Source organism: Hemicordylus capensis, chromosome 1 (genome assembly GCF_027244095.1).
Source record: "Hemicordylus capensis ecotype Gifberg chromosome 1, rHemCap1.1.pri, whole genome shotgun sequence".
NCBI lineage: Eukaryota > Metazoa > Chordata > Lepidosauria > Squamata > Cordylidae > Hemicordylus > Hemicordylus capensis.
In genome coordinates, this window is record NC_069657.1 from 70510855 (window position 1) to 70626075 (window position 115221).

The 115221-nt window shown below is 44.0% G+C and overlaps 4 protein-coding genes across 6 annotated transcripts; 3 read left to right on the forward strand and 1 right to left on the reverse strand.

Moving 5' to 3' along the window:
• The first annotated feature begins 15194 nt into the window (after positions 1–15194).
• GCHFR (GTP cyclohydrolase I feedback regulator) lies at positions 15195–35470 on the forward strand. Its single transcript, XM_053287022.1, has 3 exons — positions 15195–15349; positions 22329–22423; positions 34698–35470. Exons 1-3 carry the CDS (start codon positions 15314–15316, stop codon positions 34876–34878), a joined length of 312 nt encoding a protein of 103 aa, XP_053142997.1. The 5' UTR covers positions 15195–15313; the 3' UTR covers positions 34879–35470.
• Positions 35471–37519: 2049 nt separating this feature from the next.
• On the reverse strand, positions 37520–74505 carry DNAJC17 (DnaJ heat shock protein family (Hsp40) member C17). The gene is made up of 11 exons (XM_053271440.1): positions 74238–74505; positions 62862–62931; positions 62073–62131; positions 61416–61503; positions 61024–61106; positions 59944–60040; positions 59428–59477; positions 58878–58955; positions 58012–58092; positions 56715–56843; positions 37520–37709 (listed from the first exon to the last, which is right to left on the reverse strand). Exons 1-11 carry the CDS (start codon positions 74313–74315, stop codon positions 37587–37589), a joined length of 936 nt encoding a protein of 311 aa, XP_053127415.1. The 5' UTR covers positions 74316–74505; the 3' UTR covers positions 37520–37586.
• C1H15orf62 (chromosome 1 C15orf62 homolog) lies at positions 46198–49803 on the forward strand. Its single transcript, XM_053271453.1, has 2 exons — positions 46198–46759; positions 48472–49803. The coding sequence occupies exon 2, from the start codon at positions 48576–48578 to the stop codon at positions 49119–49121; it is 546 nt and encodes a 181-aa protein (XP_053127428.1). The 5' UTR covers positions 46198–46759; positions 48472–48575; the 3' UTR covers positions 49122–49803.
• Positions 74506–74580: 75 nt separating the features above from the next.
• ZFYVE19 (zinc finger FYVE-type containing 19) lies at positions 74581–108228 on the forward strand. 3 transcript variants are annotated; one of them, XM_053271423.1, is made up of 13 exons: positions 74581–74755; positions 74980–75073; positions 76022–76167; positions 77299–77420; positions 79387–79440; positions 87693–87853; positions 89283–89428; positions 92143–92257; positions 96362–96568; positions 99299–99378; positions 102205–102312; positions 105888–106042; positions 107786–108228. In XM_053271423.1, exons 3-13 carry the CDS (start codon positions 76114–76116, stop codon positions 107856–107858), a joined length of 1275 nt encoding a protein of 424 aa, XP_053127398.1. In that variant the 5' UTR covers positions 74581–74755; positions 74980–75073; positions 76022–76113; the 3' UTR covers positions 107859–108228. The 3 variants fall into 3 exon arrangements, with proteins under 3 accessions (XP_053127398.1, XP_053127390.1, XP_053127405.1); XM_053271415.1 differs by having other exon boundaries at positions 74581–75073; XM_053271430.1 differs by lacking the exons at positions 74581–74755; positions 74980–75073 and adding an exon at positions 75171–75190.
• Positions 108229–115221: the final 6993 nt, after the last annotated feature.

The following is a 115221-nucleotide window of genomic DNA, read 5'->3' on the forward strand; positions in this document are numbered from 1 at the left end:
TGACCAGGCCCTTCCTTGCTGCCGCCACCACCATGGCTGCTTGTTCCCCTCCTTGCCTGCCTGCCTGCCTGCCTCCCTCCGCCAATGGCCTCAGTAGCCTCCAACAGCAGCAATGGCTGACTGGACCCTTCCTTACTGCTGGTGCCACCATGGCCGCTCTGCTCATTCTCCTCAGGCTGCTGACAGGCTCAGGCTTGTCCCTCGCCCTTGTCTCTGTTCCCCTCCCTTCTTTTTCTCTCTTTCTCTGTCCTCCACTTGCTCTTCCCCACTCTTTCTTCTCCCTCCCTTCATGTTCTCTCTCTCTCTCTCTCTCTCTCTCACTCTCACTCTCACTCTCTCTCTTTCCCTCCCCGAGTTAACAGATCTTGTTCATCTTGTTTCCTCATCTAATTCACACAACGGCAGCCTCCTTCTCCTGAAGGGGCTCTTACCTCCCTCACAACCCCTCTCTTCGCAGACCCCTGCCTGCTATTGAGGAATCTAGATATATAGATAAAAGGATAGCAGGCAGGGATCTGGGAAGAGAGGGGTCCTGAGGGAGGTAAGAGCCCCTTCAGGAGAATCACCATGGTGACTCTGCTCTCACAGGCTCCTTCTCCCTATCTGTATATGGAATCCCCACTGCCCAATCAGGTGCGTCTGCTTGCGAACTCTTGCAAGAGCTGCCACACATGGGATTAGCCATGGGTATGCCTTAGAGAATTAAATATATAGAAGATTAGCTGAACCTGCACAGAGCATCTGTGCGCTAGGACTTTGTTGCTCTCCTTGCCCCCCCTCCCAGCTCCCTGCTTTATTGCTCAGTGTCAGCCACTCACTCGCTCGCCACCTCCCCACCGCTCACTCACTCACTCCCTGCTCACTCTCTCAATCACTCCCTGCTTGCTCTCTCAATAACCCCCTCCCCACTGCACACTCGCTCACTTGCCCCCTACCTGCCTCTCACTCATCCTCTCCCCACTGCCCACTCACTCACTGCTCACTCCCCGCTTGCTCACTCGCTCACCCCTCCCCTCCACTTGCTCACTCATTCACCCTCTACTTGCTCCTCTCCTCGATCTGCATATGGACTCCTCACTGCCCAATCACCACGGAGCTTCTGTTCCATACAACCTTATTGTATTTTTATAGATAGGTTGACAGATGTACAGAGAGGCAGCCACCTACTGTACCTAATGGCACAGAGGGAAATGACTTGCATAGCAAGCATGAGGTTGCCGGTTCGAATCCCCACTGGTACTTGTGGACAAATGTGTTGGTACCCCTCCATGAAAAAAGAAGGACCCACAATTGTCTCTGAAATAACTTGAAACTGACAAAAGTAATTGGCACCCATCATTGTTTATTCTGCATTTAACAAAAATCAGACTTTGCTTTAGAGTTTTGATGCAACAGAATATTTCAAATAATAACACAAATGAAAATGGCATGGACAAAAATGATGGGACCCTTAACCCTATTTTGTTGCACAACCTTTAGAGGCAATCACTGCAAACAAACAATTCCTGTAGCTCTCAATGAGACTTCTGCACCTGTCAACAGGTAGTTTGGCCCACTGTTCCTAAGCAAACTGCTCCTGCTGTGTCAGGTTTGAAGGGTTCCTTCTCCAGACTGCATGTTTCAGTTCTTTCCATAGATGTTCGATAGGATTCAAATCAGGGCTCATAGAAGGCCACTTCAGAATAGTCCGATGTTTTGTTCATAGCCATTCTTGGGTGCTTTTAGCTGTGTGTTTTGGGTCATTATCCTATTGGAGGATCCATGACCTGAGACTGAGACAGAGCTTTCTGACACTGGGCAGTATGTTTCATTCCAGAATGTCTTGATAGTCTTGAGATGTCATTGTTCCCTGCACAGACTCAAGGCACCCCGTGCCAGATGCAGCAAAGCAGCCCCAAAACATAACCGAGCCTCCTCCATGTTTCACAGTAGGTTTGGTGTTCTTTCCTTTGAAAGCTTCATTTTTTTGTCTGTAGACATAGAGCTGATGTGACTTGCCAAAAAGCTCCAGTTTTGTCTCATCTGTCCAAAGGTCATTCTCCCAGAAGCATTGGGGCTTGTTAATATGCATTTTAGCAAATTCCAGTCTGGCTTTTTTATGTTTTTCTTTCAACAGTGGAGTCCTCCTGGGTCTTCTTTCATTGAGCCCACTGTCACTCAAAAAGCAACAGATGGTGAGATCAAACACTGATGGACCTTGACCTTGGAGTTCAGCTTGTATCTCTTTGGAAGTTGTCCTTGGCTTTTTGTCTGCCATTCTCACTATCCTTCTGCCTGTTCTGTGGTCGACTTTCCTCTTGTGGCTGCATCCAGGGAGTACACACACACACACAGACGCACACTTGGATTCTTTCTTTGACAAACTGATGTTTTGTTGAATCCATATAGGGTTTGTTTTTTGTTGAGTTCCAGCAGACGTGCCTCAGGTACTATCTGGCCCTATTATGTTGGATTTTTTTCAGTTAGTACAGCCTAAGGATGTGGAAAAGATCCTGGGCGGTGTGCAGGCCAGGCAACATTGTGCACTCTTGACCCTTGCCCTTCATGACTAATAAAAGCTGCCAGGGAAGGTACAGGCAGATGGTTGGAGGCTATAATCAATGCTTAATTAAGGGAGGGCAGGATGCCATCATTCCTCAAGGATGTGATGGTAAGACCATTATTTTAAAAAGCCCGCCCTTGATCCCTCCAACCTGGATAATTATAGACTTGTCTCTAACCTTCCCTTTATGAGCAAGCTGATAGAACGTGTGATGGCATCTCAGCTGCACAGGATCTTGGATGATACAGATTATCTGGACCCTTTTCAATCTGGCTTCCACCCTGGATATGGGACTGAAACTGACTTGTTTGCCCTAGTGGATGACCTATGCTAGGAACTAGATGGGGGAGTGCATCCCTGTTGGTTCTGCTAGACTTCTCAGCGGCATTCAATACCATTGACCATGGTATCCTTCTGGACTGCCTCTCGAATATAGGAACTGGAGGTACTGCTCTGGAGTGGCTTTGGTCCTTTCTTGAAGGAAGGGTCCAGAAGGTGGTGCTGGGGGACTACTGCTTAGCTCCATGGACATTGGCCTGTGGGGTTCAGTTCTATCCCCCATCTACATCTACATGAAACCTCTGGGAAAGGTCATCGGGGATTTGGAATGAGTTGTCAGCAATATGCAGATGACACTCAGCTCTATTGCGCCTTGTCACCTGATCCTAGGGAGGTGGTGGATGTCCTGAATCAGGGGTTGGAGGCTGTGATGGGTTGAATGTGGGCTAATAAACTGAAATTGAATCCGGACAAGATGGAGGTAATATTGGTCACTAGGAGATCCAATCGGGTTAAGGAGATTCTACCGGTTCTGGATGGGGTTGCACTACACTTGAAAGAGCAAGTATGCAGCCTGGGATCACGTCACACCCATTTTGAACCTGCTGGGATCACATCACACCCATCGGCAGCATCACTGGCTCCCAATTTGTTTCCAGATCCAATTCAAGGTGCTGGTTTTGACCTTTAAAGCCCTTAACCGTTTGGGCCCTGGATACCTGAGGGACTGCCTGCTCCCAAAGGTTGCTGCCCACTTGATGAGATCATCTGGCGGGGCTGTGCTCCAGGTGCCGACAATGAGGGAGGCTCGGCTGTCATACATGCAGGACAGGGCCTTTTCTGTTGCTGCCCCCGACTCTGGAATACTCTCCCGGTGGGTATCCGCTCCTCAGTCTCCATCACAGTTTTTAGAAAGCATGTGAAATCGTGGCTTTTTACCCAGGCTTTTATTTGATGGTTTCTATTGCTGCAGCTTTGTATCTTTTCTGCATGTTTTTAATCTTTTAATCAAGCCTGTATTTTTATATTTCAACTAATATATTAATTGTGTGATTTATGTAGTCTTGTTTGAACTTTTGTATTAAAAAACCACCTTGAGATTGTTTTAATCAAAGGCGGTATAGAAATTTAACAATAAATAAATAAAATAAGTGCAGACTGCTTTTATATGCTCTTGCTGCTGGCTGTTTGTTAGCCCCACCTTTACTCCAGGACTGGGATACAAGTAATTAAAGCCCCATTCAAAAGCTGGCCTGGATGAAAGAAAGGATTACTTTAAAACACCACACTCTGCTCCCCCAATATGTTCCTAGGGGTTGTGGGACCCTAAGGGACGTATTTTCAGGAGGCACAGAAATCTGCAGAAGGAAGGATCACCAAATATTGTCCTTCCCCCATTGCACATGGGAAACATTTGTCAGCGTAAGAAGTTAGTCTGGATGTCAACCACTGTTTCCCACCATTAGAAAGCCACACATCCCAGGACAACAGCCCAGATGCTGTACTTTTTCTATGTCTGTGGTAAAAGTGTTTATTACTGATGACTGATAATGCATACCTTTAAGACTGCAGAGGATTGCACATGTCAAGTGACCAGCTGGCTAAAATTTTATAGTGATATTTCTTGTAATGGGGTGAATAGTGGCTTGTCAGGAACACACCCTGGTGCCCCTCTCAAGTCCAGAGAGGTGATTTGTTTTTATATTGTTTTATAACAACTTAGTCTCCAGGTTCTGGGATTTTATTCCGTTTTTACTTTCTTTTGCTGCCACTATATGATTACTTATTACCCTGCTCTCAGCACTCAGCACCTTGGTTACTTAGCTTCACGAGTGCAAAATAGGCATATATGTTCAATGTACAAATGAAACAAAACTTGAAGTGTAGAATAAGTTTTTTCTTTACAACTGATGGAATAAAGATCTCTGCAAGGCAGGACACATAAATCTCTCTACAAAACTGCTAAGTATGTCAGCTGTTTAACGCAGAGTGGTTTTTAGCCTACTTTCCTGTAGGCTTATGAGATCACCCGGCATTTTGCGCACTTGTATGTGTGTCACCTCCATCAGCTTCATAATGCCTTAACTAATATGAACTAAATCAGGCACAGTTGTAGGGACACACAGGGACACTTCAATGGCATTGTTTATGATGATGTCATCCACCTCGATCCAAGATGGCAGACGTATGAACTTTTGAGGCACAAGTGCACTAACTTGAGGACTGTCTAATTTATAGTTGTAGTGAGTGATACACTGGGCCACCTCAATGGTGTAGTTTGTAATGATGTCATCCACCTCGATCCAAGACGGTGGATGTGTAAACATTTGTGCTGCACGAGATCTAACTTGTAGACCTTGATTTGAACCAAATTTATTCCAGTTGTAGATATAGTGAAAGGAAAGTAGTCAGATTAGTTCTTACTGGAACAACTTGTTCCTTTTTGATAATATGTAATGTATAAGGAGGTGATATAACTGGGACAGAGGTTTGCAGACTTAGTGAATCAACTCAGACTTTCTTGTCTGTCACCAGGAGGTTTTACTTCTGGGCTTTACTCCTTTCACATTCAAGGTTTCTTTCCCAAGCTTAACACTCCTCACTTTTAGAGCACTGCCCCGGTGTACTGGGGCAGTGTTCCATAGACTCCATGCATTCACCAATTAAGTCTCACATCACAAACCCTTGAACAATCTCTCTGCTACGCTCTGTCCAGTCTCTCACTCCAAACAATCAGCTTCAACATTCCATCTCCAACACCAACTGTCTTCTCCTAACCAACTGTCCTTATTTAAATCCCACCCCCTGAACATTCCGTGCCCGGTTACTATGGCAACACACACTCTCACACATTCACTCTCCAGCTCAGGGATTCTCAAACTTGGGTCCTCAGGTGTTATTGGACTTCAACTCCCATAATCCCCAGCCTCAGTGGCCTTTGCTTGAGGATTATGGGAGTTGAAGTCCAATAACTCCTGAGGACCCAAGTTTGAGAATCACTGCTCCAGCTCCTATATGTATGTTCTATCACATCGTGGTTCTATGCTTTGCACCCCACCACAATAACCAAACAACAGTGGTTTAAGAAGGGGTGTCCTCCTTTTGTATACTGGAGATCCTCTGATTGTTGTTTTAGTGATTTATTGAAGCTGTGATTTTGTGCTGTAATTTTGTATCTTGCATTTTGATTAGTTGTTGCTTACTGTATTTTTATGGTGTTATGTAAGCTGTCCTGAATCTTTGGGAAAGGGCAGGATAAAGAACATTTTCTCTCTGTTTTAATTCACTATGCTACATCTCTGGCAATGGATGTCCCTCTGATGATAAGAAGTTAAAAACAGCCCTGCTGAATCAGGCCCAAGGCCTGTCTAGTCCAGCATCCTGTTTCACACAGTGGCTCACCAGATGCCTCTGAGAAACCCACAGGCAAAAGGTGAAGTCATGTCCTCTCTCTTGCTGTTGCTCCCCAGCAACTGGTATTTAGAGGCATCTTACTGCTGAGACTGGGGGTGTCCTATAACTACCAGACTAGTAGCCATTCATCTGTCTGCATCACTCAAAAGGGTTTTGTGTTCTGCCAGTGCCATCCAGGGCCATTCTCGGGCTGGAAATATTTCCCTGTGCAGTGGAGCCAAACCATTACACAGATCAATGGTAGGTGCCTGTACCAATAAGAGCACTACGAGCTACAATATCTCTGCTCAACCAGCCTTTGCCAGTTGTTTTTGCTGGAGTCTTGTCTCTGGTGAAGGCAAGAGCCATAATAAGGATTATGTGGAAGAAACAAAGAGATAGAAGTGAGAGAGAGCAAATTTCATGTATATAAGATATCAAACATCTTATATCTGTTGCAAATATCTCCAGCCTGTAAGCATAGGACTGTGTCTGCAAAATGCTTCTCAGGTGTTCCAATGCGTGGCAGGAAACAAGAAGACACAAAATAGCATCCCTCACCTCAAGTGTCTCAGTGGGGAAATGCTTGACTAACAAGCAGAAGGTTGTCGGTTCGAATCCCCGCTGGTACTATACCGGGCAGCAAAGATATAGGAAGGTGCTGAAAGGCATCATCTCATACTGCACGGGAGATGGCAATGGTAAACCCCTCCTGTATTCTACCAAAGACAACCACAGGGCTTTGTGGTCACCAGGAGTTGACACTGACTTGACAGCACACTTTACTTGGAAAGCAGAACCAGTGTGGTGCAGTAGAAGGTTTTTGATTTGATCCTGCTCTGGAAGCTATAAGGATACTGCCTCGCAGTCGTCTTCCTTGTCTGCATTCAGTCAGGACTCGCAGCATAATTAAGATTAATTGCACATCTTTATTTTTGCACATCTACACAAAGCTAAAGCAAGGAGCATTACTAAAGTATAATTGTGTGGTAAGTCTGGGATCACTTCATCACTGGGTAACAGGCAAAGGGGGCTAGGGGATGTTCTGCTAATGACAAAACGATCCTAGAAGCTGCTGAATCAACACTTCCTGCTGAAATAAGAGCCTCCCCATCGCTTACAACTTTTAAAAGGGCAGTCAAGACGCATTTGTTCACCCAGGCTTTTAATTAGATACTGTTTTGATTGTGTTTTAATAGTTTCAACTTTTTAATTTTGATTGTTGAAATGTTTTAATCTTGTATTGGCTGTTTTTATTGTTTTGTAAACTGCCCAGAGAACTTGCATATTGGGCAGTATAGAAATATATTAATAAATAAATAAATAAATAGTTGGCTCCCATCCTGGAAAAGGCCACCATTGAGAAAGAGGACAGAGGCACATGCTTCTCACCTCCTGGGCAAAACTCGGAGGAAGGTGTAGAATTGCCTGATCCTCTCTTTCCCCTCCTCTGCCAGATATGTTTATTAAGCCAGTGCAGAAGAAAGAGGAGGCAAGCTGCTAGCTCTGAGAGAGAGAGAGAGAGAGAGAGAGAGAGAGAGAGAGAGAGAGAGTCTGGAATGGAACAGCCAAGGCAGAGGGCTGTAGTATCTTGGGGTACAGGATTTGGTTTCTTTGATGTGACCAGCTGCTGACTTCTGATATCTTCTATCTCCATCCAATGTTCAACCTGCATATTTGTGTAAATAAGTCAAATATTACAGACACCATCAGTCTGCAGTGATGTTCCTGCCAAAGGAAGCTAGTATCCAAGTCTGCTGCAGGTCCCTGGAACGTCTCGCCATCTGTGAAGTGGGGCAACCTGAGGCAGCGTAGCAATAGGGAAGTGTACATTTTCGAGTGACTGCCAGGATCTGGCTTACTGGGCAGATAATGCTCATGACAACACTAGTGATGGGATATACTTCCCTACCAACCTGGGCAATTTTGAAAACATGTTTAATGGATTTTAAAAGATCCTTTTGCTCCTCTACTTCAGAAATAAAATGTCTATTTTCCCCATTTTTAGCAGACGTAAATGAGCTCCCCCTACCTCCTACCTACCCTATGGTATTTGTAATGGATTACAGGATTGTTGCAGGGGCTAAACCCCTGCCGAGTTAAGTGCTGTTGCTCTGACTGGTTGCCTATACAAGTCTTATGTTTCTAACATTTAAGGATGTGATTGGGGCTATTTGTGTTTTGTTCAAAAAATTGCAGTTGGATCAGTCCTCCCACAGATCAGTACTGTGGCATCTGGGGTGGGGGGTTAAACCTCTGCCCACCATGGTCGTGATCCAGACTGGGGCCACCTACACTGCTATTTACTCTAGAGAGCAAATAGCAGCTATGGTGATGGGGACCATGTTAGGGGACAGGAGGGTAATCCCCTACCCCCATGCTATGGTCCTGATCTGCAGGAGTCTCAATCCAGCTGTTCTTTATTCAATAAAACGTGGATGCTAGTCTCAGTCATATGCTTAAAGTAACATCTACGGTAAGTAAATAAAGTGTGCCACTGAGTCAGTGTCGACTCCTGGCAACAACAGAGCCATGTGGTTGTTTTTGGTAGAATACAGGAGGGGTTTACCATTGCCTCCTCCTGCGCAGTATGAGATGATGCCTTTCAGCAACTTCCTGTATTGCTGCTGCCCGATATAGGTGTTTTCCATAGTCTGGGAAACATACCAGCGGGGATTCGAACCAGCAACCTCTTGCTCCCTAGGCAAGTTACTTCCCCACTGCACAACCAGTGGGACACAGTTATTCTTGGATATAAGCTCTACAGAAGGGGCAGGGAGGGGAGGATTTGGGGAAGAGTGGCACTGTTTGTCAAAGAAGGGGTAGATTCTAAAAGCAAGAAAACATAGGTAGAGCGGAGTCCTCCACAGAATCATTATGGATAACATTATGAGGACTGAAAGGAAATGTATTACTAGGGACATGCTATTGCCCTCTGGATCAAAATGCTGAGAGTGAGCTGGAATTGGTGAAGCATATAAGAGCGATGTCAAAGAGAGGCACGGCAGTAATAATGGGTGACTTCAATGACATAGACTGGGTAAATTTACATTCGGGTAATGAAAGAGAGGCCAAATTTCTAGTCATGCTAAATGACTGTGCCTTAGAACAGTTTGTCATGGAACCAACCAGAGAGATGGCGACCTTGGACTTAAGTCTGAGTGGCACCCAGGACTTCGTGCGAGATGCCAGTTTCGGAACCATTGGGTAGCAGTGTGATCCATAGTGTGATCCAATTCAGCATAAAAGCATGTGTATACCAAGAAGGAGAAAAGGTACCACCAAGTTCAGGATGCCAGCGTGGCTAACAAGTAGAGTCAGGGGAGCTATAGAAGGAAAGACAACTACCTTCAGAAAATGGAAGTCCTGCCCAAATGAAGAGAACAGGAAGGAACATAAACTCTGGCAAAAGAAATGCAAGGACACAATAAGGGATGCAAAGAGAGAGTTTGAAGAGCAAATAGCTAGAAGTGTCAAAAGGAATAACAAAAAATTCTTTAAATATATATCAGAAGTAGAAAACCTGCCGAAGAGGTGGTTAGCCCCTTATATGATGAGGGCATGAAAGGTATTATCAATGATAATAAGGAGATTGCAGAGAAGCTGAATGAGTTCTTTGCATCTGTCTTCACTGTGGAGGACACTGACCATATACCCTCTCCGGAATTAAACTTTTCAGGTTTAGCAGCTGAAGAACTGGACCAGTTTGAGGTGACGAGGGAAGATGTTCTAAACAGTCTTGAAAAACTAAAAAATAACAAATAATCAGGGCCAGATGATGGCATCCACCCAAGAGTTCTGAAGGAATTCAAATGTGAAATTGCAGATCTCCTAGCAAAAATATGTAACTTGTCCCTACAATCAGGTTCTGCACCACAGAGGACTGGAAAGTAGCCAATGTAACTCCAGTTTTCAAAAAGGGATCCAGGTGGAATATGGGAAATTACAGGCCAGTCATCTTAACTTCGGTGCAGGGGAAATTGATAGAAAGCATACTTAAGGACAAAATAGTTAAACATATAGAAGAAAAGGCCTTGCTGAAGGAGAACCACTAACATTGCTTCTACAAGGGCAGGTTTTGTCTCACTAACCTTTTGGAGTTCTTTGGGAGTGTCTACAGGCATGTGGATAAAGGTGATCCAGTTGACATGCTATACTTGGACTTCCAAAAAGCTTTTGACAAAGTTCCCCACCAAAGGCTCTTGAGTAAACTTAGCAGTCATGGGATAAGGGGAAAGGTTCATGTGTGGATCAGTTACTGGTTGAAGGACAGGAAACAGAGGGTAGGAATAAATTGACAGTTTTCACAATGGAGGGAGGGAGGAAGTGGGATCCCCCAGGGATCACTACTGGGACCAGTGCTCTTTAACTTGCTCATAAATGATCCAGCAGGGGCTGTTCTTATGTGAACAAAGGCAGCCTGATCTGGAGACAGTCTGATCCTGAATGAGCTAAGGGTTGCCCAGTGGCCCTGAGAATGAAAGTTCATCAGAAACAGAAAGTTCATGTTGCACAGGAGGAGGCTCACCATCTATGTAGTTTGGACTGCTGTTCTGACACGAGCACTCATGATACATCCACTGCAAGGGCTTATAGTTTAGTCGTAGTGCCTCTGCTTTGCATGAGACGATCCCAAGTTAAATCCCTGGCATCTCTGGGTAGGGGCTGGGAAATATCCATCTGAAACTCTGGAGGGCCATGGCCAGTCAGTATAGCAATAGCTAGACAGATGGTCTGATTTAGTAGAAACAGCTTCATATGTTCATTAATCACGAATTAATGCTTTTAAGTTTGTGGCTATTCTGGGCAAACTTAACTGTGCAAAGAAGGAATGAATTAGAATTAGCTGTTGCAACTGGAACACATGCTCACGTATATACAAAACCAAACTCCCAAACAAATGAATCTTATTTAATGCCTCTTACCTTTTATGTGAAACAGGCCACTATTTATGGGAGAGCCAATTCACCTTTGGTTTTCTCATACATTAATTGCATGAAAAGACTTACAGCAAATCCCCCAATGGATACTGTTTTTCTCTGAAAGAATAATTCCATATCTGAAAGTGACTCTGGGTAGATCTATTGCAGCCAGAGCCAAATGGCAATAAATAGGCTTTCGGTGATTAATGGCCCTGGTGAGGTGCAGACCGCATTGAGTTTTAGTGCCAACTCTCATGTTCCCTTACCCCAAAGGCTGCCCTGCTTTCGAAATAAGAGTAACAATGGAAGTAGGATTATTAATGTATATGAATGGTGTGTCGACTGAGTTGTTCGTGGGTTTTTGTTTTGTTTTGAAATAAGATTTTTGTCTGTGGTAACTGGGCAGTGGCACAGCAGGGAAACAGCTTGTCTAGAGTGCAAGAGGCTGTTAGTTCAAATCCCTGCCAGTGTGATTCCCAGACTGTGCTAGTAAATATAGTCACCTATATTGGGCCCAAACTATCATACTTTGGACACATTATGCAAAAACCCAGCTCCCTTGAGAAGTCCCTTGAAAGTTGAAGGAAAGAGAAGAAGAGGATGACCAAGAGCAAGGTGGATGGACTTGATTATGAAAGCAATTAATACACCACTGAGAGACTTTAAAGGCCTAGTTGAAGATAGATCATCCTGGAGAGAATCTATCTATCTATGTGGTTGCTGACACCGACTTGACGGCACTTAATCAATCAATCAATATTGGGCAGCAGCAATATAGGGAGGTGCTGAAAGGCATAATCTCATACTGCGCAGGAGGAGGCACTGGTAAACCACGCCTGTATTCTACCAAGAAAATCACATGGAATGTGATCGCTAGGAGTCGACACTGACTCGACAGCACAATCTTCCCTTTTTCTTTTAACTGGGTAAAATGCTAAAAATTCATCCTGCCACTTTATGGTTTGAGCCTCCACACTTTTCATATGCAATCAGTCATTCTGAGCGACATCTAAGAAGCAGGATAAAAGGAAAGATTGTGCCGTTGAGTCAGTGTTGACTCCTGGCAACCACAGAGCCATGTGGTTTTCTTGGTAGAATACAGAAGTGGTTTACCATTGCCTTCTCCTGCACAGTATGAGATTATGCCTTTCAGCATCTTCCTATATTGCTGCTGCCCGATATAGGAATTTCCCATATTCCGGGCAACACATCAGTGGGGATTCGAACCAACAGCCTCCTGCTCTCTAGGCAGGTTGCTTCCCTGCTGAAGCATTAGGTAGCTAAGAAGTAGGATAGTAACTAAATAATGAGGACTAGAAACTCTTAAAACTACTGGACAATGTCCGCTTTGGGACCTTATTCAGCAGGGCTCCTCTCATGCTTTTAAGCAAACAGCACTGCTGGACATCATATTTATGTTGTCCATGGATCACAGTGATGTAAGCAATTATTTTCTTTTGCATTTGCCTTGAAAGTATTTGAGGATTTCAACTAAACAGAGTCCTCCATTGGAAATAACAATGCCCTGAATTAGCAAACCATTCACAATCTGCTCTCCCAAAGCAGAGACCGATGTCAAATGCCCCTTTGCTCTCTGGTGGGCTGCTGTCATTGCACACCATTCACCTGCAAAAGTATCTGGAATTCTTATCCATGTCAGCACTGCAACAAAAGCTAAAACAACAATCCTATAGGAACTGCTGTGCAGCTGGAAAAACAAACATTCTATTAATCAAAAGATGCCATACTTCTTTCAAGACAGGTAAAATAATGCCTATTAAGCAAATTAAATGAACATGTACAGAGGCCATTTTAAATTTAACTTCTCTCACGACATACACACACCGTTGTCCTCCAGTTGTTATTTCAGCCAGTACTATTCTATTGTACACAGCCCCACCTCCTGGTTAAAAAGCAAAAAGTGATGTTTCCACAATATTTAATATGAAATGGGTTATTTGCCATTTGAAATGTAAGTAGTTGGGTTTGTGATAGGCCTGTTGGCTACAAAGTAACTCGTCTGTCTAGTCCTAAAACTAAGGATGAAATGTTAGATGATTTTTAAAGAATGCTAAGCAGGAGTCACATGATAGCACCTTTGGTCTTGGAAAATGTAATCAAGAGGTCCTAGAATCACTCAACAATATTATTAATTATTATTATTATTACATTTATATGCCACTCTTCCTCCAAGGAGCCCAGAATGGTGTACTACATACTTGAGTTTCTTTTTCACAACAACCCTGTGAAGTAGGTTAGGCTGAGAGATGCGTGACTGGCCCAGAGGCACCCAGCAAGTTTCATGGCTGAATGGGGATTTGAACTCAGGTCTCCCCGGTCCTAGTCCAGCATTCTAACCACTACACCACGCTCCAGGGTCTTCAAGATAGCAATTGCAAAATGGAACCTGACTGTTCCATGTACAAGGAGAGCTGCACAGGTGAGCTACATGGATTAAATCAAGATATTACAGAGTTGGAGAAGATGCAAAAATAAAAAGGTGACTCTGGCGATCAGAACATGGAACATCTTTATGAAGCAGATTAAGAAGTTGTGGCATTTTTCTTTAAAAAGCCGGGCGGGGGGAGCCCAACTAACATTGTGGAGAGAGGGAGCACAGAGAAATTTGTATTTATTTATTTCATACATCCCTTCCCCCCTGCCCGCAGTGCTCCATGACACCTTTTCATTTATGATCCCTCCCGTTCTACTGCACAGGCCACACAAACCCTAATGAACACAGCTGAGACTACACCACAAAAATGCTCCACCATTTTGTGATCCCTTCTTTATGTTTATCTGTTGGAAAGTGCATCAAAAAAGTCCACAGACAGAGTGCTACTCTAGATGGACCATTGGTCTCCAGCAAGACAATTCTTATGTTCTTAAGCTCTTAGTTATGGTTTGTTTATCGTACAGCAAACAGACCTTGACCCAGCACGATATCTCTGTCCAGCAAGGGGTGGTACATGCAAGCAGCAGGCTCATGCAGGTGCATCTTTGGCTAAGTTGGGAAGTGGGCACACAAAATAATTCAGTAGGTGCAATTCCCAACAGTAACCTATCAACCCACCAGAACACATGGCAGTACATGTGGTCCCCAACACTGGACTGTGTCCCACCCCACACAGAGCTCTGAACAGTTGGTTTGGGCTTTCTGTTTCATTGGTGCTGATCACTATTCAGCACTATCCACCTACTTTGGCCACAGCCTGGATTCAAGCCCCATTCCTTCCTAAATGGGTAAATGGGGCTGCCAGAGCTGACAGCTCTAGGTCTTCACAACAGCATTGCTACTGGTGCCTGTCTATGGCCTGGAACAAAGATGAGTTTCTGACAGCACACCTTTGGTGAGAATATAATGGAAAGAGTAACATCAGATGATCATATAATACAGGCAAGGCCTGACTGATCTTTTCGTCTTCATTGTAAACCTTCATTAGAAATGCAATAAAATACAACATATTTTGTGTTTGTATCAGACAATAATAATTATTTATTTATCCTGTGTTGGAAAATGATGTGTTTTCAGAACTGAGAGTTAATTGTTGACAATTACTCGCTTCTCTTCTGTCTTTTAAAGACGCTAGTAAAGAAGTCACAAATCTGCAAGTAAGGAATCTGAAGACAAGTCTAGTATTCACATTTAACGGAACAATCAATGAGATTAATCAATCAGTTTATTTGTTCGAACATTACCAGTTCAAAATTGGTGATTTATCAAGTGAAATGCATATGACTGACCAACATACCCTGAATCATGTGCTCTTCATGGATGTGCTTAAAACTAATAAGTAATTTTAGTTATTCAATTTCCCCCCTCTAGAGAGGAAAAACAAACAAACCTAACGTGGAAAGCAATGATATTTCGCATTTCCCCCTTCTTTCGAAAGAGGTCTGACGTCGGAGATTGCTCAGAAATGCATCGTATCACTTAATCATCGTAAATGCATCGTATCACGAAGTTTCTCAGCTGCCACGCCAAAATATACCCTGCCGCTTCGGCCAGCATTTCTCTCTGATCACCGTCCTTCTACAGCCCGGTTGTTGATTGGCTGCTCCAGGGGAGGGCGTGACTCTGGGCGGTGGCAGGATGTCACGTGTGGGTTGAGAGGGAAAGGCAGAGAGAGCTGGAGTGGCGGCCACCTTGGAGACCCCGGAGGGTGCAGGAGAGACCATGCCGTACATCCTCATCAGCACTCAGATCCGCATGGTGAGCTAATCGGAGGCTGTCAAAGAGAGACCGTTGGCTAGCTGATGGGCTACTCCTTTGCCCCAGGATACGGAAAGGGACGGAAATCGCGCTAAAATGTCTCTCTTGTCAGGAAGCGCGACTGCCAGGAGTTGATTTGCGGGGTTATGGATGGTGGGAGATCTATTTTGGTTACTTTGCAAAAGATGCCGTTTTCCGAAAATGCTTACCCAGCTAAAATAAATAGATTACTCTTGTACTGTTTTGTTTCCTATGCATGTATAAATGTTTCTGATCTTGCTTAGCTTTGCCCCCTTCTGTGCTTGGTTTGGGACTGGTGAGCGCTCTCTCTCTCTCTCTATTTAAAGACCTCCCCAGGGCTTGTCCTGATTTCTGCTTGCATTTAAACACACTTGGATGTTGCCTGCTTTCTTCTCCTTGTTTAGGATTGCCACATACAGCTGCTTAGCTATGCAGGTAACTTGGTGCAGCTGCTACCAACAGATGCTTGACAGCTGGGTCCTTCCTCCCAGTGGCATTTCAAGCATATTATGTACATTAGCATGAACCAGCTGTGAATGCATCTCCTTGCATTGAGAAACAGCTGGAGGGTGCTGGATTGCTTTTGTGATGTAGTGAATTACTGTTGTTTCATTTGGGGAAGTGGCTACTGCTTTTGGAGAATAGCTACATGGAAAGACTATTTGCCTGTCCTCGAGTTCAAACAAATAGTGCTTTGTTTCATTTTGGTTTTTTAAAGGAAACTTTGACCAAAGGCCAAAACCCACAGATGTGGCTTTGCATGACAAAGAATTCTGACTTGACATAAATAAACCAAGAGCTTCCAGGAGTTCTGTTTATAGCAAGATAAAATATTTAGCATTTGTTGCACTTTTGTGTGTTCAAGGCACTTCAAGTCCATAATCTTGTTGTGTTCCTTACTGCAAGCCTGAAAGGCAGGGCAGTTTTCTTATCCTCTTACTACAGATGATTGGCCAAGGCTGATGGAGAATGCTTTGCCTAATACCTAGGGGTTTGCTAAGCGAGTTGAGGGGAGTGCTGGGATTTGAACCAGACACTTCTCCATCCCTGAGTTTTTTTGTGCAGCAAGGTAAAATCCTCCAAGTTTGACCTTCTAGAATAACTACACAAAATCAGTTAGCAGCAGTTTGTCAAATAGTCACTAGAAAAGCTAGATGAAAATAATGTTTTTTTTCCATATCTGAAAGGCAGCCAGTGATATGGGACTGAGTACATCTCCCAGGGGAGGACTTGTTCGTTCTCTTGTTGCCCACCCACCCCTGCCCCCGGGCAGTCATTTTAATATTACTTGCAAGCTTATCTGGGAATGGAAATACTGAAGGGCAGAATACAAATAAATAAAAATTCCCCTCTGTTGGAACATCACCTTAAGTGGCACCGTGGGGAAATGATTGACTAACAAGCAGAAGGTTGCCGGTTTGAATCCCCGTTTCCCAGACTATAATGGGAAACACCTATATTGGGCAGCAGTGTTATAGGGAAATGCTGAAAGGCATCATCTCATACTGTGTGGAAGGAGACAATGGTAAACTCAAAGAGGCACCTTTTAACATGGCGATTCTCTTTAATTTAGCAGGGGGAGAGTAACTGGCCCTATCCACCCCCAGCACAGTACCTTCAGTGACTGTTGCTGCTGTCTATCTTATGTTTCTTTTTAGATTATGAGCCCTTTGGGGACAGGGATCTGTCTTATTTATTATTTCTCTGTGTAAACCTGCCCTGAGCCATTTTTTGGAAGGGCAGTATAGAAATTGAATAAAAAAATTGATTGATTAATTCATTAAATAAACCCCTCTTGTATTCTATCAAAAGAAAACCACAGGGTTCTGTGGGTGCCAGGAGTTGAAATCAACTTGACGGCACACTTTACTTACTGTTGGAACAGCTGCTGAAAAAACCTGAGCTTAATAGATGCCAGTCTAATGTAACTGAAAGATAGAATTCTGAGCAGAGTTCTGTCCTCTGGCAGACCTAAGAGTGGGAAAGGGGCATTCCCTGAAATCCTCTGCTTTGCAAATCAACCATGGTAGTGGCTTCTCCAGTGGTGCACTCACACTCTGCTCCCCCTCACTTTATCCCTATCCATAAACTGTACTGTTGCCAAACTGGAGTCATGGTTTTTTTGCCAGCTTTCAGTATGAAGCCAGTACTTCTGCTCTTGTAATGGTTCTGTGACATGAAAGTGAGTATAATTGTGTTCTTACCTACTGTTCTGTTAGAGCAACATATGAAAGCTTAAATAAATAAATTATATATATATATATATATTCCCAAACCTCACTTGTACCAGCAATCTGCCTGGGTGTGGCAAAACCATGCTTGTGTAAAAGCATGATTGTGTAAAATCTCTGTTTCCAGCAGATTGTTGTTACAGAAAGTCCTGTGCTAGCTATCTCAAAGTACCCCAAAAGGATGATATAAATATCAGGTTGGGAAAGAAAAGCAGTCCCCAGAAGCACTGCCAACTCAGTGAAGAGAGAAGCGGTGATGGGAGGAAAGGCCAGCATGAAGAAAGTTCTGGTGATTTTGACCAGTAAACAAGAGAAGACAGTGTCATAGTGCATGGAGAATCAAAGGGAGTTGCAAGATCATGCTTAACCATTGCATCAGAGTCAAAATTGCCGCATCCCCCTAAAAAATAAATGAATCTTTCTACATTTGTTCTGTAAAACTCTAGCAAATTTTACCTTTGTTCCCTGTGGTTCTGTGTTATACACACCACAATGCTGTGTATTTCAAGTAGTGCTGTCACTCAATTAAAGAAGTTTTAGCTGATTTTAAGTTTTAATTGATCAATTATATTTGTATAAAGAGGCATGTGAATAAAATGACATTTTTAATCTTTATGCTTATTTTCTAGGAAAGGGGAAATGGAGTTTGTTTTAGAGCATTAAAACATTCAGTAATATTAAAAAACGAGCCATCAAGCACAATATTACAAATTTCAGATGTTCCCTGGCAGCCAGGATTTCAGACAAAACAGTTAATTTACATTCGCAGCATCCACAGGTGTGCAAAATTTATTGGCAGCAAATCCTGCAATACTGAAAGAAGAACTGAGGGGAAAGAGGCACCAGCACTGGAGAAGGGGGAGGAGCTACTGTCAAAAGGCTAGCAGAGGGGAATGCTTGGAAGGTTCCAGAACTGGCCATTGTGCAGGCTCAAATACACCGGTGTGTGAACAACAGAGAACATGTTGAAAGAACCCTCTGTGCCACCCAAAAACATGTCCCTGAGGGCTGTGCAACCCTTGGGGACACATTTTTGAGGCATCAAAAGTTGTCACTTCCCCCAATGCAATTAGTTGAAAAGTTCTGTTAGGCTGCTCTCTGACTGCACTGGTGCTTCTTTGCCCTGAATGTCAGCTAGTGAATCTGGAGGTACATAGGAACATAGGAAACTGCCATATACTGAGTCAGACCATTGGTCGGTCTAGCTCAGTATTGTCTTCACAGACTGGCAGCGCAGGCGCGTAACAATGATAGGGCAAGGGGAGACAGTTGTCTGGGGGCCCCACTGCCTGGAGGGGCACCCCAGGGGCACCTCATGTGACTCCCCATTGCCCCCTGCCCAGCCCCATAGCCTCTCAGCCACTTGCCCTCTTCGCCGTCTCTCCTGCTTGTTCTGCTGGCCGCAATCGAAGCAGCAGACAAGCTGCCAAGAGCTCCTTTTCTCCCGCCTCTCAGCTGATCGGCGGGTGGGCGGGGCTTCCACGGAGGCCTCCGTGTAGGCCGCAGTGAAGCCTGAACTCGAGTAGGGCCCAAGCAAGCCAGGAAGGAGGAGGCAGCCAGAGTGTTCTCTGCAGCAGAAGACCCCCTGCTGCCCTGCTTAACCCAGACCAGCATTTGCCAGGTAGAGTGTGAACTCCTTTTTGTGGTTACCTTTCCCGCCCCCCCCCCATATATAGGGATCTGCTTGCCATAGGGCTTGGATATGGGGGGGGGAGGGACTGAGAAGTCTCTGAATATTTATTTTGAAACAGCTTGGAAAATTTGCTGACTTTAAAAAAACTATCTAAAAAGTCCTATAAGTGGCTTGTTTCATGGCAGAAAATTGCAAAAACTTCTGGAACAGTATTTTATTAATTTTATTTATTCATTCATTCATTTATAAATGCACTTATGTTCAAGTTGTTTTGCAACCCAGAAGGTCTGAGTGAGAACTGTGAAGCATGTGTGGTGCTTTTATTTTATTTTTCTTGTGTATGAACTGTTCCCCAATAACTTGCAGGGACTTCAGGGTAAATCTGGCCAACATGTGAATGCAGCACCTCCATTCCAGAGGAGATGTGTCTTAAAGGGCTTTAAAAGCCTCCTGTGAAAAACCTCCTGCAATCAAACTTGACTGAATTTGTTCAGAATTCTGGGAAAACAAACATAGGTTCACCCTGCATGGTTGAAAGTCTCCTTTGCTAATCTGCAGTGAGGGGCCCATTTTAATAATTCATCTTTCTAGTGTGTTCTAGGCATTAAAAGTAATACAAATGTATAGTACTCAATGTATATCACTATATATTGTGACGTGTGTGTGTATTCAGTGAAATGTATTTGCAGGCAGCATACTTATTTTGGAATATCAGACTTAAATCCTTGGGGGCCTGGGGTGTGCGGAGGCCCTGGACTTTGGGGGGGGGGATTTTAAAATCTTGTCTCTGGGCCCACTCCAACCTTGCTACGCCCCTGTGGCAGCGGCTTCTCCAAGGTTGCAGGCAGGAATCTTTCTCAGCCCTATCTTGGAGAAGCCAGGGAGGGAACTTGAAACCTTCTGCTCTTCCCAGAGTGGCTTCATCCCCTGAGGGGAATATCTTGCAGTGCTCACACATCAAGTCTCCCATTCATATGCAACCAGGGCAGACCCTGCTTAGCTATGGGGACAAGTCATGCTTGCTACCACAAGACCAGCTCTCCTCTCCCTGGGTTCCACTGAACCCTCATGACTAACCGCTGCAAAGTAGAGGCAGTTGCACTGGATGTGTATTCTGACAGACAAGAGGATCTACCAAGGCATCACCTGGCTCTGGCATACTCCAATACACTTGCATTTCACTTGCAATGCTTATGCAACATTTGTTGCAGCAGGTGCAGAAAATTTAGAAGTTTCAGCCATTTCTTCATGGGCTGTTGTAAACCAGAAATCATGGTTGCAGAGAAATACAGTTTTTTTTTCCTTTTCTTTGCTGCACTATAGCTTGGTTACTTACTATTGCTTCCTTCTGTCCTGGAATATTTTTGTAGCTGATGAGATGCAGTTATACAAACTCCCTTTTACTCTCTAGCAGGCACGACGGCATCTTGAGCCTTGTGGCTGAGAGCAGTTGCTTCTTCATAATGGTTGAAATCCCACCTGGTTAACATTTTAAAGTGATATATTTGTGATGACGAAGTAGCCCTTTGGGGTGTGATGGAAAGGAGTTTTGCAAGCATTACATAGTTCAGTGTAGGGTTGTAAAAAGCCACTCACCTGTGGTAAAAAGTCACTTTTCCAAGTCAGGAAACCTTTTGTAGGTTTGAAGAGAGCTGGTGGCTTTTTTTCTTTCAAGTAGTTCATGTGATTTAAAAAAATAGCTTATGGTGGTGAGTTGAAGGCATTTTAAAAAAAATGACTAGTGACCTTAGTGGCTACTAAGACTGATTTTGTAAGGCTGATTACACCTTCTAGTTTCTTAAACCAATCCAGATGTGTTTAAATGGTTCTGCTAATCATTGCGTTCCTCCTCACTCTAGACTAGACATGAAATAACGAGGGGTTGTTGGGTTCTTTTGAATTTCTTTGGTGTTCCTTGTTGAGCCTGTTGGGGGAGCTCTTCCTGAGTTTCATTCCAGATACCTGTCTTTCTCCTCCTGTGCCTTCTGCTGAAGACTTTAATGACCACATCATTTTCTAAGCAGTCAGCTGTACATGTGTACATGGTTATGTTGGTTATGTTGTCCTCACAACAACCCTGTGAAGTAGGTTAGACTGAGAGATAAGTGACTGGCTCAGAGTCTCTTGGAGAGTTTCATGGATGAATGGGGTTTGAACGACCTGGTCCTAGTCCAACACTTCAACTATTGCACCTTGTTGACTCTGTCACAGAAGTCTCCAAGGTGGCTAACACAATTATTAAAACAACTGTAAAACATAACCCCTGCTAACTGGGCAAAGAGGCACCTTTTAAAGTAGTGATTCTCTTATATTTAAGAGGATTGATTTGTTTGTTTTTAAACTGACTTTAAAAGATTTAAAATTGTTTTGTACTGTATGTTGTATTTTTGGGGTGTGTGGTGATTTTGTATGTTGTGTTTTTACTCAGTGTTTTAATGTTGTGTTGTGAGCTGCCAGAGAACAATTTGTTATGGGGCAGCTAACAAATAACGCTTATTATTATATTTAGCAGGGGGAGAGTAACTGTCCCTATCCAGCCCCAGCACAGCATCCCTCTGGTGGTGGCTGCTGCTGGTGGTAGTGTGTGTGTTTGAGTGGACTGCAAGCCCTTTTGGGATGGGGAATTTTCTCATAGCTTTTTCTGTGTAAACCATAATAATAAAATAGGCAGGATCGAGATCATTAAGTAATAAATGAGACATGACTTACATTAAGTCCCATTAATTTCAGTGGCTGACATTCTATGCCATATTATTATTATTATTTATTTTATTATTACATTTATATCCTGCTCTTCCTCCAAGGAGCCCAGAGTAGTGTACTACATACTTGAGTTTCTCTTTCACAACAACCCTGTGAAGTAGGTTAGGCTGAGAGAGAAGTGACTGGCCCAGAGTCACCCAGCTAGTTTCATGGCTGAATGGGGATTTGAACTCGGGTCTCCCCAGTCCTAGTCCAGCACTCTAACCAGTACATTGGTGGAAAACGGCCTGCCTTCAAGCAAGTATTCATAGACACATATAACGTCCTATCTATCTATCTGTCTGTCTATCTGAAACACATCAGTAATAGAATGGCTGATTTCTCTCTGCAGGAGGTCGGGCCCACAATGGTTGGTGATGAGCATTCCGATCCACATTTGATGCACTATCTGGGGGCCACTAAAAGAAACATGCTGGGGAATCATTTGTAAGTATATTTGTGGGGCTTTTAAATAATAATAATAGGGTAACTCTCTCATTCCTATTATTTAAATTTAAATGCAAATACCATACTTTTGTTCAATTAATACATATATATGTATCATTTGATGAGTGCAATGTGCAAAGAGGTCATCACAAATAGAATGCCACAGAGAGAACTTTCATAGATCACCTTGAGCAATCTGTTTGGTGTGGAAAGGCAGCATACAGAGCCTATAATAAATAAATAAGTATACTCTCATGCATGTTTTTGTTGAGTTAGGTTCACATCTTAGCCAACAAGTGTGCAGAAATCCAGGTCTCGAAAAATCAAGTGTATTGGTGTTATACACATGTGATAATCACGCCTTAGTTTTCCTTCATTTCCCATATTTGGTGCAGACATGAAGGGATAGAAACCGTATTGATTTCACAGTATTCCTATCATAAGCTGTATGTGCATATCAGTGCGAGAGTGAGGCTGTACACAGATATGCTTTAATTTTCAAAAATGAAAAGCTTTCTTTCCTTCATCTCTGCGCTCCTGCTTCCATTTCAAGAAAAAAATCAAAAATGGTGAAATTGACCAAGTGCTTTCTCCTGAATGGACAGTGTTTTAGAATAGATAATGAGGACTGGGTGGGCAGGGCCACATACCACCACCAAAGCGTATCACAAGTGGAACCATCGGACCAGTCGAGGCAACAGCATTATGTGAGTTCACATCTGAAAGTTTTGCACAGCAATTATGATAGAAGTTCCAAAAGTCAACAGATACCAGGACTTTTCAATGATAGGGTGAAATTTGCTTTTAATTAAAACAGGAATGCAATAGTTTGGGAGATCCATAATCCAGTTTCTTAGGAATAAATCAGTGGTGTCAATGCCTAGAGAAAAAGTCTAGTGTGGAATCACACTGTTGAGCCTTCCTCTCCCTATTGCTGTAGCTTGCTTACTGATTGATTGATTTAATTTGATTTTTATACCGCCCTTCCAAGCTGGCTCAGGGCGGTTTACAATTAAAAAACAGAAATCATTAAAAATAATTAAAACAGAAATACAAATATAAACACCAGTTTAAAAACATCTTTAAAAACAATTAAACTATCAAAACAATTAAAACCCTGAAAACCAGGTTAACATTAAAACAATTAAAACTAATTAAAAACCCTGAAAGGCCAGGCCAAACAGATGAGTTTTAAGGGCTCCCTTGAAGGTCAGTAAGAAATTAAGATAACGAATTTCTGCTGGGAGTGCATTCCACAGCCCAGGAGCAGCTACAGAGAAGGCCCACCTCTGAGTCGCCACCAAATGAACTAACTGGTGGTACCTGGAGACGGACCTCCCCAGATGACCTTAACATGCGGTAGGGATCATGTAAAAGAAGGCGCTCTCTAAGATATCTCGGACCCAAGCCGTTCATGGCTTTAAAGGTAATAACCAGCACTTTGTATTTTGCCCGGAAACATAGCTGCAGCCTGTGTAACTGTTTCAAAACAGGCATCTCATGATCTCTCCGGGTTGGAGCTTGGAGTTAAATGGCCCCTAACCATTCATCTGCTCCTTATATTCTCTGGTTCCTTGAACTCTCCTTTGGCATATGCACCAGGTAGTAGTTGATGGCACTCCAGCTGCTCTTCTGAATCAAAGGGTTGGGGCTCATTGCTTCAGTCACTATTCAGTTCTTCTTGCTGCTAGTGTCCATCTCATTCAGATGTTTGTCGGTCCTCCTGCATGAGCGCCATCTTGCCGCCCCCCCCGCCTCAGACAATGGGGGAGAACAGCAAGGTGACAGAAGGATGAAAGAGGTGTAGCAACCATAACTTCACCTTAACTTTGCTTCCTGTGGAAGCTTTTTATGTTGAATTGTAGGTGTGGTTCTTCTACAGGCCTCTATCTCATTAGGCCTCAAGAGCAGAGTACAGTTGATCGATAGATCTGTTACCTAGGGTTCTGTTATTTGTCCATGCTTCATCCAGTCCTCTCACATCCTGGTCAAATGAGTGGTGGCTGCTGTTCACATCTCAAAGATTGCTTCAGGTGCCCAGAACTGGGATTTCAACTTAGAAATTGAGTATCAGCTACCATCTTTGACCAGTCAGGCCAATCAAACATGTTAAATCCTAAATGAGTTTTTAAAAAGGATATTGCTGAAATGTCTCCTGTTGCTTTAAGGAATGATGGTTCATGATTAAAGTAAATTTTTAATTTCATTAAATTTCAGGGACCATTGATAGGGAGATTCTCAGGGCTGGATCATGCAGGACTTATTGTACTAGCATGTGAATACCCGTGCACTAAATATATGACTAGCATGTCAAATATCTTACATGTAGTCAGCTACCCAAATGCAAGCCCCAGGGGCATATCTAGGGTAGGGCAGGCAGGGCACATGCCCTGGGCGCCACTTGAATGGGGCGCAATTTCTTAATTTTTTTTTTTTAAAGGCCACCAAAACCAAAATGGCCACTGCACATGCTCAAATGGCCTCTGTGAGGCCCTAGGCCATGCCAGGCCTTGCAGAGGCCATTTGAGCATGTGCGGTGGCCATTTTGTTTTCAGCGGCCATTTTAAAATAAAACAATTATTTTTAAAAATGGCTACTGCACATGTTCAAATGGTCTCTGAGAGGCCCTAGAGGCCAGCGGGGGAGAGGGAACCTTTGCATACCCCCCACCCCACAGCCTATAGGAAGTGTCCCAAAGGGGGCTACAGGTTAAAAAAAATTAATTTAATATAATATAAGTCACTGTACACATTCAGTTTGGCACTATGTACAGAGAATCAGGGCTTGCGAATACTGAGCTGAACCTTATGAGCTAGGGTTGTATTCATTTGCTCTTACTTTGCTTCTTATGATGAGTTAAATGTGATGTCTTGATAATATGGCTATTAATGGTGAGTTTGTCTTTGAATCAGTGTGAAATCCTTAGTATTAAGGCCCACTGGGAGTTTCTTGCTCTCCTTCGCTCATTTTAACTGTCTTTCTGAAATACTAGAATATATTCCAAGCAGTGACACAGTTTACTCTGCATATCCTTTAATTATTTTCAGAGTATCTGGGAAAAGCCAAATTCTCCATTTATTTTTAAAACTTATGTAATAGTGATGCTACAATGCATAGTAGAGAATTAGACAGGCATAGGGGCATAGGAAACTGCCATATACTGAGTCAGACCATTGGTCTATATAGCTCAGTATTGTCTTCACAGACTGGCAGCGGCTTCTCCAAGGTTGCAGGCAGGAATCTTTCTCAGCCCTATCTTGGAGAAGCCAGGGAGGGAACTTGAAACCTTCTGCTCTTCCCAGAGTGGCTCCATCCCCTGAGGGGAATATCTTGCAGTGCTCACACATCAAGTCTCCCATTCATAAGCAACCAGGGCAGACCCTGCTTAGCTATGGGGACAAGTCATGCTTGCTACCACAAGACCAGGTTTCCTCTCCACTTCTGTTTAGTTTTCCAAGTACACCTCCACATAGTATTTGGGTATTTCATGAGCCCCAGCATACTGAGATTTGTAGTTTTTGCAGCATTTTTTGGTCTGGCTATGTCCACTGCTAAATAGTTTTTGAAATTTTAAAAGATTAACGAGCTTGACTTGTATTTTTCAGCTGATATTATAGTAAAATTATCTGAAAGATAGGTGTCAGATGTTTAGAAAGGGGGTGCAATTTCAGTGCTTGCCCTGTGTGCTATTTCCCCTAGATACGCCTCTGAGCCCTGCTTAGTAAAGAGGACAATTGGTGCTTGCTACTGCAAGACCAGCTTTCCTCCAAGGGACTATACATTCAGATATGAGTTGGACAGAACATCAATTGTCCTCACTCTTAAACGTAAGGAGGCCCAATGACACATCCAAGATGAATGACCAATTCAGTATCTACAATCTAAGTGGCTGGAAATATTTCCTGGCATGCTGTCCCTAGCCATGTCGTATCTGTCACCTCCATGCTTCAGATCAGTACATTCTGCTGGATGGCTAGAAGATGCCATCCTGCCCATGATGTTGCCTAGCCTTTTAACTGAAATAAAGTACAGAAGACCAGAAAAGAAGTTTGTCATTGTGCCGTTAGGCCTGGGAAATTTCCTGGGTGGGATGGAGTTCTCTTGCCATTCTTCATGCGTCACCCTTGTCTCGTCCCTTCTATCTCCACCTCACCGTTTCAGCACTCAACTATGCCTCTCCGCCCCCATAAGTACTCGCTCTGTCCTCATCCCACTGTCCTCATCCCCTCCCCCGACCATAGCTCGGTTTCCTTCTTCCTGTTTCTTTGCCATGTTTGGGGTATGATACAGGTGAAACTCGAAAAATTAGAATATCGTGCAAAAGTTCATTAATTTCAGTAATGCAAATTAAAAGGTGAAACTGATATATGAGATAGACGCATTACATACAAAGCGAGATAAGTCAAGCCTTAATTTGTTATAATTGTGATGATCATGGCGTACAGCTCATGAGAACCCCAAATCCACAATCCCAGAAAATTAGAATATTGTGAAAAGGTTCAACAGTCTAGGCTCCAGGTGTCCCACTCCAATCAGCTAATCAATCCATAACACCTGCGAAGGGTTCCTGAGCCTTTAAATGGTCTCTCAGTCTGATTCATTAGGAATCACAATCATGGGAAAGACTGCTGACTTGACAGTTGTGCAGAAAACCATCATTGACACCCTCCATAAGGAGGGAAAGCCTCAAAAGGTAATTGCAAAAGAAGTTGGATGTTCCCAAAGTGCTGTATCAAAGCACATTAATAGAAAGTTATGTGGAAGGGAAAAGTGTGGAAGAAAAAGGTGCACAAGCAGCAGGGATGACCGCAGCCTGGAGAGGATTATCAGGAAAAGGCCATTCAAAAGTGTTGGGGACTTTCACAAGGAGTGGACTGAGGCTGGAGTTAGTGCATCAAGAGCCACCACACACAGACGGATCCTGGACATGGGCTTCAAATGTCATATTCCTCTTGTCAAGCCGCTCCTGAACAACAAACAACGTCAGAAGCGTCTTACCTGGGCTCAAGAAAAAAAGAACTGGTCTGTTGCTCAGTGGTCCAAAGTCCTCTTTTCTGATGAGAGCAACTTTTGCATCTCGTTTGGAAACCAAGGACCCAGAGTCTGGAGGAAGAATGGAGAGGCACACAATGCAAGATGCTTGAAGTCCAGTGTGAAGTTTCCACAGTCTGTGTTGATTTGGGGAGCCATGTCATCTGCTGGTGTTGGTCCACTGTGCTTCATTAAGTCCAGGGTCAACGCAGCCGTCTATCAGGAGATTTTGGAGCACTTCATGCTTCCTTCCGCAGACGAGCTGTATGGGGATGCTGACTTCATTTTCCAGCAGGACTTGGCACCTGCCCACACTGCCAAAAGTACCAAAACCTGGTTCAATGACCATGGGATTACTGTGCTTGATTGGCCAGCAAACTCACCTGACCTGAACCCCATAGAGAATCTATGGGGCATTGCCAAGAGAAGGATGAGAGACATGAGACCAAACAATGCAGAAGAGCTGAAGGCCGCTATTGAACCATCCTGGTCTTCCATAACACCTCAGCAGTGCCACAGGCTGATAGCATCCATGCCACGCCGCATTGAGGCAGTAATTGCTGCAAAAGGGGCCCAAACCAAGTACAGTGGTCCCTCGACTTACAAACTACTCGACATAAGTATTTTTCGAGTTACAAACGGCAGTTTTAGATCCGGTTTTAGATGCGGTTTTTTCTACTTACAAATTTTTAGATGGGGTTTCCTCGACTTACAAATTTTTAGATGGGGTTTCCTCGACTTACGAATTTTACATGCGGTTTCCTTGACTTGCCTGCCTGTTTACTGCCTGTTTATTCTTGAAAAGAAATGTTCCTGTGCAGTTTGCAAGCCTTACTGGGGGTCTGGGTCTTTTTTCTAGGCTCCGGAACGCATTAATCCGTTCCCAATGCATTCCTATGGGAAACCGCTTTTCGACTTACGAATTTTTCGACTTACAAATGTGCATTCGGAACGGATTAATTTCGTAAGTAGAGGGACCACTGTACTGAATACATATGCATGCTTATACTTTTCAGAGGTCCGATATTGCTCTATTTACAATCCTTGTTTTATTGGTTTCATGTAATATTCTAATTTTCTGGGATTGTGGATTTGGGGTTCTCATGAGCTGTACGCCATGATCATCACAATTATAACAAATTAAGGCTTGACTTATCTCGCTTTGCATGTAATGCGTCTATCTCATATATCAGTTTCACCTTTTAATTTGCATTACTGAAATTAATGAACTTTTGCACGATATTCTAATTTTTCGAGTTTCACCTGTAGATAGCCTGGGAATTTATATTTTGCCTTATGCCAAGTTTCAGGCAGGAAACTATGTAGACTCTTAAGGAGAACACTGATAATGTTTGCAGTTGTTTGAAACTGCATCAATAGTGTGTTGGCTTGAACAAAGAGTCTGTATTGAAGCAAGTGTCTCAAATATGAACCATATTTGAACTTACTATATCTGCCCTTTAGGTTGGCTAGGTCAATGGGGCTAATCTCATTGCACATCTCTTCGGTTACTGTCTAGCCCTATTCAGACATTATGTGGTGTGGGTGTGCAAATGTCTGCTTTTATATCACATATCTTTGTGTGAATGAATGTGCCCGTTTTCATGTTAAAAGTGAGCCTGGGTACAGGTTCCTCAAATGCATGGGAATCCAGTCCGGCCGCACAGAGAGCAGGCACCTAGAGCGCCTAGTTCCGAGGGGGAATCCCCCAATGCACTGCACTTGGTGTGGTGCATTGTGGGATTCCCAGAGGCTGGGACGCATCATCCCAGCCTCCAGAGCTCTGTGCTGTGGCACACAGAAACAACCAGCGCTTGTCTGGGGGGAAGGTGAGTACAACCAGCCTTTCCCTGCACCCACCCACCACCTTGCCCACTAGGTTGTGTGAACTACCTCAGTGTGAGAATAACTATGCCTATGTACATGCCTGTCCGTCCAGTACTGAAGTATAATTCAGGCTGAACTGGATATGATGGGGCATTCATCCATATGTCTGCCCCATTAATATACAAATTGCGGGGTGGTCCACCACCCATGTAAAGGAGTCCATAGGCAAGGGAAGCAAAACTCTTCCTCCATTCCATCCTGAGCTCCATTGCTATAGCCAGCTGAGGAGAAAATGCTTTCAGAGTGCAGTGAGGTAAGATGAGGAAGCTTGTTTTCTCCAAACCTGCATTTGTGTTAACAAAACAGACTGTGCCACCATTTGGGGATAGGACCATAGCTTTAGTGGCATGTGCTTTGCATGCAGAAGGTCCCAGGTTTACTTCCTGGCATCCCTAGTAGGGCTGGGAAAGACTCCTGCCTGAAACCTCAGAGAGCTGCTGCCAGTCAGTGTGGACAATATTTTAGTTAGATGGACCCAGGGTCTGACTTGTACAAGGCAGCTTCTATTACTACCGTTATCAATATTTATATACCTCTTCTCCCTATGCACTCTGTCTCATATGTGAACAGGGGAAATAGGGTGAAAAAACACCGTGCAAAAGTAGTGTTCAGGGACCAGAAAATGACTATTGGTAGCGGAACCTCTATTAATACTGGAAAAATGACCAGAAATTCATATGGAGGAAAAAAGGCAATAATATCTGTGAAACAAGTTCAAGATGCTATATTAGAATGAAACCATATTAATCAATAATCCAGTAAATTGGAACAAGTACCAATGGTCTGACAACAATTCAACGCATTCACATACCCAAATATTTGAACTCTAGTAGTAAATAAACGATTATAGCAGAGTGAATATACATATAAACAAACACATGAACAAACTGCAAATGTATATAAGTCCATATGTGAAGTAATAATTGCTCCAACGTAGATGGCAATTCCAAACAAAGTAGAGGCGTTGATATAACGTTTTTCTTCTTAGCAAGATGTAAGAGGAAAGGTTGCCTCTACAAAGATTGTAAGTCTCAACAAGAGAAAAGTTGAATTAATGTATTCTCTGACGAAGGACCACCCGAAATGGGTTTAAGAATCCCGGGTTAACCCATAAAGGACTTTTACAAGGACTTTCTCAAGGATTTTCACAGGACTCTCTCACAGGATCTTCTTCAATTTGGCAAGAAGTTCCAGTCTTTTTTTGATGCTATATTTTTATACATGCATGCTTAGGCATCATTTATTATATCAACGCCTCTACTTTGTTTAGAATTGCCATCTAATATAGCATCTTGAACTTGTTTCACAGATATTATTGCCTTTTTTCCTCCATATGAATTTCTGGTCATTTTTCCAGTATTAATAGAGGTTCTGCTACCAATAGTCATTTTCTGGTCTCTGAACATTACCTTTGCACGGTGTTTTTTCACCCTATTTCCCCTATTTGGTGTGCATCCCGCTTTTTTGTCATATGTGAACAGGACAAGCACGTGAATAAATATATATGGTGGTCCTTTCACATATAATTTGGTACTAAGGAAGGGGGAGATTTCATTTGCACAGCTACCTCATAGGCACATTCATGAAGAGACAGTCACAAAAGAGAGAAGACAACGTATTTTCAATCCCCCATCCATCATAATAATGATTTAGGTATCATGACATGCAGGTTTTTCTGTTCTTTGCCTCTAGTTTTCTCCATCCCTGCTTTCGTAGCTTTCACCTGCAACTCTGAGAGTTAGGACAGTTTTTAACTAAGTAGGAAAAAAAGATGTACTGTTAAATGGCTTGTCTGAAAACGGAAACTGATGGAAAACATCCAGCTGTCTTGTGAGTTGCAATAAAATTGTGATTAGCCAGTCATGCTGCAACTGCCTTCAAGGATTGTTTCATATCAGTGTCTCGCTTATTTTCCGTAAGCCGGCAGTCAAGCCTGGGGTGTGTGTGAGGATTCAAACCTGAGATTTTCCTCCGGATCATAGTGGCAGACATGTCACTCACTCCTGTCAACCTTTCTACTCACCTCGTGCAGATGTGTCTTCTTTACATACTTCAAGTCCCACATCTTACCCCACCCATTTGTAAGGATGGAAGGATTAGTAGTTGTGTTTGCTTCCTTGCTGTGGAGAGAAGCTGATCATCTCCTCCCTTTTGCAAATGAATAAGAGGAGGGTGGAATGTAGCACTTTGCTTGGCCTCTTTCTTGTGGGTGTGAAGTGCTGCATTCCAAGAAGGTTAGGAAAGAGGAACTGGTTCAGAGAACCAAAACATGAAGACAGTGAACACGACAGAGGGAGACCTTTTTCATTACACTGCATTACTGGAAAATGTAAGGTCTTTTCCAGCAGCAGCTTAGCGACAGGTAAGGATACCTCTGGGCCAGTTACTTGTCTCTCAGCCTAACCTACTTCACAGGGTTGTTGTGAAAGAGAAACTCAAGTATGTAGTACACCGCTCTGGGCTCCTTGGAGGAAGAGCGGGATCTAAATGTAATAATAATAATAATTAATAATAGGGGTGGGCATTAGGTGGCTCTTAGGCATATCTCAAGTAGCTCTGCAGGCTTTGGGCTTGCTTCTCCCTCCCTTCCAGCCGGTTCTGCAGATCTGATTGGCTGCCCTGACTACTAGGGGCATGGCCATACCTTATTGATACTCTCCTTGTGTGCTCAGGGTCGCTTTTATTGTCTCTCCCATTTTCTTCCCCCACAAAGCAGCAGTGTTTCTTGCTTCCCTCCTGCCTTGCAGCAAAATCCTTCTGCAGTTCAGGGGGCATCCTGCCAATGTAAAATTTTGTACAAGCTGCCATTGTGCAACTGGCTCTGCCTCCCCAGGCCGCCAGTGTGTGACTGACTCCCTCCCCAAGCAGCTATCTCATGTTGGTCGCTCTCAAGGATCTGGCGGCAGCAGAAGAAAGTGGCTGACTTGCTGTGCAAGAGTGTGTCAGCCTATTGGCGTTTTCTTTCTGACAAGAGAGGTCGGAACCCAAATAGAATTCTACCAGGACAAGAGAGATTTTAGTCAGGGTTTCAACTGTCGAGAGTTTCTACTGTCTTGGAGGAATTCATTCCACAAGTGCCCAGTGCTGGCCATATCAGGTCTGATATCCCTGTTGGATGAATATGACTGTACAGCCCTAGTCACCTGTCTTCTGTAACGCACAACTAGCTATTGGTCCTGGGCATGCTGAAAAATGTTGGACAGGACCCAAGCCAACAGGGAAATTGTCAGGAGGGCTGATGGGGCCTCCCCAAAACTGTGCGTCCAGGAGGATCGGATTGAAACTCAGACATTTTTCTGACACTCTATTGGGCCCCCACGATTCCACTCCCTCTCCTGCCCTCTCTTTGTCCCTTGGTGAGAAGCAAGAGAGGGCAAAAGCCAGCTGGCAAGCTGCTTACCTTTTAGTGGCTCTTGCTGAGTGAACCCCCCCCCCCATGTATCAAACCCTACTGAAGGCAGAGGGCTTGTCTGCTAGCTCTTCTGCTCCGGGAGCAGAGGGGAGAAGGGCAGCCCGAATGGGTACCCGCGGGGTCAGAGGGCCCCTCATAGGGAGTTGTTCTTCCTCCTCCTGCCTCCAGTTTCTAGCATGCATCCCCTCACAACCACTCTTCAAGCTGAGCCAAAGGAATGGAGAGAAAATGGCAGGCCATGTCAGAAGTCCAACAGAGTTCAGCAAGGGGTGGGGGCTTGTCAGTTATATAGAACTACATATATAAGTATATTTTGTGAGTCAGTAAATAAATGTAGATGCCAATAAGGGAGCCAGGGATCTTTTGTATACAAAGCATGTGTTCTGCATCCTGCCTTCACACACAGATTGTGTGGCTAGTACCACAGCAATGTCAGTAATGTTTCACATGCATTAATTATCCTATAGTTTGACTAAATGAAGGTGCTATCCAAACCAGAGCTGTCAGTCTGGATTCTATTCTTTATCAGTTTGATGCCTGACTGTAGGCTGACTGCATATTTTCTGGGTCTCGATTTCCTCATTACTCAGTGGGCATACATTATGTACGTGATACTCAAATTGGAGAGAGAAAACAAACTACACTGAAGATTGCATAGCCATACTCAACTCTGTGTTCCCAACTGATGTTGACCTGATTGTAGCATGAAGCACATAAAGGGCTAAGAAGCCATATGTCACACAGCAGGTCTACGGCCGGGTCTCCAGATTGCCAGTTTGTTCACAGCTGTCTATATTTAATATGGTTTCTGTGTGCCATCTTCACAACCTGAATTGAAGTTTTGCTCCCCAAGCTCTGTTATCCCCATGGGGTGGGGATATAGAGTTGCTGCATTTTCACCCTCCCAGCAACCTGAGGAGAGTAAGTTACAACCTCAGGAAAATGGTGTAAGAGGAAACATTCCCCTGTAAACAACTTAACGGCACCCAGAGGCTGCATTAAAAAAAAAAAAAAGTCTGTAAATTCAATCATAGATTTCCTGTGTAATTGGGCTTTAAAGCCAGGCTTTCCAATCTGGAGTACCCAGATATTGGACTACAATTCCCATTATCCCTAGCCACAATAGCCTTTGAGAACCTCTGCAGTAAAAAGCTGTAGAACTGAGCAAGTTAGTTCTTGGGTGGTTCTTTAAGTGGATAGCCAATTGGATCTCATGTACTGTGTACTTTGGACCTTTGTCTTTATTTCCAGTTGAACCTATGTACATGTGATTGCATTTTTTTTCCATATTCACTCCTTGTTTCCCCTCCCCGCCCCCACCACAATGTATCTTCTGTTGCTGAACTTTATCATGTAAGTGCCATGGTGGAGGAACTTATGTTTGGATATATATTCATTTATAATGTTTTTCAAGTATCAAGCAGCCTGCCTTGCTCAGCTCTTCTAAATGTCAAGGGAGGTAGTATAACTTCAAGTCTCTCCCTCAATTTTGGCCATTTGTAAGATCTGCTTGCTCTTTGTTAAGGCACTCACTACTTGTAATGCAGCAGTCATGTTCCTATTTTTTTAAAAAAAACACACACACACCCAAAAAATTCCAGCAGTGGTGGTCTTCGCTCTCTTTTCAGCCCTTTCTAAATAAACTTGACTGAGGTATCAACTAACTCCTGAAGTAGATCAGACTCCGCCTAGAGTCTTTGGAGGATTGATCTTGTGTAGTTTTATTTTAATCCCACCTTTCTCACTGCAGCAACCCAAGGCAGCTTTTTATTATCTCGAGCAGCACTGTTTACAATGCTTCCTTTCAGTTACTTTCTTATAGAACGACTTTGTGGGTAGAACATCAGTTCATCACATGTTGCGTCTCAGTGTGGGTATGGTTCATTTGAAACTGTCTGGGGAAATGCACCTCTTCTCACCCTTTTTACATGTTGTTTCCAACAGCTGGGAGTACTACGTGCATGATGCCCCCCGGATTGTCTTGGACAAGTTGGAGAAATGTGGCTATCGCGTGATTAGCATGACAGGAGTAGGGCAAACGTTGGTCTGGTGTCTCCACAAAGAAAGTACAGAGAACTCTGATGTTCTGCCTGGCAAAGATATTTCTGTAAATCACCCAGCATAGGACTGGCTTTCAGTCCCCACTGTGCAGTTAAGTTTGTGTTTTCAGATATGAAGCAAGACCTTGTTAAAACCCTGAATTGTGAAAAATAGCCAAGAGCACCACAAGATCATTATGGGAAGAAAGGCTGTCCAGTTGGCTTCAAGGGCTTGGGGTCAGAACTGATCCTTCTTGAGCATTAATTTGCATGCCACTCTGGAAATGCCAGTTCTGCAGTGTGACCCTTCTCTATTTGTTGCTGTTGAATGAAGTCAACTTGGTGCTAAAGTCTACTATGTAAGTAAACATTCCAGGCTAGCTTGCTGAGGTGGGAGGGGACAAGGTCAAGCATAAGATGATTGCTACTTCGAGATGGTAAAGAATAGGTTTCCACTGAACTACTGTCACTAATAAGCTAATCATCCAGGTGTATTAAATGAAGGTTTAACTATCTATACACACATTATTATGCTGCAAACTGAAGGAAAAAGATGCTGTAAATATTTCATCACCTGTGCAATTCTACCAATTGCCGTTTCATTGCTGGGATTATTTGGAACAGTGTATACGGAACCATTCCTAAAGTAGTTGGTAAAATAAATAACCTAAAACCAGAGTTTGTGGTCTATAGCTTCATTTCTTAGACAAACCAGTGGACAAGCTTTTATAATTGAGGAAGAAACGAGCAGCTGCAGCTAGAAATGTTAACACAGACACTGCTGTGCCCTTCAACAGGAGATAGCCACTACCTACTGAGTCAGACCATTGGTTCATCTGGCTCTGCACTGTCTATACCAGCCCACTCAACTTTGCCCCCTGCCAGCTGTTTGGGGGACTACAACTCCCATCATCCCCAGTCACAGTGGGCAATACCCAGGGATTATGGGAGCTGTAGGCCAATATCTGCAGCAGGGCTGAAGTTGAGCAGCCCTGGTTTACACAGACTGGCAGCGGCTTCTTCAAGGCTGCAGGCAGGAATCTCTCTCAGCCCTATCTTGGAGATGCCAAGGAGGGAATGTGGAACCTTCTGCATGCAAGCAGGTCCCAGTAGGTTCTCACCATGCCTGACAGCAGATTAAGGTGGCACACTGCTCCAGGGCAGTCTTCTCTCTTAATCAAGAAGCTGTATGGTCATGACACCTTTCAATACTATTGATTTAGAGCTGGGATGCTAAATCAGAAGCACCAAAACAGCACACAGGAAGACTTCCACAATAGGATGTCCTTGCAGAACTGGGAAGAAGGTTGTGTAGATGGCATTACCACACTTATAGATGACTTAGTTCCTCCTGTGATGTAGACAACCCAGGCAAAGGACCATAGTAGTTTTTGTAGTCTTGTTTTAACGTGTGAACCGCCTTGAGATTGTTTTAATGAAATGCGGTATAGAAATTTGACAACAAATAGCAGTACCTGAGCTGTTTGGATACTGCAGGCTTTGAAAATGCATCACATATGGTAGGAATTGCCAATGCTGCCATCCTCTTTTTTTCTCTTCCAATCTGTTATTGTCTACTTTATTCATTTAAATTTCATGTATTTTTAACCAATGGCTTTTATAAGTTGTACATCCCTTTGGGCACTGTAGTGGGAAAGGATATAGAAATTCAAAAACTAAATAAAATCTAATCTAAAGAAAACCACACAGCTCTGTGGTCGCCGGGAGCCAACACCGACTCGACAGCACAACTTTACCTAAGTAGTACATTAAGATTCTTGAAAGACTTCAATTATATAGACCAGGCTTCCCCAAACTGCGGCCCTCCAGATGTTGCTGAACTACAACTTCCAGCATACCCAGCCACATAAAATTGTGTCTAGGGATGCTGGGAGTTGTAGTTCAGCAACATCTGGAGGGCCGCAGTTTGGGGAAACCTGATATAGACACATACAAAATGGGCTTGCAGTTTACAAGTATTCCTCCTGTACCCTCAAAGTGCCATGCACTCTCCTTTCACATACTGCTAGTTGATGTCCTGAAGAGCTAGTGTGTAGGAAAAGTATACTGATACAACAAAAATTATGAAGTGCTGGAGTTGTTTCAATTAAGCAGTTTTCATAAAAATCTAACATGGACTGACATACAGTAAACTGAAAAATAGTGTTTGCTTCATAATTCAGTGGAAGCTGAGTCTGGCAAAGTTTGTTTGCGGGTATTGTTCTCCATGCATTTCCAATGGGAGTTTCTCCAGATTTCCCAGCCAATTAAGCAATTTCCCCAGGATATTTGATTTTGGTAGTTTAGGCAAGGTCCAGAACCTACCTGTGAAAACAGCATGTTTCTATCTTTCGTGGTTTGGTCTGGGAGTTTCATGCCAATCAGTGAGTGGGGTCCAAGCAGCTTTATACTATAAATATAATAGTGCCTGCAGTTTGCAAGCATATGCATGTTTTAGCTCTCTGTGACTTTAATCTTTGCTATCGCTGAGGTATACTTCCTCATGCTTACAATGGAAAAATTTTCCAGAAAAGAAACAATTTTTCCCAGGATTTGGGTTTTCTGTTTTTAGTAGTCTGGGTAAGGTTTGGAACCTACCTGTGAAAACTGCATGTTTTCTGTCTTTTGTAGTTTGGTCTGGGAGTTTCATGTCAGTGCGTGAAGCCCAAGCAGCTTTATATTATAGACAATAGAGTGTCAGGTTGTTTTTACCCTCAAGAAAATGAGTTGTTTTTAAAAAGGATATTTATTGACTTAATTTAAGCAGCACAAGAGAATGCCATTTCTCCTCATACTATGTACAAGAATCTTCCTCATCTTCCCGTTTCATTTGCTCAATCAGCTTCTGTCTTTCAGCAGCTTGACGCATTCGCATCATCACAAGGCTTTCATAATCTCGCTCAGAGACTACAGAGCCCTAAGGAAAAAGGGACAGCAATGAGTGTGTCCGATTAACAACAAAAGTACCAATACCCACAACAACAACACAAGGAAAAAGTGTCCCACAACAATATGCTGAATCAGTGTGTGGACACTTATTACTAACCAGCAACTACTGAGAGAGAGAGAGAGAGAGAATGAAAATGAGAATACTCTCCTTAAAATGAAGCCTGGGGGATAGCTGGCAGGAGCAGGACAGTACCTGGTTTGGCAAATGCCTAAGGTGTGAGGGTGTAAATGCTTCAGATAAATAATAAACTTTGATGCTTCAGATAAATAATAAACTTCAATAGCCACCTTGTAACAAATTGTTCTCTGGGTGGCTCACAACACAAACCAAAAGGGGACAGATCAAATGGCCACAAGAAAGATAGCAGACATCAGGTAAGAGATTCAGTGTATAGTTGCTCATATGCCGGTGCCAGAAGCCTCCGAGCCAAGCTGGAGTGCTTGGTTGCTAATGGAAAAAACAGCTTGCTTACCTGTGAACAGATGATCTGGGCAGCATTTTTATACTGTCCAGAGATGTAAGTTTTGGGTGGTATACAAATATGTTAAATAAACGAATAAATAAATAAATAGTGATCCCACAACATTCATAAACATTGGGGTTCAATATTTATGACTGTCGTGGGATCACTATCCCGATCAGGGATTCTCAACTTTGGGTCCACAGATGTTATCAGTGGCCTTTGGTTAGGGATTATGGGACCTGAAGTCCAATAACATCTGAGGACACAACGTTGAGAATCCCTGATCTAGATCATAGAGTAGGCGTAACATGGTGGAACAGTGAAGCCGTTATTCCTGGATATAAACTCTATAGAAAGGACAAGGAGGGGTGAATCGGGGATGGAGTAGCACTGTGTGTTAAAGAAGGGATAGAATCTAGCAAGCTAGAAAACCTAGGAAGACCGGAGTCCTCCACAGAAACTCTGTGGATGACGATACAAGGCTTGAAAGGAAATGTGCTACTAGGAATATGCTATCACCCCCCAGATCAAAATGCTGACAGTGACTGGGAATTGCAGAAGTAAATCAGGAAGGCGTGAAAGAAACAGATCTGTAATAACGGGTAACTTCAATTACCCACAGAGAGTGGGTAAATGCACATTCAAGTAATGACAAAGAGGTCAGATTTCTAGATATGCTGAACAACTGTGCCCTAAAACAGTTGATCATGGAACCAACCAAGGAGAAGGTGACCTAGGACTTAATCCTGAGTGGTATACAGGGCCTGGTGCTGAGATGTCGTGTTGTAGGACCTTTAGGGAACAGTGGCCATAGTGTGTTCAAATTCAGCGTACTTGTGAAGAAAGAATCACCAAGGAAATCTAACAGACACTTTGAGCTTCAGATGAGGAAAATTCTCTAAAATGAGTTTGGTGAAAAGAAAACTGAAAGGGAAAAATCAGGAGAATCACTTTGCTCCGGAATGCATGGAGTTTACTTAAAACCACAATACTAGTAGCCCAGTCAGAATGTATACCAAAAAGAAGGAAAGATACTACCAAGTCCAGGAGCACGCCGCCATGGCTAAAAAAGTCAAGGAAGCTTTAAAGTTGGATGAAGAATTCCTTCCAAAATTGGAAGGCTTGCCCGAGTGAAGAGAACAGAAAGGAACACAAACTCTGGCAAAATAAATGCAAAGAGAAAATAAGGGAGGCAAAAAGAGTTAAAGAACATTTAGTTAAAAGCAGCAAGGGGAATCACAAAAATGTCTTAAATTATATCAGAAACAGAAAACCTACCAGGGACAAGATTGGTCCATTAGATATGAAGGAGTGAAAGGGCTTACTTACTAAGGAAGATATGGAGGTTGCAGAGAAGCTAAATAGAGTTCTTTCCATCTGTCTTCATGGCAGAGGATACTGAGCTTATACCTATGTCTGAACTGAGCTTCTCAGGGACAGAGGCTAAAGAACAGTCAGACAGAGCTGACAAGAGATGGTGTTCCAAACTGTCTGAAAAAATTAAAAATTAACAAATTGCCAGGGCCAAATGGTATCCACTCGAGAGTCCTTAAAGAACTCAAATGTGAAATTGCCAACCTCTTTGCAAAAATATGTAGTTTATCCCTACAATCAGGCTTTGTATGTTCTGGAAAGTAGCCAATGTAACACTGATTTTTAAAAAGAGATCTAGGGGGATCTGGAAAATTACAGGCCGGTTAAACTTAATGTATGTGCTGGGCAAATTGATGGAATATATTCTCAGAGATAAAATTACTGTATATAGAACAGGCCCTGCTGAAGGAGAACCAGCATAGCTTCTGCCAAGATAAATCTTGTCTCACCAAACTTTTGGAGTTCTTTGAGAATATCAACAGGCACAACAACATAAAGTTGACATAGTATACTTGGACTTCTAAAACGTTTTTGACAAAGTTCCCCACCAAGGGCTCTTGAGTAAACTTAACAGTCATGGGATAAGGGGACAGGTTCATGTATGGATTGGTAACTGATTGAAGGACAGGAAACAGAGGGTAGGAATAAATGGTCAGTTCTCTAAATGGAGGGAAGTAAGAAGTGGAGTCCCCCTGGGATCTGTACTGGAATCAGTGCTTTTTAATTTATTCATAAATGATCTAGAAGTTTGGGTAAGCAGTGTGGGGGGGGGGGGTGGCAAATTCACAGATGACACCAAACTATTTAGGGTAGTGATATCCAAAACAGATTGTGAGGAGTTCCAAAAGGATATCTCCAAACTGGGTGAGTAGGCAACAAAATGGCACTTCAATGTAAGCAAGTGTAAAGCGAGGCACATTAGGAGAAAAAACCCCACAACTTCACATACACTGAGGGAAATAAGCATTTGATCCCCTGCTGATTTTATCAGTTTGCCCGAGGGTTTGTTTGTTGTTATTCTGTCTCTCACAGCTACAATAAACCTACCATTCCAATTATAGCCTGGTCATTTCTGTGTCAGAGGGCGAACGGACAAAATCAGCAGGGGATCAAATACTTATTTCCCTCACTGTAGATGCTGATGGGGTCTGAGCTGTCAGTGACTGACCAGGAGAGAGATCCTGGGATTGTGGTGGACAGCTCAGTGAAAGTGTCAACACAATGTGTAGCAGCTCTGAAAAAGGCCAATTCCATGCTTGGAATTATTAGGAAGGGGTCTGAAAATTCAGCTGCTGCTATCATAATGCCTTTTTACAAATTTATGGTGTGGCCAAATTTGGAGTGCTGTGTACAGTTCTGATCACCATACCTCAAAAAGGACATAGAACTGGAGAAGGTGCAGAAGAGGGAAACCAAGTTGATCAGGGGCCTGGAGCACCTTTCTTATGAGGCAAGGTTACACCACCTGGGGCTTTTTAGTTTAGAAAAAAGACAACTGCGGGGAGATATGATAGAGGTCTATAAAATTATGCATGGTGTGGAAAGAGAGATATTTTTCTCCTTCTTGCATAACACTAGAACCAGGGGTCAATCCTATGAAACTAATTGCCTAGAATCGACAGAAGCAAGTATTTTTTCACACAACGCATAATTAACCTTGAAATTGAATAATGAATGAATGAATGAACCTATGAAATTCTCTGCCACAAGATATGGTGACAGCCAACAGCCTGGAGGGCTTTAAGAGGGGTTTAGATAAATTCATGGAGGGCAGGTCTATCAATGGCTACTAGTCTGAGGACTACAGACCACATCCAGCCTCAGAGACAAAATGCCTTTAAATACTAGTTGCTGGGGAGCATCCGCAGGAGAGAGGGCATGCCCTCAGCTCTTGCCTGAGGGCTTCCCAGAGGCATATTGTGGGCTACTGTGTGAAACAGGATGCTGGACTAATGGGCCTTGGGCCTGATCCAGCAGGGTTGTTCTTATTGTCCTCTCTCCCCACACCCTTGCCCCTGCTTTCTCTGGGCTTCTAGAGCTCATCTTCTCTGGCTAGTGTCTTGCTGGTATATGAATAGCCAATGTCAGGCCTGATAGCAGACCTATCCCTTAACTACTCTTCTGGAACCATCTGGGCTTCGTGGCAGGAGAGAAAGTGTTTTCAATCACCTAGGCAAAAAAGCCATGCCTCCCTGCCATCATGCTTGGCCTTGGCTAGCCTGGGCTTTGGCTCTACCACTGAGGTAGATGGGATGATGTTGGGTCATTTAGCTGCAGATGCAGCTTTGCAAAGTATACCATTGGACCTCTCCCCCAAATGGCACTCTTGAAGCTGGGTTGTTCTCTCATTATAGATGGAATTCCTTACTATAAGACATGGAGTAACTGTGAACATCCAAGTATCAAATGTTGTGGAGAAATAAGAGCAAATTGCCACTATCACAGAGTGTTTGGAAGTTTCCAGAAGCATCTGTTTGGCCACTTTTGGAGATATAATGCTCCAAAAGATGGATTTTGGTCCCATTCAACCAGCCACTTCTTGTATTCTTAGAGATGTGTAGCTCTGTACTTCATGCCCTCATATCATCTGCTACATTGCTCCAAAAACAAGGAAGTCATATGTCATGTACACATGTCATGCCTTAAAAATGCTTTAACATCTGATTAATCAGCAATGTATGCACAAAGAGCCTATTCTTACTCTGCTCTGTCATTTGGAAAACTCCATACCGAACAAAAAACTAAAGTTGTTATATTAGCGCTAGAGAGTCAATCATCTCATGTGGGTTCATGAGTCAAATACCATGAAGCTTAATTACAGAATCCTTATAACAGAGATAACTAAATGAAGGATCATTGGTTTTAGTTGTTTTATACTAAATATTAGGCAAATCTTGATCCAGAGAACTCCTTAAAATGAAAGTCAAATTTCCAAAAATACAAATATAGCTTCAGGGATCTGTCTTGTTCTTTTTTTGGAGTCCAAGTATTAAACTAACATCCCAGGACCCTGTTCCAGCTGATTTTTTGCACTAGGAGCTTTGTAGAGGTGTACAGAACGTTTTGGGGTCAGAACGTTCTGCCTCGAAATGGGCCCTTTTGAGGATTCCAAGCTTAGAACAGAACACCCTTTAAAAGGAGGGCCTGTTCTGAGCTAGTAACAAAATGACCCATTCCAAAGCGGAATGGTCCAACCTGTTCCAAGGGTGTTCTTCTGGCTGCCGCGCATGCATAGAATCCAAAACGGCGTTTTGGAATCCAAAACGGCGTTTGGAAGGGGTCGATGGAATGGTGTCATTCCATCTGAACAACCAGCTCGACTAGTTGTTCTGATGGAATGGTCGATGCATTTGCATTCCATTCCAAACTCAGAACACAAAATGTTTTTCATACACACTCCTAATGCTTTGCACATGCTATACAAAAGTAATGCATGCTATACAAAAGTAACTCTAATTTATTATGCCTTGGTATGATGGGGGTTGTAGTTCAACAAGAGCCAGAGAGCCAAGGCTGCCTATCCTTGTTCTAAAACAGTGGACAATATTTTGACTCTAAGGCAATTTTTATCTATCTATCAAATTTATACTCCGCCCACTACTGGGCAGCTAACAACAATTAAAACACATATAAAAGTTAAAACTGTTCAACATATAAGCAACACATATAAGCAACACATATACAATAATTTAAAAACCATAAAATTAAACAAACAGCATTTTTTATAAAACCTGAGAAAACTTGGGTAAAAAAAATGGGTTTTCAAATGTTTTTTTTTAAATTGCCAGAGATGGGGAGGATTGTAACTCACCAGGGAGCGCATTCCACAATCTTGGGGCAGCAACCAAGAAGGCGCGTCTCTGTGTGACCACCAAACGAGTTGGCGGTAACTGGAGACGAACCTCCTCAGATGACCTTAATGGGCGGTGGGGTTCGTAGTGAAGAAGACGCTCTCTTAAATACCCAGGACCTAAGCCGTTTAGGGCTTTTAAAGTTATAACTAGCACTTTGTATTTCACCCGGAAACCTATTGGCAGCCAGTGTAACTCCATCAGCAATAGAGTAATGTGGTCTCTCCGAGATGACCCAGAGACCAACCTGGCGGCCGCATTCTGAACCAACTGAAGTTTCTGGACTACATACAAAGGCAGCCCCACGTAGAGTGCATTACAGAAGTCAAGTCTGGAGGTTACCAACAGATGTACCACTGTTTCGAGGTCATTGATCTTGAGAAACGGGCACAGCTGGCGTATCAGCCGAAGCTGATAGAAAGCACCCCTGGCCACCGCCTCAACCTGAGAAACCAAGGAGAGGTGTGGATCCAGGAGTACTCCCAGACTGCAGACCTGTTCCTTTTGGGGAAGTGTGACCCCATACAGAACAGGTAGATCACAATCGTCCCTGGAGTTCTGACCCTGCACAATAAGTACCTCTGTCTTATCTGGATTCAGCTTCAGTTTATTCTCCCTCATCCAGCCCATTACTGCTTCCAGTAATTTAAGGAGGCATTTAAGGAGGATATGCCATCTCCTGAAGAAGTTGACACGGAGAAGTAGCTCTGGGTATCATCAGCATACTGATAACACCCAGCTCCAAATCCCCTGATGATCTCTCCCAGTGGTTTCATGTAGATGTTAAAAAGCATTGGAGAGAGTATGGAGCCTTGAGGGACACCATGCTTAAGCTCAGATTTAGAAGAGCAACAATCTCCAATTGACACCATCTGGAACCTGTCCAACAGGTAGGAGCAGAACCACTGTAAAACAGTGTCTCCCACCCCCAACACCCTCAGACATTCCAGAAGGATACTATGATCAATAGTACTGAAGGCAGTCTCCACCCCATAGCCCACTCGAAATGGTATAATGTACCGCATTAGTACTGTCCATTATATCAGAGAAAGAGGAAGTATATTTATTACATTTTTAACCCACCCTCAGGGCAGTGTATGCACCCCTCTCCAGCAGTGTTCCCTCTAACAGGGATTCCCAGATGTTGTTGGCTACAACTCCCAGAATCCCCAGCTGCAATAGCTTTTGCTTGGGTATTATGGGAGTTGTAGTCAACAACATCTGGGAATCCCTGTTAGAGGGAACACTGCTCTCCACGCATTTTAACCTCATAAGAATTCAGTGAGGTAGATTAGGTTGAGAGAGAGTGTCTGGCCCCACATCACCCAACAGGCTTCATGGCTGAGAGGGGATTTGAAGCTGGGTCTCCCTAGTTTAAGGCCAACACTGTATTCACTACATAGGGACATAGGATGCTGCCATATACTGAGTCAGACCATTGGTCTATCTAGCCCAGTATTGTCTTCACAGACTGGCAGTGGCTTCTCCAAGGTTGCAGGCAGGAACCTCTCTCAACCTTATCTTGGAGAAGCCAGGGAGGGAACTTGAAACCTTTTGCTCTTCCCAGAGCAGCGGCTCCATCCCCTGAGGGGAATATCTTACAGTGCTCACACTTCTAGTCTCCCATTCATATGCAACCAGGGCAGACCCTGCTTAGCAAAGGGGACAAGTCATGCTTGCTACCTCAAGACCAGCTCTCATCATGAAGATATTTAGAACTGATGGAACAAAATGTTTCTTTGCATAAGTTCATCTGGAACCTCAGGACAGGAGAAGTAATTAGGGTTCACCTTGCCTGCTGGTGTTCAACAATTTAATTTATGACTTCTTTCAATAAATGTCTCTGATAAGGAAAAAAAGAGGCTTCAAGGATAATCACTTAAGCATAAGAAAGTAGGCAAGTGAGGTTCTTCCAAGCAAAAAATAAGATTGATTCTTAAAATATGGTGATGCCCAGAGTTACAATAATTTTCAAAGTAGCAATCAGTCACTGTCACTGAATCCAAGTTTCTCCAGCCTGTAGATGCCTTGAAGAAAGGAGGCGAGTTAAAGCTCAACCATCAATTCAGCCACATTTAAGCAAAAACATTCAGCACAAACTTGGTCAAATGATGGCTCTTTAGACTTCTTAGGCCATCAACTTTACTAGTCAGTTGCTGCATCTGAGTCACAACTGATAATAATAACAATAACAATAACAATAGAGGGAAAAAGAGAGCCAGAGTGGTACAGTGGTTAGAGTGCTGAGAGTGCTGGACTAGGACCAGGGAGACCCGAGTTCAAATCCCCATCCAGCCATGATACTAGCTGGGTGACTCTGGGCCAGTCACTTCTCTCTCAGCCTAACCTACTTCACAGGGTTGTTATGAGGAGAAACTTCAGTATGTAGTACACTGCTCTGGCCTCCTTGGAGGAAGAGCGGGATATAAATGTAATAAATAAATAAATAAATAATACAGGCTGTTCCGCGATGTTATTATAGATATCGTCACGGAACAGCCTATATTCTGCAACGATATCTATAATAATAACAGCAACAAGATAGATAATAAAATCCAGCCATCCCAGGTCCTTGGGAAGGACTCGATGTCTGGATAAAATAAACCAGTCAATAACACCTGTCTGACTGTGTAAACAACAACAACAACAATAATAAAATAATATAATGAACTTTGTTAGCCACCCCTTAATAAGTTGCTCTCTGCTAGAATTTTTTCTCTTGATTACTAACATTTCTTATTCCAAAATGATGGAATAAATAAATTTTCCATTTCTAACTGTAAATAAAAGTATATGAGCTCCCTTAAAGTTGGAGTTTGGCAGAAAGAACGAAACCTTACTGGGCACTATTATACTTCTCTGTGATCCCCTTCGCCCAGCAGCCATTCTGAAGAATGAAAGTGGTATAATAGTCTCATCTTGTCCTGGATTCTCCTGAGGCATGATATGTGGGCTGGTGCTTCCCAGCTCTACACACCTACTTCCTGCAATCTCTGCAATTAACTAATAGTGTAAATCCCAATTTCTGACATGACTGAGTCAGCAAGGGCTTGGCACAGAACACACACACAAAGGAATTGCCGCCTGCAAAGCAAATGAGTGGCTGAGAAGAGAGAAATGAAGAACACAGAACAACACTGAAGGAAGGTGTTCAAGAGGAGGGTTCAAATGATATAGCAGACTTCTAGCTTTTGTTCCAAAATATATGGCAGACTTCTAAGCATCCTTTCAACCTGTGAACCTTCTGATATAGGCATGCTGTGCACTGTGATGGCTGTGCTTCCTTTACACTTCCCCTCTTGACTGTCTCCCTGCTGTTCCATCTTACAGTAAGTAGCAACGCCAAATTTCAAGACCTTACACTAAGTTCCAGTACTGTCTCATGTATAATGCTTTCAGAGTGTCTTTTTGCTAATTGTTCAAGGAGGCTAGTAGTGGGTGGTGGTGGCTGATATTGATATTGAGGCTAGTAGTGGGTGGTGGTGGCTGATATTGATATTGATATTGATATTTTACTGTGAAATAGTGAACCTTTCAATACGTAGATGCTGTTTTGGGCTCTGGCATCTGGGCATATTGATTCACATGATGACATGCCAATACTGATCTTCAACTAACTTTGGTTTGGCAACCCACACTGGAAGTCAGGCCACATAATTCCTTTCTGGGGTAAAGATTGTTACACCTGTAAAGTGGTTCAAAAGCCTGAGAAGGAATGGACAACTGAGATAGCAGAAGGCTATAAATTCACCAGTCCAACTATATTCATACCCCACCATTCTTCTATCATGAAACGTAAGTCAGCTTACATGGGATTCCCAGGCAGTCACTCATTCAGGCATTGATCAAATCTAGATCTGCTTAGCTTCAGCAAAGTGACGGTTCCCTGTACATACCTTTGAATGATCACACACTGCTTACAATTAGATGGACAAGACATGTAGGCAGAGAGTTCAAGGACTGATAGTTGAGTAGTGCAGGGGTTCTCAAACGTGGGTCCCCAGATGTTGTTGCGTTATAACTCCCACCCATCACCAGCCACAAGGACCAAAAGTGAGAACTGGGTGCCCAGATGTTGTTTGGCTATGACTCCCACCATTCCTGCCTTTGGTCCTTGTGGCTCGGGATGGTGGGAGTTGTAATCCAACAACTTCTGGGGACCGAAGTCTGAGAACCCCTGGAGCGGTGCTATTTGTAGAAATGGGTAAGACAAGTAAGGAGGCAGTGGATATGCAGGTCAGGTGAAGCAGGGACAGGAAAGGCAAGATTTCACCAAATTTGGTCTTAATGAGGGATTTTAAAGAAAGGAAGTGAATGGCCTGATAAATAAAGAGTAAAGCTGTTCCAGGCAACAAGAAAGAAAAATAAGACATAATGTATGTACGAGCTAGACATATGCTTGTACAGAAAGTTATGTAGAAGAAGTGGAAGAACAGGTAAATGGGCACTATAGAGAAGGATATTTACAAGCGAACAGGACAGGGTACATGTCTTTTTAGGGGACCAATAGACAGAAAGATGGTTTGAGGCAGGGGGGTTGGTGGGAAGGGGGAGGCCTAAGAGTACCATGGTTGTCGTCACTGCAAGTAAAATTAAAACCTTTGCTTGACTGGGCTGAATGGAAGCCACATAAAGCACTAGGGGAATAAGAAAGGAAAAGCCCCATTCCATGTACAGCAACAGCACATTCTGCCACAGACTTAGAGTATACCAGTTGCTTTAAACATCACAATTCATGCTCTAACAGTTATGATTGTCAATTTTCTAGTCTTGAAAATTCACAAGACTAGAAGTGCCTTTCGTATGTCCTCCTCACATTTAGGCTTTGGGAGCAAGCATTGCAGATATCCAGCGTTCATTCTGAAAGCTTGGAAGCTGGAACAGTTTGACAATTCTAGCCACACTTCCTTGGCTAGGAAGATTGCCTTTAGACCATACTGAAGCACCCCTTCTCTATGGGCTTTATTAAATGCAGGTGAATGCTAAGAGCAAGGGCAGTTTTTTTTGGAAGCCAGCTTGTTTGTTTTTTCTTCTGCTTTAGGAACCAGAAGAAGGGAGGTGCCTCTGACAAAGCCTGCAATCAAGACCTGTGGTCTCCTGCATCGTGCAGTTGGCATCCACCAGCTTTTGACAGCCTCCCTCACCATGGACACTTGGCGGAGAGGATCTATCAGGTCCTCAGGTTTCTTCAAGCGGCTCTCATTCAGGAGGCATAAGAAGGCTAGCAACCAAGTCATTATCTTGAATCATGACAGCCAAACTCTAGACTCCAGTGGACAATACAACAAGAGGGGGCTCCCACGAGACCTGAAAGGAAAGTCAGACTACCTGTCATGTCAGAGTGAGCAAAACCTAGCCACCAAGCCACAGCCGCCTCCCAAACCACCTCGGCTGTATTTGGACAGTGCCAGCTGCCCCAATATAATAGACCACACAGGTTCTTCGTCTACAGACCTCTCTTTTCCAAGCACGTCACACCATTCCCATAAGGCCACACAAACTCAGCCAGAACTTTTTTGCAAAAACCAAGGCATGGACTGGTGCCCCTCTGAAATCACCTACCAGCATGGTAAGCCTGATCCATCAGACCCCTTCTTTTCCTTCAGCCTGGACTTTGGGCCTTCTCTCCTTGAAGACATACTACACACACTCAGAAAACAGAATCTGTTACTTAATTACTCTTCCACTTAGCTGTTTTAGCTCAGAGGAACTTCTGGCCCTCTTTCACTCTCTGTACTCAACCCACACTATTTTGATCTCTTTTAAAGTGGACCCCACTGAGCTGCCACAGTACACTGGCCAAAGGAGATCACTGTCTGTTGGGAGCTACTAGTACTGCTTCCATTCATTTCACTTTTCAAATTTCCCCACAATATCAGGGTATCTCATTGTGATGGGAAGGCAAGACACTTGATACATTTGTATCATATCAAAAGCACTAGAATATGCATGTGTGAAAAAGCGGTGGCTGAGGCACAAGGCTCAACTCCTTAAGGAACTGGTTTGTTTGGACAGCCTCCCAGTAATCTCAGTTGGGATATTACCGAATACCTCAGTGCCAGAACTTTTGTATGGAAGATTAGTTCAGAGATAGAAGCAAGAGCTTTGAACTTTGCATAAAATGAAGCTGAGACACTGATGAATATAAAGATTACTTTCCTTTATGTCAATATGTATTTCCCCCCATTAATTCTAATTAATGGGCATATTTAAGCTATGGAACAGTCACACTACAAGGCAAATGTTTCTCTTTCCATTCTTCATAGAGGACAGAAACTGCATAACTGCTACGACAGTAAGCTATGACCGATCGATGGTAAAGAAACTGGAAAGAAAATGGGTATTTAAGTTCTTATTAAAAATATTGACTGTATTTCCTTTGCACCTCCTTTAATCTCCATTAACGAGTACTCATCTAGCAGCATAATTGGGGACACTCTGGTTACTTCAACTGTGGGAGTGCATGCACAGAGGCCCTTGAAAGAAAAGCAACAGAGCCACTGCTCTGCACCACTCTCTGAAGAACACTCAGCAGGCAGAACCTAAGACTCTCCCAGAAGCAAAGCCATTTGCATGTCTCCAAACTTGTTTATGTGATCTCCAGAGCTGTTTCAGGAGTTACTCATTTAGAGTTGCTACTCTGAATCAGCCACTCTCATTTACTCAAAGGCATCTCAGTCACACTCCTCATCTCAGGTGAGTCTCAGGAGAATCTATCCTTGCATGGAATTCTGAACTCCACCCACTTCTGCATACCCAACATAATGACCATACGCAAGATAAAACTGACATTTGGCAACAGTTCCTAATTAACCATGGACTCTTGGCTTGCTTCAGCTTACGGCTGAAAAATGTAAACAAGTCAAAGCAAGACGCAAGTTCATGGTTTATGTTCTCAAGACTAATAGCTTGTGAGCACAACCTTTCAGAAATGCAGGACCTGCTATAGACTATGGCAATGTATAGCAGCATAATTACATGGCCAGTATATGAGATTATTCTTACTCTAGTGTAAGGAAATGGTGTTTTTGTACAGTCACCAGTGCTAGACTGATGTCTCTGTTGTTAGATGCAGACAGATCTAAAGATCTCTGTAGAAAGGGGTTCTACCCTCCTCTTCAGCATAAAAACTGCACTGAATATGGGGTATCCCAATCAATAAGGACCATGCCCCAGGACGTTACCTTTTAAAAATAAATGCATAGACAAAACAGGGGGTGGGGTGCGTGCTATTGTCAACACTCTTAGTGGATTCTACAAGATTTCAGAAGGAGCTCAGGTAGATCAGCAGGAATTTATGGATAAACAAAGGATTGTTTGTTTTAAGGATAAGCAAGAAGGATAAACAATAAGCCAATATGCCAGGGCAGCTGACGTAAAATTTAACTTCAGGACGCTTCCTAGTTTGTAAACACAGAAAGAACCACAGGTGTGTCCTAAAATAGGAAATAAAATATAAAATATGAGATATAAAAAGAAAAGATGTGACTTGAAAAAGACTAGGGAATCAGGGCTTGGTGAACATGAGAACAAGGAAGTCAAAATACAAGCATGCAGATTCAAGTTCTGACAACTAAAATGAGTTTTTGTAACATTTTGAGGAAGCAACGCAATCTGCATAGAAGGAATCAATGAGATCACCTCGGAAAGAATTCTACAGAAACGGAAAAGGAGGTGATGCACCATCTAGGGCATGGCATAACAACAGGAAGAGTTTTCATAGCATTAATTTTACTGGAAACCTACAGGTCATAGGCCAGGATGTAAAACATAGGATGACCCACAGTCAGCACATGACTCATGGGGGCATCTGTTCATGGCTTCGAGATATAATTTCTAGCTTTGCAATTGAGAATCTGACTGCAGTTTATGCCCTGTAGGCAGGGTTGTAAGTCTGCAGAACTGTACAAAATGATACATGGAAAAGTGTTTCATTTACATAATTTATTATTTGGGTTGTAAAATTCCGCTTTCTTGGTACAGAATTTAGGTTACAGTGCAGAATTTTACTGCCTTTTAGGTGCAAAGTTCAGTAGATACTTGTTTTTCAAAAATCCCTCAGGATTCTAACCACTCATTATTTTAGACAACCAACCTATTTCCCAGTTGTCACCTTAAGTGGTGCAGCGGGGAAATGCTTGATTAACAAGCAGAAGGTTGCCGGTTCGAATCCCCTCTGGTGTTATATCGGGCAGCAGCAATATAGGAAGATGCTGAAAGGCATTCTTCCATACTAAGCAAGATGGGGCAATGGTAAACCCCTCCTGTATTCTACCAAAGAAAACCACAGAGCTCTGTGGGCGCCAGGAGTCGAAATCGACTTGACAGAACACTTTACCTTTATTCTGCAGTTATGTGTATTTGATGCTGGCAGCCCTAGTACTTTGTGAGGCCATCTATCTTAGTTCTACCAAACTGGTGGCTTGTTGCAAATTATTCCTTCAAGAAATAGCACTGGCTTCTGTCACCATTCATCCTGAATAATCTTCTATTTATTTATTTAGCATATTTCTATACCGCCCCAAACGCAAGTTCTCTGGGTGGTTTAAAAGACAATATAATTAATTCTCCAAGATGGGCCATGTGTGGGGACATGGCAGAAAGGAGGCGATTGGCTGACGGGAGGGCGGGGGAGTGATTGGCTGACAGAGATAGAGGAGGCAATAGGCTGACAGAGGTGGAGAGAATTCTGGGGCAGCAGGGAGTTTGGCGAGCAGCTGGAAAGCCGTTTGACAGTTGGCTTGGGAGCGGCAGGGAGCTCGGAGGCTGGGGGTGGCTTCAGGAGCTGGGCAGTTGGCTCTGGGCGGCAGACGGTTGGCTGCACCATGCCGTGAAGTGGCAGGGAGCAGGGATCTCAGAGGCTGGCAGGCGAGCGGGCGACAGGCCCTGGCAGCGGCAGGAGGAAGCAAGGACTGTGAGACAGAGATAGAAAGACTGTTGTGGGGGGGAGGGGGCGAGCTAGGGCATTGCGGGGGGGGGATGCCACAGGCTCAGTGCACAGATGGGGCATTGTGGGGGCAGAGAGAGCAATCAAGGGAGTTGTGGGGGTGGAAAGAGCGAGCAAGGGAGTTGTGGGGGCGGAGAGAGCGAGCAAGGGAGTTGTGGGAGGGGGGATGCCACAGGCTCAGTGCACAGATGCTCTGTGCGGGGTCAGCTAGTATGCCCAATTTATCTTATGTAGCTGGGAGCCCACTAGAACACCAGGGTGTTAAGTTTGCGAACTTCTTTGAAATGCAACATCTGCATCCACTTCCTTTTTTCTGATCGTTCTTGCATTTGTTGTGTAATTTTTATTATCTGTTATCGTAATAACAGATGGTGCCTTGGTAGATCTACTACTCTAATACCATGAATATTTATGCACAGTTTTTCAACAAATGTTCTCAAAGCTGTTGAGAGAGAGAAAGAGAGAGAGAGAGAGGGGGAGGGAGGGAAGTGGTTTCCTGTCCCCAATATAAAAAGCAATACAAGGTAGACACCAGCAACAGCCCCTGGAGGGATTCTGGCTGGGGGATGGATAGGGACAGTTGCTCCTTGCCCAATATAAGAGAATAGTCACTTTAAAAGGTGCTTCTTTGCTCAGTTAGTGGGGGTTATTTTAAATCTTTTAAAAATATTTAAAATAAAGAAGATTTAAAGGAAAGAAACCAACATTCTGCACTGAATTACTGCTGTGTATGCTAAGGAACAAAACTTACTAATGGATGATTTAGTAATAAAAGGGCGTGCTCACTATGGAAGAGTCCAACCAATGATTTATTTAGAAAAAAGTTAGGCCACTTCTGTTACAAATACAAAATAAAAAGCCATAGCAGATTTAAAGATCACTAGACATAACTGAGCAGACAGCTGAAAGGACAATGCTTCATTAGAGCAACTCTTCCACCTCCACAGAACTACGGCCCCAGCCACAGCTTCCAGCTTTCTTTACCGCTCATCTTAGAACATACTAATCCTTTGCAACAAGCAGAGACTATGGCCTCCCAATAAGACATGTTTGTTATGGAAACAAGCCAAGACAAATCCAGTCACAAGCCAGAGATTTCACAAGAAACAGCAAGCAAAGCCAAACTTCTACTGCTAAGACACAAGAGAGAGCATCTGATTGGAGTCAGATATTAGGGATGTGCATGGAACCGGCGGGGGACGATTCGAAGGTGGTGGTGGGGATAATTTTAAGGGCGGGGAGGATGCACTTACCCCCGCCACATTTCCCCCACCGGTGCTCACTTAATAACTGATCCAGTGGGGCGGCAGCATACCTCCCAGCTGCCCTGTCCTCTCCTCGGACTGGACTCGTAAATGAGCAATGCCCCCCAAAACTCCAAATTCCACCAATTTTCCATGAAAAAATGTGGGGAGGACATTTTTTTAAAAAAACTAAGAGCCGCAAAATGGCTTCTTTGAGCAGAATGGTGTCCAAAAATGGCCTGGGAGGTGAATGTTAACCCTTTTAAAAACTGCATATAAGGAGGTTGGGTCTCCATTGCTCAACTGCGAATACACGGAAATGCAGTTGCCAGGACAGCGGATAATGCGGGCCACCTGTCATAGCAGGTCCCTGCTGCACTCCAGGCAAGACTATCTGTGACTGTAAACATTCAGCCTTGTGTAGTCAGACAGGAAGCCACCCTTTGTGGAGAGCTGAAAATGCACTGGAGGTGGAACCACTCAGGCCCAAACAAAACCTCAGGAAGACTGAGAGGTAGTTTATCAGGAACTGCCACTTGAAATTAAGCACTAAGCAGCCTGCTAGCAAAACAAAAGAACAAGCAAATAACAGCCTCTCCTGAGCAGCTGCCAAAATACCTCCTCATTAAGAACACAACTGCTACTTTCTCACCTACACACTGCTGGAAGAGGAATCCAAGCCATGTGCACTGAAGAAGAGGGGAAAAAAGAGGATGGACAGACTGTGGCCATGACTTCTCTATTTATTTTTTAAAATCCTGAATGGACAGTAGAGGCCATGAACAAAAACGTGGAGAGCTCTATGCGGAAGGAAAGTACGTCCCACACAGTCACAAGAACTATTGCCCAACAGATATAGAGAAAATCAATTTTTTAAATCTATCTATTCCCTATCCCCCTGCCTTACCCTGGTTCCATTTATGATTTGTTTTGTTTGTGAACTTCTTAGAGAAAATAGACTCTCCTGTTTCATTCAAAACTGCTTTTAGCTGCCCTGGCTACAAATACAAGAAAAAAACTAAACTTTTTAAATTATTATTGTAAATGGAAGTTCAGATGGTTCTGCATTTGGAGACACATTATTTACTTCAGAATTACTTGGAGGGTGGCCTCTCCTTTACCAGACACTTTCAAAGCAGGACAGCCATTTGTTGGTGACATTCTAGCTCTGGATTATCTGCATCAAGCAGGAGGTTGTGAAAGAGATTGATTATTGCTATTGGGATGGTTAACACCGAGCTTGGCCAATGAGCAGCATCACCATCAGAAGTTAGGTTCTAAGTTTTAGGCATAAATTCCCTTAATAACCTCAGGCAGAGACTAACTCTTACTTAAGGTTACTTTTACTTCTTTATTTCATCCATTACCACAATTTGAGTTGGGAGCCACAAGAACAGTTATCTCAACTGGTTTGAGGGACCAGACATGCTTCTGTATGAAAATCCATGCAATACAATTATTTTTATAACTTTTAATAATGACAGTTGTTTACAGCTTCCTGGTTGGATCTTTACATGTTTATGTACATAACCAGCCCCCCAAAATGTATGCACCACATCAGGGTATCGGATGTTTCAATCACTAGTTTACTGCCTTTTTGCCTCCATGTTGAAATGTTCCACTACCCAACGACCTGTTTTTAACTTAACAGCTCCTAACCGCAAAGCAATTCTGGGCAAAAGCAGGAAAAAACATGGCCTAGAGCACCTTATAGCACTAGAGCAAGCCAGTAATAAAGTTTAGTAAAGCTAGCAATTCTCAAATCAACAGCTACTGCCAAAATGCTTTCCAATAATCAAAACTTATGTACTGAATCTCCAATAGCTGGACTGGATGGCCCACAAGGCCCCCTTCAGCATTATGGTTTTACAAAAACCTCATTCCCACCCATTAACAGAACAGGAACAGTTCTCCTGTTAGACTTACTAAAACAAGTTGTCTTCTGGTTTTACAAATGAGGGGTTTTAAGAAGGTACCACAAACCAGATGAGCCCATTTGGAGATGTGAGGAAGACATAACACAGACTTTTTAAAAACAACCACCACCCTGTGTCGGGGAATCCCTGATGGGCAACAGACCATCCCAGGGGGCTGCGGAAGCACCTGCGAACAAACCTCCCCAGCGTGGGTGGCAGCCAGCCATCCTGACACCGTGGGGGGGCGGGGGGAATCGACTCCCCCATCTGGGAAGTAGCTGGCCCTGGCAGGGAATGAGAGAGATGCCGCTGAACTGTGGCAAGGTCTTGCGAGGCTGCAGGCAGCTCCTGCAAGATTTCGGGGCAGGATCTCGTCAGACATGCCCCAAATGTCAGGGGCTATATAAAACAGAATGAGCCGATGATGAAGGCCAGTCCAGGAGAAGGGCTCAGAAGGGAAATTGTCCTGTTACTCCCCAGGAGACCTAGAGCAGCAGCACAGAAATAAGGCTTGTGAAAGCAACAAGCCTTAAACTCTACTGAGTAATGCTCCCCAGAGGTCAGAAGCTCTGAGGTGGTCCTGGCCCCACAGCTGACTGAGGAGGGCAGAGCGTGATACCTTCTCTTATATGTGACCTGATTTCACAGAACTTATTGCAGGGACTCATTTTGGACAGCATATCTACAAAGACTGCATCAAAGGTCTCCTCCCTAAAACGGCAGGACTTTCTAACATAATAAAAGCACACCCTATTCTCTAAGCCAAGAGTTAATCAGTATAATGAACCCTTTCCTTCCATGGGATAATCACCTGTAGTGTCTTGTCTTCCTTCTCTGAAAAGATCTTAATACACATCTCTTCCCAAGGCTCACGTTTCATCAACTGCACACGTTGTTTCTTATGTGATGCAACCCTAACCCAATCGACACTGCAGAGGCTCGTCTCTGCTCAATTTAACCAGCAATACTCTGGATAAGGTTCCTAGAAGTGCATGATGACCACAAACTCTGACATCAAGCAAGATTTATACTTTTCAATTGCTTATAGCTGTTCAATAAGTGTCCTCCACATAGGAAACATAAAGACAGAGAACAGGAACATTTTGCTAATGCCAATATTGAGGATATGCAGGGTTGCAACAGAACATTTAAACAATAACTAGCAGCTCATCCTTACCTGGGATATTCGTGGCTGGCTAGTACTGTCAGGAAACACTGTGCTAGGATTGCTCTGTGGCTGGCCCTCTAGCCAGGAGATCTTCAGTGGATTGTTGATCAGGCCAACTTCATTCTTCACTGCCATCTCCTACAAAATAAAATATGTTGCTGTAATCTCCTTGATTTCATTGCTCCATGTTCCCCCAACCAAACCCCAGAATACAAAGGGAATTGCCACAGGCCAAGCAAACCCAAGCAACCCAGGCATAACTGTAGGGCTAGATGAAACCCAAGAATTCTCTAGTCCAAACTGGTTTAGGATCTTCCTCTCAAAACTCCTAGTTTCACTCATTTCATTCCAATTAGTGTGTACATGCCACAAGATGACAAGTACGAGGGCCAAGGATGCACCATGCCATAGATAAAGGCTTGTGAAATAAGGAACAAGGTTATAGAAAGCAAACCCAGGTTGCTTAGGCAAGCACTATGAGGCACATATTATAAGGAAAGATTACCACTAAAGTCACCAGTTAATCCAACAGGAGAAAATTCCTCCCTGACGCCACTAAGGTTTCCTTCCACATCTTCAGCTCACAATAATACGGAGTAAATCCTTCCATTATCAACAGAAAAGGTGCAGCATTTCAAGATGTACTGGCAGTTACACACCATTTCACCATAAGAATGATTGTGGTAAACAGCAGGTAACTTTATTTCCACTCATGACTCATCTCTATAGAAAGGGCATATATCCTATGACCTATGCCTTTACCTAGGAGTAAGGCACACTGAACATAGTGAGACTTACTTCTGAGTAAACATGCATAGAATTTGGTTTCTTAAACACTTTTGTTAACACTAACTGCCTTTAGTCAAGTTACTCCTAGAGCCCAATCCTACATACTTTGCAGTGTAACAGTGCTGGAAACTGGCCTCACCTTCTGTGCCAGCCTCCAAGGAAGAGCACCAACTTGGTGCAGGAGTGCCATGAAGGGGTTTCCCTTGCAATGGCTAAAACATCAGCAACTTCTACTTCTGCTACATGCAGAATTCGCTTACGCAAGAAGAAGTTTGACTATCAGCAGGACCTGCTTTGGATGGCAGTACTATAGTATTGAATATCCCCCTTTTCATACAATTTGTATTTCCACCCCCACCCCACCCCCCAAATCTATTAGCCTAAATATAATATGTCACACAGTATCACCCTAATGCGATCTCTCTTTAGGAAATATCAGTGAATCACCACCACCATCCAGGAACATGAGAAAAACTCTTCAGTTTTTTGTTTTTTTTGTTTTTAAAGCACAACTTACAGCAGCTTTCACTGTGGCAAATTCCACAACTGCACTCCCAGTCTTCTTACTAGAGAGCACCAAATTCAGAATTTCACCATACTACCAGAATCAAAAAGAAATATAAAATCAGATATACAGTCATATGAGCGGAGAAACAATAAGTTCTAAAATATGAAACATGAACACTTTAGTTAAAATCTTAGGGATGCACAAATGGAAAGAGGACTGTAGTGGGAAAAAGACTGCCCAAAACAAATGGGATACTGATCACATTTCTGTTCAGATATATTATACAAAATCAATTCATACTGCTAGTTACAGAATTCTTTTATAGATATTACTACAGCAATCACTGATTCAGCAGAAATCAGTGTAAAAAGGTTGAAGTGTAACACAGACATGCAACATTAGAAAATTCACAAACCTAAAAATATCACATTTTCCCAGCAGCACCATTTCAATCATCAAGACAATGTAATGTAATAATTAAACTAGTGCTCAAGCTAGTTATGAGATAGGTTTCAGGGGGCGGGGGGGGGAGTTAATTTCCAGAGCTGAAAAAAGCCCTGAACAACCAAATCAACCTAATGGTTGCAGGGAAATATTAATAATAATGAGGAAAGACAGCCCATGTGAAGTCAACCCACCAGAAGCCATTTAAAAATCATACTGCAGGAATAACAGTTATAGAAGAGTTCATAGGTTAATAAATTCCTAGTGTTGTCCTTCCTCACTAACAAAAAAGGAATGAAAAAATATATGATATGACTGCTATCATGAAACATTGTTGGTTGATGTGGAAATTTACAACCTCCTTTGCTTATTCTTACAGAATGTTAGATGAAACCAACCAACTAAGATGAAAGAGCATCTTGGAACAGGACCTTTTGCAGGATTTGCAGGAGAATTTCTTTTGAGTAGCCTCCTTTAGTTTCATCTTCTTTCCTGCATTTCCATCGTAGCTGGTGGGGAAAAGTTACAAATCAGTTTCATCACTCCAGTGTACTAAATGTAACATACAGCAGAATCTGCCATTTGGTTTTACATCTATGTATTATAAAGCAACAGGCTCAAATGTCAACATTTGCAGACACTAAATGAAACGTCTACATTGCAGATAAACAGACACAAAGAGTTCATATTTTAGAACGCCTGAAAATTACTACATACATCAAGCAGCATCTGGTAACCTGTCAATATCCCAAGTCACAGAGACTTAACTTCTAATTACCTTTATCCTAGTGCCTAGATTCTAGATTAAAGTGCAAGGAACACATTAAGATGAAGTAAGTGACAACTCCAATAAGCAGCGAGGATGCCAGAGGCAGTCCAGCTTTCTGTGAGGCTGGAGGTGATCCATGTGGCTTCTGCTGGTGGAATGATAAGTTAGTTGTTCATCTCTCTTCATAGCTCAAATTTTTGGGAATGTCTTACTTTGAGCTTGGGAGTTCCTTTGCCCTCCTCTGCATACCCATCTTGTTTGCCTCGAAGAAGGAAATATAAGAAAATGAAAACCACAATGACAATCATTTTCATGATAACCTACAACCTCCCACTTTACTAAATAAAATCATTCCAGGAATTCTGTGTACGTTCTTGGAAAACATTCATTTAATGGAAACATTCATTAAATTAATTGGAAACATTCCCCTCCTTTCCTCATTTGTAAGACAGAGATACAGAGATTCAGGAAGGATAGGACAGCTGCCTGAAGCCTCATGAAAAAGAAGTGGCACAGCCTAGAAAAGAAACTAGATCCCTCAATCTGACTCTGCTTTAACCCTTTTGTTGGGAGAATATTCTGTCACTGAAGTTTTGCAGTGAGAGAGGCAGTTAAAAAAAGGGGTAAGAGTGAAGTGGTACTGAACACCAGGAAACCACATTTGGAAACTAATGCATTCCAAGTACAATCAGAGAGCACTCAGGGGCTCTGACCTTGCCTGGCCTTACCTCGAATTCGCTGTTCTTTCTCATGTCGGATTTGTTCCGGGATAAGTTTTTGCTGTTCCTCCAGCTGGCGGGATCCCTCTTCACGTAGCCGTAGAATCTGGAAATTGAGGCAGAAGTCAAAAATGCTAACTGTATTGCCAAGAAAAATGTCTGTTATGCAACAAACTACTCTTTGCTTTATTTGCTGTAAATATTTCTCACCTAAAAGCCATTGTCACAAGGAGTGTCTAGCATAGCATTTTGTCTCTTGACAACAGCCAGATCCCCTTATGCCAGATCCCTTATTCACAAACTGAGGCTGTTCACATGAAGAAGCCCCGGGCTTACACAGCTGTGGGGTAGGGCTGGTAGGTAGGGCTGCTTGTGTGGAGCGCTGGGATTGTGCCTGATCCCAGTGCTGTCCCTCCAGCTGGCCCAAAGCCCCCCCCACAGACTATTACTGGTAGAAGGGCACAAGCATGCCCTTCCACCCCAGTCCCTGGTCATTGTTTTAATTGTGTTTTTAATAGTTTTAACATTTTAAATTTTAATAATTGTAATGTTTTAAATCTTTTTATCTGTTTTTATTGTTTTGTTGTAAACCGCCCAGAGACTTGCATTTGGGCAGTATAGAAATGTTTTAAATAAATAAATAAGTCTGCTCAGGCTGCCTGCCGTCTAAGCAGCTACAGAGCTGGGAGGCTAGAGCGCCCGGCTGTGGGGCAATTTCCCAATGCATCTTTGCACAGTGCACTTTGGGATCTCTGGAGGCCAGACTGAGTTTCCGCAGTCTCCAGAATTCTGCACAGTTCATGTTGCAGAGATCGTGAGCTTGGTGAGAGGATTGCCACGGGTGAGTGAGAGAAGGTAGGTATAATCCTGCCTTCCCCCCAGCCCTCCCTAGCCACCGGGAATTTTGGTCATGCGGACAACCTTACTGTGAAGCTCTGCTACCCCTTTTCTTATACAGTCCCAGAGTTATTTGTTCCATATGCCTTTCAATATTATCAGCTCTCTGCATCCAATATTGGCTGCACATGCAAATGTTTCCATCCCCATTTCTGCTACAAAATAACATTGTGTTTGGCGTGCTATCCTTACTTCTTGCTCTAATGTCCTGGTTATCAGGATCTCTTCCTCCTTGCTAACCTGACCCTGGGCCTCTCTCTCTCGAGCTTCAAGGTCTGCAACAAAAAAAGTCCACAAAAAAGTTTGTTTTTTTATATATATATATGAAATTATATTATATAATCGCTTTTCAACAAAAAGTTCTCAAAACAGTTTTCATAGCAAAAAGACTCAAACCACTTTTACAATACACTAAACCTCTGATAGGTTTTATTGCCCCATGTGACATCTATATGTAACTTCTACCATTACAATTTTAATACAACTTTAATGAAACAAGTGAATTGTAGGTACAAACAAGGACTCAAGCACTTTGGTTTTTACTTGATATATGGGGGCGGGGGGCGGATTCTTGATTTACATACCAAGCTTGACTTTTTTCCTCCTTTCATCAAGTTTCTGAGTTCTTTCTGCTGCTTGTTTCTTGGCTTTTCTCACTTTATCATACGCTGCCTACAGGACAAAAATAAACTAATGCATCAAGATAAAACGGAAGTGTAAACACAGTTGCAATCGCATATCTAGAAATACTAAATGCAAGCAAGAACATCTTCTAAGTGTCAGTGACTTTCAAAAGCTATTTGTGCTTAACATTAAGGAGACATTCACTTGTATTTTGTGCTAGTCCCAAGAATCACAAACAATATCTATCAATGGAAGATAGGAGGAATGAGAAATCATCCAAGAGATGTTAAATGAGATAAGAACTACTGATACTTAGTACACTGAAAAATGGGACAAATAATTCAAATGCTCATATCCACCTATCGGATAAATATGTTATCCCACTTAAACAACTGCACTAGAAGACAGACATGGTATTGACTGAGAGATGAACCTTTACAAGGTGGCTGTACTGGTAAGAACTACTATGCCCAAGCAGGTTGCCTCCTTGTCACAGACCAGTTGAAAGCAACCTGTGGACCTTTACTGGTCCATGAACTATTTGCTGGGGGGATAATGTCATGGTGCACTTTTTTCTCTGGGCACACACGTGCAATGGCCTGTAATTAATAACTTACCCTTGCTGCTGCATCTGTTAGAACTGCTAGTGCCTGAGACAACTGATGGAAGAGTTCAGCTGGAAAGCAGAAAATTAAAATGTCAGCAGCAGCATTACAGAGTTCATACAATTCCATTAAGCAATTGAAAGAAGAAACTGGAGAAAGGATTTCATAGAACAGAACAAATCTGTAAGGGAAAGAAACAACCACTCACCCTTAGAATGTACTCTAGAACTTAAGATTCCATAATTTAAAATACAGTATGGTCTTTAATGTGACAAAAATGCTAAAAATGTGAACAAACTGCTCTTCCATGTGTAGTCTATTTCTAAGTTTACAGAGGATTCGGGACACGGAATCCCACAATGGCAATTAGTCAGACATCCTTGTCAGTTTCTATCACAAATTGTGGTGAACTTCCAATAAATTTCATCCACCTTTGTATAAAGAAAATGACATTGTCTTATCCCAAGACAGAATTCCATGGCTCTTTATCTCACATTCAATCCTCTTCAGAATTCAAATAACTGAATCATGAAAATAAATCAGAACTAAAAGCAAATTAAGGGGTTCTCTCAGGACAACTAAACACAAATGCACTCAAGAAATCTGAGCCTGTAAATGCCACCAGAGTTTCTGAAAAGTTCTCCATAATGTATATATTTTCCTTATGTTATATAAACACCTACTTTAAATCCACAAAAACTGCTGTGCATAAACATTCATCAATAAAAACACAGCTATGCAGTTCTGGATAGATCTGTTGAGGAAGGAAAACTGATAAGTTTTCATCAAGACTATTCATACCTGCTTTAGGATTGTCTGGATTTTTATCTGGATGACAAGACAAGGCCTTCTGTCTGTAGGCTTTCTTAATCTGTAGGAGACAGTACAGAAGCTTAATAGTGTGATCAGCAACCACAGTCATAGAAGAGATATAGAAAAAGTGTGAAAAACAGCACATACTTGTAAGATAGGTGATAGGGTTTTTTGTTTTTTTAGTGTAGCTGCCTAAATCTATCAGTCAGGGGCATAGCAAGGTTGGAGTGGGCCCAGAGACAAGATTTTAAAATGGGCCCCTCGCTGATATTTACACACAAACACACTTCACAATATATAGTGCACTCACACTCACATCCCCATTATGAATACCGTGAATATCTAGTTCACATTGACTCTAGTTTTTTTACTCTCTGCTCCTGCCGATCTCCAAGATACTCAACATAATCCATAGGGGGTGCAACATGGGCAGATGGGGAGTCATGTGATGTGCCTCTGGGGGGCTCCTTGAGGCAGTGGGGCCCCAAGACGACTGCCTCCCCTTGCCTAATGGTAGTTACGCCCCTGCTATCAGTATTAACATATTACAATAATAAAGTGAACATTATCACTGCAATGGTCAATTTCACACTACAGTGAAACAAAGGCATTTCTCCACAAGCAGCTAGATTTCAACATCTAGCTTCAAACACAAACATTTAAGTTAGAACGTCTTCACTCCTAAACACAGACAGATGAATGAATCAGTCTTGGCAAATCACTGTAACTGAGAGCCACTTCACACTTGGTACTACACTGGTGTTTCACAGAGTAAGCATGTAAAGTATGGCAGTCTCTGAGCCCCTAAACATTCAGTGACCATGAACTTGGTAGCTACAGCCAATGACGATTCTCTGGTGTGTGTCTCCAAGCACTTAAGGAGATGCACCTGCCCTTTAAGTGTTTGCTTCAGGTTATGTTGCTATAACACTGCAGTAGATGTGACAAACATGATTGCCACCTAAAGCCTGCAGCATCCTTGACTGCTTGCCCAATAATCGCTCAGGAAAAGAAAAGCATTGAATTTGGCAAGATAATTACTGGACTGCCACCATCTACCCATGAACTGAACAACAATCGGAACAGAAAGGGCATTGAAACTTTGCCTGAGATTATATATTGTAGGAGCTCATGTTGGTTTTAAAGCACAGATGTTTCATTATCTGGGATTTATGCTGATTTCATGCACATAGTTTAAAAATGACATAAGATGACCCAAGGACCGTAGGCTCCAGTTGCAAGCCAGATATGAATACGTATCTGACAAATATTTGTAGACCACTTTCCAACAAAAGTTCCCAGAGCAGTTTACATATAAATAAATGAACCAACAAACAAATAAAATGGCTCCCTGTCCCCTAGGGATGTGCATGGACTGGTCCGGAGGCCATTAAGGAGGCCTCCAAACCGGTTCGAACTTGGGCCAGTCCAGAGCGGGGGTCTCCCTTTAAGGGGGGGGGGTTTGCACCTATCCCTCCCGCCGCTTCCCCCCCGCTGGTGCTCCATTTTTGCGAAAGGTTTTTGGAGCAGCAGTGTTCCTCCCTGCTGCCCCTGCCCCCGTTATTGTCCGGAAACACCAGAAGTAACGAGTCCGTGTGCGCCCGCCACCACGTGCGCCTGCTGCACACGTTGCATGCTGTGTGCGCATGGTAGCAGGTGCAGCGCAATCGTTACTTCCAGTATTTTCAGACAATAATGGGGGCAGGGGGGAACACTGCCACCGCAAAAACCTTTCGCAAAAATGGAGCGCCAGCAGGGAAAAGCGGCAGGAGGGGTAAGTGCAACCCCCTGCCCTTAAAGGGAGACCCCCGCGGGTGCTGGACTGCGCCTCTGCGATTCCGTGCACATCCCTACTGTCCCCAAAGGGCTCACAATCTAAAAAAGAAACATAAGACAGACACCAGCAACAGCCACTGAAGGGATGCTGTGCTGGGGATGGATAGGGCCAGTTGCTCTCCCACTGCTAAATGAAGAGAATTGCCACTTTTAAAAGGTGCCTCTTTTGTTCAGTTAGCAGGGGACACACACCCCCTTTCCCCACTTCAGGAAGCCCACGTGCAGGCCATGAAAACAGCAGCCAGCCCTCCCACACTGCATGCCCCAGCACCTGGCATTCAGAGATATACTATCCCTGAAAAGTATAACATTTTGTGCATTTAGCTATCAGGGCTAATAGCCATTGATAGACCCATCCTCTATGAATGTGTCTATTCCCTTTTTAAAGTTATTTAAACTAGGGGCCATCACCACATCTTATGGCAGTGAATTCCATACATTAATTGTACTGTGTGATGAAGTACTTTTGTCTTGCTTGCCAATTGGTGGGCCACTGTGTGAAACAGGCTGCTGGACTAGATGGGCCTTGGGCCTGATCCAGCAGGGCTAGTCTTATGTTCTTAATCACTTCACTGAGCAACTAGAATCATGAAAGAAAGGGAGAAAAAAATATTCTTCATCCACATTCTCTACATGAGACAGACAAAATGTTATCACAGGCCCTCCACAGTTGTCTTTACCCCACCCAAACTGACATATCAAAAATTTCAACCTTTGCTCATAGGAAAGATTGCCCAGCCCCTACACAATACTTTTCTGAATCAGATACTAACTAAATATACTCTACAAACTATAGAAGTGGTTTTCAAACTGCCCAGATTCAAGGATCCCTTTCCAGATCGACTTTTCTCTTGAGGAATCCTTATGTGTTTCAGTGGATTCTGAGAAGTGATCTAAGGCACACTCAGAACTTGCAGGGTACCAACCAGGCCTGTAACTGGGCCTCACTGGGACTGCACATGAACAGAAATGGCATCATAGAGCACACTTAACACATCCATGAAGCTGCACATTTGAAGGCTTGATCAGTAGTAATGGGCAGTGTTCCCTCTAATAGGGATTCCCAGATGTGGTTCACTACAACTCCCAGCATCTCCAGCTGCAATGGCCTTTGGCTGGGGATTCTGGGATTTGTAGTCAACAATATCTGAGACTTCCTGTTAGAGGGAACACTGGTAGTGAAAATTCTGTCTTTCAAGGAAGCTTGTCTGCCCTTAATGGTCTTCTCATGGAAGAACCCAAGTTCCCTGGAACACTGCTTGAAAATCACAGTATGAAAATGTCAGAGATGTGAGGTGTAGAACCTCACCACTATTCAGGCTGCTAGATCAGATGATTTTCATGTCCCTTTCAGCTCTACAAGTCTGCGACTCTATATACAAAACCTGAATAGATCTGCATCTAATACAGTTATTTCAGTAGGAAAATGTGTACGATAAAGCCACTTCAATTAATTTTACTAATATTAATATTCTTTCTTAGGAACAGCCTATAGTGTGTGAGGTGGGGTCGGGGCGATAAGCAGCATTATATTCAGAAATGGCATGTTAAGCACTTCTGACAAGCCACTGGTTAGAAACGCATGGTATTTGATCACCACCTAGTGAGCAAAATGTGTACTGCACTGTATTTACCTGAATGCGAGACCAGATTTTTTCCAAGTTCTTTGATGTTAGAAATTGGAGGATCATCTTAAATTCAGAGTCCTCTTCCTTTCGGGTAAATGCAGGTATAACCTGTATTTAACCTGCATTTTTAAGGGGGTTGTCTTAAATTCAGAGTCTTATATTCGGATAAATATGGGTACTAAATATAACTTGAGAATTTCTAAGTTATATTCCAGCAAGACTTTTATTAGGATCAACTAAAATGACAATATCTTGAGCAGCTAGCTTTCAAGTTCTTAAGTACCCTTCATTAGGCTATGAAAGGTGTGTGTGTGTAGGGAGCTGAGCCTGGTGAAATGACCTCAAAAGATCTGCATTGTATAAAATACATTATCAAAGCCTTGTAAATATAAAACTACCACATTGCTCTTTTACTTCTGTTCTTGGCTCCAAAGGGTATGCATAAATGCAACAAATATTTAAACATTTAGAGTGCTTCGTATACATTAGGTCAGTAATCCTTACTGAAAGCTTTTTTTTTTTAATGCAATGGGTTGCTTGTAACAAGTACAAATTGCATCCAGATGACCAAGTAAGGAAATTTACAAAAATGAGTTCATTTTTATTTTATATCACAAATGACTAACATAGGTATGCACGGACAAGTGGGCCAGTAGGTAAGGCTCCAACTGTGAGAATTATAGCTTGCATAACGCCACCGTTTTGCTGCTGGCAAAGGTAAGATCAAACCAGAAACTTTCAGGTTCCCAGCTCACTCTCTTTACCACTATGCTATATCAATTGCCATGAAATACTGGAAGCACACCCAAAGCATCCCAAATCACCCGTCATCCATGCAGATCAGCTGTTTAAAACCTTTTTATTTATGCATCAGGAAAGGGCATGACCTCAATTCCTGCCTGTAGGCTTCCAGCGGCATCTGGTGGGCCACTGTGTGAAACAGGATGCTGGACTAGATGGGCCTTGGGCCTGATCCAGCAGGGCTGTTCCTATGTTCATATGTAAATGCACTTTATTGTTATTCAGAACATGTATCACCTCAACTCAGTTTCTCAGCCTTGTGTGTCACATGGCTCAAGAGATATTGCCACTGGTGTGTTGGAAGACAGAACATGGAATATAAGAGTTTGAAATAAATAAAATACATTTGAATATTTGCAGGTGTGCTTATATCTGAATAACTTTTTCTTTACTGAGAGGTAGTATGGCAGGTGGTACATGGCCCCAGTGCTATAGAGACCTCATGACACTGCTTTGCCTGGCCTTGCTGAAAGAGAAAGTGGCTGGGACCAGTGTTCTCTCTCATTTTGTTGATCTGTGTGTGGAATGAGTTTTGTTCTGGATGGCAGTGTGTGAGCTCCTGCATTCAGAATGGGGCCTTCCTGATTCAACCGTAGCGGGATCTAAAATTAACTGAGCGGACATCAAAAAACTTGTGAGCGTGCGCATGCCTTAGAGGGAGCACTGGCTGGAACAGTGCTGCACTGATGACAAGAGGCAAGTGTACAGTAGGGATGTGCAAAACGTTTCGGGCACAGATCGATCTGTGCCCGAAACGAGCAATTTCGGGTGATTCGGGGGCCGAACTGAATCACCCCCAATGCCCCCCCCCGATATTTTTTGTGCCCGAGCTGAATCACCCCTGATTCGTGCCCGAAAAATTCGGGTGATTCGGGATGACATCTCTTTGAATTTCCCGCCTTTTTGCCTCCATTGATTTGAATGCAAAAAGGTCTGATGTGACATCAGCTCGAATTTTGGGTCCCAGGGGCAAAATAGTGGGGTGGGTTGGTAGTGCCTAATGGGAGGAGGCTACCACCCCAATTTCAGAGTGATTGGGCAGAAGGCTGATTTTGGGGAATTGTTGAAGTTTTCACGTCTTTAAGGTTTTTCTCCATAAAGAAGCACGGAGTTGTCAGCAAATGTATAGCTTCAAGTCGGGGGCAAAGGGGTGGCCTAGAGCAGTGTGGGGTTGGTGGTAGTGCCAGGTAGGGGCGTTGGTGGTAGTGCCAGGTAGGGGCAAGGAAGCTACCTGAATTTTTTCAAAGGATTTGGGCAGAGGGCTGATTTTTGGGGAATTGTTAAAGTTTACGCGTCTTTAAGGTTTTTCCTCATAAGGTATAATAATGGAGCTTTCAGCAGCCCCATAAGTGCACTTGGGGGGTGCTGGGGTGGCCCAGAGCGAGTGGTGGTGTAGTGCACATAGGGTGCCAACCACCCCCATGGGTTTCTAACCCATGGGTACAGGGTTCTGTTGTTTCTGAGGTATTCTGAGTGTGGATTCTATGATAGCAAATGAGATTTTCAATGAAACACCATGAATCCACTCTAATTTGCTATCATAGAATCCACACTCAGAATACCTCAGAAACAACAGAACCCTGTACCCATGGGTTAGAAACCCATGGGGGTGGTTGGCACCCTATGTGCACTACACCACCACTCGCTCTGGGCCACCCCAGCACCCCCCAAGTGCACTTATGGGGCTGCTGAAAGCTCCATTATTATACCTTATGAGGAAAAACCTTAAAGACGCGTAAACTTTAACAATTCCCCAAAAATCAGCCCTCTGCCCAAATCCTTTGAAAAAATTCAGGTAGCTTCCTTGCCCCTACCTGGCACTACCACCAACCCCACACTGCTCTAGGCCACCCCTTTGCCCCCGACGTGAAGCTATACATTTGCTGACAACTCCATGCTTCTTTATGGAGAAAAACCTTAAAGACGCGAAAACTTCAACAATTCCCCCAAAATCAGCCCTCTGCCCAATCACTCTGAAATTGGGGTGGTAGCTTCCACCCATTAGGCATTACCACTCCACCCCACTCTTTTTGCCCAGATCCCACGCTATGCCCCCGAACTGCCCCAAAGACACTAAAACTTCAAAAATTCCCCAAAAATCAGCCCTTTGCCCAATCCCCCTGAAATTTGGGTGGTAGCCTCCACCCATTGGGCACTACCACCCCACCCCACTATTTTGCCCCTGGGACCCGTTTTTCTAACCCGAATCGATTCCGATTCGGATTTAATCCGAACCGAATCAGGGGTGATTTGGGTAGCCCATATTCAGGCACAGAACAGAACGGGGGTGATTCGGTTTGGGTCCTGAACCGAATCACCGAAAACCCGAATTGCACACCCCTAGTGTACAGCAGCCTGACACTTCAAAAGAAGTGCAGATTGGACGATTACACTGCAGAGGAAAGACACGGAGATAGTAGCAGCTGCCAGAGAAGCCTCCCTTACTGCAGTGACAACTGTAGGACAAGCTACCCCCTTCTATGCACAGCAGCTATCTTTGGTGGCAAGAAGGATACTCATAAAAGTGTTACCCCCTGCTAACTAAGCAAAGAAACACTTTCTAAAGTGGTGACTTCCTTAGATTTAGCAAAGGGAGAACAATTGTCCCTATTCAGCTCAGCATAGCTTCCCTCCAGTGGCTGCTGCTGGTGTTGTGTGTGATGATGTTTTAAGATTATGAGCCCTTATACACCCTAAGGTGGTGTGTGTGTGTGTATGTATATGTTCAACAATACTCAGTAAAGCGGTATTTGCAGCAGCAACAACAAAAGGTTGCAAAGCCCTGGTACAGGGAATGGTGTGATGGTTCTGAACCTTAGAGAATTACCAAGATGCACATTCCTGGTCAGCTCATTAGATTGCTTTGGTCAAAACACTGACTCCTAGCCAGCTCTAACTTGCAGGGTGTTGAGAAGCTAAGAATGGTAAGGCATTGGGTATATGAAAAAGAGTAAGAGAAGTAATAATCAAAAAGTCAGATTTTCATAGTTTGGTGCATAAATTCATGCATTCGACATGAGTCGAATATACATATACTCATGCATAAGTCAGAGACTCTGGAATTCTAAATTTCATTTATTAAAATCCTCCTACACTTTTGCAGCTCAGTTCCACTTATCTAGGTGATTTGGAGGACTACCGAAGTACAGGTGCTGAAATCTTTAGAGAAAAGGAACACACTACACACACACTACACGTTAAGCTAATTTAATCAGGGTTTAATCTGAGCCAAAACAAAAAACAAAAACCTTACTCTGGAATGTGTTTTCAGTGCCAGGGTTCAGCCGTGAACTATGTGGAACAGTAATTAAGAACATAAGAACAGCCCTGCTGGATCAGACCCAAGGCCCATCTAGTCCGGCATTAATTAAGAGAACACATTTGATATTGTGTAGAGAGTCTTTCTTTCACACCAAAGTAACAACCTACATTTGGTACTGGGGTGGGGGCTCCATTCAGTTTCAGGGTAAGAATCCTTTAACAGTTGTATGAAGGGAAGAAATTCAATAGGTCAAGCTTTCCATATCACTGAAGTTCTATGTTCAGTGAGACTTCATTTGCTGAACCTTTGCCTGCCATGCAGCCATTAAAGGTTGGGGGTGGGGGGCACAGCAGCAGTACTGAATTTATTTATCACATTTGTACCCTGCCTTTAAACCACCTATTGGTGCAGCGGGGAAGTAACTTGCCTAGGGAGCAAGAGGTTGCTGGTTCGAATCCCTGCTGGTATGTTTCCCAGACTATGGAAAACACCTGTATCAGGCAGCAGCGATACAGGAAGGTGCTAAAAGGCATCATTTCGCACTGCGCGGGAGGAGGCCACGGTAAACCCCTCCTGTATTCTACCAAAGAAAACCACATGGCTATGTGGTCACCACGAGTCAACACTGACTCGACAGCACAACTTTACTTTACCTTACCCTGCCTTTAATCCAAATTGCCCAGAGTAGCACTGAAGCTTGGCAGGTAGCTTAGGCAACTTGCCTGTGGTCAGCCAGGGAGCTTCATTGTTGAGCAGAGATTTAAACCAAGAATTCTCACATCCAACACAATACAGGTACCACATCATACTCTCAGCGTAGCATAGTGGTTAAAAGTGTGAGCAACTGCCTGGAATTTCCTCAGGCCATACTGTTTTCACAGCATCAGGTAAAGTAATTCTTTATTTCACAAGCATCATTAGCATTACCTCTGAACTTTATTTTATTTACTTTAAAATATTCATTTCCCACCTCTCCAGTGCAACACTGCTCAGGGTAACCACAACAATAACAGAATAAAACAGATAATAAAAACAGTCTAAAGTTAAAAATAAAACAGTAAAACAGATAACACACAAAACAGCATAACATTAATAGATCAACAAAAATAGATCCAATTAAAAGCTAAATACCCATCAGCTACAGTCTGCAGTAAGACGTTAAAAAGTCTCTCTAAACAAATGAGTTTTGCAGAAGATAAACTCTGAGGGTGGGAGCACAGCGAGGCTCTTCTGAGACGGCATTCCGGAGCCAAGGGGCCATAACCAAAGAGGCCCTGTCTCTAGTCCCTGCCAACTGAATCTCAGTCAATGGTGGGGCCATGCATGAGCAGCTCCCAAGGTGATAAGTGGAGGACCCTGGCAGACTCGTATGGGCAAATGTGCTCCGACAGGTACCCCAGTCCCAAGGTTGTAGCGCTTTAAAACCAGCCATTTGAATCTAGCCCAGAAGCAGACTGGTAACCAGTGAAGCTGCCACAGGATGGGTGTAATACTCAAGAAGTGACTAGTGACCATCAGCATCCTTGCAACAGTAATCTGGACCATCTGAAGCTTCCAAACCATCTTCAAGAGCAGCCCCATGTCGAGTGCATTGCAGTAATCCAATCTGGATGTCATCAATGCATGAGCGACTGAAGTCAGGTCTGACTTCTCCAAGTAAGGCTGCTGCTCACATGCCAGCTGCAGCTAGTAAAAGGCACTCCTGCACACCGCTGTCACCTGTGCCTCCAAGGACAGTGCTGAGTCCAGAAATATCCCCAAGCTGTGAACTTTATATTTCGGGGGGGGGGGGGGTGATCCTGTCCAGGGTCAGATTTGATAATTAGTTCCCTAACTGAGCAAACAGGCGCCTTTTAAAAGAGGTGATTTTCTTTAAAGAGAAGAGAGCTGGTCTTTAAGGAGAGGAGAGCTGGTCTTGTGGTAGCAAGCATGACTTGTCCCCTTAGCTAAGCAGGGTCTGCCCTGGTTGCATATGAATGGGAGACTTGATGTGTGAGCACTGCAAGATATTCCCCTCAGGGGATGGAGCTGCTCTAGGAAGAGCAGAAGGTTTCAAGTTCCCTCTCCAAGATAGGGCTGAGAGAGATTCCTGCCTGCAACCTTGGAGAAGCCGCTGCCAGTCTGGATAGACAATACTGAGCTAGAGAGACCTATGGTCTGACTCAGCATATGACAGCTTCCTATGTTTATTGAGCAGGGAGAGAGCAACTGGTCCTATCCATCCCCAGCACAGCATCCCTCCAATGGCTGTTGCTGGTGTTTATCTTATGTTTCTTTTTAGACTGTGAGCCCTTTGGGGACAAGGATCCTTACTTACTTACTTACTTATTCATTCATTCATTTTTCTCTATGCAATCCGCTTTGGGAACTTTTGTTGAAAAGCAGTATATAAATATTTGTAGTACTACTACTAGTAGTAGTAGTTTTATTGACCCAGAACACTTCTGTTGTATCTGGATTAAGTTTTCATTTGTTTGCCTTCATCCAATCCAGAACAGTCTGCAGACAACAGTTCAGTACATCTACCTCTCTGGAATCAGCTTTCTTAAATGACAGGCAAAGCTGGGTTTCACCAGCATATTGAGAATACCGCAGTCCATACCCATGGATGCCCCTTCCCCACAATTTCATGTAGATGTTAAACAGCAAGGGGGACAGAATAAAATCTTGTGCCACGCCATAGTCCAATAGTCATGGGGTAGAGCAGGCATCTCACAGTGCCACCTTCTGAATACACCCCCTCTAGATAGGACGGAAGCAATGTATCATGGTGCTGCCAAGTTCCAACCCAGAGAGGCGGCCCAGAAAGATACCATGGTCAATGGTACCGAAAGCTGCTGAGACATCCAGGATAATCAACATGGTCACACTTCCGCTCTCTGTACACAGGTACAGCATCCTGAGAGCACACTAGCAAGCCTCAGCATTGATGCAATGAGAATCCTCATCCCTGCACTGAACACATTTAAAGCACTTGTCTGCAGACACAAACACTGTAAGGTGGTTGGAGCAGGGATAAGGCTTCCGAGTACATAGGAGCACAGGAAGCAGCCATATACTGAGTCAGACCATAGGTCCATCTTGTTCAGTATTGTCTACACAGACTGGCAGCGGCTTCTCCAAGGTTGCAGGCAGGAATCTCTCTCAGCCCTATCTTGGAGATGACAGAGAGAACACTTGGATCCTTCTGCTCTTCCCAAAGCAGCTCCATCCCCTAAAGAGAATTTCTTACAGTGCTCACACTTCTGCGCGGGTACAACAGTGCCAGGGCAGGGCTTGCTGACATGCTCATGGGAACTTTTAAAAAGATATCCCAAGAGGGCTTGCCTATCTGTATCCTGCATTTGAGAGGGCCTGTACCAAGGTTCACTTTTAAAACCAACACGTGTACAGAGATCCACAGAAAAACATGTACACATTCAGACACATGTACAAGTGTACAGACACTTGTACACGTATACAGCAGAGTGTCTGAACAGGGCTTGAATCAAATGGGAATTACTCCCTAGCAAAGATGCTTAGGATTGTAGCCTTATACATTCAAAACCCTTAACCTAGCAGTTTGAGACACCAGAGCTGGAGGCACCAAGTGTATTCAAAGGGCTGCATACATGTATTTTTTATTATTATTATTACTACTACTAGCCCTCCTCTTGAAATTCAAGACTTGAATCCTGAGCACTGCGGGCCTGTGAAGCCATCAAGCCTGCAGGGCACTCCCGGCGCCTCAGGGGCCCCCCGTGCCCGGCCCTGCGGCGACTCCCCAGCGCCACTTCTCCCTTCGCAGAGCGAGGCAGGGCTTTTCTCCCCCTCAGCCCCGGGGCTTTCTCTCCTGACCTCTTTATCCGCCGCCTTCTCGCCGACTGCCAGCAGCGCATACAAGTCCAGCTCCAACAGCTCTTTATCAACCGCCATTTCTTTCTTCCCTCCACAGATCAAACTACTCTACTTTCCTCCGGGCCAGGAACTACCGTCCTAGCTCCTCACCCCACACCAATATTGCTTCCCCGGCAGCGTTGTGACCTGCCCAGCCGCTGCTGGGAAACGTAGTCTTTTTCTTCGCCACACGCAACGCTTTCGCGTTGCCTGAACTACAATTCCCATAATGCACCCGCAAAGCTGAGACCGGGGGCTTTCTTTAGTTGAAATGGTTGGGAACAGAAGCAGAAGGGCGGGGGGGGGGGAGAATGGAAATCAGCAAAGTTCCCGGCAGGCACCGCGCAAGGCTTGAAGGGGAAAAAAGTCGTTAGGTTCTTGGGAAATGTCGTTTTCCTACGTACAGCGATTCCATTTATATACGCGAAGTATCTGGGAGCAACTATAACTCCCATCATTCCCCAGGCTCCCTTCGCAGAGTGAGTTTCCCCAAGAGCTAAAAGGGAAGGCAGCGAAGTTTCATGCTTGGTAGTCTAATCTATGTCATTTTTTTCTTGCGTGGTCGGAACAGAAATTTGCTTTCTGCTGGAGAGGTTTTCCTTCCGTGAGCTTTTGGGGATGTGCGTGTGCCCTTTGACGTTTAATTTTTAAATGGTGATTTCCGAATAATCGAGTCTCTGTCACCTGTTTTGCTTTTCTATAGCAAAACCGAAGTCAGGTGTAGAGTGCAGTAGAGCATTGGTTTGCGTCTTCCAGATCGTGAATCAACCGGACTACAACAGCTTTCTCGACACAAGGTGGGTCCCCAATCACCGTCCTTCTCAAATCCTTGTTTTTGAGATGGAGAGTAAGCGAAACACGCACAAATAAAGGGGTGGAGGAAGATGGAAGGAGAGAGGCAGGCATATATGCCGGTAAAACACTAAATAGTAAAAGCGGTTCTCCTGTTGCAGGTTGTAGTTAGGGTCTCAGATCTTTAAAAGTTGAAAATCTCTGGTGTTGTAAATCAAGTAATTGGTCTGAATGAATGGCTTCTAACTAATTGTTCTATAGGGGGAAAGTAATTCATTCGATGCGTCTGTTTCATGGTTAGAGCCTTTCTATTGAGCGTTACTTGTCACATGACTATGTGTCAACTAAATATTCAGTTTAGATAGAATATTTTGCGTATGTTATGGCTCTCCCTAAGCCCTTGGGCAGACTGGTGTGTGTGCACAATCTTTGCTTTCAGAAAGTTGCTCTTTAAAATTGCAGATGAAAGATGATGTGTGAGTGTGGGAATATGATGACTCATGCAGGATCTACCTTTTTAGGGTTAATCTGCCTTGTGATCAGTGTACTACAGGAGATTACATTTTTCATGTGTGCATTGATGGTGGCTATAATGCTTGCCATTTTGAGAGACCATTCCCATCTGGAAGAGAGTGTTGCTGCCTAAAAAACCTGTCTTTGGGAAACTCAAACATCCTTTTTATTTGAATAAGGGAAGATAAATTTTAAAGCTGACGGAGACATTATGCTTGGTGTTATGCTTTTCCTAGCTTTGAAATGTCACAAGTTATTAATTCACTATGTCACATATAACAATTACTGTTATTACTAAAGCTTTCAATGCAACGATTATGCAAGGACTAGACTTTCATTTCTCCTTTGACTGAATGTTCCCATAGTAAGGCATATTTTCAGTGATCCACCATCAATATTCTAGAACTGTACTCCTGTCTTATTCATTCTTTCTCTGAAAGAGGAAGAAAACTGGGATAGCCACATACAAAAAGGATCGAGTGTTTCAGTCTATGCTTTTGTGAGAACTGAGCCTCCAGTCCTGTCTGATGTGATGGATAGCAGATGTTATGGCTGTGCATCAAAGTTTACGGTCTTCAAGAAACAGGCAAGTTGTTCATCTCTACTGCATGATCTTTATGTCAGCAATGGAAGCATCTACCTTTACATCCTCTTTGTCTTGAGAAATGAGGACAGTTAAATTTGGAATTCTCTTCCAAAGTAGTCCACTGGAGCTTGCGCCTCCACTCATTTTTGTGATTTTTGTGTCTAGAGCAGTAGTTGGTCAATTTTAATTTTTTTCATGATGTCTTAGCTGTTGTGTAACTCCACCTGCACCTACTGGGGAAAGGATTCTGGCAAGTTACTTTCTCCTAACCTCAGTTATCTGTTTAACTGTAACAATCATGGTTTATTGGGGCTCAGAGAATAGTTTGAATATAGGATTTCTTTCTGAACTAGGGGTTATGGCTTTCATACTTAAACCTTGTCACGGTCACCATTTACATTATCTTGGGATGTAACACCAAAATGACTATAGGCTGGAAAAGAGCAGGCGGCAAGGAGAACTCATGGTGGTTTAAAGTAAAATTAAACAAGTTCTAGTAAGAACAACTCAGGTATTGGAAAATGGAGTGGGGTGGTAGTCTGTAGTTGGTGAGGAACCTGTGACAGCACTACACACAGCTTATTAGACAAGGTTAAAAACTGAATTTGTATATTAGAAAGTGTTTGGACATAAAGTCTAAGTGTTTACTGCTCAGGTAAAGAGATCTTCCCCAACTAAATTACCCCTGCTAACTTGGCAAAGTGGCACCTTTTTAAGGTGGTGTTTCTCTTTATTTAGCAGGGGAAGAGTAACTGGGCCTATCCACCCCCAGGACAGTACCTCCAGTGATTGTTACTGGTGTCTATCTTATCTTTCTTTTGAATTGTGAGGCCTTTGGGGACAGGGATCCATCTAATTTATTTGTTATTTCTCTGTGTAAACCACCCTGAGCCATTTTTGGAAGGGCGGTGTAGAAATAAAATAAATAAATAATAAATAAACTATTGTCGGTAGATATCCAGAGCAAATACAAGTCCACTGGACAGTGCATCAGTTAATTTGCACAACATGCAAATTATTTGCAAGCTAGTTTGCATAACATGGATTTGGAGAGCTTGAATATGGCAACCCTGCACATAGATGTCTCAGTGTTCCTGCTAAGAGTGCGTGCTTTCTTTCTTCCTTTCTCAGTGTGGATGCAAGAATTGTGGCCGAGCATTCTGCTCCAGCTGTCTTGGATTCAGTGTCATTGTTCCACGTTGTGGAAACACTCAACAGAAGGTGTGCAAACGATGTCATGGGGAGTTAACCAGGTAATGCCAGAGCTGTGGTTCTTACTGATGCATTTCAACAGGGGTGTGTGTCTCAGTTTTGCTTATTAGGGTAAGAATTGGTGAATTGCCACTTCAGCACCCCTACATTGACTATATGCTGGAACTATTGGTGACTATAACTATAACAATGACTATAGTCAGAATATATAGTCAGAATTGGTGAATTGCCACGTCAGCACCCCTACGTGTTAGCTGGGGGAAAGAAACTGCTTCTCACACAACAACTTGGTCTGTGAGTTTCCTATCCAGTGCTGCAATTGTCTGGAAGCATCCAGAGATTCCATCGCTAGGTCCAAGTACCACACAGCCAAAACCTAGTCTTCTTGGGGCTCGGATCTAAAAGTGTTTAACTTTCATAGCTCTTAGGGTGACAATATTACATTTCTAATGTTAATGTTTAGTTCTCCGAGCTAATATGATCTAGTCAATATCAAAGTGGACTTAGATCTAGGAGACTGGAGTTCACTCCTCTCCTCTGCTAAGGGTGAATTTTGTGGCCTTGGGCAAGTCAGCTTCAATTTCTCCCTTCTGCAACATGAAAATCATAGTGCCAGCTTCTCAGGGTTATGGTCAGGATGAATGCAATGCAGGTGGCTAAATGCTCTGCAAACTAAAAGGCAAATAGTAGTATTAGCTGTTCTAATTGAACCCTAAGAAATGGATTGGTCCCATTTCTTCAAGCCTCATCTCGTATCTTGCTCGCCCTGTGCCATCAGCAGCCTGGATGGCAGTCTGAAGAGCAGGGGCTGGAGAATGGAAGGAGAGCCCTCTCACCACTTCATGTAAGCCACCCTCCTCTCAGTTGTCCTTCATAGTAAGCCACAGGCTCTTCCTACCTCCAGCTTTCCGGTCATTATAGCAATGGGCTCTTGACTATATTTATTTAAGAATTCTAACAATTGTCTGGCATAAAGTCAGAATTAGCTAATAATGCTAATCTATGTAACTTATGTTACATTTATTAGGTTTTATAGCAATGGAATTTGGAATGTTCTAATTTAGTTCCCATGCTTGTTTCATATTACTACCTCTTGTGTTATATTGTAATAACCTTACTGTGACATAATTCATTGCTTATCCTGAAACTGCAATGAGGCATTTCCTAGGAGAGAAGAGCTGGTCTTGTGCTAGCAAGCATGATTTGTCCCCTTAGCGAAGCAGGGTCCACCCTGATTGCATATGAATGGGAGATGATGTGTGAGCACTGTAAGATATTCCCTTTAGGGGATGGAGCTGCTCTGGGAAGAGCAGAAGGTTCCAAGTTCCCTCCCTGGCATCTCCAAGATAGGGCTGAGAGAGAGTCCTGCCTGCAACCTTGGAGAAGCTGCTGCCAGCCTGTGTAGACAATACTAAGCTAGATGGACCTATGGTCTGACTCAGTATATGGCAGCTTCCTGTGTTCCTAATTAAGCCTTCCTAGTATCTCTGGATTAAGACAACTTGGTTTGTTAGTCTATTGTTTGTGTTCCCCTCTTTAACTGTTTGAGTGCAGACCTGAACTCTGCTGTATGATCTTGTACTTCCAGGAATGGAAATTGTGGTCTGATGCTCAGGCCTCATTCTCACAAATAGAAGATGAGGAGGTAAATCTGCTTTTTGGATAGTTTCTATTTGGACAGCAGGTGGGCATTCTCAGGACTGAGTGTTTCCCCATACAAAACCCAAAACAACTCAAACCTTTGCATAGAAAACTGGCATGTCAGGGAAAAGGCTAGACTCCTTCTTCCTAACATCTCATTTTCTATATGTAGGAATGTGGCTTTTTTGTTTACCTGGAAGCGATCCAGGTAGGTTTACCACTCCATTTGCTCTTTTTGGAACTAAGTCTAGGTGTCATAAGGCTTTTAATAGGACTCAAGATGAGATAGGACCATAACTGAGGATATTTCCTGCCATTTGAGGGCTTCATGTTTGGCCTTTTTGACACTTCTTATCTGCTTTTCAGTGGATCACCTCCGTCAAATGCAGCTAAATGGTCACCACCGGAGAACTATAAAAAGTGAGTCCTAATAATAACCTAGCTTTTTCGTTCGTGTGTGTGTGTGAGATACAGACTCCTGTTTCTTTTCTAAATTGGACTGAGGCCATTAAATTGCCATCTGTATAATTTTGTGTGTATGATAGGATTTTTATTTATTTATTTTTGCATTTATATACTGCCTTTCGTTAAAAGACAACCCCAAGGCGGTTTACAAAAATTAAAACATACAATAAAAAAGGCAATAAAAACATCAAGCTAAAAATATATATAAAAACAGGCATAAAAACAATACAACAGGTAAAAACACACAGAAGCAGCAGTAAAAACGATTATGTAAAAGCCTGGGTAAAAAGCCAAGTCTTTACAAGCTTTCTAAAAGCCGTGATGGAGTCCGATGAATGAATGGCCACTGGGAGAGCATTCCAGAGTCTAGGAGCAGCAACAGAGAAAGTCCTGTCCCAAGTGCACGACAGCCGGGCCTCTCTCATTGTCGGCAGCCGGAGCAGGGCCCCCTCAGATTTGAACTAATGTAGAGGAGGAAAGATTTGGATTGCTTTCTGAACCTAGTCAATAGTAATTTTGCTACTACTATGAGCCCCTGGTGGCGTAGTGGTAAAACTGCCGCCCTGTAACCAGAAGGTTACAAGTTCGATCCTGACCAGGGGCTCAGGGTTGACTCAGCCTTCCATCCTTCCGAGGTTGGTAAAATGAGTACCCAGAATGTTGGGGGGCAATATGCTAAATCATTGTAAACCACTTAGAGAGCTTCCAGCTATAGAGCAGTATATAAATGTAAGTGCTATTGCTATTGCTATTGCTATTGCTATTGCTATTGCTATTGCTACTGAAGTAGGTGTTCTCATTTCTTAGAGGCGTGGCTGTGCTTCTCCACACAAACCTATTTCACTCAGTGAGAGAAATTTAGTTTTTCGTAGTGTATTACTGTATAGTTCTCCCCTAAACTGCATGATCTGGATCAAGATCTATAAGAATGGGTAATGCATCCTTCTTATGAGATCCATAAGAATGGGTAAGGACCCTTGCGGTAGAATGCTGCAGCTCATCAAGGTGACCAACCCTGCCCCTACGCCTACAGCATGCTATTTAAAGGTGGTCTGGGCGCCTGTTCTTCAGTTCTTTTCCGACCGCGGTTGCGTTCAATCCTCTTGGCTATTGCTCCTCATTGGTTAAGTTTTTCTTTCTGAGTTCATCTGCAAAATAAAATATATCAGACTATTTATTGGTTTTGGCTTGGAAACGGCTTCCGGACTTTGCTGGTGTTTTTTCGAATTTGGAACGGACTTTGACTACGAATTGGGATATCCTTAAAATTGCTGAGGAGAAATGGAGCTTCAGGAGGTGCACAGGCTGTAATGTCAAGCTTCCCTCAAAAGATCTCCATGACCTGTGCTTGATCTGCCTGGGAGAAGAACACAATGTCTCCTTGTGCAAAATTCAAAAGCAGACAAGAAAAAATCAGGCCTTGTGGCTTCACGCTGCCATTTATGGTGAAGTGCTAAGTCCTTCAACATTGGGGGAACCCCATCCTGTGACCTCATTGTTGACTTCAAAAACTTCGATGTCTGCATCTAAACCTCCTCCTACAATACCACATCCATTGACATCAGTCTCGACATTGGCATCGTTTCAAATTCCAAAGATCTCTTCGAAGTCCACTCCCCCTTCAACACCAGAGTGTTCAAGTTGAAATGCAAACAGTCGGGATTGGAGGATGATTCTTCTTAGAGACCAAAGAAATCCCAAACAGTGGATTTGACAAGGGACAGGACACCATCAGACCTACAGACCCTGCCCTTGAAATCCTCAACGTCTGATGTCAGGGTTGACTGACATCGCTCAATGTTGAGAACTTTGACCTCAAAGTAAAAGGAAAAACCAACATCGGAAACGCTGGGAGTCCTTGATACTGACTGCATATCAACACCAAGATTGTCGATGTCAAGGGCACGCTCTCTGTCTCCAGCTCCCACTCTAATAAACTCTTCACCTCCATTGACACCTACATATTGTCAAGAGACCCCTTCAGTATCAACCCAAATTCCATTGACTCCAAAAGCACATGTTCCATTTTTGACTTTAAACGTGCTGGTGCTGTCATTGTCGAGGTTGATGACTCCATGATGCCAAGCCCAGATACCAACTTACCAATGCCAAGGATGAGGACATGAATGCGGTATCAGATTCTACCACTGCCCACACCTTACTTTCAGTACTCGATTCCAGCTCCAGCACTCCCTCGGTATCCACGTTTAAAGGTTTTCCTCCACAATCATCTGAAGCGGGAACTCCTAGGGAATCAGTTGCAGCACAGTCCTTGGTCCACCGTACTAAAACACCAGGTACACTAACTGCTGCCCATTTGAGAGACTGATCACCATGGCATACATGTGGCTTCGCATATTCATCAGCTGTGGGGGCGACACTGGCATCGGCACCTATGGGGACTAAATCTCCCAGTTTCCCTTACAGTTTTCAAGAGGACCAGCCCTGGAAGTCCTCACAAATAAACCATATCTACTGCTAATGACAGTGATGACTCCAATCTGTACTGTACATACCCTGGTTGGAGGTGATAATTTAGTCATGCCATAACAACCTGCAATTAGAACTGTTTCGGTGGCAACATAAACGGCTGCCTGGCCCCCTGTCAAAGTTTTAAAAGATACAGCTGCACAGACTGTTTACAAAAGCCTGGAGGTTGGGACACAAACACTTAGTATTCCCACCCTGCTGAAAACAACTACTATTGAGACACAAACATATGTACCACTTTCTGTGTCTCACTCACGTTCTGATCATCAGGGCTCTTCTGACTTTGAATCCAATCCAGATGACCCAGATAACAGGGTGGCTCGTCCAGTTGATGTGCCTCCAACTACCCACATCTCCCCTAATGAGGAAATGGAAGTGTATCACCGTCACATTAGGGAGATGTCTAAAGCGCTAGTTGTCTATCTCAAATCCGAACTAGCCGCTATTGATGACCCTGTCTATAATTTTATGAATAAGTCTGAGTCAACTCAGCTCATGGCCCTGCCTGTTCTCCCAGACATTTCACAGGCTGCACAATGTACATGGGAGGTAATACACACCTTAGCTCCCAAGTCTAAGTGACTGGAGAGTTTATATTGGATTCAGGCAAAAGACAGTGAGTATCTTCTTAAGCATCCTGTTCCTAACTCCCTAGTCATCGACTGTGCCACTTCTTCGTCCTCTAAGTCTGGTCACCAACATACTATACTTGCAGACAAAGAGGGGAGAAAAATGGATTTTGGGGGGAGAAAGATTCATTCCACCTCATGCCTATCTGTTAGGATAGCAAACTACCTGACGTGCACTGCAAAATACACCCATGGCTTATGGGAAGATCTACAAAATGCCCGGAGATCCTCTCGCCAGAAGAATTTAAAAAGCAATTCCAGGAAACGTTGGATAAATCAGCGGCACTTACCCGCCAGCAATTGAGCACTGCCAAACACCTGACCGAATCTCACTCGCACTCCTTGGCAGCCGCATCCCCCCCTACAGAGGCATGTCTGGCTTCGTTCCACCAACCTGCAGAGCAATATGAAAGAAAAAAATGAGACTTACCTTTCGATGGTAAGGGCCTTTTCAGTGAGGACGCCAACTCCATGACGTAGAAAATAAAAAAATCTAAATTCACTGCCACAACTTTCACTGTGTCAGCATCTACCTCTTCCTACGACTCCAAATACCATTCTTATTTGAAACAGAAGTCCACATTCAGACAGCAGGAGCGCCATGACTTTGGGAAGCAGTACCAACCTTATAACAAACGTCCTTTTCACGGCAAGGGAAAGTCAAATCAACCCGACGTACGAAGCAGACTGAGCCTCAAAAACATCTGAGGTTCAGATCCACCCACTGTCACCACTACACTCCTCCCTTTTCCTGCCATTGGGGGCCACAACATCTTGGCAACTGAGGGACAACACCAATCTCACAAACTCTATTCTTCTGCCAGTGTCCAACATCAAGCTGGCGCACCATGCCCCTGCATGGCACCACATAACATCGGACTTCTGGGCCCTGAAGATAATATTTTCAGGCTACGCCATAGAGTTTAGAACAACCCTGAGATTTACAAAGATGAGGTTCACAACCCTCCCAAGCATTATCAGAGGAAGTGAAAGAGCTTTTAGCCAAAGAGGCTTTTGCCCCGGTACAGTGGGTGCACAGACAGGAGAGGTTTTACTCCCATTACTTCCTGATCTCAAAGAGGGATGGCAGCATATGACCTATCATGGATCTACACTACCTGAACAAATTTGACCATGTGAGAAAATTCTGCATGATGGCATTACAATAGATCCTACCTCTTCTATACCAAGAGAACTGGCTTGTGATGCTGGATCTCAAAGATGTGTATTTCCACACTGGCATCAGGTCATGACACAGAAAATATCCAAGGTTCACAGTAGGAAATCAAGTGTACTAATACGCAGTCTTACCCTTCAGACTTGCCACTGCCCCCAGGGTATTTACAAAATGTATAGCTGCAGTGGTAGCTTACCTGCAGACCCAGGGCATATTGGTCTATTCATACCTGGACAACTGGCTCCTGACTTCCAAAGACAAAGAAGAGTTACGTTCTCAGATGAAATATGTACTATCTCTTCTCCAAGACTTGGGGATCCAGGTCAATTGGAAAAAATCCAAACTGGAGCCAGTTCATGTTATCAACTATATTGGAGCAGTCCTGGACACGGAGACCATGAAGGCATACTTACCTCGGATATGCTTCCAGTGCGTCAGGGACCTGGTTCTCCATTTCCAGCAGCATCCATCTCAACCGGCCTGACTCATTCAAAGACTCCTAGGTCTTATGCATTCAGCAACACAGTGGTACAATATGCCCAGTTAAAGATGTGCAAGTTACGTTAGTTTCTATCAGTCTTTCGCCTGAATGTGGATCGTCAAGGCATACATCTAGTGCTCCCAGATCAAATTCTATGCTCACTTACCGGGTGGTCAATGGGCAGAAATCTGCTGGAAGGGATTCCTTTTCAAATGATTCCTATCTTGTTAACAGTGGATGCCTCTGCTAGGCTGGGGGCCCCACTGCGGAACACATCAGATCCAAGTGGACCCTTCAACTAGCACAATTACAGGTGAAACTCGGAAAATTAGAATATCGTGCAAAAGTCCATTAATTTCAGTAATGCAAATTAAAAGGTGAAACTGATATATGAGACAGACGCATTACATGCAAAGCGAGATAAGTCAAGCCTTAATTTGTTATAATTGTGGTGATCATGGCGTACAGCTCATGAAAACCCCAAATCCACAATCCCAGAAAATTAGAATATTGCATGGAACCAAGAAGACAAGGATTGTAGAATAGAACAATATCGGACCTCTGAAAAGTATACAGTGCACTGTGCTTGATTGGCCAGCAAACTCGCCTGACCTGACCCCGTAGAGAATCTATGGGGCATTGCCAAGAGAAGGATGAGAGACATGAGACCAAACAATGCAGAAGAGCTGAAGGCCGCTAATGAAGCATCCTGGTCTTCCATAATACCTCATCAGTGCCAGAGGCTGATAGCATCCATGCCACGCCGCATTGAGGCAGTAATTGCTGCAAAAGGGGCCCAAACCAAGTACTGAATACATATGCATGCTTATACTTTTCAGAGGTCCGATATTGTTCTATTCTTCAATCCTTGTCTTCTTGGTTCCATGTAATATTCTAATTTTCTGGGATTGTGGATTTGAGGTTTTCATGAGCTGTACGCCATGATCATCACAATTATAACAAATTAAGGCTTGACTTATCTCGCTTTGCATGTAATGCGTCTGTCTCATATATCAGTTTCACTTTTTAATTTGCGTTACTGAAATTAATGGACTTTTGCACGATATTCTGATTTTCCAAGTTTCACCTGTATATATCAAATTTCCTGGAGCTTCTGGCTGTCTTCAAAGCAATGAAGCCTTCCTACCACTTCTACAGGAAAAAGTTGTACAAGTGTACAACTTGCCACTGCCCCCAGGGTATTTACAAAATGTATAGCTGCAGTGGTAGCTTACCTGCAGACCCTTGCCTACATCAACCGTGGGGGAGTAACAGTGTCTCAAAGTCTTTGAGCACTTGGCCTACAGTTATGGCATGGGTGCATCCAGCATCAAGTCTGTCTGATGGCCATACACATAAAGGGCCTAGACAACATCCTGAAGGACGACTTGAGTTTCCCCACAACAACAGCACGAATGGGAAATCAAGACAAAATACATTACACCTCTCCTCATGAGTTGGATACAACTAACTGTAGATTTCTTTGCCACCTCAGAGAAGACAAAGTGCACTCGTTTCTGCTCCAGGGCAGGTCATGGCATGTGATCACTGGGGGACGTTTTCCAGCTGGATTGGCAGCAGGAGATTCCGTATATGTTTCCACCAGGACTGTTGATCAGCCGAGTGGTTGCCCGCCTTCTGACTGCCCCAACATTAGATATTCTAGTGACTCCATGGTAGCCAAGACAACAATGGTTTCCACAGGGACTCAAACTGTCATGGAACAAGCTACCAGAGGCTACCACAAGAGGTTAAAATACATATACCATCCAGACGTTCTCTCACTCCGCCTAACAGCATGGTGAATCGGCTTTTGAGTAAAATCCTTCTAAACCAAAGGAAGTCATCCACCAGACTTAATTATAAATGCAAATGGCTCCATTTCAAATCCTACTCAAGGATGCATGGTTTTCATCCTATCCAGGCCACAATCAAGGATGTTCTCCCCTACCTGACTGATTTGAAATCATAAGGACTGGCAAATGTATTTTTGAAGGTGCATCTAGCAGCGCTATGATGGATGGAAAGACTTTCTTTTCATACCCAGATAGTAAGCCAGGTGTACAAGTTCAAATCCCCATTCAGCCATGATACTTGCTGGGTGACTGGGCCAGTCACTTTTCTCTCAGCCTAACCTACTTCACAGGGTTGTTGTGAGGAGAAACTTAAGTATGTAGTACACCACTCTGGGCTCCTTGGAGGAAGAATGGGATATATATATGGCTTTCCTAAAAGGTCTTGTGAATTTGTGCCCACCCATTTACACACCCATTGGAGCATGGAGCATATCCTTTGTCCTTTTAACTTTGACAAAGGATCCATTTGAACCTGTGGACTCTGCCTCTGTCAAGCTAGTAACTTTGAAAAATGCCTTCCTACTGGCCATAACTACAGCTAGACACATTAGTGAACTGACAACTTTGTGGATAGATTCACCATACACCAGAATTTATCCTAATAAAGTGCTATGCATATGGACTTGGACTTTCTACCCAAGGTGGTGTCCAGCTTCCACCACAACCAGGACACTGTGCTCTCTACGCTCTTCAGGAGTCCATCCACCCCTTTAGAACACAGACGCCTGAAGCAATCAAGACCCACTCTACCCATATGCCTACGCTTCTTCAGCTGCACACCTATTGGGGATAACCTTCACGAGCATCTGTAAAGTTGCAACTTGGTCCACTGAGTTACCTTTCATGAAACATTACGCCATAGATGTGCGCTCTGCTGCTGAGGCAAGCTTTGGGAGAGGTGTTTTGAAGCTGGTGTTACAATAGCTACTACTGCATCCTCCTCCATTGGGAGCTAGCTAAACACCCATTCTTGGGGATCTCGACTGATCTCGATCTGGATAACAAGTTGCTCACCTGTAACTATTGATCTGGTAGAGATCCGTCAACATCCATAAGACCATCCGAACCACCCCTCTGGAGTAGTACTACACTATGTGCATTCAGAGTGTGCATGCTATTCTCTTTCAATGATGATCTCGCCTGATTCCGGATGGTCGTCCAAGAACTGAAGTACAGGCGGCCAGCCCGCCTTTAAATTGCACGCTGCAGGCATGGGGGCGGGGCTTGGTTGCCTCGACGAGCTGTGGCATTCTACTGCAACGGTCCTGTGCAGGCTCATTACCCATTCTTATGGATGTTGACCGATCTCTACCAGATCAATAATTATAGGTGAGCAACCTGTTTTTTCTTAGGATTGGTTCACACGTGTGTGTGTGTGTGTGTGTGTGTGTGTGTGTATGTATGTATGTCTGTTGATTGCTCATCACTGCATGATTGCAACTGAATGTGTGAACTGACATGGAAAATATTTGATACATATATACCTTTTAGGAAGACTGCCTCACAAGGTAGTGAACAACACAAGCAAATATAAAAAAATAATTCTTAAAAGTGTGTTTTCTTCCTTTTTACAGGCGTGTAGCAGCCTTTGAGGCCAAGCAGAATCAGACACAGGCCCTTCAAAAAGGTTCCATGAAATCCCCAAGCCAAACAGACTCCAGATATCTAGGGTTGTCGAAAGAGGACCAAGCTATAGCTGAAAGACTGGAGAGGCTCAAGAAGAAAGCAAAGCCTAGTGAGTTTTACCTTACTTAAGAGCTCTTTGTGCTGCTTCAGACATAACATAAAACGAAGCTTAAAAAACTAATCCCCACCCACTACTTGCAAACAGCAGGGAGAGGATGGTATCCGCATTTGACCCATATACATGTTCTTTGAACAGGATGGGAAAGAAGATGGCACAATTTTGGATTAAACCTTATCTAAACAGTAAGGTTTTTCTCATGCATTTTATGCAGTTTCCTGAGCATAGACTTCGAAACGCTTTCTGTATAGATTCAGAGGCAGTCTTATTAAATGCGGTGAGGCAGTCATCTCAGGTGGTGGATTATAGGGGTGCCGATTTGACCCTTGCAAGGGTCAGTTTTGAAGGGGGCTGGTCCCCAGCCGTGGCATGAGGAAGGTTGTAATGGGTGCTTTGCCTCAGGTGCCAGAATACCTTGGGCCACCCCAGTAAGATGGATGCATTGTGTCTATAACGGTGTACATCGAACCAATATATTTGATAGTGAGAGCTGTGTGTGTTTGCACTGTGCTGTCAATGTAAACCAGAAAATCCAGACAAGACCTTGTCCCCAGGCGCCTACAGTTAAAGTATTGTATTAGTCTCACATGTCTGTTTTTGCATGATACAGTTTTATGTCATACATTTCTGCGTAGAATATGTTTTGTATGTATTTGTAGTATGTTCTGGGTTCATTACATCATTGTGTACAGAAGGTTCTTCCCTTCCTTCTGTAGTTCTCTTAGCTACTGCTAGAGACTGATCCTTTTGTCTGCAGCTGCTGAAAGAAAGAGTCTGAGAGAAACCAGCTTCTAATTTTGTCTGCCTAAGTTCAAGGTCAGGTGTTAACCAGCTTGCATCTGGGAAACTTAAGCTGAACTGTGTATATTTAGTGTGCTCATGGTATCACCATGCAAGAGAAGAATTTGGTGTTTGGCAGACATTATAAGAAAGCGGAGCCTCTGCATTATTATTTTTTAAAGCTAGTTTCTAGCCCATAAGGTTTTTAAGACAACATTTCTTGATGTGTGGGGAGTGTCTGTTGAAACCTCAGAAACTAGTCAGAGAGCAGATGGGCAGAGCATCCAGTGGTCAGTAGGTGGAGCTTCAGTACTCTGAATAACTCTTTGTTCCACCTCTACAGTACCAGACAATTAGTAAATTGTTGCCTGATTATCTGGTTTTTTTCAATAGCAGAACTTGGATTCTGAGGGCCTGAATGCACACGGCCCTAGGGAAGTGGGGAGGGGAAACCTTGTACCAATGTCACATATGGTCCTTGGTATCTTCTGGCTCTATTCAATATAATGAGTGGAGGGAGATATACCTGGTCATAGGATATTCTGTTTCTTACAGAGAGGAGTTTAATGTCAGGAAATGAAGCTCTTTCCCAAAATGTCTTTTGGTCCCTGTTAGTAAGTAAGTTTCTTCTGAATTGCAGAGTCTATCCCATCTCAGGCCGAGATAGAGGCGAGGCTGGCGGCACTGAAAGATGATGCAACAAACCCCATCCCATCCACCCAGGAAATGGAAGACCGTCTGGCTGCTTTGCAAGGCAGACCCCTTCCCTCCACAGCTCCCAGACCAGTAAGATTCCCTTCTCCTTTGGTATTTCATTATGTCACAAGAGCTGTCTCTAGAGATTTCAGAAGTGTTGTCAGTCTCTTCCAAACTAAGTTTTTCCTCACAAGAAAATGTCCATAGGCTTTTGAGCACTTTCTTGTCTGACAGACCAGAAATAAGAATGAAGATTCCTGAGGGGGCCTTGACTGAGGCCACTTCCAATTTGTTTCTAGAAACACTTCCTCTTTGAGGAAAGGTATTAGGAAGCTTTATAGTTTGTTCAGTGCTTTTAAAACAGTTCATCATATGAAGGCAAGACATTTAATCAAAGAAATAACACAGTCCAGCAGTATTATTTCCTCAGTTCTGTCACTGACTCTCGTTTGCTGACCTAATAGTTAAATAGTAACGACAAACTTCCAGACTAACCACTGCACAAAGCAGGAGAGGCAATTTTCTGGTGATCTCCCCCATCCCATTCTCCCCCCCCCCCTGCAGCTGCCTGTGCCTCCCAGTTGCCTCTCCCCCTTCATGCAGAGGAAACCCTGGTGCGTCAACAGAGGGTTAGTCTGGACATTACCCACTAATAATAGTATTACATTATTTCCACCCCCCTCCACACACTCACTCACTCACCGTCTGTCCTTTCTGTCCCAAGAAACATGTGCCTACAATTTGTTATGGAAGATATTTGTATTTTATTTTGTGAGCCACCTTGAGGGCTTATGGAAGTTATTTTGGGGATATCAAATATTGAGTGGACTGAGTGAGAAAACAAATAGGATAAAAGATGGTTACCAAAAAAACCCCAAAACCTTGTTCATTCTCTATGTACACAGGTCAAAATTGTATACCTTCCAATTATATTAAATTCTGGAAATATATTGGAGGTTCTCTGGATGTTTGGATTTTAGGTTTCTGACTGCAGGGCTGCTGACAAGGTTAAGCTTTGTATTTAGACATTATGCTGTATCTGCGTTCAGATGGATGTGCTCAGACACATGCTTCTGTGTGAACGTAGAATATAGATACCAAATGTACTGCTTGGTTCTAATCCTTGAAAACTGATGCTACAATAAATTTTTTAGTCTTTAAAGTACCACGTGTCTGAACATAAGATTGAAGAGGTCTTTGGGTTGGCACAAAAGAGTGGAGATGTCCTGAAGCTATTTGGATGTTTTGGATTTGTCATGGTTGAATTATCTGGACCCTTTTCAATCTGGCTTCCATCCCGGGTATGGGACTGAGACTGCCTTGGTCAGTCTAGTGGATGACCTACGCCGGGAACTAGACAGGGGGAGTGGTTCCCGGAACCCTGTTGGTTCTGTTGGACCTCTCGGCGGCTTTCGATACCATCAACCATGGTATTCTTCTGGGCCGCCTCTTGAGTATGGGAATCGGAGGTACTGCATTGCAGTGGTTCCGGTCCTTTCTTGGGGGGAGGGTCCAGAAGGTGGTGCTGGGGGACTACTGCTCGGCTCCGTGGCCACTGGCCTGTGGGGTCCTGCAGGGTTTGGTCTTGTCCCCCATGCTGTTTAACACCTACATGAAACCGCTGGGAGAGGTCATCCGGGGACTTGGACTGAGTTGTCAGCAATATGCGGATGACACTCAGCTCTATCTCTCCTTGTCATCTGATCCTAGGGAGGCGGTGGATGTCCTGAATCGGGGGCTGGAGGCCGTGATGGGTTGGATGTGGGATAATTAACTGAAATTGAATCCAAACAAGATGGAGGTACTATTGATCAGTAAGAGAGCCAATCGGGATGAGAAGACTTTACCGGTTCTGGATGGGGTTGCACTCCCCTTGAAGGAGCAAGTACGCAGCTTGGGGGTACTACTGGACCCGGCTCTGCTTTTGGAAGCTCAGGTGGAGGCGGTGGCCAGGGGTGCCTTTGCACGGCTTCGGCTAGTGCACCAGCTGCGTCCCTTTCTTGAGAAGGCAGATCTGGCCACGGTTACCCATGCCTTAGTCACGTCACGGCTGGATTACTGTAACGTGCTCTATGTAGGGCTGCCCTTGAAGAATATCCGGAAACTGCAGCTAGTGCAAAACGCGGCAGCTAGGGTTTTGTTCAGAGCTGCCCGGTGGGAGCACATCACACCCATCCTGAAAGAGCTGCACTGGCTGCCAGTTCGTTTCCGGATCCAATTCAAGGTGCTGGTTTTGACCTTTAAAGCCCTTAACAGTTTGGGCCCGGGGTATCTGAGGGACCGCCTGTTCTCAAGGGTTGCTGCCCACTTGACAAGGTCATCTGAGGGGGCTCTGCTCCCGGGTGCCTACAATGAAGGAGGCTCGTCTGTCGTGCACTCGGGACAGGGCCTTCTCTGTTGCTGCCCCCAGACTTTGGAATGCTCTCCCAGTGGCCATTCGCTCCTCTGACTCCATCACAGTTTTTAGAAAGCTTCTTAAATCTTGGCTTTTTACCCAGGCTTTTACATGACTGTTTCTACTGCTGCTTCTATGTGTTTTTACTCATTTATAGTTTTTATGCTTGTATTTTATAGTTTTTAAATTAGATTTGTTTTATATTTTTAGTTTAATATTTTAATTGTCATTTTTATTGTATGTTTTTAACTTTTGTAAACCGCCTTAGGGTTGTTTTTAATGAAAGGCAGTATAGAAATTCAACAATAAATATAAATAAATTTGTTTTAGTCTCACAATTTTGAACTCCTCATATATTGCTCATATAACACTTTAATCTCTCTCTCTCTCTCTCTCTCTCTTTTGTTAGGTACACCAGCACTCTTATACCAGGACACAAGTGGAGCAGTCCGATGACCTGCTGAACCAGATGGCAGAGGAAGTTGGCATCGATGAGAGTGTCAGCTCAGGAGTTTCACCTCAAGGTTCCTCATTGTTCTAATTCCATCTCTGTGTTTTCAGAGTAATGTAGGAGTAGACATTCATGTTGAAAAGTGCACCGCTTTGTGTTTCAACATATACAGAAATGCCCATTACTATATAATCACTAACCCAAGCACAGGTTGCCTCCTGCATGTAGGTCAAGGTTGAATTATCTTTTTATTGTCTCTTTTTCTCCAGTTAAAATGGGGTTCTTTGGATTATTTCCATGTGCAATTCTCTCTGTGGCAATCCCCTTACTAGTCATTGTCACTATCTATCTATCTATCTATCTATCTGTCTATATCTCTAAGGTGTACCTGTCGCTAATCCCATGCGTGGTAGCTCTCGTGAGAGTTGGGGAAAGAAAATGGCAGCAGGCGGGGAAGAACTAGAGGCGCAGATGCTCTGCACCCTGCCCAGCTAGTTATTATTGTTGTAAATATTTCTATACTGCTTTTAAACAAATTCACAAAGCCAGTTACATAGTAGAAGGAATGGAAGCATGAGGAAATGTCTCTTTTCTCAGAGGTTCAAAATCTAAACTGTGCTATGCTGGGTTGAACTGAGACCGTTGCTCTCCCCCTGCTAAATATAAAGAGAACTACTACTTTGGAAGTTGCTTCTTTGCTCAGTTAGCAGGGATAAAATAGGGGCCTAGCACTTTGGGCACACCTGTGAAGTTGAAATTGAAGTTTTGAATATATAATTTTCACTGGTGGGTGGGGCAACTATTCCTGTCCTACAGTGTGGTTTTTTGTCTTTGCCGTTTGCATGGCAGGGATAAATCCCAGCAGCTCAAAGCTGAATCAGCTTTCAGTCTTGCTTCTCCCACTATGCTTCTGAAGGGCTATTCTCTTTAGGTGCCCTGTGTATATTTATGCATATGTCCTTCATCTTAATTATTTATTTATTTATTTATTTATTTGGAGAGGGAGCATTACAAACCACTGTAAAACTGTTCTGGGGATTGAAGGGGAGGGACTGGTATATTGCTAACCAATCTGTGCTATCCACAGCTGGCATTTTGCTGTAAGCTTGTAGAACGGGCCAGTATGGAGGAGAGCTGGTCTTGTGGTAGCAAGCATGCATTGTCCCCTTAGTAAGCAGGGTTTGCTCTGGTTTGCATTTGAATGGGAGACTACATGTGAGCACTTTAAGATCCTTAGGGGATGGGGCCGCTCTGGGAAGAGCACCTGAGGTTCCAAATTCCCTCCCCTGGCTTCTCCAAGATAGGGCTGAGAGAGACTCCTGTCTGCAACCTTGGAGAAGCCACTGCCAGTCTGTGTACTGAGCTAGATGGACCAATGGTCTGATTCCATATAAGGCAGCTTCTTATGAAGAAAAACTCTGCGCCAGCATGCTGAAATGATGTTTGAGGGTTGGGGATCCTTAGTGAGAGAGATTAGGGGGGGACAATTACAGTTGAGATGACCAAAAATCACCTCTCTTTCCCTTTTGCAACAGAAAATCCTTGCTCATGGGCACAGGCTTGGTCTGGATGTTAGCTGGTTTCCACCCCCACCCCACATCATGACCCTGGAGAGGGAATACGCACTTCCAAACCAGCCTACTCCTCTACATCTGTCCACCCTGGACCATATCTAGCTTGTAAAAATGACCACTTTCCTGGCTACCTGTGGTTAGGGAAGAATTTTGACTGTTCTTAAAACTGAATGTCAGCCACAGTAGACATCTTATTCAAATGGAAATGTGGGATGAACTATTTTAAAAAATAAATAGATGGCATCCAAGCAGGGAACTCATAAGTTGGGGTTTTTCTTTTTCGACCACTCATGTACAGTATAGGTAGGTATGTGAGTAGCTTTTCTGGACGTACCTGTGCATGATAGGATAATGCAGGTGTGTGTCTTTTTCTTCTCAAGGACTACATGGATTCTGCAGCTGCACAAACCTTGCAGACCTGTAGAAAAATTCCTAGGCTCTAGATGGGAGCCTTTGTTCCTTCTCTTGCAATATTGGTCTGAGAGAAATATAGAGTATTTAACTGAGCTCGGATCTGCATGAGGGAATCGCTGCCTTTTAACATTTAACAGCCAGTGTGGTGTAGTGGTTAGAGTGTTGAACTAGGACTGGGATGTCTCCTATTCAGCCATGAAACTCACTGGGTGACTCCGGGCCAGTCACTTGTGTCTCAGTCTAACTTTGCAGGGTTGTTGTGGTATTAAACATAACCATGTATACGGCTCTGGGCTCCTTGGAGAAAGAGCAGAATATAAATGTAATAAACTTACAAAAATAAACTTTCTTACATGGATTCATGCTAAACAGACTCCAAACTGCACGTAGAAGTGGCTGCATGATCCTGAATACTTTACTTCTCTTCCTTATGGAAGTGGCCCTGTGAAAGTGTCAGGATTTTTTGTTTTCACATTTGGTCCTGAAAGGGTAGACTTGAAAGAAACAAAATAGGAATTGCAGCATAACTGCTGCTGCTATTTTCACATCTGGGCCAAACTTCTGTGCAAAACATTTGCTATACAATACAAACAACTTTGCTATATATACCACATGTTACTAGAATCAAGTTGTATCCTGCATTGTGTTATGTTTGCAAGTGTCCTTATTTTCTTTCTTTGGCTGCATGTTTAGGTTAGTCCAATAACACCTCTTGTGGTTTCATACGCATTCTTGTAGATCAGTCTATGGGCTACTTCATTAAGCCTGTTGTTTAGACCTAAGCTTGCTTGTTTTTTACTGAATAAACTAGCTGATCCGGCACAGAGCATCTGTACCCCTAGTTCTCCTTGTCTCTCCCCCCATCTTCATTTTGTCTTCAGCCCCAGTCCGTTCTCCCCCTCCCAGTTGACTTTCTCTCACTGCCGGCCCTCTGGTGCTTTCCCTCACCACTGGCCTGGCTGGCGCTTTCCCTCATCACCTGCTGGCTGGCTTAGCCACCTCTTTCCCTCCCTGCTGGCCAGCCTGGCCGCCGTTCGCCTGTCCCCACCCCTATCCGGCAACTGGTCATGAACTCTCGCGAGAGCTGCCACACATGGGATTAGCGACGAGTACGTTAGAGAGAGAGAGAGAGAGAGAGAGAGTAGCTGTGTAGGAATCCAGTTCAGTACCATAGCAAGGGCAAAGTTAAAGTGCTCCTTCCTCCATGCCACATTCCTGATCTTGCTCCCACCCCTACAACTGCTGCTTATTCCGTTAAAAAGTGCATGTCAGGCCTAATAATAGGTTAAATGTAACATATAGTTTGGTAGGGATGTGCACAAACTGGTCCGCAGGCCATGTTAAGAGGCCTGTGAACCGGTTCGCAGGTGGCCCGGTCCGGCGGTCCAACGCTGGGGGGGGGGGTGTGTATCTTGCTTTAAGGGTAGAGGGGTTGTACTTACCCCTCCCGCCACTTTCCCCCCTCCGGCACTCCATTTTTTAGTGAAATTTTCAGGGTGGCAGCGTTCCTCCCTGCCGCCCCTGCCCCGTTGTTGTTGTTACATTTTATATCCCGCTCTTCCTCCAAGGAGCCCAGAGCGGTGTACTACATACTTAAGTTTCTCTTTCACAACAAGCCTGTGAAGTAGGTTAGGCTGAGAGAGAAGTGACTGGCCCAGGTTTACCCAGCTAGTATCATGGCTGAATGGGGATTTGAACTCAGGTCTCCTCGGTCCTAGTCCAGCACTCTAGCCACTACACCACGCTGACTGCTAAAAGCGGAAGTAACTTCCGTGCATGCGTCCACTGCTGACACACGCGCCGCACAGCGTGTGTGACGTGTGCGGCGCATGCGTGTCAGCGGCTGGCGCATGCGTGGAAGTTACTTCTGCTTTTAACAGTCAACAAGGGGGCAGGGGCGGCAGGGAGGAATGTTGCCGCCCCGGAAATTTCACCAAAAAGTGGAGTGCCGGAGGGGGAAAGCGGCGGGAGAGGTAAGTACAAACCCCCCCCCCTGCCCTTAAAGTGAGACACCACCCCCACCCTGGTACATCCCTATAGTTTGGCTCTGTCTCACCACTTAATAGTAAGCAATTTTGTGGTTGACATTTTGATATTTGGTCTGTGATGTAAGTTTCACACATGTGGGTCATCATTTGATGTTGTGAGTATGACGTGTGTCTGTGCCAACTTTATCTCCTGCTTTCTAGAAGTTAACACACAGATTTTGAATGACTTAAACCGAAATGATGGTATCGCCAACATTGCCGATCTGGATCCCAAACAATTGGATGAGGAGAAGAACAGACTCCTGGCAGAGGCAGCTACTGAGCTGAGGGAGGAGAACACAAGGCAGGAGAAGATTCTAGTAGTGGCCAAGCGTCTGGCAGCACTAAGAGGCCAAGACCCTGAGAAAGGTGTGTCACAGGGATAGAGCTGCTTTATTTCCTTGGGAAAAGTTAATCTTTATTAGAATACTGGAACTGAGACATAATTTTCAACTGCTTCCTGGTGCTAGGATTGTAATCCTTTTAAAACCAGCTAATTAATATGGGTGAATAGCTTTGGGCTGTCTGGTAGGAGGAAGTCTGTCAGGTTTCACAAGCAAAATTGTGAAGACAAAGGTCTCTTTGCCTAACCTGCTTAGGGACAAACTCAGTACACAGCTATGTCTCATCTTTTGTAACAATCCTACTCCTTCATCCACACTAGGGATGTGCATGGGACCGGCAGGGGCTGGTTTGACAGCAGGGTGGTGGTAGTTTTAAGGGCAGGGGAGGATGCATCCCCCACACATTTCCCCCGCTGGCGCACGATTCCCTAAATCCCGTCAGGGCAGCAGCGTACCTCCCTGCCACCCCATTCCAACGTTTGGAAGTAGTAGCTGCGACCAGACATTCGCAAGTGCGACGTGCACACGCAACGTGCACAGTCGCAGCTACTATTTCCGTTTACTTTCGGACAATATCAGAGCAGGGCGGCAGCAAGGTATGCTGCTGCCCCAATGGGCTTTTAGGGAATCGTATGCCAGTGGGGTAAGTGCATCATCCCCCACCCTTAAAGCCACCCCTACCCCCACCATCGAACCTTCAAGCCGGCTAAGGTTCGAACCGGTTCGGAGGCCCATAAAAGGACCTCCGAACTGGTTTGTGCACATCCCTAATCCACACAGGTACCTTATTGTAGAATATCTGCATTGGGTTTCATAGGAAGCTGCCTCATACCAAGTCAGTCCATTAGTTCATCCAGCTCAGTACTGTTTATGCTGACTGACAATTTCAGATGGGTTATTTCTAAGCCCTAACTGAAGATGCCAGGGATTGAATTTGAGATGTTCTGTATGAAAAGCTGATATCTTTTACTGAATCCTTCCCCTTTTATTGTAACACTTTAGCTAACCCCAGCTATTAGAAAATATAGCAGTCTGCATTATTAGGCCAAATGCACTCTAGCCCTATACCCCCTCTGACATCACCAGTTTTGTTCTTTTGCGATCTACTGCAGTTGCCAACTGACTGTGGTGGTGGTGAGGGGAAGCACTGGTCTGACTCACCTATTTGTCTGCGTGATGTGCAGAAATCAGCATGTAAAGCTTTTCACAGCATAGAGACAAGCTTGGTCTGCACATCAAGCTGCTGCTAATGGCACCTTCAGTTGGAAGGTTTGCAGCTCTCATGACTAAAGCTGGAGCAGGCCTTACCTACACTGATTACCAAAAATGAATGATCCCTTGACCTGAAAAATTACAGTGGACTTCAGAATGCTGGCACTATAGGTAGACACACTTCTGGGTTCCTATCATAAAGAGGAATCCTATTTGAAATCCCTATCTGAGCAAGAATGAAGGAGACCTGGTAAGTTGCTGGGAAAACAGGGAGGAAGTTGGTCTTGTGGTAGCAAACATGAGTTGTCTGCTTGCTAAGTGGGGTCCCCTCTGGTTTGGATTTGGATGGGAGACCACATGTGAACACTGTAAGATATTCCCCTCATGGGATTGATTGATTGATTGAAAATATTGATACCTTGCCCCTCCAGTGCACTACTGCTTGGGGGATGGAGCCGCTCTGGGGAGAGCACCTGCATGTTTGCATGCAGAAAGGAAGTTCCCTCACTGGCATCTCCAAGATAGGGCTGAGAGAGACTCCTGCCTGCAACCTTGGAGAAGCTGTTGCCCAGTCTGTGTAGACAATACTTAGCTCGATGGACCAAGGGTCTGACTCGGTATAAGGCAGCTTCCTGTGTTCCTATTGTTTGATGGGAGAATATGAGAGAGCAAGGAAGAAGAGGGTGAATTACGAGCTTTCCTGAGCCCAAGGGACTGGGCAGGCCTTCCTACTTTGGAATGGCATGAAAGTGATTAGGCAAGGGTGTACAAGTTTTTGGAGTACAAGGGTTCATGTTGCCCATCTTTTTTATTCTCTCTTCAGCTTGTCAGAGACCAGAAAGAAACAAAAGATTGTGAGCCATGTAAAAGACAGGTCAGCACATGAAGGGTCAGTGGCTGACATTCTAACAGTAGGGAGCAGTGTTCCTTCTAAGGCACATGTGTGTGTGCACTCACACATTTTTTGATGTCCACTCAATTCATTTTAGACCCCACTCAGGTTGAATCAAGAAGTCCCCACTCTGAATACATGTGCGCGCACAATGCCTTGATACTGCTACCCAGAACAAAACTCATTCAGCACACAGATGAGAAAAATTAGGGAGTATACTGGTGGGGAGTCATAGTGCAATGTGCAAACTGCCTCTGCAGCATTTAGTAGTGCAGAGTAGTGCTGAATGGGGGATGGAGCAATTTTCACGAATATCCCACCACTACCCCCTGAAGCACTCCCTGCAGTCTGTCTGAAAGTAGGTCTCTGAGGGTTTCACAGTGCTCTAGGACCTACTTTTGGATTGCAGAGAGTTTTTCCAGGTGATGCGCAAAAACCCTGGCATGTGCAGCATGAGCCTACATTGCAAACTGCCTCCACAGCATTTTGTCAGATGCTGTGCCTCCACATAACTGTGCCTCCACATTATTAGTCAGAAAGTCAGCCAGTCTGTTCAGCTGAAGGCACATCATGTCTCCAGTACCACAGGATTATGAGAGGCTATTCTGATGTACAAGATTATTGTCAATTTTCTTTGTGCCCTCCTCCCAGTTACTTTGGATGACTACAAATTCCCCAATAGTGATGAAGAAATGGAGGAAGAAGAGGCCATTCAGAGAGTTCTGAAACAGGTCCAGTTACCTTTGCATTATTAATCCCGTGCTCTCGATTCCTTTTCAATATCTCTGGTTTCTCATCCACCTAGGCAAGGATTAACCATGTCCAGATTTTTTATTTTTGTACTAATTCTTTCCTCAGGGTGTATTTTCAAAGATTTTCCCATAGTGGTATTCTCTTCAGCAGTCACTCAATAAATCTTAGTCAATTTCATTATTAGTTTTAGTTGGTTAATTGATTCAGTTAAACTCACATGTGAGTAAAAGCAGCAGTTCTGTAGCAAAAAAGCATATTTTGTGTTTAGATAAGAAGCAAGCAATTTTCTTGCATAATCTGAATTGTTTTTTACTACAACCCCAAACGGGGATGCCCAAATGGGGGCAGGGGAGAGAGCTAGACACGGAAGGGGGGCTTGGGGTGAAATCTGCTTCCTCCTGCACCCCATGAGCCATGCATGGGAATAAGATGCATATACAAGTACAAATCCATGTCTTGATTCCTACTGATCAAGGTTTCTAGCACAAAATTCTAAAACTAGCCTGCATACGTGCATAAAGAACTGGTTAAAGAGACGGGCCTTCTCAATTGCTGCCCCAAGATTGTGGAATGCGCTCCCTACTAAGATATGATCCTTCCCATCTCTGGCTATTTTTAAGAAACCTCTGAAAACCCATCTTTTCACCCAAGCTTTTTCAGCTTTTAAAAATTTGTAGGTTTTAATTTTGTGGTTGATTTTAAATTGTTGAATTGTTTTAAATTTTTATATGTGTTTTAATTGTTTTCTCTAACTGTTAACTACCCAAAGACGAAAGTTTGGGCAGTAGATAGAGGCAGCGAATTAAATACTCTTATTTTCCCGGTGAAGAATGCAGAGGCCAACCATAGGAGATCATTTTTAATGTTCGTAACTTTACTTGCTGCTGTTGAACTACTAGAAGTCCAAAACCCTTGCCAGTCTCCTGCAAATTGCCCAGATATCGACTTAGATCCTGATTTGCTTTCTGTCCACCCCTGTGAATAAAAAATTCATGGATACTGTTGCTCCTAAATTAGGGAAGGGTGAATGCCTGTTTTTAGATGTAGCTTATAATTTAATGGCGGACGTTCTGCACGGTGAGCTGTGCATCAAAGAGAGATGCAAGCTTGCTGCTTCAATAGTGCTCAACAGCTTGTCAGTGCTCCCTTGTGAAGGGGGGGGGCTTCGTGTGAATGACATCGTGCATCATCGCTGCTGCACCAGACTCCCACTGGGCATGATGGGAATAGATGGCAGCAGCAATTATGCACAGCATCGTTCTCACATAACTCCACCTTTGTTAGGAGCACCGATGGGCTGGTGAGTGCTGTGGAAGCAGGAAGCTTGCATCCCTCTTGGATGCATACCTCACTGCATAGAATGTCAACCATTGTTATTGAAAGTATTTGTTTTCATAACCATTCCTTTAAAATCTGTTACTCAATGAATTGATGACATCGTAATCAAACCATTATTATTTTTATTAAATATTTATATATTTAATATATAATATATTTTATTTTTGGTAGGGCAAAAGTAAAGAAAATGGTTTCCTGTCCCTAAAGAACTCACAATCTAATGTCTTAATTGATTAACCAATTACTCAATTAAACATCAAAGTCCTAATATTTTGCACTTTGGCTTGTGGGAGAGAACTATGTAATTCTTGTGGAGTGCTTCAGATTCATTAGCATGCTGCTTTTTATGCCACTACAGCTGTGGGGGGCAGGGGTTAATGAGTATAACTCTGGGGCAAAGTACTTTGCAGTAATCTGTAAAGTACTTTGCATATCTGTTTCAGGTGATTAAAGACTTTATGGAAGGGATGGGAGGGGTTATGTCAGGCCTGCTCAACAGGCTCCCCAGCTGTTTTTGGACTATAACTCCCATAATCCCCAGCCACAGTGGCCAATAGCCAGGGATTATGGGAGTTGTAGGCAAACATCTGCAGGAGGGCTAAAGTTGAGCAGCCCTGGGTTATGTGTATAATAAAAGAGCCTACATACAAAAACTGGTCTGGTTTGTAAATGCCACAAGTAGTTAAAACACACACCCAACAAAATGCAAATTGTGGGGCATACCTAAGGCAGTGAGAAACTGAGCTGGGGAGAAACTGAAGAAAACATTGCTAAGATCCATCAATTCCTCTTTACTGTTCTGTTAAAGCTATGATCTGAGTTCTTTTTCTTTTTCACTCATTGGCCTTTCTGATCCTCTCTTAAACCTCATCTCTTCTAGACATCAGACTAGGAACAGAGCAGTAGACATCCAACCAAGCCCCACAACAGTTACTGTGCTCTTGTCCTCAGCCCTTAAAAAGACCATCAATGCCCCGAGATAACAATACTCTGAAAATCTTATGTAACCTGTTGGTTTGTTTTTTAATATTGTAAACTGCTTTGGGTGCTCTTATCAAGGCAGAAAAGCAGTATAAAAATGCAACAAATAAGTTATTGCTCTTGATACATTAGTAATTAGGTGCATGGCCAAGCTCATTGGTGATAAATGAACTGCATCGTTTGCTTGACTAACATGACTTAATTACACTTGATGGTATATCAATGGCTGCCTTAGCCTCTAATGGATGGAAGCAGAAAATAATTTCTCCATGAATATTTACGTTATCAGTGGGTCACATTTGGACACGCAAACAAGCAAACTTTCTGTAAAGGCCATTTTCTTTTCTGCCTAATATTTCAGCTGGTGTATGTTTGTATGTATGCCAAACTAAAGATCAAGGGAATGGAAGAAAACCACCTCTGAGAGGGCTAGGTAGAGAAAGAAAAGTCTTTTGTTTCAAATGCTGTTGCTTCTTTACCATCAGCTTACTGAGGAAGCAGCTCTGGATGAAGCAAGTGGCTTCAACATTTCTCCAGAACAATCCTCCCAGCCAGGAACTGCACAACAGAAGCCAGCCAAGAAGACAAAGCAGGTGAGAAACCAGTCAAAACCTCTAGTGTGGCATTCAGCACAACTAAATATTACTGGGATAGCAGGCAGGACCCTTAGATGCGCTTCCATAATGCCTTCATTTTAAAGCCTCTCAAACCAACCACATAGGAGCCTAATTGTCAGGGAAAGAACAAATGATGACTTAGAGGCTCACTAACTCTGAGCCACAGCCTGTTTCCTCACTTTGTATCATGTCGGCCAATTCCAAACCCTCCAGCTGCATGAAAATTGGTAGGTATCCTCTAAGACTTAGGACAGTAGGCTTGACATCTAGATAAACAAGGGAAGACAAATGAGAAGAACTGCTTCAACTTGTTTGTGCTCTTGAAAATAAGTAACAATCAAGCATAACTGGCGTTGATGATGGAAGTGATGAACAGTTCTGCCCCACATGTGTCCTGTATTATTATAAGCAAGCCTTGTAAGCTGTCTCTTCCTGTACCAAGTAGAATTGTGCATTTCTTTATTGCTAAGGATATTTGTCATTCTCTGGGCAGGTGCAGAAAATGGCCAGCTGGTCCACAGGCTAGTAACATCTTGATAAAACATCAGGATGTGAGAGCACATGCTTCTAGAGGGTGTGATGTCTGAAGCCTCACTTTGCTGAGATTCTCAGCCTCACGTTGGTAAAATGCCAGGTTTTTTTCTTTGTAAACTTAGTTGAGAACTTCTGCTGAAAAGTTGTTGGTAGTAGTCATAGTACTTACTACTATGTGAGGAGGAGAATCTCTAACCAGACTTGGGTGGGTGCAGATGTCACACCTATCAGTAGAGCACACTTTTGCATCCCATTTTACCATAATGTTAGCAGTTTACAGACTGGCAAGAGGTTGCCTGAAGCTGCTCTCTGCCATTTCTCCACCCCACCCCCAAAATGCAGATTCCCCCCCCCCCATTATCTGGGTCATATTCTGGCAGCTGTAGCAGATTTCTGAGCAGCTTAAATTTCATCTTCTGAAAAATAGCACATTTCATTGATTGTAAAGATACTGGGCAGCATCCAAACTAAGTTAGTCATGATGAAGTTCCATTGAGATTTATGGGACACAAGTGAATTTCGGCCCGTTAAATAACGGGCGCTAGTAACGGGCGCTCTGGCCCCCCGCCGCCATTCCCCCTCCCACCGACAGCCTGCATGCCGCGGCCGGTCTCCCGGCCGGGCAAGGGCCCCAAGGTCTCCGCGGCCGCCGCCGCCCGCCCTCCCTCCCAGCTGCCGAGACCTCCTTACCCGAGTACGCCCGCGTCAGTCGGGCAATGAAAGTCCTTTATTTGAGAGGGAGAGAGGAGCTCGCAAGCAGAGCTCCTCTCTCTGCAAAGCCTCTTCCCGAACTGGCGCTTTGGGCGCAAAGGACGCCTATTGCGTCCTTTGCGTCCATAGTGCCAGTTCGGGCAGAGCCTTTGCACAGAGAGGAGCTTTGTTTGCGAGCTCCTCTCTTCCTCTCCAATTAAGGACTTTCATTGCCCGACGGACGCGGGCTGGGGTAAGGAGGACTTGGCAGTTGGGAGGGAGGTTGGTGACGGCGGCCGCGGCAGCAATTTTTTTAACAACGGCAACGATTGGGGCAAAATGGCCGCCCCTGGGGCCGGGAGAGGAAGTGCGGCCGCCAGCGGGCCCAGTCCTTTCCAGTCCGCCCCGCTGCGGCCAGTTGCCCCACCGTGGCCCCCGCCACCTCTTGACAAGGCCGTGGCTTCGCCGCCGCCTCGGCTGCACTGCCGCCGCCGCCGCCGCCTCCATCAGGTCCAGTCGCCCCGCCACCGCCTCACCCGCACTCCCGCCGCCAGTTGCCCCGACGTGGCCACCACCACCTCTGGCCGAGGCCGCGGCGCCGCCGCCTCGCCCACACTCTCCTCCCAGCGTTGGCGGCGGCCGCTTCTCTTTCTCTCGGCCCCAACATGGCTGCCTGGTGTCGGCGGTTGTGTCTCCCTCGGACTGTTCTGGGCCTGCACTTCGCGCAGGCCCAGAACATCCCAGGGAGACACAGCCGCAGATCCCCAACGTTCGAAAGGCACGGACACTCACTTAGCTCTTTATTAGAGAGGATAAGTTAGTCATGACTATCTTGTCTCAGTGATGCTGAGTCATGATTAACTGTACTCAGGCTGCTGCCCATTAATAGTGTGTCTGTGTCTGTGTAAATTACTATTTCAAGTGTATCTGAAGTGCTTTGCAGACATTCTAAGTAATCCTTACTATAGCCCTATAAGGTAGGCCATCATTATTGTTGTATTACAGATATGGGGTGGGCGTGCTAGGATGAGATAGGGAGGTTTATTTATGGTCACCTAGTGAGGTGAGACTTGGAGCAGAGAATTCCTTGCTCATACCATTAACTGTGCTACAGATGAGCCCTACTCACATGTTATGTTCAACACTTGTACAACAAGTGTACAATGTACATAGGCACAGTTATTCACATGTTATGTGAACACAGGCACAGCAGTACACTTCCTGTCTGTACCATGCATTTGAGGAGCCAGTACCCAGGATCGCTTTTTAAAGAACACTGGTTTCATTGTCCACACATCACTCGTCACATCACTGGTATCATTGTCCACACATCAGACATCCATATACTCGTACAACAAAATATCTGAATAGGATCTCAAATTTGAAAATGTGCACAGCATATGCTTATCATGCTTTAGGGTGAAATGACACATAAGTGTGTGAAGGTACAGCATTTTCATCTAAATAGCCACTGGAGGAGCCCAATCCAGATTAGGATGATAGTGCAGGGTTGATCTGTTGTTGCCAGTACTAGCTACTCTCTTGGGGCAAATTGCAAGAATACAGTACATTGATAAAAATAAATAAAATGGCTCCCTGTCCCCAATGGGCTCACAGTCTTAAAAAAGAAACACAAGATAGACACCAGCAACAGCCACTGGAAGAATGCTGTGCTGGGGATAGATAGGGCCAATTGCTGTCCCCCTGCTAAATAAAAAGAATCGACACTTTTCAAAAGGGGCCTTTTTGCTCAGTTAGCATGGGACAAGTTAGAATACAAGGGGAAGTAGCTTTTCATCTTGAAAACTGTGATGGGGGTTAAAACCCCACCCCACCCACAGTCTTGATCCTGTTTCTCACCCACCCCCCCACCCCCCCCCCCACACAAGTGCCCTTTAAAAAAAGAAAAGAATGATGGAACTACCATGACACGAGGTCATGTGTAGTTTGACCCTAAGTTTTCAGATTGTCTGCATCCTACCTGGCACACTCTCTTCCCTTCAATCATGTTTCCTTTTCATATATTTCCATTATGCATCACATCTTTCCTGCCCATCCTTATGGTATGTAGACCTGCAAACCCCATTTTTACTGGAGTAGAAATCTGAAATGAGAACTTAATGCAAAACTTGCAAAATATTGCGCAAATCACTTATTTGAATTAGAGGGTTTGGGACCTATTGGTGTGCAGTTGCTGTGGTGACGAAGGATGACTTATGGAACATGAAGCATCATATTTATTGCCCATAGCTTCTCTTTGAGGCAAGAAGACAGTCCTAAAATGGAGTTAATTCATGATCTTGTTGATTTTTCTCCCTCTCCAATAGGCACCAATTCCAGCTGTTGTAAAAGCTCCCATCTTGCCTACCAGAGTGTCAGACAGTGATGAGGAAGAGTTACCCTGGTGCTGTATCTGCAATGAAGATGCCACCCTGCGCTGCCATGGCTGTGATGATGACCTCTACTGCCAGCGATGCTTCCAGTAATGGCAACAGTCTCTTGGGAGAAAACCTTTCTTTGTCATTTGTAGAGAACATGCTGCTGCCACACATGTTGGGAGCATATAGAAAGAGTTGGTGGAAGAAAAGGCTTATAGGAAGCTCGTGAGCTGCAAGGGTGCCACTAAGGAAAGTGGCTAGAATAATGTGTAAAACATATAGTATGGAAACTGGAAACTCTATTGGTTGGATTCCAAAGATGAGGATGCTTTCCCATCTCTTCCTTCCTGTTGCAGCCTCTTCTGCAAAACTTGTAACTGAGGATCACTCCAGATAAACATGTAATGTAGCACAGAAGGTTGTAGCTGGAGACGGATCACATCAGGGGCATAGCCACCATTGTGCGAACGGGTTTAAAGAACCCAGTCCGCCAATGGTAGGGGCTGCTGAAGCCCCCGGGGGGCATGGCTCGGGCTCCAGAAGAGCCCCGAACGACCCACGCCTGGGCTACTAAGAGCCCCGAGCGAGCGCTTGCCCATCCTTTTCAGGCAGTGTTTGCTGCCTGAAATGACAGGGAAGGGCTTGCTCGGGCTCTTCGGAGCTCAAGGCCACACCCCCTTTGCGTGTGATGACCCTTCACTGTCATTTCAGGCAGCGCTTGCTGTCTGAAAGCATCTATTCTTCCTTTCTCTCCCTTTTCTAGAGGGAGAGAAAGGGGAATAGATGCTTCCAGGCAGCAAACGCTGCCTGAAAAGGATGGGCAAGCATTCGCTTGTGGGCGGGGAGGGGATTTCTCTCGGGGCACGCCCTATGCACGTGATGTCATGTGCATGGGACGTCATCAGATTGGCCGCCAGGCAGGGCTGGACCCAGGCCATCGCTCGGCTGGCTCCGCCCCTGGATCACATTATTCAAAAGATGGTGGGAAAGATGATGTGTGAGGGACTTGGTCAGAGAGGGCTCTGCAGAGCTCTGGTCTCCTTCATGGCTACTCTTTCTTATCCTTAGAGCCCAAGCCATCTATTCCTGTATTTATATACATCTTTCTTCCTTTCTTCCATTTCTTGTTAAAGCGGTTCTTTAAAAAATAAAAAAAGGGATCTTAGAAGCAGAGTGTGGGGCAGCGGGGTACAGAAGGATAACTGACAACAGAGATACAATTAGAGGGAACCAAACCTTAGCTGAACATTTTGGCTTATGGTAAACTAAAATTTTTACAATATATATGCTTCGTGAGTGCATCCTTCTGGGCTCCAGAGCCTCCAGATATCGCTATTAAGTTGCTTTTCAGCTTTATATTTGCTTGATTCTGTTCATAGACTCTTGGTTTCTTTGATGCAGAATTTGAATTTGCAAAGTACCCACAATCCCACCTATAACAAAAAAATAACATTGGGCAACATCCTCCAGGAAGTTCTCCTGCTCAAGCTCCATTGAAATAAATGGAAGGTGTGCATATGATTGCTCGTGCTCAGCTTCTGTTCATTTCAGTGGGCTACTACTCCGCTAAGAAAGCATTTCATCCATTGCCATCTAGTTTCTGAGTTGGACACAAAAGAATAGTTATAAGCCTCCTGTTAGTTAGCTGTGCCTAACTTCTTCCCCTCTAATAATTCATGGAGTATAGTCTGTCATTGTGAGACCTTGTGCCTCAAATCAATGGAGAGCTTGTTGTTCCTTGACAATGGCCTGGCTTGAGCAAGAGTCCCTGCAGCATTTGCTGAATGTTCTGGCTGGCACCGTCTCCTTTGCTAAACACTGGCTGTACTTCCTGTTTTGGCTTCCAGGGAAGGCCATGATGAATTTGATCGGAAGGAGCACCGAACATCTAGCTATCGCCCTCCTTGCAAGCAGAAATGAGTCTGTAGATGGTGAGAAGAAAAAGAGGAATGGAATAAAGAAGAGCTACCAAAGTGGAACATGTCCAGGAAGGTTTACTGTGGTAGTCAGTGGGCAGCTTATTGGGCAATGAAAGACATCTCTGGAATGCTGGAAAGTTTGGAGGAAAAGCTGCCATCCCACACAAAAGTCAAAGCAGCCACTGTGGAGAATGATGGGTGTACTCGTCTTGCCTGAAGCTGGGTTGCTTTGTAGGTAAGCCATTAAGGCTCAGGGACTGGAAAATATCATGCTTTTAAAAGGTGGGGTTTTACCGTATACAGTGACTCCTGAACTGTAAAAAGCATACAATGACAATTGCAAAAACAATAAATTATATATGAAGATAAAAGTGTGGTGAATTTTTCTTGGGAATTGCTAAGATTACTCAGCACTGAGTCCCAGAGCATGATCTAAAGGCACATGATACAGGGCTCTTGTGGGTCTTGATATGGTCAGTGCTTTGATGGAAGACTCATGTATGCCATCTTTGGGGATGGGGCCATAGCTCAGTGGTAGAGTGTTTGCTTTGCATTCAGAAGGTCCTGGGTTCAGTCCCTGGCATCTCCAGGTAGGGCTGGGAAATACTTCTCCCTGAGACCATGGAGGAGCCGTTCTCAGTCAGTGTAGACCACACAGAGCCATATGGGGCAATAGTCTGCTCAGTATTTATTGATTCAGTTTCCATACCACCTCACAACCCAGGGGTGATAACTGAGAAAGCTCAATCCCAGGTTGCCACCAGATGAACTGGTGGCACTCAAAGATGGATGCCTCCTGATGATCTTAATTAGCTGTGGGGATCTTGTAGAGAAAGGCATGCTCTCAAGTAGTCCAGACCTAAGCCATTCAGGTCTTAAAAGGTAATAATCATCACTTTGTATTTTGCCCAGAAACATATTGGCAGCCAGTGCAACTGTTTAAGAACACACATGATGTGGTCTCTCTCCAGGGTACCCCAGAGGCCAATCTGGCTGCCGCAATTTAAACTAACTGAAGTTTCTGAACTACGTACAAAGGCAGCCCTACGTAGAGCACATTGCAGTAGTCCAACCTGGAGGTTACCAGCTAGTGTACCATTGTTTTCAGGCCATTCTCCTCAAGGAACAGGTGGAGCTGTTGAATCAATTGTAGTTAGTAAAAAGCGCTCCTGGCCACAGCCTCAGCCTGAGGCACCAGAGTGAGACCAAGGACCAAGAGCACTCCCAAGCTACGGACTTATTTTTCTGGGGGAGTGTAACTTCATCCATAACAGAAACTTCTATCCATCTTGCAGATTATGATCCCCAACAATGAACACTTCCAACTTGCTTGGATTCAACTTTAGTTTGTTATCCCTCATCCAGCCCATTACTGCTTGTAGACAGGCATTTAAGGGGCTAATGCCATTTCCTGATATTGATGACAAGGGGAAATAGATCAGCATATTGATAACACCCAGCACCAAATCCCCCGATGACCTCACCCAACAGTTTCAGGTAGATGTTTACAAGCATTGGTGATGGAATGGAGCCCTGCGGGACTCCACATAGTAGCTTCCATTTTGAAGAGCAACTGTCATCAAGTGCCACCATCTGAAATCTCCCTAGACATAGGAGCGGAACCACTGCAAAACAGTGCCTCCTCTCCCCAAATCCCTCAGATGATCCAGAAGGATACCATCGTTGATGGTATTGAAAGCCGCTGAGAGATCCAAAAGAACCAGCAGAGTCACACTCCCTCTATTAATTTCTTTGCAAAGGTCATCACTCGGGCCAACCAAGGCCATCTCAACCCCATAGCCCACTCTAAAGTCAGTTTGAAATGCATCTAGATAATCAGTTTCCTCTGGAAGGGAGACTGGCCTATAATTATCCATCACCGGGGAGCCAGAGTGGGCTTCTTAAGCAGGGGTCTAACCACTGCCTCCTTCAAACAAGGTGGTGCCCTCCCTCAGTGAGGTATTAATGATATCAACTAGACAAGTTCCAACAACTTCATTGCAGGATGAAATCAGCTAGGTTGGGCAAGGATCCAAAGAACAGCTGGTATGCCTTACTGCTCCAAGCAGCTTGTCCACATCCTCAGGAGTCAAACTGAAACTGATCCAATCTAATCTTGCAAGAGGGATTGCTGGATACCTCCTTAACTGGAGGAAAGCTGGTCCTGTGGTTGCAAGTATGACTTGTCCCCTTAGCTAAACAGGGTCCACCCTGGCTTCATATGAATGGGAGACTATGTGCATGAGTACTGAAAGATATTCCCCTTAGGGGATGGAGCTGCTCTGGGAAGAGCAGCTGCAGACTTGCATGCAGAAAATTCCAAGTTTCCTCCCTGGCATCTCCAAGATAGGGCTGAGAGAGACTCCTACCTGCAACCTTAGAGAAGCTGCTGCCAATCTGTGTAGACCATACTGAACTAGATGGATCAATTGTCTGACTCGGTATATGGCAGCTTCCTATGTTCCTTAACTGGCCCAGCTGAGCCCAAATGTGAGATATTTTATCTGCAAATAACTCATTTAATGCATCACCATGTGCATCACCATTGTGGCTAAAAAGCAAGTGTGCATAGACTTCAGATACCAGCTGTGCTGAATGCATATATTATGTAGTAATGTGTATATCACCAGATATGGACACCTTCCAAAGCTAAAACAAATGTGATGTTTTAATAGAAAACAAAAATAAGCACTATGATTCAAACAAAGCAAAAAGAAACCCCCCAAACATGGTTTTAATCTGCAGAACTTGCTGGTTATTGAATTTAACCAATTAACTAACTGGCTGGGCCAAGCACAGAGCATCTGCATCTAGTTTGATAATCAAACATAGCATCTAGTTTGGAGCTGTCACCACTGCTGCCATCGTCGTCTTCTCCCCTGCCTGCTGCCAGGGTTCTCCCCCCACTGCCGCCTGCCAGCCAGCCATTCGCCATTTTCCCAGCTGTCTGCCCCCGTCTCCTTCCTTCCTTCCTTCCTTCCTTTCCTCCAGCCAGCCATTTGCGGCCCCTGCCTGCCAGCCGTCCTCTTCCCCGCCCCCTGCTGGCTGTCTTCTTCCCCCTTGCCACCGCCGCTTTCTTTCCCCCCACCCATCCTGTGGCTATCCAGCACCTCTCTGAACTCTGGCAAGAGCTGCCACACATGGGATTAGCCACGGGTATGCCTTAAAGAAAAAAAAATATATAAAGAAGATAAATACCTAGGCATCTTACAACACTATAAAATACATGATAAAGATGAGCTTAGTAAACTAGCCACTGCAGTCCTACAGAAAAGCTGCAGTGAACAAAGAGGCCAGCAGTAAATATTACCTGGCTTTGGAAAGAACAACCAGAATTGTGGAATGAAAACAAGGTGCATCAATGGCTACTAGCTAAGATGCACCACCACCCTTAGAAAATAAAGGAGCTAGTTATAAAACATATTTACATGCAAAGTCAAAGAACTCTAGTGGGTGGCCCTTTAGGACCGCTGATGCCAAGTGAGATGGCACATTGACTTATTTCAACTAATGAAGGTTGTGCAGATAGACTTGGACCTGAAAAAATAAGGGGCTGGTTCAATGGTACAGTCCCCACCCACGTGAATAGGAAGAGGACGTGTTGAGAGTGCAGCCATTCAGACATCATCTGTGAACATCCCACCACCCCTCCAACACTTCATATCATGTGGGAGGGGACTGTTCATCCAAATGGCCCTTGTATACATGCTCCAAATACTAATTTAAATAAGTATTTGGAGTGTGTGTAAAGGGGTCATTCAGATGAACAGCCTCCCTGCCCCCACTCAATAAAGGGACATTCTGGGAGAGAGCGGGAACATCTGTGGAGGATATCCTGATGTATGTACTCTTCCTAATTGCATGGGTGGGAACAGTTCATCTGAATCAAATCCAAGAATGTGGTTGGAGAAGGCTATTGTTTCTCAGCCTTAGTTCTCCATTGACACCATGACACCTGTTCATGTGCTTACCAGCCTGGACTGACCTCTTTCTCTGGTTAAGGATCAAACATGGACACTCCGGCCACTATACAGATAACAAAATGTGTGATTGCGGGGACACTCTGCTGAGAGGCAGGTATGTCTGAAGGCTCAGTTTCTGTGAACTTTCTTCACCTGAAAAAAGCACCTGTATCCAGAATTATGTTTATGACCGAGGGAGTTGTGTCCATTGTCATCTCCACCATGGGAAGATGATCCGCCAGGTGAGTAAGTAGGTGAACTGGAAACCACTTTAGAAGGTTGTTGTAGGAGAAGCAAGATCAGAATAGTAAAAACATTCCTCCTAACGTTCATATAAACTATTAATAATATTACCCATCTGTTTCAAGTAGCTGAACGGCAACATTTATATTTCTTGCATCTGCTCATGAATTGTCATACAGCTATATGAAGCTGCTTCATCGAACCCCTGGTCCACCTAGTTCAGTATTGTTCATGCTGACTGGCAGCAGCTCTCCAGTCCAGAGTTTCACACAAGGCTCTTTCCCAGCCTTACTTGGAGATGCCAGGGATCACACCTGGGGCCGCCTTCTGCATGCAAAAGGTATGTGCTCTGGCACTGAGTTACAGTCCCAGGCCCAACTGAGCTCTGATTAGATAAGCACAGAGATGAGGTTTCAGATAGAGCTAGGATTGGCCTGGAGTCTCCAGGAATTGGCATCAGTGACAACTAAAAGCAATCTTGGAGATTTAATGGCTAGATATTGTATAATAATAATAATAATAATAATAATAATAATAATAATAATTAATAATAAAAAATAGCCATCCCAGGTCCTTGGGAAGGACTCGATGTCTGGATAAAACAAACCAGTCAATAACACCTGTCTGACTGTGTAAGCAAGAAATAATAATAACAATAAATAAATAAAAATATGGTGGAGAGGAAATCTTCAGGAATAGGTCTAGAATCTACTCAGAGTTGGCACCCTTAGAATCATTTATGTTGCTGTTGTGAGAGTTGTTGCTTCTGAATTGCATTGCAAAAAGCTGACTGCTCCGCCTCCTTCCTATTTCCAGCCTGTCTCCTAAGCAGTGACAACCTAAGTGACACCAAGGTTATTCTTCCTTGAATTGAATTCCTTGAATTGTTTCAAAAACCAGTTTTTCCAAGTTTTATTTTTAACCTACTTGGGACCTTCCCTTGCCTGGAAGCTTTTTTCCTGTCAGTCTCTGTGTGTAATAATATTACTCTGTGTGTAATATTTCAGAATATGGCTGATAGACAAGGAAAGGGGATTGGAGAGCTGCAGAGGGTTCAGTTCCTCCAAAATCAGAAATTCAGCAGCGGGTTTTTATTTACAAGGTCTTTTGAAGGCAGATTAATCCAGGAAGTGGAAGTAATCTGCTGCACGGTGTTGTTGGGAGGGCACATGAATAGATGAAAAACATTTTGAAGATGAAAAGTGGCACTTTTTGCATTACAACTAATAGATTGTACAGGTGATGGAAAAAAGGAAAAACCCCAAGAGGAAAAGCAGTCTTCACTGGGAAGAGTGAAAAACATTGTTGTGAGCCACCCAGAGAACAATTTGTTACGGGGTGGCTAATAAAAACGTTGAAAATATTTTTTATTATTAATCTGGAAATCTGTTAGTCATGCATATGCAACATTCTCTCAAGACAGTAACATGTATGTGGATTTCCCTCTATTAATGTACAAATACGATATGATTGAAAATCCCCTGGTATTGTTCTTGTCACTCGAGTGCTGCTGTGCCAATTCACACCAGCTGAGGTCAAAACAAGATGAACTGGAGAATGCATGTCTCCTACCGAAATCAGGAACCCTGTGTCTCTTTCTACCCTTCTCTCCTGCATGCAGGCTCAGACTGGCCAACAGGGCATAGTCTTGGTGCGCGCCCCACCCATGGGGTGCCCCTGTACCCCGCCACACTCAGCAGCAGTGAATACTCCCACCAGGGGCGTAGCTAGGGAAGAGGGGGCCCGTGTTCATCCCTCTTTCTGGTGGCCCCCCAGACTGAGGGAGATAATGAAGAAAATAGGGAGGGATGGTCTTGGAGGGCCCTCTGGAGCTGGGGGCCCGTGTTCTTTGAACCCTTTTGTTCAATTATAGCTATGCCCCTGACTCCCACCCTTAAGTACCCATTCTGCTCAAAACCCGGCACCCTCCCCACATACATTCCACCGCCCTCTCAGTGTCCCCAGTCCGGACCTGCCTGCATGATATCTTGCAAAATGAAGTTGCCCCCTTCATTTCATTGGCTGCTACTTTACTTTCGGGGCAAGGAAATTTCCAACACATTGATGTCATACATTTTCTTTTACTGGAATAAGGGAGAATAAAGAATATTACTAGAATAAGGGATATTACTGGAATAAGGGAGAAGGCATGGGTCCTCAGCAGAACTCGTCATGTCTAGTTCTGTCTGGAGGAACCAACTGTAGAAATAGAACTGCTGCTTATGATTTTAAAACCTTTTTGTTTATATAATCCACATATCCAGCTGAAGCTTGACTTGCGGAGGTCAACTGATAAAAGTGCAGACAGAAGAAAAGCTGTGCCATTCCTCAATTTATTTGAGTATATGCGTGCAGTGCAGGGGGAGATGGGGAGAAAATATGTTTTTGGGGACAGAAAAGCACTTTTTAGCATGGGGAAAGAAAAATACTATTTAACTGCTGGGGGAAAACACTTTGGGGGGGGAGGAAAATACACTTTAAGGGAAGGTGAGAACGTTTTGAGGGGGAGTTCAGTAAAATGAGAGGGGGAACTCTGCAAACGCTTAGGGGGCAGCGGCATCCCTGACTGATTCTCCTCACACTCTGACTCACTTTCTTATAATGCACCACCTCTGGCTCATAGAAAACACAGGGTAGACTGAGCTATCTGATCTTTTTGTTTGGTTAGACCAGGGAGGATGTGCCATGGTGGTTTTATACAAGTGAGGAGACTTACTCAATATTTTGTCCTAGCATGTTCAACAGACTTGCAAGGTTCTAGGTAGACAATTTTGGTGACTGTAGAATCCAGAGGAGGGAGTTGTGGTGTGCAAGGACATGACAGTGGAATTGAATCAGGAATATTAATGGTTTAATGAGATATACTGTATATTATTTACAGAGAGGCAAGTGCAGTCTGCCTTCAGTGCTCTTGCTGCTGGCTGTTTGTTAGCCCCAGGCATGGAGGGAGGCTGGCGGTAGCCTGTGTTCGGCCACTGCAGCCCCCTGGCCCCACCTCCCACATCTGATGTCAGATGCAGGGGGCCGGCTAGCCATGCCCCCACATCTGACATCAGACAGGGGGGCGTGGTCTCCCTCCTAAACGGGGCTGTGTGGCCCCGTTTGGAAAGGAGATCGGCTTGTGCTGCTTTGGGCGGCCCCCCAGACTGAGGGAGATAA

Coding starts and splice junctions, on each gene's coding strand:
- DNAJC17 (XM_053271440.1), bottom strand. CDS start 74,315: ATGGCGGTTGATAAAGAGCTGTTGGAGCTGGACTTGTATGCGCTGCTG. Junction 61,504..62,072: donor TAACAGATGCAGCAGCAAGG/GTAAGTTATTAA, acceptor TTTGTCCTGTAG/GCAGCGTATGATAAAGTGAG. Junction 61,107..61,415: donor GAGGAAAAAAGTCAAGCTTG/GTATGTAAATCA, acceptor TTTTTGTTGCAG/ACCTTGAAGCTCGAGAGAGA.
- C1H15orf62 (XM_053271453.1), top strand. CDS start 48,576: ATGGACACTTGGCGGAGAGGATCTATCAGGTCCTCAGGTTTCTTCAAG.
- ZFYVE19 (XM_053271415.1), top strand. CDS start 76,114: ATGGATAGCAGATGTTATGGCTGTGCATCAAAGTTTACGGTCTTCAAG. Junction 77,421..79,386: donor TGTCATGGGGAGTTAACCAG/GTAATGCCAGAG, acceptor TCTGCTTTTCAG/TGGATCACCTCCGTCAAATG. Junction 99,379..102,204: donor TTCAGAGAGTTCTGAAACAG/GTCCAGTTACCT, acceptor CTTTACCATCAG/CTTACTGAGGAAGCAGCTCT.
- GCHFR (XM_053287022.1), top strand. CDS start 15,314: ATGCCGTACATCCTCATCAGCACTCAGATCCGCATG. Junction 15,350..22,328: donor TCAGCACTCAGATCCGCATG/GTGAGCTAATCG, acceptor TTCTCTCTGCAG/GAGGTCGGGCCCACAATGGT. Junction 22,424..34,697: donor AACATGCTGGGGAATCATTT/GTAAGTATATTT, acceptor TGTTTCCAACAG/CTGGGAGTACTACGTGCATG.